Source organism: Citrus sinensis, chromosome 7 (assembly GCF_022201045.2).
Source record: "Citrus sinensis cultivar Valencia sweet orange chromosome 7, DVS_A1.0, whole genome shotgun sequence".
Taxonomy (NCBI): domain Eukaryota; kingdom Viridiplantae; phylum Streptophyta; class Magnoliopsida; order Sapindales; family Rutaceae; genus Citrus; species Citrus sinensis.
The window spans coordinates 2,358,393-2,496,219 of NC_068562.1; the positions used below are offsets into that span (position 1 = coordinate 2,358,393).

The following is a 137,827-nucleotide window of genomic DNA, read 5'->3' on the forward strand; positions in this document are numbered from 1 at the left end:
ACTCAATTTTTTTTTCCCCGACAACACAGAGACATACCTGTTTGATATTAAAGAATAAAGATTGTGTTTTGTGTAATATGAGAGTTTGATATCCATTAATGTATTGAAAGCACCAAATTAAGATTTGATTTGAGCATTAACTTCATTATATTGTCCTTATAATACTAAGGATTGAATCAATTTAAAAAAAAAAAAAAGCAAATCTCCACGTGATAATTGGGAGAAGGAGAATGTTTAAATTGTAAATTAAAATGAGTGGGAAAAATAATTTGAAATAAGTGTAGATTTGGGATTTACCCAAGTTTAGAATATAATCTAAAACTTTAAATTTTAATAGTGAGTTAATGGAGTAATTGAGTTTAGAGAATTGTACGGTGGGTTAAATAAACCCAACTCCATAATAAAACAATCAGAGGAAGCGAAATATTGCCAAACAAGCTCGTTAGTTTACTGGAGAAGAAAGAGAGAGAGAGGGAACCTTAATAAAGGTGGCAGGTTCGGATGGACGGAGATCTAGAACGATTGATTCCCATTGCAGGAGTAGTTGATGATGAAGCCTCTCCATCCTCCATTCCACCCGTCGCTTCTTCTTCTGGGAAAGAGATTTTCATCAATCCCATGTGCATTCTTGAGTCTTGATCCTGATTCCTACTATCACTATACGTATAAGTGCACATGCACTTTTGCCCTTTTTGCACTTCAATTATTTCAAAACGCTCCTCAATTGATGCACTTATCCGAGGGTCTTCTTGTTGAATGATAGATGATTGTGATATAGAGAATTGCGAATAATAAACCGAGCCTGGTTAATTTGTTAATGTACGTTTTAAGGGGTTTTACATTTATATGTTTGTTTGTCCAGGCATTGTCCAAAGTTATTCGTGGCTGGGCCTGGAAAAAGTTTATGACTGGCTGGTCAGTGTTTATTGCTTATTGCCTACATTTAGTTATATTCTATCCTCGGATTGTGTTTTTAACTTAAAAAAGAAAAAAAGTATATATGGTTTGCATTTCATCATATCCAAATGGGCAGCTGCCACGCCAAGACGAAGTAAGTCCTGCCCGAATCTAAAACCATGCTATATGTTCGTTTGCATACTAAATCAATTGCTCCAGGCCTTTGTCCAGGAATAAATTAATTTGGCGTAATTATGCTGCTTACAAATATCTGCTGTCATTCTTTTACTTGCAAAGACATTAATAGCAGCAGGTTTACCTTGAAGGTTGATTTCAGCATTCTTTTTGCTGTGAATTAATTTGACCCTTCAGAAATCCCAATGCATGGCTTAGAAAATGAGCAAGTACAGGTTTCTTGATTTAATTTGGATTTCGATAAGAGGAGGTTCAGTGTGAATGGAAATGCATCTCCCTTGGCAATTTCACTCAGTACTTTTGTTGTAGCCTTAAGGAAAAAGTAGCAGAAATTAACCTGAGCTAACTGGATGCATAACCAAAAATAACTTATTTTTGTTATTTGCCACCACCTTGTACTCATCCATTATTGATCCTAACACGATCTGCATGTGAAAAATATATCTGTCAATATTTTAATGTGATTGTATAGTGACAATCTTTTGACATTGTTTGGTGGTGTCATTTTGTAGTGTCATTTTATTGCCGATAGCCATCACATTCTATTTCACGTGGTGGTTTATTCATTTTGCGGATGGATTCTTCTCCCCAATATATGCTCATCTTGGAATCAATATCTTAGGTTGGTATCCCTAGCTTACCTGAACTTTATTTTTCCCCATAATTAGTCGTTGCAAGTTTTATAACTAATTTGCAGGGCTCGGATTCATGACCTCCATCACTTTCATCTTCCTTGTTGGTATGTTTATGTCCTCATGGTTGGGAGCTTCTATTCTCAGCTTGGGAAAATGGCTAATCAAGAAAATGCCGTTGATTAGCTATATTTACTCAGCTTCGAAACAAATAAGTGCAGCAATATCACCAGCTATCTATAAATGATAATCGGATAACTTGGTTAATTTCAGAATTTACAATCAAGAGTGTTGAGTCCATTATCTACACCAGATCAGAAGACAAAAGCTTTCAAAGAAGTTGCCATCATAAGGCATCCACGAATTGGGGAATCTGCAATTGGTTTCATCACATCTACTCTTATTCTCCATGGAAGTTCTGGTCAAGAGGAGCTTTGCTGTGTCTTTGTGCCCACTAACCACCTTTATATAGGAGATATTATTAAATTCTTTTTTTAAAAAAAAAATCGTTGTCCGAATTGTAAATTTTATCTAGCGATTGACGTTATTGAGTATTGTTCGAATGAGAACAGAGATTATTTGCGGGTTCTATAGTGCATGAAATAAAAAACTATGAGAAATTGATGTGGTTTCTCCTGTAACTCCACGCTGATGCACGGAAAACATAGCTCTCACGGCAGGCATTTGTGTAAAGTACGATATGATTTCATTTGGAGTTTGATGAGCCTATGTCATACCATCAATAAGAATCGGGAAATAAAGTTTTCAACGGACCACATGTAAACAGATACTATACTTAAAAAAATTTCAACAAACGTGGCATTAATACAAACGGCTATGTGAAAGCTGAAAAGCGAGTGCTTCTTATAATTTTATCATCGTGCAACTTGTTTGGATATTTACTTTTTCCTATTTTAGAAAAACAATTTGTACACTAAATCAAACTTTATAAATGCGGCTTTGGAATCTAGTTGGAAGTTTTGGTTTACTGTTAATAGAAAGTAAGGATGCCAATGGGCCTGAGCCGGCTCTAAAACGTAGACAAAGGGTTCAAGCTCTAAAAAAGCCCGACCAGTTGAATTTCGAATTAGGTCAGAGCACAGTTTGTCAGGCTTGACCAAAATTTTTAATTTTTTAATTTTTAAATAATTTAAATTTTAAAAAAAGAACACAACCTATGCAAATTCAATTACAGATTTTTTTGAATATTAAAGAATAATGATTTGACCATCAGAGTAGTTTTTAGAGTAGTAATACTTGAATAAAGCTAATTAAAAAGTGATATATTTAACTAATATAACAGTTAATTAATTTCTAAGAATATATCCATAATTTATATTGTAATTCTTTATTTTATTAATATATGGGAGATCCACTTGCTCATCAATTTTGATTAGGATTTTATTATTGTTCGTATACTATTGGGTAAATATCCAAATTTTTTATTTTTTTTGAAAATATAAATCAACTAAATGTAAAACAACTTATATGAATAATCTATAAATCTTGTACTTCAACTTTTTCATTGAGAACACACTTTATTATTTTGTGTTTTAATTATTTAAAGTCATTTTGCCACGATTTATCATTATTAATAAAAAATAATTTTTTTTTTTTTAAGTGCTAGGGTCAATTTGATGAAGCCTTAACATTAAAGTTCGAACCCGACCCTTGACTTTTAAATTTGGGTAAAGGCCCAAAAAGTTTGGACTGTTAAGATCACACCAACAGTCGGGTCGGATTTTTTTAACCATCCCCAATGAAAACAAAGTTTTGAATCTCTAATTAAAGTCCGTTGTCGTGCAGCGAGTAGGATGTCCGGCTTTCACCCAGGAGAACGGATAATATTTCTCGACAATACAAGCCCTTTACAACGTAAAAAAAGAGCATTTTCAATCATTTCTCCGCTCACAAAATTGCACGTAGCTCTTTGAACCTCAAGGACAAGACCCAAAGAATTTGAAATTCAAAAGGTGAAGAGGTTCCACTACGCCGAATCTGTGGACAATGCGAGCACCAAAATTTCATCCATAGCTGCCTAGTGTCCATGCATTTGGCAAATCTGGTTTTACGTTCAACAAATATAGTGCAGGTATGAAACTTCTAATAAACATGTACAAAAGTGGACTGGCTATCTCCGGAAAATGCAGCCCTTTATAGTGTCCGCAGGAAAAGAGCATTTCAATCATTTCTCTGCTCCCAAAAATTGCACATAGCTCTTCGATCGTTAGGGACAAGACCCAAACAGTTTGAAATTCAAAAGGTGAGAGACTCCACTGTGCCGAATCCACGGAAAGGATCCTTAACTATTGAGAGTGGAGAGCATGCCTCCAGTTGCTGTTGGTATCACCACTTCCCAACCAGGTCCTTTAAGAGGGTAAACAGCAGCATTAGGCTTTTCCTCATCATCCAAACAACCAGCAATGAGGTCGGCACGATCCAACACCCTCTCCAAATCTTCCTCGCCGATATCTGTCTGAATCATTTTGTCTTCAGCAGTTTCTTCATCCTGGAGAAGTGCGAGTAAATCCTCTTCCTGAAATTAGAAAAAAACAAAAACAAAAAAACACACAAATTATGAACGTGAGGAGTTAAAAAGATCATATCACAACAGCGATCTTACATTTAGGCATGCACAATATTTAAATTCCTTCTCTCAAATCTGGAAGCTATCTCAATGTCCAGGAAATAGAAAGAGGCAACAAGAGACATTATAACTCAGTATCATAGCATCCCACTACAAATATCCACGTGAATTATGAAGGAAATACTAAGTCAACTCACCAACTTTAGAGTCCTACACTTGATCTCCACAGGAATAAAATCATCATAGAGATTGTTTTTCATTTTTTTCATTTTTTTTTAAATGTGGTTATAGTAGTAACCACTAGTAAAATCTATTATAAAGCTAATGTTACAATTGAGTGATAAAGGGGAAAAAATCCTGAACAGTACCATATATCAATGTTTTATCTTCTGCATACTAAATGCCCATTGGAAAGCTGATGAGTTCAGTTAGGCTAAAACAGAGAGATAAGAAATGGCATCACTAAGAAGTCCTCCGTTGAAATTTCAGCATACCATGGAAGATAATGCCATGTCAACAAACAGTAAGCACCAAAAGCAGCTAAAAATAAAGTATCAAACCTCCAAGGCATCTATACAATTAGACTTGGTCCGTTCTTGATGAAACTGCCCTTTTCCAATCACAACATGCTCAAGCTTCAGCTTACTGAAAGCTCTTTTCAATATGCGACCCTGTTAACATACACGTAACATTTTACCATGCTAAATACAGCATTGACTTTCAGAAAGCCAAAAGACCAGGATCATCAGTTAAGTACCTCAACAGATTGAGCAGTTGCAAGCCTATAAACATGAACAGGCTTGGTTTGGCCAATTCTATGACATCTATCCATGGCCTGCAAATCCATTTGAGGATTCTGGATGCACATGAAACATAATGAATCAAACAATAGCTTCATGACTGTTAACTGAATCGTGAAGAATAACATAAACAAGTCAAAAAAAAAAAAACAAAAACCAAGAGTAGAGAGGGCAAGAAATGGCAGAAAGGAGTACCCAGTCACTGTCATACAGTATGCAGGTATCAGCTGCAGTGAGGTTAATGCCCAATCCACCAGCCCTAGTGCTGAGAAGAAATATCCTATAACTGCTGTTCACATCATTGAAATCCTGAATCTGTTTGCAAACAGACAGAATGAACCAGAACTATTGTTAATTCACTTACATCAACAATTTCCAAGCACAATTGCTGCTGCCACTAGGAAATAGGCAATCGGGGTTAACATGCAACACGCTGCAAATGATACTGTTCCATAGATGGTTTGAAAACTTTTTAACATGCCCAAATAAAAATCCAAAAAGAAAAACCACAAATTAATTGACGTCAACACTTCAAAAGTATGCAAATAGAAAAAAAAAATCAGAAACAAGCCAGGAAAAACATAGTTCCTTAACATTGTTTGGAAATTTTTTTGCAAAAGCTTAAATGGAACATATAAAAAAACTTGTTTATGAATTAACATATACAAAAACAAAATAAATTGGTAGTGAGGTAGCTCAAACCTGTATTTTCCTTTCATCTAATCTCACGCTGCCATCAATTCTACAGACTTCATATCCCTTTTCACTAAAATAGTATTCCATTATATCCAGAATCTTAGTCCATTGAGAGAAGACAAGAACCTGTTTCCAGAGACAAATGAATATGAGTAAACTACTTATAAGCTAAAAGAATATATAACTACCAATTTGTAACTCATACTTTGTGGTTGCGGGCAAATAGCCGAGCCAACAATCTGTCAAGCAAGCGGAATTTACCACACTGTTCAACAATCTGTTCAACAGGTGGGTAAAAACCTGTTATGAAGACAACAAATTGGTATGAGCAAGCATTAGACAACACAGTCAAAAAAGGTATACAATATAGATAGCAAAGACTATACATGAGTCACTGAAAGCTGACTCTAAAAGGTCAGGATGGTTGCAATTCTTCCGTAGTTGAACCATCAGATTGTTAAGCTTTCCTTTCATACCACGTCCTGCAGTTTTAGAAATTGTAAGTAAATCAGAGATAAAAAGCCATTATTTAGGGGGGAAAAAAAGGGACAGTTGAAAGAAGATTCAAGAAAGACATCAAAGATGGTAGCAATATATCAAGAAAATTCATATAACAAGATATAAATCTCCAATGATCTGATTAACCATAACTCACATTACAATTAAGAGAGAGACACACAAACAGAGAAAGAAAAATCAAAATGATCCTAAAAGAATCAATAATCTGGTAATTAACCGATTTGATCCCTTGGCAAATAGAAAACAGCCTCCTCAGGAGATTTTTACAACTACTGGGAGAGGAAAATTAAGGGATGGATAGTCTCTGTTTTCTTATAAATCAATATTAATAGATAAGTCAGGAGACCTCAGTCAATGTTTTTCACGGCGACAAATTTACCCAAATAATGACTGAAACATCATTAAAAACTACAAAATTTGCAAATTGTCTGAAAAGGTGCTACTTTTGCGGACTCTCTCACTTTAAATTGTCCAATATATTTGCTAATTGCTAGTTAGTACCACTACATTAACATGAGCAAGTACCCAGAAAAACAGTTCCAAACAGAAAGCACAGCCCTCAAAGTGTCTATTACAGAACAAGAAAAACAAAAAGATAACGATGAGCACCTTCATCTCCCCATAAAAATCATTACACGACAATTTAAAACCAAGGGTGCTCTACTACCTGCACTGAAAACCTTCTCCCGTAAATGGTTTTCCAATGTCTTATTAATTAAATGATCCTGGAAGTTCCTCTGATGCTCTGTCATGGTAGCATATAAAATGATCTCCTTTTTACGAGGGAGCATCTGTTCAACATCAGACTTCATTCGCCGAAGAAGAAATGGGCGTAAAATAGCATGGAGTTTAGCCACCATCTGCAGGTAATCAAATCCCCAAGCATTATATATGCAACCCAAAATTGTCTGATAAAGGGAAAAACACTGTTGAAAGGGAATGCATACTTGTCCCCTTCTCTTCTCTTCCAACTCTTCCTTCATGACTTCAGAATTGCACTTTCCAGACAGATCAAACCTGAATATAGTTTTCATTAACTAAATATGCCAGAATATGACAACAGGCATAATCACATTAGGGAGATAAAATTCTTATCAGCTGACATCAATCATAGCTGGGCATGGACTTAAACTTTGTAACATCAACCAAAGTCAAGCATTAATATTTGTTTTCTAACATAAACGTAGTAAACAATGCTTAAGATAACCTATTTTATTCATGATCTCTGTTTCTTTATCTTTTCCAATTTTCTTGGTTAAATGATTACAATTACTGACTGCTAAGCACAAAAAGTAAAGCAACAAAAATATTTTTACTCATAGAATCAGCTCACATAGGTACCCAGGATCTACATATCACAAAATCAATGTAGCAACAGTTTTGTATCTGAAAATTCTATTATATGAGTCTAAGATTATACCTATCGTGTCCAAATAACTAAAATGATACTCCTTCAACTGCCGACAGATGCACATTATCAACAAAAACTTAACAATTGGATTTAAAGTATCTCAAAAGGCTAATAGGTAGTATATACCAACCATGACTGAAATTCTTCAAGGGATGAGAAAATATCAGGCAGAATAAAATGTAACAATGACCAAAGCTCTGCCAAATTGTTCTGCAGAGGAGTCCCAGTTAATAGAAGCTTATTTCCTATCGGTATATATTTTAATTCCTTCAGCAGTTTGCATTTTGGATTTTTCAACCTGTGCCCCTTCAGAAAAGGAGAAAAAGAAAAGTGTTAAGATTGCATGAGCAAATCACTCATTTTAACGTTTCACAATTCAATATAAATAAATAGTGGGGCAGAACATATTTTATGAGTATATGAGAACAGTTACCTCATCCACAACAAGATATTTCCAATTGTAATGTCTCAAATATTTTCTTGCATCAGAGAGTGCAACCTCATAAGAAGTAACAACTATGGGGAATTTTGGGCCAATTGCTCGAGGCATGTGCTTCCTTCGTATCTCATCTCTCTCTTTCTTGCTTCCATGGTAGATAATTGCACTTACAGAGGGCACAAACCTATCAAATTATTTTCAAAAAATTATTTGAACATCCATGCTAGCTTGCTAGCATCCATGCTAGTATGCACAAAAATAAATACCCAAATTACCTTGAAATCTCATTTACCCAATTTGAGAGAGTAGACAGTGGAGCAATTACTAAATAAGGCCCATGCAATCCATTCCCCTTTAAATGAGCAAGGAAAGCAATTGTTTGAATTGTCTTTCCAAGACCCATTTGATCTGCAAGAATCCCATTTAACCCATTTTGCCATAATGAAATCAACCACTTCACACCTTTAAGTTGGTAAGATTTTAACTTTCCCCCAGTTAACAGAGGTACAAGTTCTCTCTGCTCTTTATCAACTCTTTCTTCCTCGTTCAGGTTCTCATTTTCAGTTTTCTCTCCTTCTTTAGATCTAGTAAGCATTGCTGCAACTGCCCTCTTGGCCTTCCTCTGATCAAACACCCCAGTTATATAATTGATTTAATACGTTAAAATAGCTTTGAATGTTTCATCAGTGTTCAAAAATAAAATACATAGCCCAACAACATTGTTTGGGAAACTTAAAAGATCATGTTTATAGGAATGTCATGCTTGTATAGGTTTCCCTTCCCAGTTTCCAAAATGAATATAATGCAATATGACAAGCACATACAAGCAGCCTAAGAACACAAGATTTTTACAAAAAGTTTTCTCACCTAAGGATAGTTAGCACTTTACTTTCCCATCCAATCATCCATGGTTTTAGTTTTGTCCATACTACTTATAATTGATGGATAAATTAATTATCTTTTTTCCCGCTGCACAGCCTCAACGCACACTTGTGACCTTTCTGAAATTCTATAATTTACTAGTAGTAACAATTTTTATACGAACATAAATTCTTCTTAATCTTCTTCCTTAACATTTTTTTGTTTTGTTATTTTTGGAATCATAGTTTCCTAAAATTAATAGTGCTCTGTTATTAGTCATGCTGCAAATTTCAAACCATCATACGCTCATTATAAAATATATTATCAATAGTACTAGTTTCAGATCATACTAAGATAAGCCAATTTGTACAATGTCATAAAAAGTTACAAGGAAGGAAAAGTAATGCACAAAACTTACAGTATTGCATTGAGGTGCTGCTTTTCTTTTTGAACCACGACCCTTCTTTTTCCCAACAGGTTCACTCTCCTGCTCGACTCCATTCTAGCAATGCAATTCACATGAAACTTGATCAACAACAAGAAAATCAATTTCCAACTGATAAAGTTCATCGAAAGGTACTTGAGGTATATACAACTGTAATGTCTTCCATTTTTTCCAGCAGGAACTCCGCATACATCTGGGTTTGCGTTAGAAGTTCATCCAACTTATTGAACTGCAGGTCATTCAGGTGGGCTTCGTTCTTTGACACATTCTCTTGTTCTACATTCTCTTCATCAGCTCGAGCTTCTAGTAACTTTTTCTCCTCCTCTTCCATGTCTTTAGATATGAGAAGTGTGCCATTACTCTCTGCATCTAAAGTAACCACTTCCTCCATCTTGGCTTCAATGTTTGCCTTGCATATATCCTATATATGATTAAAAATAAAAAGAAGGAGAAGGATCTAAAATAAAGCAATCAGAGGACTTAAAGAACCACAAAAAATAAAAAAGATAACCACCAATTCAAATTTAACCAAAATGTGAGCTCTATGGAAAAGCTAATTTCTTCCGTTCACATCAAATAAAAATGAAAACCCTCACCATTGCAGACTATTTCAAAAGCTAAAAAGGTTACAAACATAATCAAAATGAAGTAAACAAATGCAGAAATCACAAATGCTTACACAAAATTATTTTTCTAAATAACATTTGTACGTGCCATGTAGAGAATAGGTTGAGCAGACGTGTGTGTACAAAACAACTCTCCTTGGCAAATCAAAGCCAACATACTAGAAAGCAATGATAGCTTTGCTTTGTATTCACAAAAACAATAAAATATATAATCAAACCGCTTAAAATTCCTAAAAGATAACTAATTTTACACCCTCGTCCCTCCTTTTTTTTTTCTTAAGTTCTTCTCAACATTACCATTTATCAAACAGAGCCTCGAACAAATAACATCACCACATTATCCAGAGAACCAAACAAAAGCAAGAAAAAAAAAAAAAAGGCAAAATATGACCTCGTCTTCGAGAACGGAAGTCGGGGACTCTGCAGAGGCATCTTCGTCCTTCACTTCGTTATCGACAACCATTTGGAAACCCTAAATGCCTCACAGAAATCAACCAATACAACACTAAAATGAGCTTTTCTCGACACAGAACGCATCAAAACAAAGAAAGAAGAAAACAAAAAGAAACTATATTAACATAAACATTAAACCTAGGGTTTTGATCACCGAACAGTGCAAAACTGCAAATAACACGTTTATAAAATTGTAAAATTGTGACCTGTATGAGCGAGAACCATACCTACTAAGAACTTTTAGTGAGTGACGACCGAAGACAAACGGAGGCCACCACAAGAGAGCAGAAAGGAGAACACGGAACGTCAGTGTAAATTAACACTGCTGAACATTTAGAACTTTTTATTGTACAATTTTTCTTTTTTTCTTTTTTCTTTTTTTTTTGGTTTCCTGTAATCAAATTTGTCGTTTCCTATTAAAAGTTTGGGCGGGAAAACGGGTGTTGAATTCTTCTTGCCCGGAGACTTGAACTTAATCACTGCGTCGCCCTGTTGGTTGTTGACAGCTGGGCTGCTGGTGCTTTGAATTTTTTTTCTTACTTTTCCTTTCTTTAATTAAAAAATAATAAAAAAGGCTTGCAAAGTAGTAATATTAATTATGGGCTGTTAAGCGTGCGCGCATGTGTTCTCAGTTCTCGTGCTCTTTCAGTCGTTTTAGGTTGTGGTCTTCTGTTGGCAGATTACTTGAGGCTAAAATCCAGAAAAGGTAGACACTCGGCCGTGAACTCATGCCCTCACTCGGGTTAGGTACATCTTCTTCATGGCCATGGGGAGTAGATATTTGTTGTTAAAATTTAGATTGTGTCATAATAGATTAATTTAAGATAATCACAATAGATTACAGTATATATATCAACAACTTTTTTTATTGTAATATACATAGTAATGTTAATTGTAATGTACATATTAAAGCTAAAAAAAAATTAAAATATACGTACGATGGAGTAAATTTTTTATTTAAAATTGTGACACAGATAATTTATACATTGATCTTTTGTGATCTAACATTGCATTTAATATTGTTATTAATCATTTCTATCATCACCAAGAATGATGTATTTAAAAAGTTCATATTATAAATAACATGACGTATTATAAGTCATTCATTGATTAGTACTATGAAATATTTGTTACCCAAATTTTATTATACTTGCAAACACATAAATTTATTGCAGTATAAATTTGTGGTAACGAGTGTCGATCCCACGAGGAGGTAAATTTAATTATTTGTAGGGTTAATTTTATAAGTGCATTGATTAGAAGTGTTTTCTTTATCTTGGTATGTAAAATAAAAGGTTGGGAATGAATTAAATATGAAACTATGCAAATGAGGTGCTTGAATCTCTAGATTTACACTCAACACTTCACAATGAGTTTAATATTAGTTTTTAGTTCTAATTAATTTATGAGGAGGTATTTCCATTTCTCATAATTCTCACTCTAGTAAATATGGTATCAAGCGCTCATTTTACCAGAGGATAATGATCTTCTGCTAAATATGGTGTTAAGAATATGTTTTGCCTGACGATAAAAATTCTTATGTCGACAACATGGCAAAACGGTCCACTAAATAGCTTAGATGCACTCTCAATCGACACTATATCAAGACAACCCATCAAATACTATAAGAGAGTTTTCTCTCTAATAGATATGATGTTAAGTGCTCATCATGCTAAACAGTAACAATCGTTTACTAGAGAGTCGGTATATTGTGCAAAATTTAGTTAAGATACATTGTCTGTCAACGATAAGTTAAAACAAAGTGATAGAATAAAACAAAGAGATAAAATAAATTAACTTACCAAATTAAGCTCATGGATCATGTTGAGACTTTACCTTCAACCCAAGTTTGAAATTAAATTAGCCACTCATTTTTTAAATAAGGGCAAAATGAAAATTCTATTAAAATATATAGAAAATATAAGATGGAGAAAGAACTACATAAAATTTAGCCATTGGAAGAAAATAACTCGGACGCTTAGGATTGCGCCATGTGGTAAACTTGGATTGGTTGGAACACATCATCAGTCAATGTCACATCAACATTTCAGTCCAATAATATACTATCACATCATCAGTCAATACTACATCAGCATTTCGATCCAAAAAGATCCTGCCACATCATCGTTTAACATCACATAATTAGTCAATGTCACATCATTGGTCAAATAAGATGATGTCATTTCATCATACCGTATATGTAAATAATCCCATACATGTGAATAATATCGTATGTGTGAACAATACCTTATATTTGAATAGTACCATATACCCCTTTATGGGTTTATACTCCTCCTAAAGTTTTCAGTTGTTCCGAGCTCAAAAATATCATATATTTTGCTGTCCAACTTCTCATTAATTATAAAATAACCAAAATGCCCATGAAATACATAAAATATTTAAATTATAATACAACACACAATTAAAGTATAAGGGACTTAAATGCATAAAAGTATAGATGTTACGAGAGTTAAAATACAAAATGATGATTTTACCCTTTATAAATATATAAATAATTATTTTATCTTTTATAAATATACATTCTCCAGCACTCAACAGTATTATTATCACTCGTTAATGCTAAACTTTAGATTTAAAAATAAGAGTTCAGAAAGATTTTGTTTTCTCGGAGAACGAGTTATGAGAGAGCTTAGTGTCCTCAAAATTGCCATTATTGAGAGTAAAAAGGTTAGAATCCTACAAAATAATAACCCATCAAGGATCGCTGGAGGTGTTACCAGCTTAAACCCTCTGATGCTCAAGTCAAAGATCGAGAGTAGCACAATAAAAAATAAATAATAAAAGAGAGAAATGAGAGTAAGAGAAAAGGCATAGAGGATATTGTACCCTCTCCTCAAATACGCCTATTTCTCTTGCATACCTTTAATTGTGTTGTATAATAAGAAAAATGATTAAAAGTATAATTGAGTTAGGAAACGTATCTCTTATCTTGTAGGATTCAAGTTTAATGAGAATTAGGACTTTTATTATTTTATCCTATTTAGATTATGACATGTTATTTGACGTGGGTCCTTGAGCTAAAGTTTTGTAAAATATGGGTATAACATCATTAATGATATAAAAAATTAAATATCATTAAATACATGATCGTCATTGATTTGTGCAACATCATTTATGATACAAATTTTATATCTAGACTTTGTAATTATATCATTACTAATCGATTATTTTAATGCAATCAATTTTAAAATTTTTGTATCATGATTTTTGAACAAACTTAAGTCAAAGATCCATCCAAATAATACATATGAAATTTCTCTTTTGTTGCCTTCAAACTTTTTTTTTCAAGTACAAATTGTATGTTCTTTCTCAATATTAGGTAAAAGGTTTAAATAGTCCCACTAATTTTCTTTCAATACCAACTTTATTTTATTAAAATTATTATTAAATTATAACTTGTTATTTTGATTCATTAATTCTCAAAAATCATAAAATCACCCTTGATTAATTATTTTCTCTCTCTGTTTTAACCATGGTCAATATCTAAACTAGTTTCGCTCTTTTTAAGTTTTTCTTTTTTATTCTTTCTTACTATATCAACTTCTCTTTCACTATAACTTTATCGGTTTTTATCTATTATTATTACTACTTATAGTTTGTGTTTATGAGATATGACCAAAAAAATTCTAATAGATTCAAAATGATATAAAAAATTTACTTTTTATTTTTACATGATGGTATAAACCCTTTCATTTTATTTAGATTACAATTGGGTTAAATTTGTTAATTTTTGAATAATTTTGTTTTTTTAAAATACAATATTTATTTCATGTATATCATAAAATTTGATAAGAAAAAGAGATAAATAAAGAGAAAATAAAGTCAAATTATATTTTTATAATTAAAATTTAGTTGGTTTAAATAACCATATTCTTAAGTAGATTTAGACATAGAGGTACCAAAACTCCGTTGAAAGGAGTTTGTGGGACTTGTAACCAATAATCAATGCATGAGAGGGTGTTATTTAGTATGTGGGTCTTTTGCGTTGAAATCCAACTTAATTAGCAAGTTTGATCCACGGGTTAAGAATGATTGAAAATCTTCATTCACGTCTTAAATTATTATTCCGAATAGTTTTCTTACATCACCCTTTCCTGAATAAGGGTAGTTTGAATTGGCACAATTTCCCTTCAAGAATATAAATAAAAACATGCTGAAGCTCTGCTTAAGAAGTTTCAGCAGACACTATTACAATCAATAATATGAATGTCTGCCAACATATACATAACCCACAATTTTTCTTTACTTGAAAATAAATGAACAAACATCAGCTCTCTGCTCACCACTGCTGTACCAATGCACCTGAAACTTAGGAAATCTGACAAAGATTTTCGAACCCCATATACTCTTGATTTTTCAATTTCTTAACCATGTTTTCGATGCCAAATCCACCTGCAATTATAGAGTAGAGAAGCCATTTGTTGTTTATCAACTTTATTTTCCAAAGATTAATCATCTAGTTGCTCTCAACTCATGGCATTTCAAATAAATCACAGAAATCTTGAGAGTGTCATTACCTAAACTGATTGCGCTCACGAAGATTGTCAAAGCTAATATGAAAACGATTATTGAGGCCCTCCCTAGGACTGCAATTATCTTTCTCACTACGTGCTGGCCGGCGAAGGCAGCAAAGGTTGCAACTAAAGTAAAAAAAGCAGCTGCAGCCAAGAAAATAAGATTTTGTTAAGGCCAAGTGAGTCAGCAATGCCAATAGTGTTATGAAATTTAGTATTTTCACTTTTATCACCTACCATAAGGGACCGGGAAACGATCGAGAAGATAATATTGCACAACAGACATTGAGGATGAGAAAGTCATTGCAAATGTTGATGTTGCGCTTGCTACCTGCAAAAAAAGGGTTCAAATTTGCTGTTATGAGATGTTGCTGGTACATCCTCTGTGAAACTTCGAAGTTATTCCCTCCACCCTCCATTTGGCCCTGACTTAGCAGTTTAGTGCATACCTGAGGGGGAATTCCCAGTTCAAGAAAAAGAGGTCCCAAGATGAAGCCTCCCCCTAGCCCTAGTAATCCACCCACCATACCGGCTACAATCCCACAAAAACAGTAAAATACAATCTGATGAATCTTCCAATTTGTGATTTCTTTCCCCTTTGATGCTATCACCCTAGTTCCTTTGTACAAGCATATAGCTTCAAACAGTGCAACAGAGACTGCAATTGGTACCTATACCATGTCGAATTGTGATGAAAAATCGATTTAGTCATTGAGAAAATGTAATTTTTGAGCTGTTAAGCATTTTTTTTTCCTTGTTTTCATTAAATTCTTGCTCGGGCAAGTATCCAACTCTTCATAAATGCTTCGGGTGTTGAGACTTCCCATTATTTGGTTTTGTTGTTGCGGGTTAGTGCGTTTAAGTGTAAAGGGCGCTTGCGGTAGACAATCTGAATACCTATGTCACCAAGCTTTTATGTGTACGTACTAATTAGTAAATTTGTGAAAGGCGTGCTCAGATTCATGATATAGAACTTACCTGCAAGGCGTTTAGAATCCAGTATGTGATAGAGCATGGTACAACATATTCCTGCATGCAAATTCATAGATGTCGCAACAAAGAATGAGTCATATACATGGTGTTTTGCAGACAACTACTCGGAAATGTAGGATAAAACACCAACAATCTTTCTGTCTTTTTCATGCAATGACTGATAGTGCAACTAGATGAGGTCATACCAATGATCTGAATTCTCTTTCTAGCGTAATATTATTGATTATAACATGCAGTTTACCTTAGCAAGCTGAACGGCAAGAAAGCCTAACCACACGTACAAAAGCAGTGATAACTCTTTCCAGTAAATGTTTTTAATGACGGGAACCTGGATGAAACTCAGAATCATTAGAGCAGTAATAGCCTAATGGCAACAAGAAGTTTACAGTGTCATTGAGAACCTTTAAAAAGGAATATTTGTATAGTAAAACCTACAAAAAATTTTAACTCACCTCTTCATCATGTAGTGTAGAGGGACCGCTTGGTAATTGTTTGTAATCTTGGCCATCAACATCTGCAGTTCAGGACATCAGCACAAACTTTTTCTATGAAAGGTTGTATAGAAGGAGATTGACATTCGGCTACTTGAAAGTTGAATAAATGGTTTAGATCTTGGTCTCAAAAAATATTTTCCTAACAAAATAGTATCAAAGGCAAGGAGACCAAATTTGATTGAAGGCCCCGGTTATTGTTGTGGAATCGAGTTCCTTTGTACAATCAATTGCTTTATTACATTAGATCGTTTCTATAAATAAGATAAAACCTATGAATTTTAAGTAATACAGTTTGATTTTGAATCTGAATGTTAGTAGAATCTGAAATGGAAATTTTGCCTGTGACTAGTAACAATTTAGACTATGGGAAAAAGATAATTGTTACTTATAATGATTACTTTGAATTCCTATATTTGAATCCCTCTTATCCGGTAGCAGATGAAGTGACTTTTGATAAATTAATAGATCGGTTTATCACTCTTCTAACTCCTGTAAAAACAAAAAATGGTTTGTTCTTACTTATATGGTTCTGCTCTCTGGGGGGCACCTAAGCTACTGTGACCATAAAGCAGGCCCTTGTGAGAAGGCTTTTTTTTTGTAAGGTTATACCCTTGATGAAAAGCGAGTATACCCTTTTTACTAGTTTTAGAAGAAAGTTTTTTGCTTCAAGGGAGCCGTTGAGCACTCACCAGCGGCTTTGGACTCTGACTCTAGCACCTTGGCTGCTTCCTGAGAGTCAAAGAGAATCTCAAACTCATCATTTCTTAAAGGGAAAACAAGTCCATTGAAAGCTCAAGACTAGTAAGTTGAAAAACAAAACCTTCTTCATCATAGTCTCTTTCTTCCATGTATCGATGCCTTTGAACAACGCTTTGGTTGACGTACCTGCCAAAGACAGCATTAGTTTCTTTAATCAGAAGATTTTTTCTTTTTTTAAGATATATATTCCAGAAAATATTCCTGCTTTTGGTTGCCAAAGCGGATCGCGGTACTATAATTTCACTTAAATATGACCAAACGAAGAACCGTTGTTCGACCATTTCTGATAACTAGAAAAGCCCGGAACTAAGAGCGCTCTAAGCGGAAGCCCATACGGTTATACTCTTCGAGCTATTTTAAATTCCTCATCATTCAAAACTGCTATCACCGAAAGAGAATTCATGTACTGTGTTAGAACAAATAAAATTACCTATGAAAAGGATGATAAGCAGCACCGTAACCATCCAATCTGCGAACATGACATTGAAGGCAACTCCAATGCTGATTCCTAGCATAAGCATGGGCTGAAATAACAAAGCCAGGTCGTAATCTATGAGAGGCATGTCCAGTGTTGGGTGCCTCAGTCTCAAGTTATAGTAAACCGTTGATCCAGCAGCTCCCATAATCATACCTGCAAGCAAAAATGATACTAATGATTGCAATCAGATGCACTTGAAAGCGTCAGATTTAGTATTAGCTCTTCATGTACGTTTGCATGTACTCATTTGTTTGCGGGTAAAGTTAATAGAGTATGATGATCAAATTTAAATTAGACAAGGCGGGAGTAGATGGTCAGATTTAAATTTGACTACTGAGTACTGACACTTGGAAATGGCGGTGGCAGACTTGGGGTCGAAGCCAATGATCAAGGTGAGCATTGGAACAAAAATTCCACCACCTCCAACGCCACCAACACTACCCAATGCCGCACCAAAGAATCCAACAATTGATCCTACCACAACTTTCCAGCCAAACTGCATTTCCTGCTCAATCAATAAATTGTACATTTGAAATGAATGAACGATATACAAGGAGAAAGATAGCTGTTACATAAAAACTACAAAGTAGTGTAAGAAGAATGAGAAAACTCACTGGCCAAACAGGCTCATAAGAAGACTCCCCACTCTGCCATAAGAAATGAGCTACTCTGCATAAAAACCCTGGTCTCGTTTCTTTCTCGTCAGCAAAAACTTGGGGATCTTTATCTTTCAATAATCTCTCGGCGTTGCTCAATTTTTCCATCATGATTAAACCCAGAAACACCATCCACACAGTAACAGCTGCTGCTAAAGACCTGCGATTCATCCGGATTTGAGCCATTCAAGTAGCCTTTAAGTATGAAAGCAAGAAGTATAAGAGAGAATTTATGACTTGATGCTATTTCTCTCTATAATATTCTTTTTTCCCCACGAAGGATTATGTTTTTAGTTTGCTTATGAGTGAGGAGGGCAGTTCTTTAGTACCTGCCTAGATTCTACATTTATAAATTTTCTCTTTCTCTCTCTATGATATGGATCGCTAATTTTCAAATTAAAGGGGGCTCGAAATCTTTGTTTACTTTTTTCTTCTGTTTCTTTTTTATATTTATTTTTCTCTTTTTGGTTAACCTTGAGAAATAGGAAAAAAGAACTCTATAACCATGTAGGAAAATTCTACGATGCCTATATTAAAAATATGGTATTAATATTGTGACAAATATAAATTTTATAAATTATATATAAGTCTAGTAAATATAAGGTAAAATAAATAGATTAATACAAGAGTAGTAAATTGATATTTAAAATTGTAAAACAAAACATACACTTATAAAAATAATATAAATCTTGTATATCAATGTTAAACTTTAATTTAACAAAAAAAAACTATTCATTTAATTTAATAAAACAAAGAAAACTCATCAATTGAAAACAAAAAATCGTATTGAAGCAATTGGAATAACTTTATTAAATTGGTTTAACCATAAATTCTATGTTCATTATAGGATATTTATAACTTTTTTTTTTTCATTTTCTATCATAGTGTTTATTTACTACACATGTTAATTAAATAAATTATTTTTCTTGATGTGGATCAAGACCAAAAAAAGAAAAAGAAAAAGAAATTCTTATATTACTAGACATATACGATTTTATATTTATTTTTTGCTTTTTTACATACTTTATGTAATTTGAAACTTTACTTTTTACTTATACTTAAATATCATTTGAGATTGTTGTCGAAGAAGTTTAGAAGGATACAAAATCACCCGACAAACATCTGTTGAAAACATGAGAATAGTAGTTTTTCAAAATTTAATTTTGAGATTAATTTTTTTTAATAAAATTTGACATATATTACCACATGTATTATGTAAACCTAAAACTATTATTATTTAATTTAGAAAAAAATCAGGAAATTTATAAGGTAACCATTATTATAATGAGTTTTTATTTTACACTTGTAATTTTTTATTTTTTTTCAATAGCTCTTATATTAATTTACTTGTTTTACTTTTCATCTATAAGTCTTATGTTCCAATTTATGGTTTATGTTATACTTAGTGTTGATTTATAAGTTTTATGATACAATTGTAAGTTTTTGTTTTATTTACTAATAATACACAAATCTAGTATTCATACGTTAATTTACTTGTTTTACCTAATTTATTATTTATTTTACCCTTAATGTTGATTTATAAGTTTTATATTTTATTTGTAAATTTTTGTTTTGTTTACTATTGATACACCAATTTACCACTTCTATGCTAATTTACTTGTTTTATCTTATATTTAGAAGTCTTACGTTCAATTTACAAAATTATGTTTTATTTTTATACTTAATATTGATTTACATGTTTTACATTACATTTGTAAGTTTTTGTTATGTTTACCAATAATACATCAATTTACCACTCCTATGTAGATTTACTTGTTTTATCTTTTATTTATAAGTCTTATATTTCACTTACATAATTTATGTTTTTAGTTTACACTTAATGTTGATTTACAAGTTTTATATTATGTTTGTAAGTTTTTATTTTATTTACTAATAGTACACCAATTTACTACTCTTATATTAATATACTTATTTTATCTTACATTTATAAGTCTTATATTCTATTTTAATATTTTATGTTTTATTTTACACTCAATCTTGATTTACAACTTTTATATTAAACTTACATGCCTTATGCTTTGTTTACAAAAGTTATGTTTAATTACGGTATTAATATCATGATTAAAATCACGGCATCATAGAATGAGTTGCATGCTTTGTTGCATGCATAATTAAGGAGATAATTGTGTTTGTTCATTAGTGTACTTACTAACAAAGTATTCTATCAGAAAAATCTCCTCTCTTATTATTTAAGCTCATTCTTTTGCAATGATAGCTACCTATCTACTTCAAATATTCTTCATTTAATTGCCTATCTCTTGGCTTGAGATTTTTATTCCAACTTACAAAGTTGGTTGAAACTTTTGAAATCGTTACGAGCCCTAGAAATTTGCTTCCAATTTTAGCATCTGATAAGTTCAAGCGACAATACCAAAACTGAAGACACAGTACTATGTTCCCGTATAATTATCAGTTGTGTTGCTACTATTTTCACCCAAAAAAAAAAATGACTATTTGATATTACTTTAATTATTTTTTTATTTTTGTGGGGTCCGGTTTTACAGTTGTTTCAAATGACGAATCATTAATCAGTAAGTATACCCCCGATTTACGGAATTCTTTCTGCCACATGTATCGTTAGAAAGTGAGTGGGAATCCAAAGCTCACATTTAATGGAATAGAAGAGAGTTTTGTCAGGATTTTCATGGAAAGTACGAACACGATTCTGCTGAAAAATGAAAAATTGCATATAAATTTATAATCGCGCTCATTATTACATAATTCGGTGGTTAATGATTGAGAACAATGGTCGTAATAACTTAAACAAAAACAATAAAATAAGACAAGTGAGACGATCCGCATATGCCTTCAGAAGCGCATATGTTTACACTTGAGTGATCTGTTTCTTCTTATGCAATGAAACTCCAATCCAGCGTAATGGAAGCTTCATAGCTGCTTCCGAAATCTTGACGTTATTTGAGTTCCTTAACCTTTTATTGACGGAAGATCAATTAATCAATGATGGTTGTTTTTTAATTTAAAAGATTTCCACTCCACTGTATTTAATTAATACGTGGTAAAAAAGACATGCATTCTCTCGATCATGTTCCGAGTTATTATGTAATTTCTAGCCTATATGGAAACTATTTTCCAAGAGAAAGGCTGGCTGGCTGGCTGGCTGGCTGGCTAGCTAGCTAGAACTAACGTACAAGCCAATAACAATAGAAAGTTGAGGAGGAAATTTCTCAGAAGAGGCTTAAAATGTTTCGAAACAATACGAACAACGTAGCCAACTAGTTTCATCTGAGACCGAGAGGGGTGCACAGTGATGATCGTATACCAGTACTTGATTTTGCATGTCAAACCCCTCGAAGCTTCATGGCTGCTTCAGGTGTTGTTGACTTATCCGCCGCTGTCTTTATCACATGCAATTTCAGACTGAATTGTTGAACAAAACCACTTTCCACAGTGAATACTCTTTATCTATTTACTCATTTTATTTATTTGTTTACCCTTTATCTATGGGAGCGTCCATCAAATTCGATAGCTTATAAATTAAGGAAAACGTTTACTTCTTCTACACCATCCTTGAACCACCACGCATCACTGAATCTGTTCAATGAACACTCATTTTTCCATGAACTTCCAACTTTGCCCAAATAGTGTCAAACATAATTACGTTCGTCTCTAGCTATTCAAGCTCCGCAAAAATTGAAGAAATCGTCCTTTCGATTCAGTTAAGACAAACACAAAATGGACAAAAACCCAGCATTCGATCATTCGATTGGACCCAAAGTAGAAACCACAGATTGCCCATCAGCCTATAGAAGATGACGGGAGAAAAGTCCTAGGTTAATAAATTTTGGGTCACAGTCCGAATTCTGCGTTAAATGTTAACGGTATCCACGTTGGCGAGACGAAGTGACGCCAAATTATACCGAACAGTTGATAACCACCCTGAGCCCGCCCCCGTGTTATAATGCAATTGCCCCCCACCCAAAATCCCCAAGGCTTGATCATACCCCAAAACGTTGTCGCTCTGATTCCTCTTTTCACTTGGAATGAATTACCACTTTTTGCTACCGCTTGAAGAATTGAGATTTGGAACGCCAGGATGACTCTGTGCACCGTTGGCGTTGAAGATGCTGACTGCAGCCTGTTGGCGTGATGTTGTTCGACCCTCCCGATGCTGATTTTGATTTTGAAGCGAAATGTAGTGATAGAATTGCCCAATTATTGTTTCTTCGCAAAATTCTGTCGCCTCAAGGCTCAGGTTTTGCAAGTTTAGGATTTGGATTCTACAATGGAGGCCTTGGTTTGGTTCTATCGAGGTTTTGAGATTCCTCTTTACTTTTCAGTTTGTTCGTTAAGCGATTTAGGAATTGTCATCCATTTCGGGAATTTCTTTATCGGGTAATAAATTTGTCCAACGAATAATCACTCGACTTTGATTGTTGTTCCTGGTTATGTACAATTAAGCAAATCCGTGAGCTTCGGCCATCAATTTTCGTGAAAATAATCTCTGGTAAATCTGAAAAAACCAGAGTCATCGAAGAGCTACAGAGAAAATCACTTCAGTTTTTTTGTACAGTATCTTCCAAATGCCTAGGCCCCATAGAACAACAGTGTTGACTGTTGAATGAAACTCATGCACGTTAATGCAAGATGATGAGGTAGATACATTCAGAGAGGCATATTGAACGCATCAGCGTTGTCGACAGCTTAAACACAGTACTTTTCAAACGTCGTGAATGAAAACAAGCAGAGACATTAGACAAGAACACAAAATAAGATTAGGACTCCAGAACACAAAATAGAAGTTCTTGGATAACAACAATTCCACACGCAAACTCACTCCAGCAGATCCATCAAACACCACCTGATCATAAAATCTAAAGCAAATAGAAACAAAAAAGACCAACACTGCAACTAAAGACTTCCGTTATCATAAGACAACAAATATCAAGTTACAAGAGACATTAAAGACTCCACCATCAAGCTCAAAGGTCTCTGTATACCAGCTTTCTCAGTCATCATCATACAGAGAGAATGACCTACCCAAGCGTCAATATTCACGATCCAGATCTCGTGTTCTCTCCTTGTCACGTGACTCAGACGTTGCACGGTCGTAACGGTAATCATCTTCCTCCATCTGATCATAGCGGTCATTATCATCATCATGGTACTGATTATAACGGTCATGATCACCATAACCCCGATGATGCTCATAGTTCTCATGGTGGTCATACCATCCACGATCATCTTCCTGGTCAGTAGGATCATAGTCCCTTTCACCATGGCGGTCTCGCTCATGTTTTGAATCAATACGATCATAGTCAGAATCCCTATCACGGGAATACCCTCGGTCACGGTCAGGGTCACCAACTTCATAATCCCTGTCCCTCTCCCTTTCACGAGTGCGATCACGATCACGCTCCTTATCACGGTCTTTTTCTCTATCACGTTCATGATCACGACCACGATCCCGGCCGCGATCACGATCACGTGTTCGGTCACGGTCACGTTCACGCCCTCGGTCTCTCTCCCTCTCTCTGTCTCTAGTTCTGTCACGATCTCTATGGTGTCTATCATCTCTATGATCACGATCTCTTGGTCTGTCATGGGAGAGCTCAAGGGACTTCTCCCGTTCCCTCTCTCTATCCCTCCCCCTTTCACGGGATCTTTCCCTATCCCTAGCAGCCAAATGCTTAAGGTGTAAGTTTTTCCAAAAATAAAGGTCTGAGCTAAAACAATGTTTCCCAGCCCTTCAACCAAAAGGCACAAACTTTATGTGTTACCCCTCCCCTAAAAAGTTTTTGCCCAGCAATAAATATTCAATACCACCTAAAATTATGTAGAGGTATAGGAATCACAGAATGACAAAGAAAATGTACCGGTCACCATGTCGATCCTCTCGTATCCTAGGCTCTGCAGACCGAGATGGTCCTCTTGAAGGCTCTTGCTCCCTGGAAAGTTATAGATAATTGAATAAAAACATGATACATTTCTCAGAAAACAACAAGAGATATAGTGTTCATCACATAAAAGGGTGTGCTGCAGAATTGCAGTGGGGTAATTACCTTCCAGAATATCTCTGGTTAACTTCTTCCCCTCCAACCCTGGTTGTTCCAAGTCCACCGCCTAGCCTGCGAGGACGCCAATTAGGGACTGTTCGACCACGCTCAACATCAACAAGCACCCTTCTGCCATCAAGCTTCCTCCCATCAGCTTGTTTATATGCAGCTGTGAGATATAGAGAAGCAAAGCTTAGAAAACACAGAATTATATTAGATCAAACCTAACATACACATGATGTTCAGGCAAACCTTTCATATCCCGAGTGTGCATGTACTCAATGAAAGCATAACCTCTGGGTTTATTTGTCTCTTTATCAGTAACCAACCGAACCTGAAAAGCTCAATGCAAAATAAGAAATATGAAGCACAATTAACAAGAACTAAATCTGGTAGGAATAAAAATCCATGACCTAACACTCTGTACTTCCTCTAACTAAGTGACAAATGGTAGAAATAGTAAATCCTAACTGGCACGGCAGACAGGCACTATGCCTCATTAGCCGTGCTCACCTTTTCATCACAGGGCTTGCCATCGCGAGATGAATCACCACCATTGCAAGAGTTGCAGATTAACTGATCGTAGCAAATTTACCAATTGTGTAACAGACTACACCTCCCCTTACCAGGGATATTTCTTTTTAAATGACAATAGTTATAAATTAACATAGGTAACACAGAAAATACCAGAACATCTTCTCAACTGCTGATACGTTTTCGATAGCCTTTAAAGCCAGAAATAAAATTTAGTAGCAAATAGAGCATGTACTATATCTTCAAATGAAAGAGAAAGAGATGCTAATACTCCCGACATATATTACCCAGGGCAGGAAAAAGAACAGACGGTAGTCTCCTTTTGTAGCGCGAAGAAATAAAGACCAAAAGGCACAATGCATCACTGCTCTGCTCAACTTAAGTATTTCAGCTTGGCTGTGCAGGATGAAGCACCATCTTTGGTGTTGGTTTGTAAGAAGATGGGAATAAAAATTCCATTGGTAGAAGAGTAATCTCCCCCTTACCAGGGGTTGTCTTAATATGATGAATCTTAATACTAAAAGAAAATACCTAAAAGGCGGATGAGTACATTTTCTTTTTTCTTACATATTTTTCTTTGGCAAAAGGAATGAAAAAAAAAAGTGTTGAAACCCTTGTCCATGATGATTTCTAAATCCAGCTATATCAAAGTAAAATTGTCAAAGGATCAATGAAACAAAACCGCACAGTTTCACAGGCAAAGAGGCAGTCAAAGATACCTGTGCTGATATTACCAACTTACACACTCCACCATCCAGTGATATATATATGATAAAAAAGGGAGATGTTCAACATTCTCCCTCTCGTGATTGGCATAGAAGCTGAACAGGAAAGCCATGCAACTCTATCTACACTTACTATCCACAAAATTCTTGTAACTTCTATCCATTATTAAAATGAACTTAGCGATAGGATTGCAAAACTAATTCAAAAAGCAGATTTTTCTGTGTTTTAAGCCAGTCATAGGAATCCAACCAAACAAACATGAGCAGAACACAAACAAACTTAAACAGCTAAAACTTTATAGTTCTAAGAAAAATAAGTTTTTATTTTAAAACACAGAAAAATTAAAAATAAAGACATCTTATACATAGTTTGGAAAAACTTAATTTATAAGACTAAAATCTTTCTAGAAAGATATGCAAAGGATAAAGTGGCACACAACCTCTTACCAAACCCACTTGGGGTGCTCAAAATACCTACCCGTTTAATTGGCCCATAAGACTCAAACTCCCTTTTGATTTTACTCTCAGTTGTCTCATAACTCTGCAAGCAGAGAATTCATTAATCAGTAATCAATGCAAAAGATATTGAAAAACATGAATACAGATAAGAAGTAGAGCATTATTACTTACCAGCCTAGCAACAAACAGTGTCTTGTATGGATCTCCTGACACATTTGGGTCATTATGAGGATCATCTGCATGGAAAGGAACTTATTATTCAAAAGGAGCAAATATTTAAGAATCATTCAACTTTAAAAGGAGAAGAAAGGTAACTTTAAAAGGAGAAGAAAGGTAGCATTACATTTCTTAAGTTCTTCAGCAGCCTTTTCTGCACCCTTCTCAAGTCTTAACTTGTGGATTCTAGCCCTTCTTTCTACCTGAATCATCAAAACTCTATCAAGATAATAATACACTTTTTTTTGGGGGGGGTTTACAAAAGGCCTCCTAGATGATAACCGCATCTAACCAATATACCGGTAGCCGTACTTTCATGTGGCCAATACTACCCCGATAAATCACTAGAAAAGTAAACATTTGCTTCGAATGATCTACTCACCAATTATATATTTTCAAGCACTATAAGTAGGTTTATATACTTGCAACATTTTTAAACAAATTACTCGAAATTCTCATAACAAGTTGAAAAGATATTTGAATGGTATTGTTCTCAATGACACTATCAAACTAATGCTAGCATGGAAACATAGAACAACAAACATAAGTAGGAACAATAGTAGATGTCACATCAGACACAAAACAGCAATGCATTAAATTTGCATGAAAATGGAAAAAGAATCCCTTATTATTTAGCACTTAATCTAAGCAAAGATCTTACAGGAGTCTCAGCCTTCTCTACAGGTGGAGCATACAGAGGATCTCCAGGTTCAGCAAAGTGACTAACAAACTGCGCCATTCCTGGAAAGGACAAAATTTAAGCGACATGTAAACAAAATCATAATCTGCCATCAAAATAAAAAATACCCATCACCAAAGATTTCATTAGACCTGTCAGTGGTGGGCATTTTCTTTTCTCTGGAGGTGGTTTATACTCAAGCGGAGCTCGAGGCTCAAAGAGCTTCAAGAGATTGGCTGTTAAACCGGTAGGATGGCTTTGCCCAATCTGCATAATTAACAAAATTAGAAAAACATATTCAACCACATCTGCTAATGATGAAATGAGATACAAATCACAGAACACAATAGAAGCTCATGTTAGTGGTTGTACTCACAAAGATACATCAAATCACAAGTTCATAATTCTTTCCAAAGTAAAATCAAACACTAAGACAAACAGCTTCAAAGGGCTTTCTTACATTGCCAATCACTTTGAGAATGCTAACAAAGAGAAAAAAATATCTAACATTTTTTATATTACATAAGTGCAATCCAATCAAATCTAAATAACTGCTTAAAGAATTACTAATAACATCGGACACTAGGGAGTAAAAAAATAAATTAAAAAAAGAAGAGAAAACAACTAAAAAAAACACACAAAAGATACCAATTGCAAAAGTTGAATCCAAGAATCAAAACCTCTAAAACCATAATTATTACAGGATAAAACATCCAAACATAATACAAAGCTTTAGGAAAAAAAATCAAAATGATAAAACTAATAGATCCAAACAACCCTCGACCAGTGTAAAAAGTCCATGTAACAAAATCGTAAAGGAAAACGAACCAGCTTAAGCTGAAGGACGTTGGCGCGGTTCTGGGCCTTAGTACGGGCCTGAACGGCGGCGTTTTGGTTACGCATGAATGCATCGTTGTAGTCTCCCATGTTTACAGAGGAGATCGGGTGCCAACTAGGGTTCTGGTTACAAGCTAGGGTTTGGTGACCAGGGTTCTTAAGAAGATAATAGCATCGAGTTGGGAATTTGTTGAATTTGGATCGGGTTTTGGTAGTTCGGGTCGAGTGAATTTTTAGATGAAACAAGAGAAAAGGGACAGCTTTTGCGATAGCCTTTTATAGTCGGAGTGACTAGTGCGCGCTCCCCTCGACCTTTTCGTGCCGTATTACTGTGTTGTCCCTTCTTATGCCAAACAGTTTGATACGCTGTCGGTTCAGGGGCGCCTCTCCCTCCTGTAGTTCCACGCACACCCTAATTAAAAGATTATTATTAATAGTTACATAGTTGTTTTTTGTGTTACCAATTAAAAATTACCGTGTGTTAGGTAGTCTTCATTCTATTTTTGCACCGCTTATCAATAAATCATAAATCATACATCAAATCACTCCCAATGAACAAACTATATGCTCTAACTCAGTATTTATGTATTATTCTTATTTTTTTAAAAAATGATGCAATGGTAAACTTTTATATTGTTGTTGTCCAAATCTGATATAGTCGATTAGCGACTTAATATCAAATTTCTGCACCAACATTAAATTTATTTGGTGGAGAATTGATTGACCAATCATCAAGATGCCCTATGACCACTGACGATTAACCTACGAATACCTGAAATAACAAAAAACAGTCAAAGGTGCTGGAATTTTTCTGACATGAATACTCCGACGTTCAAATCAATTTATGGGCCTTTGGGAAAAACTTGTGCCGCCACTCATGTGGATTAATAAACATTGCCTTAAAACCAAAAGTTTTTTGAGTTATTTGCAGAAAAGTAAAGTTGAGTGTAAAAAAATGAATTTCTTAGTGGGAGGAAGAGAGAAAAGAGATGCCATGGACAAGAGAGACAAAACAATAAAAATCCAAATCCTCCGGGTAGCGCCCTACTCCCCTCTTTTTTTCTCCCCCCTTTTGTTTACTTCTTTTGCTCGCTATCCTTTATAATTTTTTATACTTGTCTCCCTTAAATGGCCTTTGAACACAAGTAAATGTCTAGGCTTTGGTGAGGATAGTTTGGTCATTGCAATTTGCAAGTAAGATGAGTGGTGGAGAAAAATGCAGAGTGCACATAACTTTTCAGCAAATCCCTTCAACAATTTCATTTTTTTGATTAATTAATCTCTTTTTTTTTTATCCCCAAACATATATAAAATTATTTTTGTGTAAATTAATATGGTATAATAATTAGTTGAATGAAAGCACCATATTTTTCATATGATTTATTTTTATTATTTTATATTTTCATTCAACTAACTATGTAATGCTATATCAGTTTATGCAAAAATAATTTATATAATAATTTGTAACTATAATATCGCTCAATTTTTCAATTTATTTAGACTAATTGAATTTCAGTAAATAAGATGAATTACGATTTGATAAATATGTAAATTTGATGAGGCCAAGAAAAACATAGGAGACCTAGATTTTAAATGGTTTATTTGGAACGGTGCATTGGCCTATTACCATTTTGGCTGAATTTTTTTTTTTTGAAGTTCTTAAGTTCATAAACGAGCAATTGCAATAATCAGAAGCATCTCACGTTTTATTATTATTATTATTATTATTATTATTATTTTTGAGAAAGCCATTCAATTTTCTTGATTTTGTTTCCACATTTTTACTGGTGGGCGGTGGCCTGTTGCTGGTCAAACTCAAGCACACTCGAGTAAAAGGGACTAAAGTCCAATGAATTGCGAGGAAGTCAATGTATATAGTAAATTGTAGAACCCATAAGATTAAAGAAAATTCAATCAATGAAAGACTGGCTCCAGGTACATTTTACATACACGCCTTTCAATTTTACCCAAGTCAATCCTGCACATAAAACTAAAATCCCAAATTAACAGAACCACACAGAAAGAATGAACCCCATTATTATGTGAAACAGTCGTTCTTCTTCCAACTTCCAAGCATATGATCACCAAATGGCTGCAGTTAGCAATTTCAAGCTTGTAATTCTTTTAGTTTGGCCACTCATATCCTTTGTTTGGGGGTGGGAATCTCCCGGGAATCACTCGATCCTCCATAATCGCTGCTGGCAAAATCTTGGCTTCCCAATGCTAATTGTCTGAACTTCTTCATGTCAGCATTATATGAAGTTGCACTATACTCCGTGCTTGTATTCGACGCACTAAAGGCAGAGCTCTGACCAGGCCTTACTCCATCATTTAAGTCGTCCAGCGAAGAATCTCCTTCTAGTGCGCGCACAATCTGTTTTCCATCACAAATTCATAATCAATCATTCTGAATTATTCAACGAATCAAGCAGTGTATGTTATGCCAATTTATACACAGATTAAGCCCTTTTTTCCCCCAATAGAATACACACGAGAGAAACATTTCATACCTGGCTCATTTTTGGGCGCTTTCTGGCAGAGTGACGAATGCTGGCAGCACCACACGCAACCAAGCGAGCCATTTCGTGAGGGACGTAGTTATGCTCCAAGCGCGGATCAACAAGCCCATCATAAATGCCATCCTCCAATGCAGCACCCAGAAGTGGTCTAGCCTGTATATTATGTGCCCAAGAAATGATTTTAATTTTATAACTGGAGAAATGAGAAGAAGTATGAAATTTACTAGGATGACATCATTTTATATTGCAAGGGTGGAGGAAGCACTAACCCATTCTACTAAGCTGTCTTCCATCATAGTCATATCAACAGGTCTCCTTCCGGTTATCAGTTCCAAGAGCATGACACCAAATGAAAAAACATCGGATTTCTCAGTTAGTTTGCCACTTGATGCATATTCCGGAGCCAAATACCTGCATTTGCATCACAAGGATTCCCAGATTAGTGGTTTCATATTAGCATTCCCTGATTACTTGTACTTTAAGTCACCAATCCAATATCTTGCAGCGTTCAATTCCTGCATTGAATGTGAAGTTACGAAGTTTTTCTGCAAATTGACTTTGCATATTTACCCATATTATGTAAGTAATGCTAAATTCATCTCTTCATGTAACTTAAAATATAACTACAGTATTGTTGGTTTGGTCGTCATTGCTAATCTTGTTTGCTTACCCAAATGTTCCCATTACACGTGTAGAGACGTGAGTGTGATTGTCATTAGACAGCTTGGCCAATCCAAAGTCAGCCACCTGTAAGAAAAGGTTAATGGCATGATCAATTAGCTTGAAGATCGCTTAACGAAACATTCCAACACAAACAAACAGCCAGCAGAGATTCTGCTTATTCTCGTACTAAGACTTTCATAAATATGCAAAAACGGATACCATGGCCTCAAAGTTGTCGTCAATAAGAATATTAGCCGCTTTGATGTCACGATGAATAATCCGAGGATGGCCTGAAGAGCAAATAATAGGCAAATGAGAATAGAATAGGGGGAGGGAGGCAGAAAGAGAGGCTAAGAAATTGTCTTACAATCTTCATGTAGATATGCAAGCCCTTTTGCAGATCCCAGTGCAATACGAACCCTAGTAGCAAAGTCCATGACCGGTCGATTTTCTCCTGTAGCCAAGAAAATTTATTATGATGATAATCAGACTTCAGCGTAATAAACTTCTCATAAACTTGTAACAATTTTGACTTTAATATATTTCACCAGTTATGAAATTTTTAAGTAGAGGTGTGGTTTACCATGGAGATGATACTCCAAGGTCTTATTGGAAACAAATTCATAGACCAGCATCCGCTGCCCGCCAGCAATGCAATATCCAACAAGTGACACAAGATGGCGATGATGGACACGGCTAATGATTTCAACTTCAGCTGAAAATTCTCTTTCTCCTTGCCCACTACCAGTCTTGAGGCTCTTAACTGCCACCTCCTTTCCATTAGGCAACACGCCTTTGTGCACATAACCAAACCCTCCCTGACCTAAAAGATTGGACTTAGCAAACCCGCCAGTAGCAGCCGCAAGCTCATCGTACGTAAATGTGCTTTTGTTGAATCCAAGAGCAATGTTTGGCGAGGGAGGCGGCAAGGGTGGACGGGCAGGGCCAGAGAATTGGGAACTCATTTCACCACTGCTGCTCATCATTGGCGGAGGCGGAGGAGGTCCCGGCCAATTTCCACCTGGTGGCGGGGGTATATTGCCTCCAGTGTGGTCTGGTCCCTGCGGATGACTGTGCCAATTTTGATGCTCTGGATGACCATGCCAGTTTGGAGCATGTCCGCCGCTGTAATATGGGTCCCCACCTACATGTATAACACATCAAATTATATATCAACAATGCTAAAGGCAGCAACATCATGGGTGGTAAAATTGTAAAACTAATGCATGAAGCAGAGAGGTGGTTGTTCGTGTGGAATTGCTGAATCTGCTTTCGGAAAGCATAACACACAAGGATTTATATGCGTTCAAATTGTAGGAAAAAAAAAAGCTTAGAAATCTAACAAAATGCAGCATACAATTAGCTAAAAATTAAACTAGCAGCGCAATTCCAACTGTCTTAATACTATTGGACAATCCAAATTGCGTTTTATTTTCACATAAAGTGATGCAATGGGGTGCAACTGAGAATTACTGCATAATTGTAATCAAATACAATTCAATTTGGTGAGATACTGTGAGATTCTACCAACTAAAATCAATCACCAGCCACAAATGATCCCATGCAATTCAAAAAATTATTCACAACTTGTATTAATCAATTTCAGTGCATTAATTCATTTATGTCTACTAGAGCATAAGACTGTTGCTAAATATCACCTTTTTTGAAATGGTTGGAATGATCTCCATAGTAATGCATTGGTTGATTATGTCTCTTCTTCTTCTTCTTATTGGCCCTCACAGCACAAATGATGATCATGGCAATGAGAAATATCCCCACACCAACTGCTCCTATAACTGAATATGTTACGTAATCATCCCCACTGCTACTGCCATTGCTACTTTTTGAGGACGATGAAGATGATTTTGGAGTTGAGGATGAGTACTTCAGCGGAGGAGGCGGCGGCGATGATTTCTTAGCAGGGGGAGGGGGTGAGAAAACTGGCGGGGAAGGGCTTTTGTTGTTTGAAGGAGAAGGCGGAGTCGGAGAACTTTGTGAGGAAGGCGGGGGCGGGGGTGGGGAGTTTTTGGGAGGGTCCGGCTTGTTGTTATCTGAGGTGGGTGGGGATGCAGGAGGCGGTGAGGAAGAAGTAGCTGGCGGGGGGGATGAGGGAGGCGATTTAGAGGGTGGTGGGGATGAAGGCGGGGGAGAGGAAGGCGGAGGGGAAGCAGGAGGTGGTGAAGAGGGTGGCGGAGAAGAGGATGGTGTGGATGAGGGTGGTGGTGTGGCATCTGAGGAATTTGATGATGGCGGTGCAGGAGGAGAACCTTCTTCATTTTCTGTTTCTGTAACATTGTTGCCTTTAGCCATTGTTCAAGCTAAAGAACTTCCACCCCAAGAAACTCCACCTCTTCCCTAGCTAATTAACTGCCAGTGTCAAAAGTCTTTTCGAGGACCCTGAAGATATTGATTAGATTCAAAGACTGTGAACCATTGAATGAATAATCAATCAATTCATGTAATGTAGAATGAAATTAACTAGCCTGTAGACATATAAAATTTTTTCCAGTATGACAAAGCTAGATAACATAAATTATTATTGTTTTTTGTTCTCCCTGCTGCAACACCATCATCAACAAATGCCAAACCGTTTTCCTCTTGCCTTAATAAATTATATCTGTTAAACTAATAATGATGTCCCAAATTAAAACACTGTCAAAAATTACAAGATTATTTTGTTACAGCATATGCATGGCTAAAGAATTCCGATGTCCGAGAAGAAAATTCAAAAAAAAGGGAAAAAAAGGGAAAAAAAATACCTTGAATGGAGAAGATTGAAGGGTTCTCAAAAGGGGAAGAGAGAGAAAGGGCTTTTCTTGGTGAAATTCCTAATCTAGATTAGCTAATGGAAACCTGTCATTGTCCTCTGGCTTTGCGAGAAAGCAGGGCTTCTTTCTCCCTCTTTCTCTCTCTCTCTCTCTGTGTCAAACTTCTGTCTTTGCCAACATTAGTTTAGTTTAAGTTGGTTATTCTTTTTACCATTTCCTATCTCATTGCGTCCAATCACCACCTTTAATTATTGTTACTATCAGTTTAGCTTTTTCAAAGAGGAGTGGGCAAACAATACCTTCAAAAATAGATGTTCTCTCCGCTGTGAACGCTGGGCTTTACGCTTGTAACAAAGACAACCTCAAACAAACCGATTAAAAGCTTATTCTATAGGATCTTACTGATCTATCTCCAACGTACAAAACCGAAAACTCGTGGAAAAAATACAACAGTCTTATAACCCAGCTCATTTTCGAAACTAAAATATATATAGCTCAACAGCAGAGCTTACTTTTAGCACCAATATGTTGTGGAAGTATATGTTCAGCAGAGCTGGGGCATGGCCGATGATCATAGATCCTTTTTATTTCACACACCAAATTTGCTGATGCGTTTTGGTTCTCTCATCGAAATAATATAATGGATCGGCAAGATATGCTTTGGGTATTACATTCGAAATGGTATAACAACAGAACTCCTACTGCAACACATCCAATAAGGATTTTATCTTTCAATATAACAGAAAACTTAAAGTTTGTCCAAAACCACCGCTAGAGAATCATACAGTAGCGTAATGAAAATTCAACTGCGGCCCCATGACTGCAATTGTATCATACCAATGAAGAAATCATTTACATGGTTACACTCTACAGTTCAGAAGGACCATCGAGACTAATTGAAGCTTCTAACTCCAGCCAGTTAAAATGTTGAACCACTAAACACTAAACTCAATTTACAGATTTTTCTGAGACTGAAGAGAAACCTTTTACAGGATCCCCAATAATAGCTCACAACCGCATGAATCTGAACAGAACATCAAGAATGAAAAATTCCAAACGGTTCAATCGACCATATCCCACTTTAACTGAATCCAAAGTTTTCTTCAGTACTGACATCGAAATTTGAAAGAACAAAATATCATCGAATCACTAGGCCTAAACAAGAACAAATTCAGAATTGAAAGCTTCCAGACGGTTGTTGACTGACTTGCAACAAAAGGAGACCATCTCTACTTCAAACACCACTCTTTTAGTTGCAACATAAAACTTCTGATCATCATCCATTCAGATTGGCAGTAGGATACCACAGGGACAAATCTTCCAAAACTGCTACTTCGCCACAGCTACCAGGGAGTTTATGTAAGGCAGGCAATTTTGAAATCCTTCAGTGCCCGCCTCGCTTACAACTTGCATTTTCTGTGCTTTCACATGATAAGCTATCACCTTATTGGGGAGCAGAATTATCAGGATGTCACTATTAACACATGTTAAAACCCGACAATCTGAAAATGTTTCCCCAAGAACTTCATGCTCAACTGGAATTACGCACTTCAAGCTCATATCCAGGTTCCCATACACACCAATTAAGCATTCTCCATCTTGTATTTGTGGGAGCATGTAACACAACTCTCCATGCATCTGCGTCAAAGCACCGTGCGGTCCACTGCCGGCAGGGAGTGGCAGAGTCCCATACTGCTCATCCTTCAAATCAAAAACAAGAATTGCACCTGATAACGATGTCCAATAGACAAACCCGTTCATGTAGAACCCGTTTATACTCAGTTTAAGAACATCTGGCTCCGAGCAGATCGTTTCAGTAGTCCTCCAAGACTTAGACCTTGAAGAGTAAATCTCAAAAAAGATAATTGAAACATCAGTTTGATCGACGGGAACAGCACAGACGACCTCATAATGTGCAGAAAAACCGAGTGCACTAGGTTCAAAGACAAGTGCTACAGCTGTTTCAGGCCCATGGAAAAAGTTTGGCTTAGGAAGCTCATGCCATTCCTTTGTCACAGGGTTGCAAATGTAGTAGAAAAAGTTCCCAACCTCAAAAACGCTTTGGCAGCAAACTAACCCATTGCATGTGGTTCTGATATTAACAAGTTGGGGGAAGAAATTAAAAGAAGGGCTGGGAATGCCATAAGCATCCTGATTGAAGGAGATGAATGAGGGGTCTGAGCCAGGAGATTGACAAATAAGACCAGATATGTCTTTGAAGTGTGTAGTTTGTAAGTGAGCCAGAAAAGGACTGCTTATCCATCGATTCCACTCTTTGGAGACAGCTTTGAACCTGCAGAGCGATTTCGCTGGAAGAAAAGGGAGAACGTGCTCCATTGTGACATCTGATAGGCCAATGTTCTTCTTCAGCTTTACGAGCCCAGGAAAATTAGCATATTTTGCAAACCATGGATGCTGAAATCAGAAATCGTATCAGAATAAAATGGAAATTACGTGCAAAGCAGCCAATTCTCTACTATTTCAAACCTTCTGAATTATGTTTTCGTGAATCCAAGTTTTAACAAAATAACTCTTAGTTCTTGCAAAAACCAGGCCTATCTAAAGAGGTATCACAAGACCATTAAAAAGACCATCAAAGTTTATGGTAGCACAGACATGCAATGTCATGCTGCTTACATAATGACTATAGGGAATAGATATAATGGATAGAGCATATTTCATGTAAAACATCCCCTGAAGGCTTATCATTCATTTATTGATCGCATGAAATTAAACAATATAAAACTAAAACGAAAAATCAACTGAGACATACCGCATCAGAAGTGCTGCCCAGGAACCTTGTGTTCACAGGTAGATTATCAAAATCGTCAAGAACGTAGTCAGCGTTCTCTTCTTCCGTCGTTTCTTCCATCACTTCTTCCTCGAGGTTGTCATTGCCTAAATTCGCCATTATACCTACAATTACAAAATATTTTAGGTGAGAAATTCAGTAGGGATTCAGGAATGTAAGATCCAATCCATCACCCAAGCCTACCATCATCTAGCACCTAATTTAAATAAATAAAAAAAATAAAACAGAAGAGTTAATGGCTACAAACACCCAACAAGCAAATACGGAGAACGGTTCAAGAAATCATCCCACTTGACTAGCCAACAAAATTGATAAAACCAAGAACTAAGAATCACATTGACTAACCCCGACCCATCAAAAAGTGAATAACTATGAAGCATGGATGACTAAAAATGCCGAGAAATTCTATCTTGATTACCAAACAGAGTAATTTTCTTTTGAGTTGAGAAGAGAAGATTAGCAAACCCGGGATTTTCACAGTTATCTTTGTTACTGTTATTTTTAATTGCCTGAAAAGCAACTTAATTTTTGAAGATTTCTTAGCATGCAAGAATCCAAGATAAGTGGCGAGAAACAAACAAACGAAACAGACAAATTAAGGAAAGCAAATTAAATTCTCGATATCTGGAATTTAATTTCGCTTAAAATATTGAAATGCACAGAAATCACAAAATTGAACCTCACTAATTCTTTTTCTTTACGTTTCAATTGTAGTTTCTCAGCAATATAACACATTCACACAAGATTCAAGAAAGAAAATCGCAGAACACACCCCCCCCCCAAAAAAAAGAAAAGAAAAAACAACAGAGAATCGCAACAAAATCACTCACAAGCCATGACCAAGATTCAAAGAAGAAACAGGCCAGAACACACAAAAAAAGAACTGAAGTTGAAGGTTTTTGAAAAACATACCAAGAAGAACGAGATGATACGCTTCAGTAGAACTAGAAAGTGAAAATGCGTGAAAGCAGCAGCTTTTCAAACCACAGAAACTGAAATTAACAAGCTTTGATTGCAAAAAGAAAGAACAAAGGAAGGCCAAAAGTGATAACAATCTCTGCTTTTATAAAAGAAGAGTGCGGTGCTGAGTCGGAAAACTAACGAACTGCAATAAGACTTGACTTTGCGTCACACGTGGCGCCTTTTCATTGCGTCGGCAGCATACAACAGACAAACCATGGTCAATATTCCAAGGGTTAGAATTTTCTTCGTGGGCACGTAAACCGTGTGTCACAAGTCTCAAGCAGACTCGTATTTAAGAAATTAAAAAGCTAAAAATTTTTACCAAAAATAAATATTTTAATTAATCAATAAAGTTCAGGTAAAATACGTGCCATTTTTATCATGTTGACACGCGCCTTTACTTTAATAACAATTTTTTTTTTTTTTTTACAAATCCTTAACCGTGCCGATTAATTCAACTGAACTACTCAAACTCACTTAATTAAACTCACTTAGTTTAATTAATTCTATTCGTAAATTTGTAAAGAGAATCCCGTTATCTAGTTTTAGAGGCTAGACAAAAATTATAATTAAATTAAACACGAGTCAATCTCAGACAAAGAGTAGTTGCTTTCAGCTTTAATATGCACCACCAAATAACCCCTGCTTGGGTTAGTTGGCATCTTTGATTGAGTCCTCTAATGTTTTGGGAGTGGGTTTTAGTTGTATTGTGTATATAATCTTTAAAAAGAAAAAGAAAAAGAAAAAGAGCAGATTGGCATTTTTTTTTCTTTTTGGGGCAAAACAGAAAACTTCAATCAAAAGTAGTATTTAACAAAAATTACGTTCCTATTAATAAAGTGGGAGATCCATCATTTTAATGAAGGTTAATTTTTAACCACACCCACGTTTATCAACAAATGTCATCCCCTGCTTCGATGGAATCATCAAACTGCACCCAAACTGTTACAAAAAAAAAATCATTTAACAATAATTTTAGCCCCAGATGCTACAGGGTCAAGTCGTCCCCTTCAACAATCTCACAAAACTCCAATTTATTCAGAAACAAAATTATTTAAACTGTAACACACGCTTTCGTTTGTATTATAGTTAGTCCCAAGTAAATATCATAAACTCATTCTTTCCTTTAATGGTGGAAGAGATTAATTCATCCGGTAAGTAATCGGTAGAGCTCAAGGAAAAATACGTAGTAGTAAATTATTGATTTTTTCAGGTTTCAAATCTTTAATAATGTTTTTATTGACCCACCCTAATTATGCTTGATTTGAAATAGCAACGTGTTTGGGCTTGTCCGTAGTTTAATTAAACACAACCACTTTAATGTGGAAATTGCATACAATATATAAGCCATTGGTATAGGAATTTCTGCATTGAGAAAATTCCGTGACAGTTCTCGGTTTTGAACAAGAAGTACAATTTCCAAGCTTCAGAACTCTTCTCAGTCTTGACATTGAACTTTCAGGAACCATTCATCTTTCAACATCATGGACCCTCAAAACAAATAGAATATAAAAATAAAAAAGTTACTAGAATCCAGATAGTCCTCATTTTTAAGAAGAATCCAAAATTCAAAATACCCTTTTGGGTTTCAATAATTAATCCAATTAGTGCAATTCGGAGACGACAGGGACAATCTGGTTCATGCAAGATAGCTTCTCCACAGGAACTAACCTATCTATGTAAGGCAGGGAATAGAGTGATAAGCTATCACCTTATTCGGAAGCACAATTATCAACATGTCACTATTAACTCATTTTAAAACATGACAATCTGAATCATTTATGCCCCCAACAACTTCAGGTTTAAGTGAAATCACAAATTGGAGGATCATATTCAGGTTCCCATACGCATCCATTTTGCATTCTCCATCTTCTTGTTGTTTGAGGAAGCATGAAACACAATTCTTCATGCCTCTGTGTCAAAGCACCATGAAATCCGCTGCCTGCAGGGCCAGGAAGTGGCAGAATCCCATGCTGCTCCTTCTTCACATTGAAAACAAGAACTGAATGACATAATGCTTCCAATAGACATTCCCCTTTATGTAAAGCCTGCTGCTGGCTGTTTCCAGAAATCCAGCTCCGTGCTCATTGTCTCAGAAGTCCTCCTAGAGTTTGTACTTGAAGAGTAAGTTTTGAAAAAGATGGCTCATATATCGTCTAAAGCAACAGCAACAGCAACAGCACAAACAAGCACATAACTTGCATCAAAACCAAGTGTAGTAGGTTCATGTGCAAGTGCTATCACTGTGTCAGGTCCATGGATCAACTTAGGCGTGGGAAGCAATTTAAATTCCTCAGTCAAAGGATTGCATACGTAGTAGCGGCACTCTCCTTACGTTGGCAGCAAAGCAAGTGGTTTTGATACTGATAATACGAGGCAAGAATTCGAGATTGCGACTTGGATATCCATAAGCTTTTCGGTTGAATGAGAGGAAGTGGGGGTCTAAGCCCGGCTGTTGACAAATAAGACCGGAGATGTCTTTAAAGTACATAGTTTTGAATGTGAGCCAAAAAGTCACTGCAAATCCATTTGTTCCACCCTTTACAAACAGAATTAAACCTGCAGAGCGTTTTTGCTGGAAGAAAAGGGAGAGCATGCTCTTTAATAATATCTTTTCAGGCATGCAAGCTTCTTCTGTTTCTGTAATCACCAATCATTTGAGCGGTTCAGCAAAGTAAAAGAAAGCGAGGCTAAAACGTTTAAAAGCATTTAGCATGTGTGACAGTCAATTCTTGTATTTCAAACCTTCTGAATTAAGTGTATAAAATTTGTCCTACTTGTAGAGTTGAATCTTAACTCTTGCCAAAACAAATCTAATCCTAATTCACACTAGCACCGCAGAAACATTAGAAAGAATGGAATCACTCAGTTTTCAAATCTCCATTCATCATCTTCACAAAAGATACTTTAAAAATTAAAACATAGATCATCAAGGGAATACAGGGGTGCCCAGAATCTGAACAATTTTCCTTCAGCAAGTAGCAATTCCTTATGAAGAGAAACAAAGTTGTCGATGATCTCTTCATCATCCACAATGTCATTCTCTGAATTCATGTTATTCTCTAAATCCAACATTATACCTACAGTAAAAGCTTAATGAATTAGTCCAAATAACACTGTGTTCAACTTATTTGATAAATACACAAGTAATCTCAGACTGTAACCGAAAAAGAAAACATTTGCCGATAAAAATTGCAGCAATCAGAAGCATTAATCACTGATAACATTAACTATGAGAATTTAATGACCAAAGAAAACCCTGCAAACTTTAATGACCGGAAGCGTGGTAGAAACTCAAATCAACACCACAACAACTTCAAGATTCTATTCCTGCTTGATTGAGGAACAAAGTTTAATCCAAAAGGCTTTCATTTAGAAGATAACAATAATGAATTAAAGAAAAGAACAAAAAGCAACCCCATACAAGATGTAGAATGATAACTCTATATCCTTGTTGTGGCACCTTTTGTCTTTAGATCAGACCAGCAGCTTAATTCAATTAGAGATTAGTTAGCACAAACTACAGCAAACAGAATTATAAGAAAAGGGGCCATTCAAAGATTACTTGGCGTACAAGGCACCAGATGAAGTGTGGAATGTCGCAAAAAAATCCTTTTTTAGTTGCCCTGTTATTCTTTTGTGATCCTCCATGTTTTCTCAGTAATCGGACATTAAAAAATTATTTTCGCAAATAAAAATAACTTCGTCCTTTTTTCTTTTTTCTCCTCTATTCGTTTAGTTAGAAAAAAAAAATACAAATAACATAAATGACCAAGCTACATAAAAAAATATGTAATTATTATTTAATACACGAAAATTATTAATTAGTGACATATAATTTAAAATATAAATTAAATTTCTTCGAGTCGTGACCCGAGAATTACGGTAACAGCAGACTTGACCAAAAATTGATAATCGCGAGGAGTGAAGACTTTATACCCTCCAGTCCTATGACTTTATTCGTATGCAGTATGCACCATCAATCAATCGTTCGTTAGACGGATAAATTTCAAATGAATCTGTTGGTGTATAATCTTCCCACGGAGAGCTGTCCCTTCGGTTTTTTAAAAGAACCAATCACACGCACGCTTTTAAGGGAAAAATCCTCTCCTGATATAAATTTTCATGAGTTTTTAATGATTTTGTATTATGTGTATTTAAATAATAATATAATATTATTTTTTATTTTTTTATTTATTAACTATCAATCACTCATGTATAATTTTACTCAATAAAATATCAGATTATGAGAAAATCTTAACTCCTCATTTTTATTTTTTTTAGTTAGTATTAGTCAATAAAAGATAATTTTTTAAATCAAAGTCAACAAAAGAAAAAAGTCTTGGCCCTCCAAAAAACTATAATTATTTTTAATTTTTTTAGTTTGAAAATAGTCTTATCTGTTTGACGTAAATTTTCTGTAATGCTTACGCGCTTTTAAATTACACGCACAACGCTTATGACATGCGAAGTCAAGTTCTTGCCAATTTTTTTTTTTTTTGAAGTCTGTTATACACAGATATTACTGACATTACATCAAACATTACAATTAATATTTACAATCATACTATATAACTGGGACCACCACCATACATTGACACACTGAAGTATATGCCCAGATATTTTAAACCCTCTCTAATATTCGAGGGGTGCCTGCTCCACTCACATTTCGTAAGGGAGAGACTGTCTCCACTCAATTAATTAATAATTGAGGAAGAACTGAAACTAACCTCCATAATGCTCTTATGGAGGCTCGAACCCTTGCACTCAACATTGTAAGTGCAAGGCTTCTCCCATTGGACCAAAGGCCCATTGGTAAGTTCTTGCCAATTTACTGACACCTTAGCACACAAATATCAATCTCCATATGTTTTAAATAGTTGGAAATTCTTGGAAATTTTTAGCATAACTAATAGTGATTCAATAATAAACGCTTATTGGCCTCAGCGCGGAAAAGGCAGAACTCCTTTGGGTCCCTTCGCAACAATCAAGGAGAATGGTGCTCCAATTCTGAAGAGGTAGATGTTTTAATAATTGATTACTTTAAAAACTTATTTACTTCTGATGGATGCCATACTGCCGAAGTAACTCAGTATGTGGATAAAAGAATTACTAGTGAGCATAACTCTATGCTTTTAGCCCCTTTTTCTGCCATTGAAGTTAAGGAGGTGGTTTTCAGTATGCATCCGGATAAGTCACCAGGGCCCGACGGGATGAATCTTGCGTTCTACCAAAAGTTCTGGCACATTGTTGGTGAGGATGTAGTTATGGCTTGTCTAAATTTTATTAAGGACGGTTCCTTTCCGAATGGGCTAATGATACTTCCATTGTTCTAATTCCCAAGAAGCAAAGACCTGAATGTTTATCGGATATGAGACCAATTGCTTTATGCAATGTGCTGTATAAAATTATTTCTAAAATGCTAGCTAACCGCATGAAATTAGTCCTTGATTTGATTATTTCAGATTCTCAAAGCGCCTTTATTCCAGGTCGAGCCATCACTGACAACGTCATCATTTCCGCTGAAATCATGCATTTCTTAAAGCGAAAGAGGCAAGGAAAAAATGGAGTGGCTGCTTTGAAAATTGATATGTCTAAGGCATATGATAGGATTGAGTGGGGTTGTCTTCAAGCTATGATGCTCAAGATGGGATTTGATGCGAGGTGGGTAGACTTAATCATGTTATGTGTGTCTACTGTCCAATATAATGTACTTCGTGAGGGTAAGGTGATTGGGCCGATTATTCCTTACCGAGGTCTTCGTCAAGGGGATCCTCTATCCCCGTATTTATTTATCATCTGTGCGGAAGGATTAAGCTCTTTAATTCGAAGAAAAGAAAGAGAAGGTTTGCTTCATGGAGTCACAGTTGCGAGAGGGGCCCCGGCAATCTCTCATCTGTTTTTTGCAGATGATAGCTTCCTTTTCTTTCGAGCAAATATCAACGAAGCATCCTTAATAAAGCAATTGTTGGCTGTGTATGGTCGAGCCTCTGGCCAAGTGGTTAACTTCAATAAGTCTTCAATTTCCTTTAGTGCCAATGTGTTGGATGGGGTAATACGGCAAGTCTGTGATGTTCTTATGGTTACGGATACCACTAATCATGGAACTTATCTTGGCTTGCCATCCTATATCAGCAGAAAAAAGAAGGAAGTCTTCAGCTATATTCGGGATAAGCTCTGGCAAAGGCTTCAAGGGTGGAGTTCGCGGATGCTTTCTCGGGCTGGCAAAGAGATTTTGTTAAAGACAGTGGCTCTTGCTATGCCTAATTATGCTATGAGTATATACTTGCTACCCAAAGAGTTGTGTAGAGAATTAGAAGTGATGATGAACTCCTTCTGGTGGCGGAGTAATCACAGTGGAAGAAAAGGGATTAATTGGGCTAAATGGGAATATATGTGTAAACCTAAAGGATGCGGTGGCCTTGGATTTAAACAGCTTCACCTATTCAACATTGCGATTCTAGGAAAACAGCTGTGGAGAATACTCACACGCCCTGATTCTCTTATGGCCAAAATCCTCAAAGCTCGATATTATCCACGAAAGTCTGTCTTTCAAACTTCTTTGGGCCACAACCCCAGCTATGTGTGGCGTTCTATTTTGGCTGCAAAAGATGTGGTGAGTCAAGGGAGTAGAGTGCAGGTTGGCAATGGAACAACGATCTCCATCAGCAAGACTCCTTGGCTGCCAGATCTCATGGATGGTTTTATTTCTTCTAATCTTCATGAGGAGCTTGCTGCAGAATCAGTTAGTAGTTTAATGCTGACAAACCAACGAGTATGGGATTATGATGCGATTTCGGACATTTTCAACTCAAGAGACAAAGATTTAATCCTGCAGATTCCTCTTAGTTCCTGCCAAGATGAAGATGTGTGGTATTGGTTGGCTGACTCTCGAGGTTGCTATTCGGTTCGTAGCTGTTATAAAATGTTAACTTCTACTTCCCCTGATCCCTTTGCGAGCGTATGGCGAAAGCTGTGGAAATTGAAAGTGCCAAACAAAGTTAAGAATTTCATCTGGCGAGCTGCGACCAATGTATTGCCTAATGCCACTAATTTGACATCCAAGAGGGTAGATATTCCCTCTACTTGTGCTGTATGTAATGCTCATGAGGAGACGGTTACACATGCTTTGATTGAGTGTAGTTTCGCTAAGTCTTGCTGGATCTCTTCCCCTGTGGGCTTTGTGGGCCACTGTTCTTCTTTCTTGGGGTGGTTGGATCACATCTTTACGCGTTGTGATAATGATGAGTGTAATGTTGCAGTAATGCTTTGCTGGAGAATTTGGATAAATCGCAATAACAGAGTATGGAATAACAAGTCTTGCTCAGTTCACCAGGTGCTTAATTCAGCTGGACATCTACTTTATCAGTGGCAGGCAGTAAAGAAGCAATTATATGATGTGAATGATGAGGGTCACGGGCTGGTTCATGGGGCATTGTGTTGGGAGAAGCCTAAGTTTGGATAGGTTAAGTGCAATGTGGATGCGGCTGTTTTTGCTTCTCAGGGAAGGATTGGGTTTGGTTGTGTGATCCGCAATTCGGAAGGTTGTTTTTTGGCAGCTCGGAGTGCTGGAATGACAGGAAGCTTTGGAGCACAAGAGGCAGAAGCACTTGGGATTCGAGAAGCTCTCAGCTGGATTAAAGAAATGCAGTTTCCTTGTGTTATTATAGAAATGGACTGTTTACAAGTGTTTCGAGCTTTGGCCGAGGAGGTTGCAGGTCTAAATGGGTTTGGTCTAATTATCGAAGATTGTCGGGCTCTTGTTAATTCTATAGGAGAAGTGCAATTCTCGTTTGTGCGTCGGTCTGCGAACTTTGCTGCTCACTCTGTGGCACGAGCAGCAAGTTCTTTGTCAGGTCCCCAGGAGTGGAACATCATTCCACCTCTATGGTTATTGAATAATCTGTAATCCTTTTGTTTAATGAAAATTATTCCATTTCAAAAAAAAAATAATAATAAACGCTTATTTATGAAACCACCCTTTTTTCTTGATTGAATTGAACAGAACCCAAATTTTAACAAATAACATCTGATTAATATCTATTTGATCCCATTTTTAATTAAAATTGAATTGAATTAAAAACAATTAACAATACATGCAATTCCATATCAAAATAAAACTGATCCAGGATGTAGCGCAATGGTTTTCAAACAACTTTATCTAACTAACCACCATAGTTCAAATTCTAGAAGAGGAAGAGGGTTAAAAATTGATTTAGGCTTTCCTCATCACAAAATTCTTCGCAAGTTCTCCGTGAAGGACCTATTTGAGCACAGGATATTCAATCAATAAATATGCATTACCTACTGCTAATCATAAATTGTATGACCCTCCATAGGCACAGCTTAAAAGCACAGTTCAAATCATAATCATAACCATATTGACATAAAAATAAGGACACCAATTATCCATGCACAAATATAAAACTCAAAACCATAGAATCTTTTACACTTTGTATTAGAATGAGTAAAACATATGCAATTAGTGAATCACGGAGGTATGTACCTGCATGCATAAAAGCTCTGCTAAGGACAAACCCAATGAATTCACATTCTACATGGGACCCAAAACACAAGGACCTGATTTCTCGCTCTTGACTTATCAGTCTATAAGCAGAGAGAAGGTACCTAAATATCAACAAGACTATTCACGTAAGGCACAACCCTCCTTTTACCATCGTCAGATTCATTTCCCAAGTGTTTAGTTTCTTTTGTCTTCAGGTTGTACGAATAAAGTGCTTTCCCTTTGCGTAGGATCACAGTATCATTCACAAGCAGTGATACCTCCTCAGGATAACCTTCAGCAAAAACAGATCTATCTAAAGTGAACAGATGTGATTCCCAAGCCTTGATGTTACTATACATCTGCATTGTATTAGCGTAGGCATTAGACAGCAATTGCACAGACAGATTTTGACGGAGTATACTGGCTGTACAAAACTTCCCATCCATCACACCCAAGGTCCCGTGGCCATTGTGGATCTGTGACCGCTCTGCTGACAGATCAAAAGCAAGAATTCTATTATTCCTTCCAGCCCAATAAACAATCCCATTCGTATAAACACCTGATCGTGGCAGGATTTTTAAATTGCCGAGGAAAATCTCCCCCGAAGTTTTCCAGGATTTGTCGCAGGAGGAATAAATCTCAAATTCGTATCCATCAAGTTCAGATGGAAAGGCACAAACCAGTTTGTATTCAGCTGCAAAGTTCAATATTGAGGGTTCAAAGATAAGCACGACAGCAGGATCAGAGCCATGATCATTATTGGGTTTAGGAAGCTTATGCCAATGTTTGGTAGCAGGATTGCAGATGTAGTAAGGATTGTATCCACTGTGACCCTGGCAGCAAAGTAGTCCATTGGAGGAGCTCCTAATGTCAACTGGTTCAGGCAAAAAACTCAAAGATGGATCTGGAACACCATAGGCTATTGGGTTGAGGGAAATAAATGATGGTTCGCTGGTGGATGACTGGGAAAAGAAGCCTGACAAATTACGGAAGGAATAAGACTGGTTGTGGACAAAGAATGGGGTCGCAATCAAGTACTTCCAGTCACGACAAACGCCTCTGCACCTGAGAAGTGACTTAGCAGGAAGGAATTGAAGGGCATGCTCCCTTATAATATCCTTGAGTTCCATGTAGATCTTGTTATTGCTGCTTTTCATAAACACAGTTGCATTCTTCCCCTTATCCATATTTATCTGCGACCAAACTCAAAGTTAATCAGCAAGCCTGCTACGGATATGAATAGATATTGAAAAGGGAAATATTTCCTGGTTCATCTGAACTCTTAAAAGATGGAAAATAATTCAGGATACATGTCATAGTTGTGGATTTTAGTTCTTTACTTCAATTCAAATGATTCACTATAAACTTTTAGTGAAATAACCAAACCAATGCTTCATTCTGGTATTTCCAAATTAGTGCAACTTTAACATTTTTCCCACATTTCACAAACAGTAATGTACTTGAAAGACCACAACTGCACTTGTATCAAGGTGATAACTATTTCATAGATCAATTTGAAATGAGATCTTTATCAGCATTTTTGGCCAAGTTGATAGGGTTGACAAATAGAACATTGCAATAGTGAACTTAAAGAAAGAACAGAATTACTCATAATTAACATTTACAGACAACAATACTCCAATTCAAATGAGTCGAACAACTTAAAACAAATTTTGGTTTAGAGTTGAAAAGGCGTCAACAAGTTCTCCAAACAGGCACTCCTAAGTGCCTGTCAATACTCAGTCTTCAATAATTCATAAACATATATTTCCATTTGCAAGAAACATTTTTGTACAGTATCCATCCACAATCCTTTCGTCTAATGAACATCGTGATATTTCAGTTTTATTCTTTTTTATAACTTCTGTTTTTTCTTTTCAGCTCTCTTGCCAAATCTTCTCCCTCTATCCGTTTCTTTTCAACAAAAAGAAACACAATTTTAACAATTAACTCAGTTCACATCGATCAAATAATAGCGGTAGGGCTCTGTTCCTTAGGTACAAAGCTAGCAAATTCAATCATTCATAAACAATGAGACTGTTTTTTACTCTTAGAGTCCATTGACCATTATCCATCCCAAACCCACACTGATTGAAATACTTTTACTCCACAACTGTTCTTCTTCTTTTTTTTTTTTTGTCTTCTCTTCTTTTCCTCTAGTTTCCCATTAACAAACAAAAAGCTACATAAATCTGTCACGATCAATTTAACAGAACAATAATTTTGTGTTGATAATCAAACTAACAAACCAGCTGGAGAGAGCCGAAAATGCAAATATTCAATTTAGCGCTTCTGTTTTTTAAACTTGTTTTCTTTACTTTTCCTCTATTTTTCTTAGCAACTAAACAATCCATGTAGATGAATGACCACAGATACAAAGATCAACTAAACGGGCAGTAGCAGACACTAATCACTGCGCTTAGATGAAAATAATCGCTATTAAGAAAAAGATTACCAAAGAATCAAGGATTAATCGCAATTAAAGACTGATGATTGAGTTAAAAAGTCATACCTTACTGGCCATGACAGCTATGGACTCGAGAGTTGAGCGATGGCAGAAGGCAATTTGATTCGTTTTAGGTCTTATATGCTAAAAGGGGTCTCTTACACCAAATCACCCCTATCGTTTGTCCAAAAACTCATAAAAATAAGAAGTTTCGTAATTTGATCACCTAAATCCCTATAGTTTTTAATTTTTCTCGAACAAGTCCTTTGACTTGATTGACCTTAAATTCAATATTGAGTTATTGTATCTTAATTGTATTGTGTCAAATTTAAGCAAATATAGATACAACTCATTTATTAATAATTTCAAAATATCAAAATACAGATACAATCTATTTATTAATTATGTTGATTCATTGAATATATTTAATACGAAAAAATAAAAATAAGTTTAAAGCATGAGAAATATGTCAATCAATTGTTAAAAACAATCATAAATAAGCTAACATGATATAAATACGAAATAAATAATTTTATAACATAATATAGTTTTAACATGACTACTTAATTTATCGTTCATATTAATTTTTTTTAATAATATTATCATATATTAATTGATATTCGTGTCATAAATGCGTAATCATATTAAAGTGATCGAACATTAATATGACACAATCATTTATAATATTTATTAATCGTATTAATATTTGTCAATATAATTTAAAGCGGTATTATATTCGTGTCATGAAATCATATCATGACTCATTTTGCCAGCATTAATTCAACTTCCCTTCTGTTTTTTTTTTTATTTTTTTAATCTTTTCTTTGGTGCATTTACAAACATAAATTATGCAAGCAGCAAATTTCTCTTCTTATAGTGTCTTTGGAGTGCAAAATTTATCTTTTGACACTTCTACAAACACCACCAAATAACTGGGTCGATGGTCAAACAGTCAAAGGAATTGTGTGAAAAAAATGAAATGTGAAATAATGAAATTGGGATTTTTCTGGTTTGAGTTTTATTTTAAATACAGTAAGTACTTGGGTGTATACTTTTTCGCTTGACTTGGACGCGAGCAACTAGTACGGGCCTAGACTTGGTCTAGAAAAATGTATAAATTAATTCAATTTAAAATATAATTTAATGAGTCTAGCAATGTCACCTTTAAAGTACTATATTTAGCAATTCATACAGCGTTAGATGATTGTAAGGTTAATAAAAATCAATAAAATTCTTATCATTTGATGGTGCGTAAGATATGAGGTATGATGCTTCATGGAAGAGTCAGAGTCTAATATAATATATGTCCAATATAATTCATTAATAAAGTCGATGTTTAATAATTTTAATCAACAAGCGTTGGATAAAATTATTGTAGCTTCAAAATAATAGCCGTTAAATGTTAATCAAAATACATTAGAATTATGGGTCACGACGCATCTTTAACAAAATGAAGCTACAACTAACATACCTTGAAAAACAATATGAAGTTGAATTAATTTAATAAGGAAACATCTACTCCTCCACAATATGAAAATGTGAGTAATTACCAATTACACAGGGCAAAATGCACGCATTAAATCCATTTGAAAATGGAATTGAACCATGGCCACAGAGTCACAGACAGAAGATAGGATTGTATTGTGTTGCGGCCCATGCCCCACAGCGTAGCAAATCTTAACCAAAACATTGATCACTTGGGAGAGGCCCTGGAAGTGATCCCTGCTGAAAAAACTGTAAACCGAAAACAACAAAAATGACAAGCAAAGTTAAGTAGGAAAAACCCTCAACAGCACCCAATAGACCATAAGGTCCACTAGGCAGACCAGAGCCAGTTTGAGATTTTGTATACAAAGACCAACCAACAATTCCCACAACGGCTAGGTAGCTGAGGCCCTCGAGTGCACCAATGGAGCCACCAGGCCCGGGGGGGAGACCGCAGCCAGTAGTCTTGAGTGTGTAAAGAGACCAGGCGATCACTGGGGTTGAGACCAAACCACCGGCTATTGCTGCTTTTTCTGCGAGGCCGTCACTGCTCTCTTTTGCCATGCTCAGAACCTTGAGCCTGATGAGTAGGGAGCGAGGTTTGGTTTTCCTGATCCTCCTGCATGTGGGGTTGGAGGTTTTCTGTTGTTGTGATGGTACTAGTGAAGTTACGGGACATGGTGGCGATGCTACCAAAAACATCTTCGAAGCTACCATGTCAATTTTATGGGTTATGGTGCTGGTGCGACTTCTTAGTGCGTTATCCTCCTTTTGTGACAAAATCGTAAGGCTGAATTCTTATATTCTTAAAAATTATTAATAAAGTACAACTCTCTCTCTCTCTCTCTCTACGACTGAGGACTTATTGGATGGGTGAACATATGTCATAATCTCATTGGTAGGATTACGAGGCCTTAAAAAAATCATGGCACATGTCCTGTTGCTTTATATGTAAAATAAAGAACTAAAGGCTAACAACATAAATTTTAAATTAATAAAAAAAAACCAGAAACTTATTTAATTTCTAACACATTCAAATTAGAAAGAGAAAATATTTTTATTACATAAAATTTGCATGTTGACTATTGTTACTTCTTAAATTTAGATATTAATTGATTAGATACATATGTTTTTATAGTTTTTCAATTTCATTTTCTTAACAAAAACTACAATACTCTTATTAACTTTAAAAAGTAAATTTTCATCCTCTGCTTGGAAAAACTTAAGAAGAAAAAATAATTATCTTAACTCTTAAGAGTTGGAGATGAATGGATGGCCAAAAGAAAAACAAATTATCAAATTTGAAGTAGCCCATAGAGTAGGCTAGAAAGTAATAATACTCATCCAAATGTTGGAATTTAGTCATTTACAATTGAACTTCTGAGTTCTGACCGTAGCTCACATGTCATGTGTGGACCTCTATTCATAAAATACGAAAGTGGGCTTTGGGCTCATACTCACAGGCCTGCAGCCCGTCAATCGAGTCCAACTATTACCTACTCACCTTAATGAGAATTACAACATCCCTGCTTCTACACTTGCTTCGTAACTCCCCAGCCCAACTTTCAAAAAGGCAAGTTTTTAACCCAAAAAGGCAACAAGGATAAATTCCGTGATCATGGCCGTTGATCCAATGGATTATATTTGCTTAGCTTGGTTCGATCATTGTCCCACTCCCTCCAATCAGGAGATCTAGCTTTTAAACAATTCGGGGACCAGCTAAAGCTGCAACCCGGTGCTTACTCTGTTTTCAGCCTCAAATCCGATTGCCATCTGTCCTACATTCTGCTCATGTTCATTCATAAATGGAGCAATCTGAAAGACCAATGAAAACTTGCCAATTATATAATCCATTAAAGAAAAAAAAGTGGAAAAAAAAAGAAAAAAAAGAAAGAGCGAGCCCGAACGAGTCAATTGAACAAAAGCAGCCAGTCTGCCCATTTGATTGAATATAATAGAGCCGGATGCGCTGATCGGCTGATGAAACTTTCTATCTACACATGTTTTTTTCCCTTTTTTTTTTAATAAATACAAAACCCTTCTAAAACCGCTTTCGAGGAACGAAATAAAAAACAAAGATTTTAAAAGAGTACACTTTCCCTCCATTTAGAGCCTCCCTCCCTTTTGGAACAAAACTTCTACCTTCATGGGCGGTTAATCCTACACAACTGCCATTTGAATTTAACATTGTAACGGCTATATAAAAGAGGCAAGCGGGAATTTAACACTAACAACCTTTTGAACTAACATGTGCCACCCCCAAGATACAATCTCTCTCCCCAAAGAAGCATGTATCCATAGTCACTACTACGAGACTACAAACAAATCTTTCAAAAACATGACAGTTTCTGGTGTTGTTCCCATGCTTGTTCAAGAAGACATTTTAACAAAAATATTTAACCCGTGAGATTAGATTGTAAGAGGCTAATGGTGCTTCTTTGAAGATGACTTGCTGAACTCAACAACATCATCATCTTCCTCATCATCCTCCCCATTCTCATCTTCATCAGCACTATCATCTCTCTTTCTCTTGGGGTGTAAAGAAGAAGAAGATGGTGGCAGATCCTGGACTTCATCATCATCTTCAACTTCTTCCTCATCTTCAGCATCATCTTCATTACCAGGCTCCATATCACTGCCATCATGTTCCTCAGCCTGCCCAACTGGCTGAACTAAATACCCTGTGCCGCAGTCTTCATCCTGCCAATTCCATCAAGCCTCTGAGGGTTAGTACAGAAAACAGGGTACCAGAAATTTTGATATGTAAAGAAAGCAAGGTCTGAATGCTAAAAGAATTATATAAATACTTCCAAAACACAAAATAAAAGAAAAACCCTACAAAAATAATGGTGAAAAAATGCTTAGAAATAGTATTAGACAGTCTAAAAATTAAAGCAAAATAGCCAATCAGACTATGTCCATGCACATCACTCCCAGAGAATCCTGCACACATTAGACAGTCTTAAAATTAAAGCAAAATAGCCAATCAGACTATGTCCATGCACATCACTCCCAAACAATCCTGCACCATGTAATCATCAACATGCATAGACTATTTACAATAGGCCAATCTTTTAGAGATCATCAACAAACAAATATTTCATAAAGATCCATAGATAAAACAGAAAATAAGCACCGTAGATGGCAGTGGAATCTTGCTTTACTGATGGCTTCACTACATTTTAACAACCAAAACACCAAAAAGCAAATTCACAAACATAATACAGCTGAATGAAAGGAAAATACAAAACAGCACTATAATGTCTCATGAACATAAATACTTAAGATTACCATTTAAAGGAGACATATAGGAAGACCAAAATTGAAACTGCAAATAATCTTATTCACAGAACCAAATGCCAGTCAGGGTTTTTCTTAAGCATTTTTGAGAAAACAACCAGTCTCAAGAACATGTCAATATCTAAATGATATTTCATTTAAGAGCATGGTGTAATTTGAACAATTTTCAAACTTCATTTCCTAAAATTAATTTCACAAACTAAAAAACCTTCATTTCTCATAATAAAAATATTATAAGAATAATTGAGATGATGAAAAAAAAACTCAACAATCTGAGGCAGCTCCTTTTAACACGAAGTAGATAGGACGAAAGGAGAGAACATCAATTACTCAGAAAGTATGCAAACCAGCAAAAAGATACTAACACAGAATATCCATGATGTAAAAGTGCATTTGAGATCGGTAGTACTGTTAAACCATAACAACTGCTCGAAACAACCCCCCCCCCCCAACAACAACAGAAAAAAACACCTAATATGTCTACCAGATCCAGATAATTAAAATCTCGACAAAAGTGTACAACCCAAAACAATGCACAAAAATCAGAAATAACAGCAGAAAAAGGAATTTAAGAGCAGTCAAGTCCTCTTCTTATCTGAAAACACAACAGCAAACAAACCATTAATCCAGCAACAAGAGGCACATACATAAAAGATAGGAAAATGCAAAATTCTATGATACCACAACATAAAAGATAAGAAACTGCGTTCTCATTTCTCACCTCCTCTTCAGCATCATCTTCATCCTCAACTTCAAACTCTCTATCATCCTCAACAACCTGCTCTTCCTCCCCAGTCTCACCATCATCATCCCCATCTTCCTCCCCTTGTTCATGACCATCAATCTCACCTTCTGTGCTGGTCAACCTCCCCGTACTCTCTGGCTCCCCAAACTCCCCATCTCTATCCTCATTATCAACCTCTTCTTCGTCCTCATCGTCATCATCATCGCCATCATCATCCTCGTCCTCAACCCCATCCTCCTCATCATCGCTGTCCCCACCAACCCCATGAACTTCCACCACATCCTCTTCCTCATAAACATCATCCTCATCATCATCCTCGTCATCATCTTCTACCGCATACCCATTGCTCTGATGGCCATTTATCCCCTCGGCAGCGGGTCCTGCTGCTCCAGCAGCTGTCTCCACCTCTTCTTCATCCGCATCACTCTCTTCCTCCTCGTCCACATCCACAACCCCTTCAACATTCTCACTGTGTCCATTATCCCTCCCAAAGGGTCGATCCTCACCGTCAATTTCTCCACTTCCTGGATCATCCTCATCGTCAGATTCATCATCGTCCGATTCATCATCCGACTCCGGCCTTTCATTCTCCTCTGCATCCATCTTGTCCAAGTACCTCAACGACTTTATCATTCCAAAAACCTTAGATCGATAATCTTTCACCCTTGTAACCGGACACTCGTACAGATCAAGAGACACAAGCCGAAGATGGGCCAGCGGAGCCAGATCTTCGATATACTGGATCCGATTATTAGACAAATCAAGGTCGCGAAGAGAGTCCAAGCCAGCCTGGACCAGAAACTCGAGGCCACCGGCTATACGGTTATCGGAGAGAATAAGTTTCTGAAGATTCTTAAGCTGTGGAAACTGCTCGAGCGAGGAAACTCCGATGTTGGCAATCGAAAGATGCTCAAGGTTCTCGAACCTTTCTAAAAGGTTCGGTGGAGGCAGCCGGCCTTGCACACACTTGACCGCGCCGTCTAATGTTAGGGTTCGAGCCGCGCCATGGTCCGTTTGACCGTCTAATGCTGTCTCGACGGCCCTTTCCCAGATCTCATCCATCAAATACGAAATCCGATATCTCATACACCAAATTTATTTAAATATTATCCTATTTTATCTCTTTTTTTTTTTTTGGTTCCAAAAACCGGTTCAAAGCTGAAGAACAACAGTATGAGGTGAAGAAAAAAAAAAGTTATTTCATCGTAGACATAAATAAACTTGTGAAACAACACAGTAGCCTGACACTAACCCTAACCCTAACCCTGTATTGATTGGATTGGTATTATCACTTGGAAATCGTAAAACCCTAGAAACTTCTTCAGGTGTGCACGGTGTCTGTGTAAATTTTGCTTGAAGAAAAAAAAGGCACAAATAACAAAACCGAAATTGTTTTTTCTCTTTCTATTTTTTATTGGCTAAGAGGGATAAGCCTGAGGGGCGCGGGGTGCGTGGCTAGGGTTAGGAGGAGGCGGGGCTAAGTCATGCGAGTGTGAATTATTGGAGAGATATGGATCGTTGGATTGATAACGACGCGGATTGATGACGTGGATTAAGTGGACGGTACAGATTGCAGGCGGGTGTGTTTGTTTTCGAGAAGGATCAAGGATGTAGGCGAGATGCGGGTGTGAGGAAATGGGGCCTGGGGGTCGCCAAGCTTAACACGTTACTTTTAGGTGCAAATATCGGGGCGGTTAAAGAAATGCCGCTTAGATTTGAGGAAATTACGGGAGTGCCATGTAACTATTTGAATTTGATTACCCAATCCGAAACGTCCCACTCATGAAGAATTAGGCCGGGTTTGATCTACTGTATTCTACTACATTAGTTATATTATATTAAGTTATATTTATTAAAGTTGTACTATAATATTTAGTGTATTATGGACTATATTTATATAGTAATTTTTAATATTTATATTAAATTAATAATTTAAGATTCATCTATATTATTATTTTTTTTATATGTTATTAATAATTTAAACTTTTATAATGAAAATAAATAACTTTCACTACAGTTACTGTATTTTAGTGTCATTTAAATTATATTTTAATATTATTAGAATTCTTACTGTGAGGGATATGCAATGATACAATTATTATCGGCAAAGAAATTTTTCATTTGCTGTAACTCTACTATCAAAGTTTCAGTTTCAAAATTTTTTGCTGTAAATTAACGGAAAACGGAAGCTTTTTTGTCAATAATAATTGTACCATTGCATAGCTCGAATAACAAGAATTCTAATCATACCAAATGTTAGTGCAAAATATGATGTTATGCGTTGTTGAACTAGCACCTATAGTTCATTAGTCCCAACTGGAGCATATTGGAGTTTTCAATCTTATTTAAAATTATATATTTTTATTTATTTTCTCTTAATTTAATTAAATAATTTAAAAAAAATTATGTGAACAGTACTACATTACACAGACTAGATTCCCCATATTTATTTTATGCGGCATTATTCATATTATATAAACAAAGTTGTTATGACTTAAATTACAAATCATCAAAATGAAAGACCAACAAAGTATCAAGCAAACTTCTAAATTTACAAGACCATCAAAATAATTCTTCAAGCCTCCAACACAAAGCTTGGAACCATCATTGTTGATGCTATAATAAACAGAGCATGCGTTAATGCTATAAGCTCTTCACATAACGGAGTTTTTATTTTTTCCAACTAACCTATTTTTTTCAAAAAAGAATCAACCCACAAAAATATTACGAGGGTTAAATTTCTTTTCCAATTATAAAAATAATTGTGTGAAAACAGTCTTTTCCTCCTCCAGATAATAGTAGAGTAGACATCTCTCAAATATCTGACAGGTATTATAAATATATTAGTTAATAGTCTCATATAATATTTAGTGATTTTATAAAATAAGTGAATTTGATTATTTGATTAATAATATTGCTATTGCAATGATGAAAAATCATAAATTAATAATTTTTTTAATTTTTAAAATTTATTTGGGATCGAATTTGGAGACCTTCAAAATCTCTATAATTGAACTCGATAGCTTTTTAGGGTTTAGAATCATTTTTCAAATAAATTTGATTTAATTTTCAAGGTTTTTCGGGAGTTCATACCCCGCCGGAATTAGTAGGAGGTCACAAGTATTGTTGTCATCCCTATCATTACGTAAATAATCGAATAATGAAACACAAAGAATTTAATGAAGTTAAGTAATCTTTTTTCGTTAGATGAGGGTCATCGCAAAAGATTATGAAACTTTCGCACATTTTGTCTTTTGATCATTCCTTTAGTTATCTGAACTTTTCTCATTGAGTTTTTTGAAATCTAGCGATATTATCAAATGTTTTCTAAAGTTAAAAGTTACTGAAGCCATTCGACTAAACACTTGGTAGGTTAATGGTCTCAATAATATTGAGGACTTGAGCTCAAACCTCCATTAAAACTCTTTTCCATTTCCACAAAAATATAAGAATAGAGGTAAAGATCTCCACATTATTGATTGTATGATTAGATTTTCAAACTAATCTTAATAAATTTATGGGATATACCATAAATGAACAATGATTTACAGATTGTCACAACGTACACAACAAAGATTTGCCCGAATTGCTGATTCGCATTTTATCAATCGGCAATTCAATAACAGTTCAACGGAGTGGACTTCGTGAACTCTCAGTTTTAACATGAAGCAATATGTCGTACAATGCATGCGCAACAACTGAAATACATGTACATGAACTTAAGAATCAAGATTCAAAACAAATTATACTTTTTGATGGTTGACAGCACATTACACCAGAAAGCAGGACCCATTTCTATGGATCCACTAGTTTTCTACATCACTTATCATTTTTACTTCCTGCCTGTACGCCGGAGCCTTTAAGCTCAATGTGACCAGGCTGTAACTTTGGTGGATCCACAACCTGAAAACTTGCAGTGGCCATTGAAGGCGGGGGCCGAAATGGCCAAGTGAGCGAAGTCACAGTTGAAACGGGGGTGCATGGAAACTGACTTGGTCTTAGAGTGGTAGTGGCTGGCTTTGTGTCCTCATCGAGCTTCTGGTCTAAATCTTGATGGCCTGGCTGCACCTCGTTGATGTCACCTTGAACAACAATCTGATTTTTCTCTCCAGTTGTCCTAATATTAGAAGCCGCAAAGTGAAGCCAGGGTTGGCTAAAGGGTGATGGCCGCTTCAACGTAGGAGCATGGGCACCATCAGCATCGGCATTTGGTCCATTACTTTCAGTTTCTATCACCTCATTTACCTTAATTGACTTGGTTTCTGGCTGCTTATCTTTATCCACAGATGTTACTTCACCTGAATCAACTTTGACCGTTGGTGCACGGCCTGAGGTAATGGTGGTGGTAGGAAATGCTTTCTCCGGAGGGACAGCTGGAGTATAATTAGATGGGAGCAGGTCATCCCAATTCTCCAATAGTTCCTTGTAGACTTTTCTAAGCGTGACCTCCGTCAAACCAGTCACCTTACAAATTTCTGCCTGGGTCTTGCGTTTGTCCTCTAACTGGCAGGCAAGATAGATGGCAGCTGCAGAGATGCTAATTGGATTCCTCCGAGTGCAGAAGCATTTGTTGATCACAACTTCTCCTATGTGAGTTGCCAGCACCTAGAGATTTACAAGTTAATTATGGAAAACATTAGAATACAAGGTATACTGAAGTCAGCAAGTGTAATCTTCTAAACAGATTAATAAACTTAAATCACATAAAATGTGAATGCCATCTATGCAGGTAAGCGCACGTGTTTACACATCACACATGGAGAGAGAAATGTATATTTACACTCTTTTTTTTTTAAATCCTGGGTAGAAGCCATAAACATGATTTCTGCATTTAGGAGATTAAAAAAAAAATTATATAACTCTATTTTTATAAAAGTTTCCACAAAACAACCTAGAAACATTTCACATATTTCCTTCAAGAGTTTTGAATTCACAGAGCATAGAAAAGCTCTAAACTTGTAAGAAATCAGATTTAAAATAAAGATTCTTTTGGTTGCCAATACAATGAGACAACACCCCAGGTGATAAAATTATGGCAAAAGCCTTTTGTTCGCTTCTTTCGGCTCACAATCCAGAAATTTCAAGTTATTTATTTATTTTTTATTTTTGATAACCCAGACTACTGCACCAACTCAGACCATGAGTCCTCCCCGGCCCTAAACTAGGGGATCAATTGGGCACCCCAACCCCATGAGATAACAAAGGATGGAATTTTTAAGCTCGTCAGAAGGATCAAACCTGAAACCTCGATGTAGCCAAGTACCAGATCCCAGGCCCTCAACCAACTGGGCTGGTTAAATTTTTCATGTGGAATCCCAAACAGACTGCTATTAAGCTATTCAAACACACGGCCATACCAAGGAGGACTTATTCAAGTATAACCCTACCAAATGAAGGCCTACGGGATGTTAAAATTTCCAACATATTCTGGATTATACAGCGATTTCTGAATAAGAAGGTACCTGAGCAGATTTGTTGAGTTGGAGGAGGGTGCAAAATCTCGGCATATGAACTGCTATGGAATTGCTATTAATGGGCTGACTTAGTTGTAGAGCTTCTCCCAGTATCTTGATGTACTTTCCAATCTCCTTCTGCGGTACGTTAGCCGCAATTGATATTTCCTGTTATTTTAAAGCAGATACTAAAGTTAAAAGACATTCTAAATTAGACTAAAGACAAGAAGAATACACAGCAGGTCAACATTTCCAAAGAAATGACTTCAATTAGAGTTATATTCAATGAACATCATCCCTCAGGATAAAAAAAGCAACAGCTAATAGAACAAAAGTTAATGGCTACAGAAATCAATATGCCTACTCCTCGCAGATGATATTAAATAAAATTTGTACCAATGTATCCTCAGAACTCAAGTTAAGGATAATAGAGATTCAATGACTGTTAATCCTCAACTGTCTAGCTATCAAGTAAAGTTTACTAGGTTTAACAATTGTGCATTCAAAAATTAAGCAAATTCAGCAAAAGCATAAAAACTAGAAACATGCCCCCAAAGCAACTACAGTTGTTAAACTAAAAAAAGATAAAGCAGAAGCAGGTTGGCATTCGGTTTGAATTAATTTTGGTTTCGGTTCGGTTTGGGTTCGACTTCGACCTGAGAAACCGTTCGGTTTCAAATCTCAAAACCGATCAAGTTATATTTTGATTTGGTTAAATCAAAAAAGAATAACCGACCCGATTGGGTTAAAATAAAAAATTTTAAAAAGATCCTCAATAGTCTAACCTAATTGCACAGTCACACACACAAAACACGTGCAACTGCAAAAAACTTCTCCCGCTTCTTCTGCTGCTATGGCTGCCAAATCCTTCCCTTCTTCTGTTTTTGCTGCCAAATTCTTCATCTTCTTCTGCCAAATCTTTGTCAACATTCATTCATTGATCGACTAATCTTGAATTCGTAGCTTCCAGATAAGAGACAGTAATAATTAAATGAATTCAATCTCAATCAAACCCAAACACATAATTTTCTTTGTCCTCTCACATATTCTCCTTACTATTTAATCCAATTTGGCATCCCCAAATCTAAGCCGTGGCAAGTCCCTCTACCATCAACCTTGAAGTCATCATCACTGTGAGCCGCAGTTTTAATTTTAGATAATATTTTTGTTATTGTTAATTTCTCATGTTAATTGTTAAATATTCTTAGTTGTTAATAAGTTAATCTTTGGGAAGAATAATTTTTTTTAATGGGATTTGAGAAAATAAATTTATAAGATTAGGGTTCATAAATTAAATTCATCCTGAATTTATAACCTGAATCCAACCGAATCGAAATAATTTCGGTCCGGATTACAAATTCTAACCCAATTGAACTGAATTCTCTGACCCGAACGAAAATCGAAACGCCCACCCAACTGTACAGCAAAAGGAGATGAAAGTACCTGGAGAGTTCTGGGCTCTTGAGCTTCTCTAATGGCCTGAACAAGTGCAGCAGTGGCAAGAGCTTCAACACTTCTATTCCTCAAACAAGTAGCAGAACAGCAATCTCTAAACAACTGAAAAGCATGATCACAAATGTCATAATCCAATCCCAGAATGGACGCCACGTCGATGATCTGCAAATACGCTCTCAAATTGTCCATCATGACACTGGAAGACGTGGACGTCGTAGACGAGGACAAAAGCTCGAAGGTGCGCTCGAGCTCGGCGAGCTGGCCGGAGAAAGAGTGTGAGGAGCGGAGGAAAAGAGGGCTGGGTACCAAAGACCACGCGGAAAAAGCCGTTATGAAGCCCGTGGGCTGAAACGGGTCTTCGTCGACGCCGTCGTTTTGCTGGGGTTGGGGGATGGATGGGAGATCGGAGGTGACGAGGCAGAGTGGGGTGTCTTGGGCACGGATGTGGAATAAGTGGTGATTTTGGCATTGCCGCTCAGCGATCACTCGCCCGCAGGAGCCGCACTCCGTGATTGACCGCCCTGTGCTTGTGGTGGCACAGCGCCCCTGCGCTGCTGAACAGTATGGGCACTTCATTTGACAGCCTGTGGTTGGATTGTTTGCGATGAAGAAAGTGAGGGCAAAATCATTTGTGATACACCGATACTCGTTTCTGAACTAATATTTTACGTTTTCTAATTTTTATGTCTCCTTGCTGCTAAAAAGATCGAACCAAACCAGTTAAGCAATGATAAAAATATTGACAATTTGCATTTATAAATAAATAAATAAATCATTAGAAAATTGTGGGAAAATAGAATATGGTTGGAGGATAAACATTATACACTTCCCTTTTTTCTTCACTCTTCTCCAGTTTCTTGTTCAAATGGACAGTTCATTACAGGAAGCCAGGAAAGCTTAATTTCATTATAAATGCTGAACTGGCTGGCAGCTATAAAGATAATATCCACTAAACAATTGAAAAATACAATCTCTATAAACTAGCATTACAGAGAAACCACCATGAGATATCTGCTTATGAAATAATCAACAGAAAAAACCTTGTATATATCTTACATGCTTCATGCTCGAGCATGATACCAAAATACAGCGTGGTAAAATTCTTCCTGAATTTTTAAACATGGAACCTCATATAAAGAAAGTACGGGAAAAAATCTCACTTTAGTTTACCTGTTCATAAGGTTGTTTTACTCTTCTACCCAACACAAATGACAGTAACAGCAAAAATTTGGAAGAATGCGAGCCTAATTTAAATACATAAGATGTCTCTGTTTAAAGAAACATGAAAAACTGAGTCTTGTGTATGGTTTTGTCCAAATCACAGCTGCTTTGTAGTTTTGAGCAGCATAGTAGCAGAATGAAGATTTCTAGCTTCAGATCGTCAGAATTCTTTTCATCAACCAGTCCCAGATGAGGTTAACAATGCCCTGCCTCTCTCAGCTAGCTTCAGGCTCTTACTAAATTGATGTGCACTCTGACAAAATAAATAAGAAGAACACGATCCAAATCTTGTGTTAGTTTCTGTATGCCTTGATCTAATAAATCAAGCACAAGAATACTGCAGTTCAAATGCTGGTTAGTGTTAGCTCCAACAGTTTTCACATTTCAGAATCATACTATTTACCAATGCAAAAATGATAAGCAGGAGGACATGTTTTTCTCAATTACTGAAGTACACATAACAAACTATTTTCAGCACAAAATACAATCTTCCATTTCAGAATGACTTGAAGTTTCATATAAAGGCTGGATTTTGTTATTTTAGCAAGAAGAGTGTCAAACCTATGTTCAGGATTGAAGAGATTGAATATCCCTATGATTCACCATTTGTTTACAAATGGCAGAAAAGTGAAGTGAAGCCAGCAGGCCCAGCACACACCCATTCGAAATTGAAAAATGCAAATCATTGTTCCTTACATCAATATGATAGAATGTTTGGAGCTTAAATCATTAAAAATCAAATGATTACAAACGGAGGATTATTCTAAAAGTATTTTAGAACCAAGAAAATTGCAAACATAGCTAGCAAGTATATAGCTACAAACAGGTATTCCACTTCAGGTTAATAATGATTGCAGGCAAGAAGTTTTAGGATAAATAGTAAGTTCATTGCAAAGAACCAAAAAAAATGGGGAGCCGAATCTCCAGTCTAGGAAAATATACATGGGAGCACTAAAAAATGAAAATAAGAGTTAATATCTAAACTATAACTTACCAATAAACTCTAAAGATCCCTGAAAATGTAGAGCAAGATAAACTGCATACCACTAAAACAGATCTACAAGATCCACACTTGATACTAGATGCATATCTAAACCCTCAAAAATCCACAATTCCTATCAAGCCATGCACCCAGAGGCACATTTGAACTATCATCCACACAAGAAAATCAAACCTCTTCCTTCAATTCTCATCCGATTTGAATGCAAGTCCATCCACGTTTGTATGACCCAACAAATATCCAAAACAGAAAGAAAAAGAAGAAGAAAAAGAAGCATAGACCTTCAACACAATTGGATTGAGAAGAGGACGAGAAATGACGTACAAAATCAATGGTTTCCCCATCCTGTTTCAAATATAACGCAGAGTAATCACAAATTGCTTACTCTTTACTAAAAGGAAACTCTAAAACAGTTCCAAGAAAAAATTGTAGTTCCACTCTTACTTAAAGATATGAATAAAGAATTGAACTCAAACTAGATTGCTCCTGAAGGTTTTCAACTAAAACTTTCCTCCGACTCAAAGTCATGCGAAAGGATATTCCCTTCCCCTCTGTGAAATCTCAGCTTAATGCTTTCAATTAGATCTTCATACTCCAAAGGGTAGCTGCTATACAGAATTAGATCAATTAAATATTTGCCAATATCTCACTACCCCCACATCCATATAGGCCCAACAGTGCACAGCACTGCAACATTTCACTCACTATGCTCATAAACCATCGACAAAACCTGAAAGTAACAGTAGGTTTTTTTATACAAAATGGTTGACCTAGACATCACTGTCATGATTTCTACCAGTGAACTGCCTAAGGCACCAGAAATTACCTTATTCAATAATGACACATATTCAAACAAACCAGTCACAAGGATAGGAGATGGAGGAAATATGAAACTTGACAATGTGCTGGATATAATGGCAAGAAATGAAGATGCTTCCACAAGATTTAGTAGATATCAGAAAGTGCAGGAATATTCATTGATGAGCAATAAAGTCCATGTCTTCATACAGCTATGTCTTCTAGCCTAGCAAGAACACATCAGAAGAACTACATAGGAAAAAATGATGCTAACACCTAGTTGAAAGTCAGCCAAGTACTGGATTCTGATACTAAAAACAAATGATTGAGTAAATTTATCGTACGTTTAACCATCTGGATCTATTTCAGCTTACAAAGTAGAAACACTAATTAATTAGACAATAATATGGATCAGATCTATAATCAACTTTATATATAATTACAGCCAAAGCGGATTCAGTAGCTTTCACATTCAGCATCTTACTGCATCTTTAACTGGCTGATCACTAACAAAAGAAAACAACTATGTACCACTGAACGTCAAAATCAATATCGAAAATTAATGCTGACCGTGGAATGGAAAGGAGGCGAATCAATATTAACAAGGGAGCGAACAGACATCTTAGCGATCTCAGTAATGGCAGCGTCTCTAACTTCGGCCACGTCACTGCTCAACTCCTCGTAAGCAGCCTCAAATGCCTCCTGCCAAAACCTCGGTAATCTGATCCGACGGCTGTTCGTGTAGACATCCCACATGTGCTTCACCACCTTCTCCCTCTCCTCCATTTCCTATTATCACCATAAAAATAAAATAAATCAAATCATTCAGCAAAATTAGAAATATTCAATGTATTTTTTAGTTGCTTGGAGTTAGTTAGAAACTGACGAGGACGTCTAGATCGTCGTGGATTGGGCTACCGAGATCGTCTGATAGACGGTTGAGATTGCCGGCTGACCAACGGAGAGTAACGGTGCCGGTAAACATTGACCAAAATGCAAGCAGTAATATTGCCGCTAGCGCCCAAAACTTGTACCGCCCTTTCCCGAAAATACTTGAATCCGAGCTTTCCTTCTTCGTCACATTCAACGTCGTCGTCGTTGGGACACTTTCGTCATCCTTCATTTCGAATAATTAATCAGATTTTGATACAAATAAAGGGGATTTTAACTTTTTTTTTCCTTTCCCCCCCTCCCTGGTCTTTCGATTCGAGTGGTTTAAGCGATATTTTTGATCATCGGCACTTGGTGTTTCCAGTGGGAAAGGCGACGGTGAGTTAATTAATATGAATTGTGGCCCACCATACTGAATTATTTCGTTTTCCTGTGGATGTTGACCTTTATCCGGTTCCACACTACTGTTGATGATGTGCAGTGGCGAATTTATCTCATCCGTTGATTTTATGATTTTACACGAGATTGTTGAAAAGACAACCGACAGCCAACGGCACCGTTTTTGTCATTGATGGCATTGGCTTGACATTGAAGCCGCGCTAATTTATTGAGACGTGCGAAGCAGTGCATTTGTTTTATATATATGGCTGGCGATAAGTTACGTTCAGTGTAACTTACGCCTCTCACAGCAACAGTAATTGATTTTATTAGTGATATTATTATTGTAAGAGGTTCGTAAGTTACAATCAATATAATTTAGGACCTTCATATATATATATATATATATATATATATATAGAGGCACATATATATGTATGTATGTATATAGGCACGTATGCATTGAGAAAATTTTAGCCAATTAAAAATTAAAGTGTTTTTTTTTCTCCCTACTTAAAAATCCGCTTGAAGTGGCATTTGATTCGGTATAGTATTTTTTTTTTATCTTTGTGGTTGGCCTCTCCCCACGTCTCTATACAAGTATGTTAGTGCACGTTCATTTTTTAACATTAAGTTGGCGAATGCTCATTTATATGAAATTAAGTGTTTAATTGCGTGGTCTTGACCGTTTGGACAATTGGCTTATGCGTGCTTATGTTTGTGTCATGTCGTATTCTCTATGTATTTCGTACTTATCGTTTCGTGCTTAATTTTTTTCTTAAGTCCAATCTTGCACACGTGCCATGTCCACTTGTGTAATACCCACACATGTTGTGTTGTGGGCCATGTCATGTCGTGCCTAAAATGAAAAAAGCACGATATACTTTTTCTTTTAATTTTTTAAGAAAGAATCCTAAGTTGGTGGCATACTTTTTCAAGCCAATATATTTTTTCGAGTTTATGTACCTTTAGTTAAATTCAATAGAAATAAAAATTCAAGACTCAAGTATATATTCAACAATAATAAACTAATAACAGTAAGAGAATGTAATATTAATTACTATATTAAACCCCATGGTATTAGAATTCTTTTTTAATACTTAGCAATAACAACAACAAAACAATAATAATATTTTTTTCTTAAGAGTTAACTTAATTGTTAACTTGAACTCATATAAAGTCATATATCATAGTCCATAATAGGATTAATACGTATTTATAAAATTATGATATTTATAATTTTATTTATAAAAATCATGATATCAATTATTCATTCAATAACTTATTAATAGAAAACAATTAAAGTTTTTTTAAATCTAAGAATTAAATGAATTTAAAAAACTTACGCTAATAAAATATATTGAAACATTTAATTTCAAGTTATTTCTAAAGTCATAAAATTTTAAATTTATTTTCATTAAAAAGTGAAACATGCTTATTGTAGGCCTTCTTACATGTTGTGATTTAGCGCAGCCCATGTGCATGTTGTGCCGTGCCATGTGCCCTACCCAAACATGCTCATGCCGTGCCACGCTGTATAGACACATGCCGTGCCATGTGCCGACCAACCCGTTGGCCATCTCTAGCTAGTACTCATACCTCAACATATGTTTAATCTTTAACAAAATGAATTCAAATTCTCAAGTGTGCATTCTCTTTAAGGGTTCCTCTATGATGCTGTAATTTTTTTACAGCATCAATAATGTTTTTAATTGTGTACCATTGGATTTAATCAATGGTACACAATATTTGTAGTAAAAAAAAAATGGTAAACGGTTAACAAACGTGTAAGGGGTAGAGAATTTTGTAAAATAACTATAACCATCCTTAGAGTTTGAAACAATTTCACTTAAATATCATATTTTATTTAAAATTATTTTTCAATCCTCATTTAAATTTGAAATGTGATAATTTTTTTTAAATAAATCTTCCAAAATATATTACCATTAAATATAAAATATAATGGTAGGTTATTTAACACAAATCAAATAAATAAGTTGCAATTGCAAAATTCATATATGATATAATAGTAATAAATAACACAACTAAGTACATATAATTAAGTAAATGTCATAGTTACATCAATAAACTCATTGTTGAGATTGCTTGTAACATAAAAGTTACTTGATCACACATGTTTTAATAAAATTTAATATCGTATATTAAAATACTCACTATTTTATATAATATTAAGGGTCATTGTATAATTGATCATGAAGTATGTATTATTTTTAACACCCAGTTAACATACTTATTCTCTGAACTTTATATTTATCTTACAATTAATATCCTTACATGATAGGAATTTTAAGTTTTATATGCCTATATATTTTCATTTTATTTTCAAATATCACTTTGTTAATTTCATAAAAGTTAAATCTAATATATATTCCTAATGAGTTTTAATTTATGAATCGTGAAATATTATTTTATTGATATCCTTTTATTGTAATTATAAAATTTTATGTTATTAAGAGTCATTACTTTGGTTATGATAATTAATAGTGACAATAAATAAAATATTGCCTCCAATAATATTTAAGTGGGAAAAAAAAGTGAGAAAATCATTTATATTTTTAGATTTTTATTGACATGGTAGGAAATTATCTCAGCCTTATAAAATTTAACTTTCACAAGCTTGTTTTCATTTTATTTTCAAATGTCACTTTGTTAATTTCATAAAAGTTAAATCTAACACAGGAATTAACTTTAGTTTATGAATCATGAAAGATTATTTTATTGTTATTCTTTGATAGTAATTATAAATTTTTTATGCTACGAAGAGTCATTACTTTTATTATGATAATTAATAGTGACAATAAATAAAATATTACATCAAATAATATTTAATGGACAAAATGAGGAAAAAAAATCATTGTATGTTTTTATATTTCCATTATAAAGATATTGTTTGGGATACTTTAACTTATAATTTTGGCACAATATTTGAGCCACTAATATCTCATAGTCTAATGGTTGATATTGAAAGTCAAAGCAACATTTCATAATGTTATATCCTCCATCATTGAATTGTATGAAATAAATAGTTTAATTTTTTTATCAAAATTTAAATCAAAATATTTCTCACTCTATAGTTATATAGACATATATATTTTTCAATAATAATTGGTGAATAAAATATTTCTCATTTGTTGTGACTCATATAGTATTATTAATAAAACACATATAAAATAGTTTATTGTAATGCTTTCTATTATCATTATTGTTTAGGTATTAATGGTTTGTAATTAAATTCATACAATACAAATTATTACAAGACTTTGTGTTAAATAACCTACTTGATATTATATTTTATACTTAATGGTAACTGATTTTGGAAGATTTATTTAAAAGAGATTATCATATTAAAAATTTAAAGGAGGGCTAAAAAGTAATTTTAAATAAAATATACTATTTAAGTGAAATTGTTTCAAACTCTAAGGGTGGTCACAATTAATTTACAAAAATTATCCACCCACTTGAACGGTTACCATTATTTTTAAATTATTTTTTTAGTACAAATATTGTATACCATTGATTAGATCTAATGGTTCACAATTAATACATTATTGATGCTGTAAAAAAAATTACAGCATCATAGAGGAACCCTCTCTTTAAATGAAAGTGTATCTATCCTCACATATATAGTAAGGGTAAAAGTTGGAGTTTAATACACATTAAAGCTCTTAATTATACTATAAATATCTTTATCTATTGTTAATTAAATTGGGAAGTATCCAAAGTATTCTATGTCTCATTTCTCAATCTTTGAATTGAATGTGCTTACAAATGGTGATAACTATTTATCGCCAATAAAACATATTAATAGATCATGCATTTAGCAATACACATTTTGAATTTTAAAGTGTTGTGTGTATAATACATTGTGAATTGACTAGTGTGATGCACAACTCATAATATGTTTCAAGATGAATAATACACATGCATCACAAATTATGTAGCTAGTTTTTGCAATTTGCTTCCTAAAGTCATTGATATGAAACACATATTACTTTTTATCAAGGGATGAATTAGACTTATCTCATGACGCTCCTCTTTAGATATGATAATATGCTTGACTTTGTTTAGGAAAAACCCTTGAAGAGAAAAACCTCCAAGTAAAATAAATACAATTTAACGAATTATAAAGTGGGGCTGGATACGCTTTAAAACTGCCTAGTCAAGAACTTTTGCCAGTAATCAAAACCTGGTAAAGGGAAAAAGAGCATATTGCATATGCGTCTAGATTATTTTGCAGAAGCCATTCTTTGAAAGTTGTCTAACCATGACTAGTGCTTCCCCTGATCAATATATTTGACAAGTGGTTGGTGCTCCCATAATGGTAACATGTATCAAATTAATAGTTTGTTCAACCAAGATGTCAATACCATATATTATCACCTCACTTGCTGAAGTAAGGAAGTTTTTATTAATAGCCATGCAAAATTATAAGCAAAGTATATCCCATCCACATATGGGTTTTATAAGGTTTATAAAAATAAGCCGCTTACACATCATCAATAAGATCTAAAAATTTTGTTAGTTCACAAGAAAAAATAATCACAATTACAAACTATATTTCAATAGTTATTTGTGAACACACAAATTATCAATGGCTGTGTTCTTTACTATTTCATACTTTCATGTGTTAAGTAAAGATATTTTGTCACTTTTAACCTATACCTCTTTAAGAGGTCTTAAGGATTTCGGTCTCATCAAAAATCAAATGTCTTTTTAAAATATAACCCAGAGTCAATAGAAACCTCAATGTTTCTAGATTCTTGTGCCTTATTAAGACTTTATATCATATAAGAGATGTTATTTCACCAGAATCTTATGTTTTTTCAAGTCTTTATGCTCGTAAGAAATATTATTCTATTAGAGTCTCTAGTCTTTTTTCAAAGTCCATCCACTCTTTAGAGTCTCATTTGCAGCCTAACAAACAATCTTCATCTTTTCAGGAACCTTTGAGTTAAATGGTCTTTAACGTTTCAGGCATGTCGTAGACAATCCTTCAGTGCTCACAAATTATTTAAAAGACAATAAGTTGACCAATTATATTAGCGAGTGACTTGGTTTACTAATTGTTGTATATGAATTACCCTCCACAGTCCACACTTTGCATTCAAAGAGGTGTGAGAATATAGATGAGACATACTTGGCACTTTCTTAGAAAAGGTTATGCCTTACTCCAAGAGGGATTTTTCTATTTTTTAATGGAGGAAAACTTGTAACATCAAAGTGATAGTCTGTAAAACATGCGATAATCATATCATCTATTAAGGTTTAAAATATATTATAATATTGGTCAGAAAGAACCAACAATAATCATCATAGTTTCTTTTAAATACTAATCTAATTTATACTTAAAGTCCGTATATCTACAACAAAATAAACGTATGCTAAATTTCAAAACAGAAAGCATATAAGTGAAATAAATAAAATTAAATAGAATCCCTTTAATTAATAATGATATTTCCATCAGCAATTGATTGATACTCTAATCCTTCATCTTCAATCTTTTGTCTTCAGACTTTGTTGGCAATGTTAGTGGAAAGTAAATACAGAAATGTTATAGGCATCTGTATTCTCTGATGTAGAAGTTCCAATTCAATGGCATCCACATAGCATAATTGTTAATGCTGGTTTTATTAAATAAATAGATAAAATAAAAAGTATAAAGGAATATAATACTTCTTGTACTATAGTATAGTCATGCTGATAATGTGTTGTAAATCAAATTGGATGTGTCCATAGTGTTCTCTATCTTATTTCTCAATCTCTTAATTGAATTTGATTACAAACTGTGATGGCTACTTAAAACTAATGAAGCATGTCAATTGGTCATGCATCCAGCAACACAATTTTTGAATTTTAAAGTGTGTGTGCACAACACCCTATGAATTGATTACTATGATGTATGGGTCATGATATGTTTAAAGAGGTATAATATACATACGCCCCACAAATCATATAACTATTTTTATAATATACTTTGTTTTTTTATCAATGAGTGAATAGACATATCTCACAACAATATTATAGTATATTTCAGATCATATATACAATCGTGTGGGCTTGCGTCGCTTTCTGTACAAGTCGGAATGCGTGTTGTTTGGGCTTGGTCAAGGCCTGCAACCCTAAGGACCGGTTCCCCATTTCACAAACGTGGCTAAAAATTTGGTTTCTTTTTGTATTTATATTGGTTTTTTTTTTGTATTTATATTGGTTTTTTTTTTGTATTTAGTTTCTTTTTAAAGATTTTTATTTAGATTTTAACATTGCAAATGATAGATAATTTAATTGGTGTAAATTCAATTGTGAGGAGCAAAACTGACTGCGATATGATTCTTACTCTTCAACTCCTCAATATTTTCATCTCTAATCCGCCTAAATTTTTTATATGTTTTTTAGTTCCAACGGTCTAAATATTTGTAAAACAATTGATTAATATATGACAAAGAAATATTGAGTGAGAGCCTAGCATTAAGTGCATGGGCTCCTCGGTCCAATCCACAAGTTTGTATGAAAAACAAATCATTTCGCTCGCTCTGGTAATATTATTATTTTTTTATTATCATTGTTATCGTAATAGTCGTCGTCATTCTTCTTCTTCTTATTATTATTTATAACGTATCACAGTACACTCTCTCCATATTTATAATATTGGACCAACTAATTTTATTATTATAAAGAGCTCATAACTTAACAGAGGTGTAGTTATAAAATTATTGTTTTGACTACAAGTAATATACACACACACATACATGTCATCTTAAAAGTTTAAATGTTTACATTTTCTCTAATGTTTTTCTCTCAATGTAAACACTATAAAATGATTTGGTAACAACTGTAAAAAATAAAACATTGTCCTAAATAACTTTAATTTAGAAAAATACTTTCTCCATCTTAAACCTTTAACACTATGTAGAGACAAACTTTTCCAAGACGACATCTAAAAAAATTATAACTTGTTACTGAGGGGTTTATTTTTATTAATAATTTGCCCAAATTAAATTAGAATTTTTTATGACTACATAAAAGTTATTCTTATATAGAGTATCACTATAGAGAGGTTTTACTGTATTTTTATTATTTGATCTGATGAAAAATCTATTCCATTTTAGCAAAGAGATTTTACTATTTCAAATAAATGTTGCATAAGGTTGTTCACACATGACAACTCTGATTGTAGATGGGCAGAGTTGAAAAAAAAAAATTACCATCTCAAATAGATGCTGTAATAAAGCTTGCTCACAACAATACATCTAATTGTTAATGATCAGAATTGATACGGTAAATGTGCGTTAACTAATTTTTTATGACCTTTTGTTTTATTTTATTTTTAATGGATTTCATGATTTCTTCACTATCAGTATTCCTTTTTTTTATTATTATCCTTACATATATTCCCAAACAATCAGCACTAGACAATAAAATACCACCATTCTTCTAATTTTATAGATTTTGTATTATCTTTAAAGGTAACCCAAGATCTATATCAAAAATCATATGATTTCGTTCTTTTAAAGGTTTTGTAATTTTAATACCAAAATCTTCTTTTACTTACCAAAAATGTTCCCTCACTTTCTCGCGATATCAAAAAGCACGAATGTCTGCCAAGAAGATTACTAGTATTTACATGCGATGTCAATCTCTCAACAATTTTCTGTTTGCTTCCTCACACCAGCTGGTGGCATAAAATGATCCTTGGTCAATCCCCAAATATTCAAATCAACATCTTCAATCTTCCATTTCTCTTCCATGTCCCTCTTGTGATTGGCCGATTGCTCCCCATATCTAAAGACGGTGACTCGAGTCCTGCCACCATGTGCAATATTGATGCCATCAACGTATCTATAATCATGCATCACTGACTCGGTACTTGTTTCCCAGAAAACATCATTGCCATCCTTTGTTTTCATTGTCAGCAGCCTCGAGTCCTCAAATTGAATCAACAGTCCCGACCTCTGGCTAAAATAACCCCAAATTGTATGATGAATGATCTCGTAGTTAGGCCCGCTTTGTGCTTCTCGAATCGCTGGACTAGTTTCAAGCTTCAGTATAAAACAGTCCTCATTGTTTATAACTTTCTCTCCAATGCATGAAGCGTCTAAGAATAAATTAGCCGTGGACCTCGGATCCAACCCCTGCCAAAGTTAATGTGAGCGTTCGATTAAAAGTTAAAAAAACATTAAATTCTATGAAGGTAGGTACCTGTAAGAAGCGGCGCAAGGGTCGGGGAGGGCCTTTTGAAATGGGTCCTTGGTGGTTGGAGGAGTGGCGCCATGTAAGCTTGCCATTGCTTCCGCAAATGACTTTGCAGCCTGAAACCACGAGTTCCAAGAACCATAAGTCTGGATCTTTTTGCCAAAGCACAAACCCACCTGTTTCCTCGTTGCTCTTCACATTCACGCTTTTTTCAATATCCCCTTGGTGAAATTCTGACGCTGTGATTTTCATCTGACCTGTTACGCACATGCTGTGCACTGCGTTTAATGCGGCCTGCCCTCCTGTGGCCGCTATGTACTGTTGCACTATGTATTTCGCGGTTGAGGCTTGCTGATCATGGCAAATTATTAAATTTAATTTGATTTTATAAATATATTATTATTATTACTAAATGCGCTAGCTACGATTATTTTTATTTTTATAAGAATTGGAGAAATCGGAACTGGAAAAAAAAATTGGACTTTACTTACAATGGAACAATCTTTAACTGGCTTGTGAACAGAGTGGCCCAACTGAACCTGAAGAGGAATAAGAGGAGATCCAACAAGGTAAAGGAGGAATCGAAGCTCGTTAATGCGACCTGCAATGACTGGCTGTGACCATTTATCAGAAGTTTGAGCCTTCATCCATGTGGACAAATTTTGCCAACGTAATTGGACATTGCTACCCATGCTGGTGAACATTTCTTCTGGTATCGGTACCTCGAGGACCGTCTCAAGGCCATCTTCTTTCTCAATATTTGGACAAAGTTTCCTCATGCACGTAAATTCTAAAAGATTTGCAGAAGAAGAGAAAGATTCAAGAAGTTAAAGATCGACGATGAAGAGTTAAAAACAAAAATGCAAATTTGTTAGAGAATGATTGATGGTTGCCTAAGGGCTCTCCTTCTTTTTAGGTGTCTTGTGGGCATGATTTATATACACCTAAGATTTGATTTGATTTTTTTTTTATAAGTTTCTATTTTAAGGTACCAGTTAATATTTCTTAGTATGATTTTTCATAGGATGAATAATATAATACACTTTCCTTGATATGAATAGATTATATCTCAAATTTCTAACATTTTATATACTATTTGAAAAATTTTAAAATACATAAGAGATATGATATTAGCTATATAACAAACAAATGATATTATGACATGTGCTATTACAAGAAAACTGATAATAAATGACATATACTTTATGACAAATTCACTTATATCATAAAAATATGATGGACTCGTGATAAAATTATGGTCTATCAAAAAATTAACAATAGAATTATGATAGAATTATTGTCTATAAAATATGTATAATATTGTGGTGATAGAAAATTTCTTTATCATAAACTTTGTGATAGAAATTAATTTTTAACTATGCTTGACCGAATTTTAAAATTTTAACAGATAAAAAAAATGAAAAAAAAAAAAAGCACATCGTTTTGGGTTAGTTTCTCTAAAATACTTAAAATTTTACAAAGTGTTTACTCTCAGCACATAACACACTAGTCATCGTTACTCATGGCCTCATGCACTCTCAATCGACAAAACCCTAAAATGTGAAAGCTCAAAGCCTCACTCAAGCAAAACGCTATCATCTTTGTTCAAATCTACGAGCATTAATGATTTCGAAAGGAATTTATTTATGAAAATTTTCACCGAATTGAGATTCCAGTAGAAAATTGATTATTATTCGAATAGATTATGGGAAGAATGATTTCGTAAGAATGTTGTTTATGAACTTGTTTTCCAAACTGAAGTTGCAGGAGAAAGTGATAATTTGCAAACATTTTCTCTAAACTAAAGTTCCAAGAGAATTTTTTTTTTGTGAACTTTTTTCCAAATTGATTCCGGTTTAAAATTATTTTGTCAATTTTTCTCTGAATTGATGTTTCGGTAGACAGTTCATTGTTCTTTGAATTGATTCCGAAATGATTTAGTAGATTTTTTTTCGTCACTTTTCGAAAATTTTGCAAATAGCCATTTCGGGGAGAAAGCAAGAATAAAAATTATTTTTTATCATTAGAGAGTATCATTAAAACGAGAATAAAAAAATATATAAATGAATCTTACTAATACAGAACTTTTAAAAATTACTAAAATAATATAATTACTATTATAAAAAAGGAAAAAAATAATTAAAAGGATTAAACAAATCAATAAAATTTTATTATGAAACAAAAGTTATCTATATTTCACTTGTATAATAAAAAATTACATTTATTATATTTTAAAACAAAATATCTATATTTCACTTGTATAATAATATGTTCATTACCAATATTTATTTTATAATTTACATTTACTATTTATTACTAACTTTTATTTCATAGTAATAATTTTTTTTTTCCACAACAACTGTAGCTTAAAAGTTACAGTACATCAATCCCAAACGCACCCTAAGTACTTAGCAGTGAGAGTAATATACCTTTTTTTTCCGATGGTTATTAGTTTTCTTCTCCTCTTATGCTCTTGATGTTCTTATTTTTTCTAGAAATGATGGTTCCAAGTTTTCTTGACACTCTAGATATTTATGATATTCTTGGTATTTCAAATATGATAGTTGTAGGTATGATAATTCTGGCTGTTTCGAGTATTCGAATGTTTCGGATATTTTAAGCATTTTCAATGTTCCAGGTCTTATTTATTCCTAAACATCACTTAATAGAAATTAATTCCAGAGGTTAAGTGTCCGAATTAATTTTCTTTTATTATTTAGGACACATGTCAATATCTAGTTCCCTTGAGAATTTGATACCTATAATTATTAGATATGTTAATTATTGAAACATTTGAGATAATTGACAAATTTTGAATGGTCCCAATTTGGTCCTAATTTTTTTTATCCTCAAGACAGAATAAAGATGAATTTTGTCCATATTTATGTCTCATGAGCAATAACGACGGAAACGAGATTTTGAGTGCCGGTCCATCCCGCCCCGTTTGTCTTATCATGTAGCCTCTTTACTCGGATAGAACAAATAAACAACTCGCTGACAGGTGAAAACAAAGTACATATTAAAAAAAATTATAAAATGGAAAATACCATACATAAAATTCTACTTATTTGCGTTCGAAGCATTGCTTCCGGGTTGAATTTCTATCCCACCATTGCTGTTTCGAGAGCGTCTGCTGAAGAGCAACTCCATTTCTTCCAGACTCTTGCCTTTAGTTTCCGGACAGAGGAAATAGAAAAAGAACCAAGCAATCACAGCAATGCCAGCAAAAAGGAAGAAGGCTCCTCCTATTGTGATAGCTTTATACAACGAAATGAAAGTCATAGAAATTGTAGCATTCATAAGCCTGTTGACGGCAACTCCGATGGCTACACCCTGTGCTCTTAATTTTAAGGGAAAAATCTCAGCACTATAAACCCATGTGACTGGAGCAAGTCCAATTGAAAAAAATGCTAGAAATGTGTATGTAGCAACAATGCTGAGAACAAGGGCCCACTTTGATTCGTGCTTTGAGGCTTCGGCCAAAGTCAAGCCAAAACCAACTGTTGAAAGCATTACAACCATTCCGGCTGTGCTTACAAGCAAAAGCTTTCTCCTCCCGACTTTGTCGAGTAAAAAAGTGGAGAAGGTTATGAACAAAGTCTTGGTAAGTCCGACGCCAATTGTGGCAAGCAATAACTTCTCCTTACTTTTGATACCGGCTTTCTTGAAAATTCTTGGACCGTACAACACAATGGCTTCAATTCCTGTTGCATGCTCAAAGAAATGTATCCCGATTGCAGCGACCAAAATCCTACGCACAGCGGGTGTAGGCCGTAAGAAAAGCTCTTTCCACACGCCTTTACCGCGACTGTGCTTGGAAGGCTTGAGATAGTCCTCGTTGCAATTGGGATCAAACCCAGCTGCAATCTTTATATCATGTAAACGCCTGTCAGCTTCTTCCGTAGAATTGCACACTAGCAAAAGCACTTTCTTGGCATCTCCCAAACGACCTTGCATCGCTAGCCACCTTGGAGACTCGGGCATTTTAATTATTCCAAAGGCTAATACAAGAGAAGGAATGGCTGCAACACCAAGCATCAGCCTCCAGCCGAGTTTTAAGGTCAATTTTGCGAAGAAATAGTTTGATATATAGCCGAGCAAGATGCCAATACTGATGCAAAGTTCCGGGAGAGACGTTAAGAAACCGCGAGATTTGGCGGACGAAATTTCGGCAGAGTAAACTGGAGCTATCATCAGGGCGAAGCCCACGCCAATTCCAGATATGCATCTTCCACCAAGCAACACCGCGTAATCTGGGCCATATCCCATTAAAACTGCACCAACCATGAAAATTACGGAGGCTAAAACAATTGTGTAACGTCGCCCGATGTAATCAGACGTTCTTCCGGCGAATAGGGAGCCCACGAGGGCACATATGTTGAGAATTCCCGCGAGAACTTCGACTTCGACGTCGTCGATTTTCAGTTCTTCCTTTATGAATATCATGGCCCCACTCATGACGCCGGTGTCTGAAAATGGAACGTTTCAATTTATGATTTTGTCTTTTTACACATTTTGTCAAAGTATCATTACTCACACATACATATCCGAAACCGAAGAATTTTTTTTTCAACATAAAGGAGAATATAAGACCCGAGTTATTAGTTTAAATATAGGAGGATTCAAAACTTTGTTGACAGAGAAGAAGAAAAAGGGCAGAAAATTATTATTATTATTATTATTATTTCGTTGAATTAATCATGAAAAATTGAACCCTCTAATTAAGTAAGTAAATAGAAGAGAGAAAAAGAGAAAATAGTACCATATCCGAAGATGATGGAGATCATAGAGGCAACAATAGAACAGGCACAAGCATATTTATTGAATTTCTGGCTCTCGCCATTAGCGTCCAAGTTATCTACCGCATGCACGACCATGGCTCTTTGTATTTTAGTTTCTCTATAATTCTAATGGTAAACTGCTGAGGCTAGCAGATTTATGTAGGACAGAAAGTGAACTTGAACTGCCTCGTTGGTGCCCACTCGTTAGGCCCCAAAACTGCAGGTCAAGTCTGGCTATACGGATTATGGTGGGACGTATATTGAGAGGGACTTCGTTTCGGCCGGTTGAAATGTTTTTTGGAATGCATTGTCTTATCTTATTCTTATTGGCTTGGCCTTTTCTGCGAAAATCGTGTGCATAGTATTTAATTCTAGATAAGGATGATTTCGAAATCTGACCTGTGATTTTCCATTCTCACGTGCGTTGACTCGCATCTTTAGAGTGGGGATCATATAGCCAATCCGTAATATTTAGGGAAGTAGTGACTAAAATTAAGCTTCACCGCATGTATCCATTAAATAGGTTTTATAAGGCCATGAAGAGCCAAATCCATCTTGGTATCGACCCAAATCCCCTATGAACCGGCATATTTAAGGTAAAAATAACTATTATTATAACCTTTTTAGCAGGAATCCAACTGTGTGACAGTGAAACAAACAAAGATACAATTAATTAATTACTGCAGGTTGGAGATTAAAAGAGGACCCATTCGATGCCCGTTTGCCAAATAATCTGATCAAAGTTTTTGAATTAAGATGCGAAGTAATCATTGAGATATTATCGCAATCACGATGAAAATTGAGAACTAAAAACAATAGAATAAGATAGATCAATTATGGTAAATGATTCGAATTCATCCAACATTGGTTGTGCTATTCAATTTGCTCACACACAAGATATCGAAGCAGGTGTTTATTGAGGAGGAAAAATCTAATAGAAAGTATTAATTCTGAGTTAGTGACATGACCAAATTGAATTTAGTTCTGTCTCTTACTTTATTATCATAAAGTCACAAATACATCGAACCCTACCATGTCAGAAGTAGGAAAGTGGTGGAGTAGACGAGTTGTGGATTATAAGCTAAGCCAAAAGTGATCGCAGTTCATAAATTCCATACACTGAGGCTCAATACAGACAAGATTCAAGCCAAAGTCAATCAATCATCGTTCAAATGCGTCATCGTCTCGCCACATGAAGTGAGAATGATCATAAAAATATCTTTGTGAATCCAATAGGTATGATTTATTGTGCAAGTCTAAAATGGCGTTCAGTTTTTGATACACGAATCTAAAATGCGTTCACCATACAACTAACTCGGCGACGTGGCTATGAAAAATTGGAACAAAGCATATTACCTTTTTTAGAACAATTATTACATTTTTTTAGTGCACATTATCGGGTAGTTTAAATTTTGTTTTCTACAATTGAGATGACTAATCTATTTCGATCTTGTCACGATGAATTTGATTATTTTACTAAATTTTCGTGATTTCATAAAAAATTGTAATGCATATTTTCTTTCTCTTTTATACTCCCTGATACCTTAATTTTCACATTCAATTCCAAAAAATTATAAAATATATCAAAGAAACTACGTCAACTGTACAAAAAAATAAATGATATTATGACATATGTGCACTTATTTTAAAAAACCATCACGCAAATGATAATTATATTAAATTTAATTATACATGTAACGCATGCATCAATTAATTGTAATATATGAGAGCTATTGTAGAATTTATCCGCGACTTGTTAGCCCACAAAGCATTCACATAAATAAACTCTCAAGAGACGAAAATGAAATGTTTTAAATAGGAAAAGAAGTATAGAACTCACGCCTATCAATTAGCATGGGCTAAAAAAAGGTTTGTGGTACTCATGACTCATGAGTGCAACGGTTACCTAAACTTTGACCGCAATACGTGTACTTAATATCCTCTAGTTATAGGTACATTATTTTAATTCTAATTCTTAACTTAAAATATTGACATAAATTTTGACTGATTAATCTCCTGCAATTTAATGGTGAATAAATTGACAAAATATTATTTTAACTTTCAATATTCATTAGATTGTGTAAGATAAATGACTTGAAATTTTGTGTCAAATTTTTAAATAAAAAACTTAAGTTAGAGTAGTTCTGCTCATTAGATTTATATAGGTAGAATTATACGTGGTAGTGCTTTAACATATTTTGAAACACATACAACATTGAGTTGCTAGGTCTTTTTAAAATTACTATAAATAATCATATGTACCTATTAATTTGTTTTTAATGTTCTCTAACTCTTTTAAGAGAAAATGGTGATTACTCCCCTGATGTTTGGAGAAATCAAGTAAAATCTCTCTCATGCATGCTTTAAAATAAGTCCAAACCCTCTTGCAATTTTAATGGTGTTAATTTTATATATCATTTTATTATTCTACCCCTAATCTTGAAATTAATTATAAAATTTAAATGTTTTGAGTATATAAGTCAAGCAAAATAACTTATATACTCTTAATATTAAATTAATTTAATAATGAATTATAAACTATGGAAAAATACAGATAATTGACATCCCACCCCCCTAAATCAATTTCTTCCCACCAAAATTAATAAAAACATCCATGTCGTAATTTAGATACGATTCCTACTGTTATAAACTAACAATTTATATTTTCTTTCATAAATTAAGGACATGTTAGGCTGTACTGTAAAAAGGTTAAGATAGTGCTCTTTTATCTTTTGGTTGAAAAAGAGGTTATGATAATATCTTAAATCGTTGTGATAAATTAACCTAAATTTGTCTCTTGCAGGTTGATTTGATTTTCAAAATTTGTAGGCCAGATTCGATTGGGGAGTCAACTTGTTCTGTCTTGGTACAGATAGAGCTTTTGGTCGCAAAGTCCTATATCAGTATGAATCTCGTCTGCCAAACATGATTTGCTTTATTATAATTAATCATGCGTTTACTTTTTAGATTAGAATGAGAATTTTGGGATTAGAAGTATAGAGTGGGAGTGAGAGTAAGGTGTTTACTTAGACTAAATAAAAGTATGGATTGTCAATCAAAATTCTAATTATTTGTTTACTTTTTTTTGGATTTGGAGTAAATTGTTTTAAATTATAATTTTATCCTTATGTAAAGAATTATAATTTGTAATTAAAAAATTAATAAAAAATATATTTGAAAAATAAAATAAATATTTTATTTTATTTATAAATTAGTAATAATTAATAATATTCTTAATTATGTAAATCATAATTTTTTATTAATTTTAATTTAAATTGTGTGAATAAAAATTATTAATAATAGCAATACAAATGAAACATTACTATTGATAATATAGTACAAAATTAATATTTTCTTAAAATAAAATATTTATTACTATTAATTAAAAAAATAATTAATATTTATTAAAATTAATGTTTAATATTATTAATTTAAATATAATATTTATTTATTTTTATTTTTTTAAAATTTAATAAAATAAATATGTTATAATTATTATTTTTAATAAATATGATATTATTTATTTTATTAAATATTATTTATTTATTTTAATTATGAGGGTAAAAAGGGAAGAGGGGGAGTGGATTCCCACTCCCACCTCCCCCCATGGGAGTGGGAATTCCACTCCCCACTCCAAAATTAAATGGGACCTATGGAGTGGGAATCCCACTCTCCCCTTAAAAATGGTAAGTAAACAATGGAGTGTGAGGAATCCACACTCCACACTCCCACTCTAGAAAGTAAACACTACCTAATAGTATGAGCGGCTCTCTCCCGTAGGCAGCTGCCCAATACTCTTCTCAAAATTTTATTTTTAAATTATAGTTATCAAATTATTATTTTATACTTTTTATGAATTTATAATTATCTTTTCCATTAACAAACAATTAAATCTCTACAGAATCTCCTTGTTAACATTAGAATTAACAATTCTAATCATATTTATTATCACAAGATCTCTATTTAGCAATATAATTAAAATAATATATATTTCATTTAAAACTATATAAAAACCAAATGTGTGCTAAATTATTATCCATTAGTATTTTGTTCCAATAAAAAAAAAATGGTACGTTTAACACTTTGGTGCTTAAGGGGGAAAAAACTGCTTTCCCTAATCTACTGTTGGCTTAAATGAAAAAAAAAAAAAAGAATCAAATGTTTTACTTTCCATTAATTATTGTTGCTCAAAGCTTCAATTTATGAAAGTTACAATTTTCAAATTTGCAGGTTTTATTTTCATATTCTCTTCTTAGTTGATAGTGTCATTTAATTGTTTTTATTTCTTTAAAAATATTATCATGTTCATATGTTGTTGTTTTATATTAATTATCTAATATAATTGTTGCTTTTTTTACTCTTGTTTCACTAGAAAAAAAAAATCTACCAGAAAATATGCATACAAAAAGATTCAAAAAGAAAAGAAAATAATAGAAAAGTTAGTTCAATCTAAAAAAAGAGCTCTCGATAAATTTATTAAAAATATATAGTAAAAAAGATGTGAATTTGAGTGAAGAATCATAATATTATTAATAATACTAAAGACAATTGCCGATACAAAAAGAAGTTCTTCAAAATTAAAATTGAAAAAAAAAACTTATTCAAGAGCAATCATATCATAGGAAAGATCAAATAACTTATATTGTCCACTGAGAAAGATAAATTAGCAAAATCATAATATAAAAAATTTGATTAATAATTTTACATCTCAGAAAGTTAGAAAGATTGATTTTAAATAAATAATTTTTTAATAAAATCAATACATATATTTTACCTTAATTTTTTTGGAAGGTCTAATTAAAACAATTTACCTAAAACCAAAATATATTATTGAGCTGCCTTTGATTAATAGTGATAATAAAATTTTGTTAATTATTGCTTACATTATTTCGATAACAATATTTTGACATATAAAAGCTGCTGTTTAGACACTTGTGATTAGCTGGTTGCTCTGGAAATTTATTAATTTGTTGAATTAATTAACTAAGACAACAACATTGGACAAATTACGAAACTCTCAAATTTCACCGTTCTTTTGTAAGTTAACGATTCTTCGGGTTTTTTTTTTTTTAGGTTTAAAATTGCAGTGTTTGATAAATATTAGTAAAAATTATATTTGTCAAAGTCACGTCTACTATAATAGATTTTGAAAAGTATGGGAGTAGTAACTTTTCAAAATCTAATTTTGATAATCAGTTTTTTATTTAATACAATTTCATATACATCCTCACATATGTTATAAAAATTCAAAATTATTCTTGTTCAATCAGAGAAATAAAAAATCTTTAAGTTTAAAGAGATTATTATTACTTTCAATTATATTGATAACAAAATAAAAATAAAATTAATAAAATAAAATATTTTTTAATCATCAATTATTTTATGCACACAATTAAAAATAATAATATATACATGTATATAAATTATATCCAATATTATATTCTTATAATAGTTTAACAAAAAGAATTACCAAATATATATGACTACTTTTAAAATTCACAGTATTTTTAAAAATAAATTTTCTACATGTATATATATATATATATTTACAATTAATTATTTTTATAAAACGGTTAACAATAATTATTTTAAAACCCTAATTTAGTTATGATACATGGAGATGTATTAATGATGGTTTTTACTATTTCTTTTCTAAACTGAAAACTCTAGAGAATTAAACACAGAGAAATAGTTTACAGACAAAAGGTAAATAAATAATCATCACTCTTTTTTATGTATAATTATACGGATATATGCATCGTAATCCCGATGCAGGCTGGGGCCTACTGATATCAGGCTGGGGCCTACTGTTTAGGGAGGGCTTTGAATTTCAAAAGCACCTAGGCCCATAAGCTCACCCATTGATTGTACAAGAGTTTTCCAGCCTAAAAGATGAGAAATACTTTGACAACTGCAATAATGGTTTGTTGTTAGACAAAACTACATAAAAGTATATAAATTTATTTTGTATAAATTTATTTTATATTAATTCATTAGTTGAATAAAAATATAAAATAATAAAAATAAATCATGCGGATTAAGAGATATTTAATCCAACTAATTTAATCATGCTACATTAATTTTTACGAAAAAAATTTATACAAGAATATGTAACTATATTATTACTTTACACTTGTAAATCATAAACTCTATTATCTTTAAAATTATATCTATAATATAATTAACTTTGGTTAAGTGGGTTGCCGTCTCCTCCCTTTAATTTTAAAGTAGTAAAACTCCCCAATATTTATAGAGAGTTTATTTTCCTTACTTTTTAGTTTATATTGCGTATTTCAATATATTTATGTTAAACTTTAATTATGTACTTCAACGCCAACTCAACATCTAGCACCAGTAGATCTCTATGTCGACTCTATCATTCAAAATTTCGAAAATTTTGAACCGAAAATTTTGAGAACTTGGGGTAGGAGCGAGGACCAATATCAATATCTGACTGACTGGGATTCGCAGAAGCACTATTTTAGGCGACAATAATGACGTGTAAATTGAGCGTAGAAGAAAGCTTCTTGGGTCGGGCAAATCACATGTCCCCAAAAAAAGGGGATGGGAAAGGAGAAACGCTTGCATGCAAATTGCAAAAGATAATATTGCATGATCATTTTGTTTCCTTGGATCCCCACCCAGTTTTTGAGAAGCGCTTCTTTGTTGATGACTTTTCCTTAGCTATCTATCTGCCCAGTGATTTATCATTTATTCATTACACAAAGCTATGCTCCTTTTCTTGCATGTGCTTTACCTACAATTGAATTGATACAATCTCATGCTAAGACTTGATAAAGGAGAGAAGTCTAGAAGACAAAAATAGCCGCTTTCCTTTCTTTCTTTTTGACTAAACAAACAACCCTTTGGACAATACATTGCCCCTAGCTTCTTCATTACTTGAGTCAGTAGGTCAGGTGCCAGCCATAATTTGTTATAGGGGTAAAACATTTTGTACCAATCAGGTCAGTGATTCAGCTTCCTGCCAAAAAAATTACTCCAGGCTTGCTATTTATGTCAAGGCAATAAATTCTTACCGCTGGCTTTTCTCTGCCTCAGATTTATCAGCTTCTCATATCATTTTTCTAGGTTTAGTCTGAATCAACAGATTGATCAAGCACTAGCCAGAGCTCAAACACATAGAAAAATGGTCTTGTATAAATTTAAAAAGTAGAGTTAATTTTTATGGATTTGATAGAGCAGTAATAGGATTAGTCGATTAGACCCATCATTTTTTTTTCCTGAAAATGGATTAGACCCATCATATGATAGGTAAGAATTTCTGTTTTCCTTTTTCTTATGGCAAATGCTATGTTACAATTAATGTAACATACACACTCAACAACAACCACATAAATTATGTGTACTTATTATTTGTGTGGTTATTGTTGAGTGTGTATGTTACATTAATTATAACATAGGGGCTCCCTTTTCTTATATATTTTTCTTATATTGTTCATTCTTCCTCCCAAAATAGTATTAAGATTCTCTCTTTATTTATTTATTTTTTATCATTTCTTATGCAGCACGTAAATGATACTAGATTTCGTTCCAATATACATTCTTAAAAACTCAATTAGAAAAATGGCTCTCACAAAAAAAAATATATATATATCTCAGTTGAGAAACACTAATGTTATTAATGAGAAGTTTGTATGTGTTACCATAAAATATGAATAACATGCCTATACATATACTAGTAGCCAACTTAATCATAATCTTTCTCAAATAAAAGAAATAATCTCAAATCGTAATTAGATTAGAATTACAAATATGACTCAAATAATCTTTAATAAAACAAGATAAATTCTAATAAAATACTAAATTTTAAATTGACCCAAATATTATAATTCTTAATAAATTCTAATTTATTTTATCTAATATGCTTCCTACATCAATTTCATCTATAATATAGTGAAAAAATTGGCTTAATTGTAAATAAGATGAAAAAAAATATAAAATTCAAATATCTTAACCACTCATTAAACAAAGAGATAATTATTGTCACTCTATATCTCTTGAAAAGCAGGCAACAACAATTTAGCATGGTCTGCATGGCATTTTTGCATGCAAAATTTATCACGACCCCGAGACATCGTGTTCGTTATATGTTCAAGCAAAATATATAGACCAGCTAATGTGAAAACACAGTACTGCAATTAGATTTCCAATTTGTAATCTAATGATTATACTCTTAAAATTTTTAATTCTTGAAAAGTCTGTTGTTTCTTTTTACTTGGGGGACACGCACCGTCTGATCAAAATTGTTCAGATACGAACTTTGTCGGGACTTGTTTAACTGGGACTCCAAAAGAATGTACTTTTAGTATTACATAAGTTAAATTTTTATTTTTATTTTTTTTAAAAAAATGTTTATAAAATAGTTGATATACACATAATTTATAGGTATAATTATTAAAAAAAGTAGAAAATTAAAAATGTATCAAAAGACAAAGAGCACCACGTGTAGTTTCTTCAGCTGCACAGAGTTGGCAATATCTGTAATGAAGAATCGGTCAGTGCACGGTTGGATTCGCACTGGATCATCAGTCACAAAAGATTTCGAAACTCTCTTGCAGTTGCAGGCCTCCGTGTATTTAGCTTTCCCCTCAAGAAAGAAATCTGAGTAGGGCACTAGTGAATAAAAAGGATATGTGGATCCCGACATATGTTTCAATACAAGGATTTGGGTGCTTTCTGTACGCATTCCAATACTATTATTTACTTGATGGCAAAGGGATAAATTATTATCTGATAATTACCATGTACTTAAATTTTGAACAAATTGTTTTTTAAACTAAAAAACAAAAATTCTTTGTTTTCTGTTTGTGTCTTGATACTATATATGTTGAAGTATAAATAACTTGAATGATTTTCTTGTGTAGAAAATTCTTTAAAACATACACAAACTAGTTTTTTTTACAATGTGTTCATTTTATTCAATTCACCTTTTATTGTAAGGCTTGAGAATAATCTAATTTGTTATTAGCTGTCCGCTGTGATCTACTACTCTAAAATAAAGATACTAATGATTAGCAGACGCGATGGGAGGATGATTGTCAATTTAAAACTAAACATTTTTGTTTGACTTAGTCAATGCAGCTACGCTCACTAATTATTGCTCTTTATTCTCATATAAAATATGCTCAACATACTAGGACATAAATGATGGATTTTGTTTTATTTTCTTGTATCCCATAATTGAAGCATTGAAAATGAAGGAGAAAAAAAAAAAATGAAAGCAGCACTAGACCAGTAGACCCCAACAACATCATGAATACATATATAATATTTTAAAATGAAAGTATTCGTTAAAGTGAGGATATTCTTATTAGAAAAATAATTATATTTGTTGGATACATATGTCTTGTAGAAAACTATTATTAATGAATTGCATGATCCGTTGTTTGGCCAGTGGCAAGCCTCCAATGTGCTCATTTCTCTTCAAAAAGTTTGGGTATAAAATTAAAAAAAAAAATTCTAATATCTGTGGAAATAGATCTGGCTGACAGTAAGTGGATATTTCAGATTATTGATGTAAATCTACTGATCCTCGTCAAATTAAGTACAAATGCGAAGTATTTATTCATTTACTTATTTTATAAAGCAAACAAGGATTTTACTGTAAATTTCACCATTATCCATATGACATAATAAATACGGAAGCAATGTGAAAATGAAGAAAAGGCCGATAAAGTTGAAAATAGAAAGGGCAGAACGAATCATATGTGAAAATATTTTCACTGTAAAGAGATTCATTATTGAAAACACAGACACTTTTTCAAACGACTTAAAAAAAAAAAAAAAAAAGACTTTCAATCCAGAAACTGTGGCGAACAATAAAGGATGTTGTGACTTCATTTAATTGCTTTCGCTTGGTGTTTGGTGGTGTAAAAAAAAAAAAAAAAAACATCCATTTATTTCCTCGCACAGTCACCCTCGATGGCTACATATATAAACGCTACCTTTTTTTTTTTTAAGCCACAGTTCATTACTTGACGCTGCATTTTTAGTTTCCCTTGAAGACAAAAGTCACGAAACAAAAGCAATGGGAAAACGCTTCAAGTTCCAAATAACTCGGGTAATCCCATCCTTCAACATTTGCCGTTCAAAAGTGCCTTCAGCTCTCCCGTCAAATCCGGTTCCTTTATTCCTCCGATTCTCTCCGGTCAAACCTCATCCGATCACCCTCCGTTACCCACTACAACGCCCTGTTCCTAGTCCTAAACCTAAACCACCTCGTCCACACTCCTCCATCAAAGGCCACGTGTCCTCCGCGATCACGTCCTTCGCATGCGGCTGCAGATCAAGATCCAGCACCGAATGCCTCTCACTCTCAGAAACCGACCACACCGAATCCCCACCCACACCGGAGTTCCACTGGGAGAAGGAAGATAAGTTTCACGTTGTGGCCAAAATCTTTGACGAGTACGAAAGCCCTCGCCTGAAGATCTACAACTCTTCGGCCTCTGGCGGCCACACGTCATGCGACGACGAAGTTTTGCTGCCTTCTCCGCCACCACGGATGACGGAGAAGAAAAAGCGACGAGATAGAAAGAAGAAAAGGACAGCACCAGCAAAGACTCGCATGAGCACGTCTTCAGGCGTTGGCAGTGAGTTATCTAGCAGTGAAGGTTACGACGTTGACAATGAAGAAGAAACGGAAACGCTGGTTTCATCTTCTAGAAGTCTATCAGCAGATGATTCTTCATCAGAGTTCAATCCTCAGCTAGAAACCATAAGGGAAGCAACAGTACAAACACCCTTTAGAAGAGCTGTAGATAAGCGTAAGAAGAAAATGAAGAAGAGGCCAAAACGGAGCGTTTTGAAGACAAGCAGAGAGAATATTAATGCTAACAATGAGCGTGGGACGTCATCGTTAACTTTATCAAATTCTGATCCGGAGATTGACACTCCAGCGAGACTGTCCCTGTTTCTGAAGAGGCTGATGCCGTGTGCTCTTGAAGGGAAAGTGAGAGACAGCTTTGCAGTTGTGAAGAAATCTGAGGATCCATATGAGGATTTTAAAGGATCCATGCTGGAGATGATTCTTGAGAAGGAAATGTTTGAAGATAAAGATTTGGAGCAACTCCTGCAATGTTTCTTGTCCTTGAACTCTAGGCAGCACCATGGAGCTATTGTCAAGGCTTTCTCTGAGATTTGGGATGCTTTGTTTATTCGTAGGTCCACAAGTTTCAGAGTTTCTACTTCTCAGTGATTAGTAATAAGAGAAATATGTAAATCTAATTAATTAATGATAATGAAGAAAAACCAATGGGTTTCCGTATGGACAACCTCTCTGGTTGTTAACTTATTATTAATGTAACTTTATCAATTTGTAGGGTTTACGACCACTATGCCTATGTTTCTTTGATTAACTTTGATTAGTCTCATCATGTAATATAAATTTTTCGTTTTTCTTCACCTCTATCCCAGTTTCTTTTCTTATGATCACTGCCGGTATATTGAGAGTTCTACTGTTCGATCAAACCCTAGTCTTGAATTTGGATCTCACGCCACAGCCTGTCTATGGACACTCTACAAACTCTACTACCATCGGAATTTGGAAAACTATAAACTTTAGCTCAGTCCAGTTCATGTGCATCCCATCCTAGTAAAATTTTAAGCTCTGTTTTTCTTAATAACTAGACCCGATAAAAAAATTAAAATCTAGCAAAGAACAAGATCGCCGATAAAGACCTTGTTTCTGACGTTGGTTTCCTCATTCTTATGAGCTGATTTGATGAATTCTTTCTTTGTAGGTTTTAATCAAAATAAAATTTGAAGCATGTATTCCTACCTATATATCTTAATTAATCATTTGTCATTGTAATGTTTTTCCAGCATGCAAATTTTCCACGATTGTGCTATGTCCCAATATTGCTATGGCCTTGCGCTGTCATTTCCATCATCCTTTGTATACTTCCATTCCATCGTTATCATTTGTAAATTTCAGATTTGCAGGCTTCAAAGTGCATAATAATTATTTTATTATCATGAAACAATATGAAATTAACATATACAATTAATGCTATCATGCTTATTAGGCTGGGTGTGGAACATAATGGACCCATTTAATTTTCCCTTGGGATGACGTTGCATGGGCCAAATTAGCTATAAACGAGCGCTTGACATGTATTATCTATTTTATGAGAAATTATAGGATACATTAGATGCAACATGGGATCAGTTATATAAAAAAATTAAATAATATTATAATATGTGCGTATTTATTTTAAAAAATTATTATATAAATGATAGTTATATTAAATTTAATTACATATATTTTATATATTTTAAAATGCGAGATCATTCAAGAAAACATATAAACTGTACGGTTTAAACGATTTAAGTTTTAAACTTTTAAAATCCTATAATTTTAAAATTTTTTCAAACTTTTTTCTCACTTCAACATCCCAAACCTAAAAAATACTCTATATATATATATATATAAATTGGTTGTATTATTTTTATATTCTTAAAAAAAAGGAAAAAAAAAAAAACAAATTTACACACGGAGCGTGTCGAATGAGTGCCGGGGACCCAGCAGCATCATTTACCATTACCTTAAGTTGACCAACCAAAGACGTTTCCCAGCTTTATCATTCCTGTGAACGTGGAATTTATCCCATCTTTGGACCACATGCTCGCTAGTTGTTGGCAACATAAAGTCAATTCGCCGGAGTAATTTTTTAATATGGATACCTTAATTTATTAAAATGTATTAAAAACTACCTATTTGAATGCATTGTTTTTTTTAAATCTTTTAGTTTATTAGAATTTGTGTATTTTTATCATTTCACTTGTCTCCTATCATATTAAAGTAAGAAAACTCTTAATAGATAATTAATACCTCATATATGAATAAGGAGTTTATAACGTTATAAATTGTCTTTTGAACAGTGTTCTAATGTTATAGTCTTGTTCTGAATTTTTAATCTCAGAATTAAAAACCTTTCATATATATAAATTACCAAATTTTCACACACACACACATATACAAACACACACATACAAAAAAAAAAAAAATTCAATCCAAGATTAAAATTCAGGATTAAAGTCCAAAACGAGTTTACAATATTGAAAATAGACTTTTATAATTTTGTACACTCATTTACAATATTGTAAAACAATGAAAAAAATAATTTACAACGTTGTAAGCTTTTCCTAAATTTTAATTTTGAACCTAAAGCTCTCTCTCTCTCTCCCTCTCTACACACACACACACACACACAAACACACACAATATGAGTAGCATGAACTTGACTTTGGGATTATGACTGTATTTTTTTATTCAAAGACGGTTCATGCTATTTGAAAGTGTTAGACTTTTTTACCTTCACACATATTTGTAGTTTGTGAAGAACTTGTGACGATCATTGGCCTCGAATCCGGAAGGGTGAGTACCTAAAAAAGGTACTCTGACACCCAAATTAGTGTTTGATCAAGATTAAAGAAAGAAGAAAGACAAAGAAAATGTGTTTCTCTCTCTAAGTATGAACAATACTTTAAGAGGTCGATGACTTATTTTCTCTTAGAGATGAGTTTCTATTTATAGATGATGAGTGATGTGGATTTAGAATTTTGTTTTGAACCATTAATCTAACGACATGTGTCACCCATCATTTCTGTATACATGGATGTGAATTTGATCTAAAAAATTATTTTATCCCTGTGTGTTTACTTATTCATATGATCTTTGGGCATGATTTCTCTAGACTAATGGATTGCGAAACTAATTCTCCCATTTTGTCATTTTTATAAGTTTTGGGAAAATTTTTTCCTTGGGTGCATTCCCCCAAAATAACATAGGTGTTATTTTTTCAAAATAATTTCTGTTATATGATAGAATGTACACGTAAGATGATTACGTGACTTTTGAAATACGGCACCTACAATATTAATTCAGCCTTGTAGCTGCAGGGCCCGTTCCTTAAAGCAACCAAAACAGTTTCAAAATTGGAGTTAGAAGACAGCAACAGCGACTTCTTTGCCTTTTCTTTTGAATCAGCCCCTACCTACAGTCGGGTAATTACGTCCGCATGGTTAATTATCACATCATTCATGTATATCTACAAACTATGGCTCTAAGCCTAAGCCCTAAGGCCTGCTCCAATTTTCGCGCTTCTTGTCCATTGTACATATGTTTATCTAGGGACAATAATATCTCTGTCTCTTAGTTAACTCGTCAGCTTATAGCCTTATACAAACAAAAATAGTAAACTCATCATCGATCCACGTGAGTAAAGTTGTCCGTGACCGCGAAGCCCCAATCCATTTTTACTGGAATTTAATATTTTAAATGCTAATAATACTAAGTAGAAAGATTCAGAGCCAGAAGCTCACACCATACACGGTATCAGAGATTCTTTATCTTCATTATGAAAAGTGACTAAAACGCGCACTTGTTCCCATTAAAAGAGGGGGGGCCAAAAAAAAAAAAAAACGACAGCTTTATCTCCGGGGACTTTAAGGGAGTGGTGAGGTTAGATCTTCCGAATCCTACAGAACATATCTGGATCCCTTCGGCATGCTTATTTTGGAATTTGGGTATAGGGCTTAGCTAACAATGTGTAACTCGTCAATCCTCATTGTGATTTTATTTAGATGTAGAAGCTAGCCAGCTCATTGCTGCCTGCAATTGCAACATATCTATTTAATGGAAAAAGATCGTTTCTTGATCTGAGCTTTTAATATCTATGAGAGAATTTTACATGTATATATATATATTTAAAGTAGATCAGATCATAAAAAAATCTTAATTTTTATTTAATAGTTATAATCTATTTTTTATTCAAACTTTTGCTTCTGCAGGCCTCGGGATTGGGTTGGTCTCTTGGGCTGCGACCCAAAAAACTTAAGAAATTATCTGGTGGGTGGGGTACGTTATACACTTACACTCAGATTGCTTTTTCTGTAGCCATTAAATACTGATCTTTGATTCCCGAGAGAAGAAAACACGCTGGATAAATAGCTACAGTCTCATCTCTAAGAAATTTTTGTTGACTAACTTCGATATTCGCATACGAACATGGAATAATAATAGTCTTTTCTAGTTTCTTGTTGTTAAGTAAAGTAGTAGTAACAATGGGTATATGAAACTATCGACTAATAGTTAAGAGTGTTGATGCTGAAATCTGCTCGTCCTTGGACCGATCAGATTCTGTCACCAACGTTTGTGTTATCAACTGTCACTCGAACCACTGGGGTTGGAATCACCCTTCCCTCTCTCACTAGACCTGCGTTCAGCAAAAACGGATCAGAGACGCCGGTGGTTTTGCCGGCGTAAACCCTCCGATGCCTAAGTTAGCACAAGGTGTTTACGGGAAAACAGTGTAATATGGATTTAAGAAATTTGTAAGGAAATGGCCTGGTTGCAATTTGGCAGCGTTTCCCCTCCCTCAGTTTTTCTGTCCTGTCTTCTTCGATGTCTTTCTCTTTTATAGCCGCCCTTTGTCCCACGTTTTTTGTTTGCCCCTTATCCCTCCTTTTTCGGGTGGTGGTAGCCCCTCATGGGACTCTAACTGTTAGATTGTGGGCAAACGTGGATCTCGCGTGTCCTTCAACCGTTCTGGGAGAAGCGCAACTACCGCGATTTTGTGAGATCGTGTTCCCGCTTTCCTGGGGATGAGTATCGGCTCGGCGTATACTTCTGGTCGGTATGTTTTCCTGGTCGCATTCATCTCGGGTCGGCTCCTGTTTAACCCCGTGTTCTGCTCGTACCATATAGCTGAAACGATCCGTGCCGGGGCGGAACCAGTAGCATGGCCGACCTGGTGCCTTTATGTACTCAACAAAGAGACATGTGATCTTGTTTGTTACAAAATTTATAAATCAAATCAAATGTAATTCCTCGCTTTTCCATTGCATTAGTTCTTGGCTTCGGAGTTTGTACAATAAAAATAGATTTAGAAGTCCAGTTTGATGTTCGGAGATAACATGTTCGTCGTGTATACTTGTTTTTATTCTATATTATTGACTGTTTATATTCTTGTAAAGTTCTTATATATCCAATCACTTGAATGTAAGCATGTTGATAGCATCATGTAATCAATGCAAAATTGATGACATTCCAGCCACGGTAATTTGCAGAAATCGTGGAACCATTACATGTGAATTATGTGGAGAATTGTGGTGGCTAAGTATGACGCAATTGGTGTACTGAAAATAGGTTCATTAATTTCATTAAGCAAAATCAAATTGTGGTAACTTTTCAAAGACAAGGTAAACATGACTTTTCGTAGAGGGGTTGAGTCCAAAATAAACTTCACAACACAAATTGAAAATAACTTTCTTAGATAATAATAATAATAATAATAACAACTCTTTTTTTTTTTTTTTTAAGAGAAGTTGAGCCCAAGGTAAACTATACGTGACAGATTAAACAAAACAATAAGATGAAATTTTTGGGTCAACATCACTTATCTAAGTTTGCATTAGACAGAAAACCTTTGCCATCGCTCTTGATTGATAAAGTTATAACATTCTTAACAGACTGCAATTGAGCGAGATAATGGGCAGTGATGGCACAACTGGGCTCAACGCGTTACAAGCGAAAGAGATGAAGGTTGATAGAGAAAATTAGGATGTGAGCTGCTTGCAAGGATGAGTACAGTAAGATGACAATCTTCTTTTTCATTCATATTACAAATATTAGTGGCTGGTTCCACATCACGTTATGACATAAAATCTCTGATATAGAACTTCTCCACTTTTCCAAAAATTTCTTGCAATTTTTTTTTTTTTTTTGGGGATTAACTTCGATATTCACATAAGAACGTAAAAATAATAATGATAAAGACTTTTTTTTATAATAAAAAAAAAATTGGGTAGTCTCCCCGTAGTAATTAAGTTTTAATAAATAATTTCACTTTACCTCTCAAAGAATTTCTCCAATAGTGAAATATTTGTTTCGCATCAATATTTCTATGCTCATCTGATTTTTTTTTTGTACTGGTCCGGAAAGTATGCACGGGCCAAACCCATTTTTGGTATATAGACAATGACAGAGTCATCGCTGTCACTGTCACCACTCTACCATAGCAACTGGCGTATGGGATATATGTACAAAATACGACATCATAAAATTCTTGTGATTAATGATAAATATGAATCAGCTTGTTAAAGAAAACAATATTTTTCTTGGTTTCGGAGACTTAAGGACCACTAAATAATATAGAATCAAACCAAAAATCAGCTGTGCTTCTCTTTCTCACCGAGACAAATCTATTAGGGCCACCTCCTCTATGGCCCATTATAAAGCCCACCTCCTATATGCCCCATTATGAAGAGCGTCTAAAATTTCATTTGTTTTCTAAAAGCACCCACTTCATTTTCACTTAGTTGCCTCACTCTTTTGTTTCTCTACAACCCCCATCTCACTCTCTCTCTCATATATAAGGTCCCAACTCCCCCCCCCCCACTTCGTCTCCAAGGATCAGGATCCTCTCCTAATCTTATATTTATCTGAGTAAATTATGTTAATATGATTGGTGGTTAATAAATTAAAAAGAAAAAATAACTAAATCCTAATCATCTACTAACACTAAAACACATGTGGCACAAGATCTGTAAAAGATTAGAAGTACTCAAATTAGGAGAGGATCATGCTCCCATCTTCTAAAACATTTTAAAATTTGATATTAAATGCTTGTGCTGTCAAAGTGTCAATAAATCTTTCTTTAATTTTGGACCATCTCCCTTCTCCCACGATAGAATTTTATTTGTGCATTTACCAAATTACACATAAAAAAATATTATTTCAATAGCCATTTTCTTTTGTATTTCACATGCTTTTTTTTTTTAAAAAAAAAAAACTTACCTATACAAGTTCTGAGTAAACGAGAGTAAAATATACGTTTTTTTTTAATTGGAATATTAATATTTATAGTTTCCTTGATAAACCAGTAATTTTTTTTCTCTCTCTTTTACAAGAAAACCAATATGCAATGTCCATCTAAATATCTAATTAGATCATATTCTTTTCTAATAAGAAGGAAACAATAATAAGGGACTTTATAAGAGTTTGGAGGGATGCCAATAGTCTAACTCTAAAACCACATCAAAAATCAAAATTATGTTTCTCACAACAAAATTATTTAGGCTGATATCAATAGATCAAAATCAACTTACACAATAGATATAAAAGAATTTGAATTAGTATTTAAATCAACTTCTATAATAAGACATAAGAGAACTTAAAACCTTAATCTCAAATCCGAATGAAGTGAAAATATGCTCATCGCTTGACTATTGAGTGCTTTAAAAATAAAAATTCAATTTCTTAAAGTTATAATTTAAGAATAAACCTTAATTAATAAACGTGTACAATATAGATATAGTAATATGTGTCTGGCCAATTTTTTAAAAATTTTACATCACGAAAAGGCCTAATAATTGTTTCTAACATAATGCGGCCTAATATTTGTTTCTAACATAATGCATCTCCAACTAAAGTTTTTTACCTTGAATTTACGCTCTGCCATTTTCTTGCAAAACAAACAGAGCCATTACCCCAAAAAAAGGAACAAAAAACTTAGTTAATATTACTAGACTACTAGAATTACAAGATTCTAAAACTACTGGATGTTTTGGAAAACGAATCAAATCGAACTTTCGGTTTAATTGATATTTGCTAGTTCTAATAATCATGAACTAATCAGTTCCAAATAGCAGTTCCGTACACTTGAAAATCAAACCGAACCCGAAAATGTCCACTCATAATGATGAGCATCTATCAGTATATTTATAAATTCGAATTGCACTAATATGATATTTAAAATTGAGAATCGAAATGATTCTAGTTTATTGCTCCTCAAAACATATTCTTTCGACCTGTGCCTTGTTGAAGCAGGAGATTCTCCAAGTGGTCTCCATGTAATAAGGATGTGTTAGCAATCTGTATTGTGTTATGATGTATTATATATCTTACTTAATACATGATACGTTGTATTAAATTATATTGCATTAACATTGTATTATATGAATGTTATAAAATATCTGGTGTTACGCTCTATTCTATTATTATAATAATAATTTTTATATATATATATATATATATCAAATTAAAATTATTATTTATTAATGTTATAAGGCTATATAAAATTAATATTATTATTTATTAATGTTTTAAAGCCTTATACTGTTAATTGCATTTAAATTATTAACTAAATTTATTAAAAAATAATTCACTAGTGGTTGCCACAACAACCGCCGACCATCATGAACTATTGCCGGCATAAGTGTAAGGCTTTATTTTTCATTATTTTTTGTATCTTTAGAATTCTCATCGATTAGAGCATCAGACGGTACATGTTTCACCAGTAATGAAGCTTCCGTTTACTGTATCTTTACAGTCAAACTTTTGAATTTCAAATCAAAGATCATAGATCTACAGAAATTAGATGGTTTGTTTTTTATGGAATATGTGTCATTGCAACAATCTGTCGATAAGAATTCCAATCATACCAAAATTAACTCTAGCGGACACATTAATCCGGCGGCCAATGGTGGCAGTAAGCCGGTAACGGTGGTTGGTGGCGACAATGGTGATTTGGAGCAACTGCTGTCGATAGAGCTGGCAAAATTTGACACGACTCGATTACTCGACACGAACACGACACTAATAAATGGGTATGAGTCGTCGAATTTAACACGATTATTAAATGGGTCGGGTCCGGGTCAACACGGCTTTTTTCCGTGTCGGGTTAGGTTAAAATTCTTGACCCATTTACCCGATTAATGACCCGATTATATTTTCTATTTTAAAATAATTTATAGATTCTTGTCATCAAAACTCAAATATTAGGATGATGTTTTTATTCTTTAAAAGGATGAATATAGACACAATATTTTATTTATAAAATTTTAAATACATTTAGAACTTTAATAGTGTAAATGTATAAAATATTGGTAGACATGTATATTTTATATTATTGATATATAATATTATTTACATATATATAATTAAAACCTCAATAGTGTATGTAATATTTTAGTAGATATGTATATTTTATAATATTGATAAATTATATATGTATGTATGGATGTATGTATGTATGTATGTATGTGCATACATATGTATGACAAAGTGTAAATATTTGATGTAACTTTTGTTTAATATATAGATATTAAACGGGTTATTAGGTAACCCGATTATTTTTCCGTGTCGGGTTTGGGTCTCAATATTTTGACACGATTATTAAATGGGTCGGGTTTGGGTCGACATAAATTTGACACGACACGAAGCTGACACGACACGAACACGACCCGATGACCCATTTTGCCAGCTCTAGCTGTCGACCATTAATTTTCAAGATGATAATTTGTATAAACAAATAACAAAACTAATTTAATAAAACTTAATGTAATAATATACTAGAAGTTAATGCAATACTGTTGAAACCTCGGGGAGATGTGATTATATAGTGCGGTAAAAGTTTCATAAATTTGAATTCTAATGCAGTGAAATCTCTTTTACTTTTTTAGCCTAACGTGTGATAGTATTACTCTAATGAAAACAATGTTTTAATGCTATCTAATGTTCCAACCTAAGGTCTCGTTTGTGATTGAAGTATTGTATCTCTTAAGCTACAGTTGTTGTGGAAAAAAAATTGTAATTATCAAATAAAAATTAATAATATATAATAAATATAAAATTTACATAATAATTTTGATAAAATTAAAGATATAATAAATTTTTTATTATACAAATAAAAAATCATATCAAAATAACTTACAAAATACAATAATTAGTATTTACTAAACACTTTAGTACTGTAGCTTTTAAGCTATAAATGTCCAATCTCATTCTCAAAAGTGTTACATGCCTTTGAAAGTTTATTTTTCTTGACTTTTTTTTTTCAGTTAAAGTATGTTTTCCGGCAACATTGTCTGTTTTGAGCGCCCATAGATGTCGAACCTCTTGAACAGCTTCCAATTAAAGTTTTTCATGACTTGAGAGTACAAGAAATCAGTCACTTTGCTTGTCTCTTTAACACTTCGGGCACTTGCGGACTGCGGTCTTCCACGTTAACTTGTATTTTCTTGACAATGCGAAAGAGAAAATTGATTCCGGGCGGCCATCATTCGTTGGGTTCTGAAACAAAAATTGAATTTGATTGAAAAACCGCAACTGAAGCTTTTTGAATAAAATCAGCGAAAACTGATTCGAATTGGAGTGATAGGACAGCCACAGAAAGTTATTGGAGTGTTAAAAGCATTGACTATTTCAGAATGCCCAGTTTATAATAAAACCAAATTGTTTTGTTTTGATTAAAGGTTTTTGTAATGTTATATAATCATGTAAGATACATCATTATATAACAGTCGTTGAATTTTATTTAACGATTAAAAAAATAATATAATTTTATTGTCTTATATTTTCATAATCATTGAATTAGATTTCATCTAACGGCTGCCACATAATCATATAACATAACAATCTCTTTGATTAAAACTTGTCAATTGCCCGATTAAAAAATCGACAAGGCATAGATTAATGATTAAGTGCCGTCTTTGACTCGGCATTTTTGCACTCTTTGGAATCTGGTCCCAATTTTCGGAAGTTTTGTGTGTCGTTGTCACATTATTGCAGTAAGGGCTTAATTATGCACAATGCTAGTGTAAATTCTTGACACATGGATGCGACGCCTCGTGTCTCATAGACACACACATACCTTGTGTTAATCAAACGGGAAGGTTCTACTATTTACCATTCGAAGTATTGCCACATACCTTCAACCCAAATAGCAGAAGATCCTTGTGTTAATCAAACGGGAAGGTGTTTTTGTTAGTATTTCATTTATTTATCAGAAAGCTCAAGTAAAACATTTCAAACATTGACCTCCCAAATTTCATTTTTGACTCAAAATATCATTATTTTACAGCATCGTAGCGTTAGTAATGATAAATGTGTTTTCATTTACTTTGTAGCGGAAAAATAAAAATTGAGATTTTCACCAGAAGAAAAATAAAGAGATACCGAATCGTGAACTAAATGATGCTTTAAATAGAAAATTAATACACCAGAGTGGGATTATCGTGTTAATTGAAAAATAATTGATTGTCACGGTAACCTGACTTTGTTTAACGTTAATTCTATCCGACTTCGGTTTTTTTAGCATTTTTCATGATAAATATACCATCATTCAATTAATGGAACATTTCAAGAGTTTCAAATTACTTGAAAACTGGGTAAAAGGAAAAAAGTTAACGGATATTTTTGTAGGATGTACAGCTAGGCAAGCTATACGCGAACAACTTACTGTGTAAACTTTTATTTTTTGAATTTTTGTATAAACTACTGAAAATATGTGTAAAAGAGTATTGTTATTTAAGCGCCAGCAAAATAACAAGAAGAAAAAGATATGAGTTCTGTACATACAACAATACACTATAACATATAAAATGACGGTTCTTTTCATATAACTGTACTGTCACTTCCATCTTTCTGCTGTCTTGCTGCTGTTCACATATTCGTATATGAATAACGAAGATCCCAATTTCATTGGCATGTTTGGAACTCATACCCTTTTCCTACATCAAAGACTTGCCTGTGCGGCACGCAACTTTTGGACTTTGGAGCACTGGGTTTGGACTCGGCCACATGCCCCACAGAAGACGAGGAGACTTCTAGGCTTTTGCTTTTGTAGCAGAAAAGGCCGTATAGCTGTAATATATTTACAATTTGGAAAACAACAAGCAATATATTATGGGATACGTTGTTTACTTTCCCATCAGCAGCTATATTCTATTCCAGAAAAAAACATTAGGGAAAGATATAGTACCTGTGAGACTTACTATTCTTCTTTTTCTTTTTTCTTTCTTTCTTTCTTTCTTTTAAGCTAGTACTTTTGGAGACTTGATTACAAAAAATAATGTTAGTGTTTTCCCTACCAACTTAAGTTTTATAACAACTGATTTCATTAATAGGATATCGTATTTAGAGGTGTTATTAAGTTGCCTTGCAATTTAACGTGTATCGCACTATTGTAGTATCCAATAACCCAGAAGCAGAACCAAACAAATTGTTAAGTTACCTTATAATTTAACTTACATCACACCATTGTAATATTCAATGACTCAAAAGTAGAACAAAAAAAATTGTACTAGAGTTTTTTATCACAACTTTGGAGCTAATTCTTAAATCTTTGAAAAATGCAGTGGACTAACGATTTTCAGGAACCAATATTCATAAATGAGTTTCATATTTGGTCAATGCACATTCTCAAGAGATTAAAATTCCTAGTAAATATAATAATTACTTCCCAAAGTTTTGGTAAAATTAAAATCTTCTCAGTTGTTCCATTGAATACCAGTTTTCAAGAATCAACACCAACGACAAAATGGCACAGGGCATAGACCGTAGATTCTGACCTCAGTAGAAAAGGACAAATAAGAACCCCATTGAAGCCTGGAGTGTGGGCCTTGGAGCAGAACTAGATGGACTGGAGTACTGGACCACAGAGCTTCGGATATGTAATGCCAATCTTTTTCGAAGAGGGGACCAGCGTGGTTTGGTATCTAGTGGAGTTCTGATTCATGATTCTATTGATTTGTTTGGTATTGCAAGCCAGAGATTTTTGTTTGGATCAGTGCCTGCACACTTGGAGCAATTTATTAATTACAGTGATGATGGTGACTTTACTTTTATGTGGGCGGATTTTATGATCGCAGAGGATATTTTTCTTTCACTAATTTCTGCTCTGAAAAATTGAATTGAAATATGCATGCTTTTGAATGGGATGGATATTGCAATTGACATGATACAAACACCTCATTTTCAAGTAAAAAGGGATCAATTACGCACAAAATTTCAGCCGCACAATTCAGCTCTACAAGCTTTAATTTTGTTTCTCTTCTATTATCTGTAAATTTCTATAAGCATTCCCTGATTACATAAATCATGAAGGTGGTGGGCCTGACGGATACTAAACTGATACCTGCCCTGTGTTGGAGCTTTTGGCTGTAAAAACCCACTCTCGTAGAAACGAATTAATTAAGCAATCTCTGAGATACATATTACAGAATCTAAGCACACATTGTAGTTTGGATATTACTTAGGAATCAAGCCACAAATGCCTTGTCTCGGAGTTCCATTGGCTTGCTATATCATCTGCTACTTTGTGTGCATCCATTGAAATTCCCAACACACCTTGCCTGGCAAAACCTACACTGTAGACTCCATTCTTGCCTTTCCAATTTTTAGGATATGAGTCTTGAGGATTATTATTATTCTTTTGGTTGAATAAGCTTGCCTCCTGTATTGAAATTACAAAGTGAATGATCCCCGAACAAAATAAGAAAGAGGGTATGCATATATATCTATGGAGACATTATCGTACCTTGAGCCATGATGATACGTTGCTTCTATAACCAGTTGCTAGAATTATTGAATCGAATTCCTTTACTGTTCTGTTCACAAATTCTGCACCTTTGGCTGTGAATTTTTGAATACCTGGTACCACCTATGTGATCCAAGTTGAATTCGGCATGACAAATTCAGTCAATAGAGTAAAAGCATGCACAGAATTGATAGCATATTGATTCAGGCAAGGTTTCCAAATTAAGAAAACTTTTAAACTAACGTCTCATAATTGAGTGGTGGCTTTTATTTACTTAAAAGAGCTTATATTGGTCCCTTTCATTGAATTCTTATGTTATTTGATCGTAGCTTGTATAAGGACTGTGATTTTTAGTGATTTAGCGCATCAAAACAGCCTAATAAAAAAGTAGGTATTGAAAGTGTTGACCTTGATTTCTCCAGACTTGATTTTTGCAAAAGCTCCATCATCTAGGACTGGGGTTTTTCCAACAGAATTCTTCCATTGTAACGGTCCCATTTTAGGCCTTTGGATCCCAATTTGCTTAGTATCTCCTAGAACAAGTCTTGAGCAGAAGAGAAGGAACCTGTCAACAACATCTACTGGAAACCATTTCAACAGCCACACTGAAATAGCAAAGCTTGATCTTCCCAGGATTTTTTTAGGCAATATATGCACCTGCAAAAAGTTATTCACATCAAAAGATTAAAGAAGAAATAAAATCAAGTTGCAAGTTTATTAGATGTTACATATAATGTAACACTTCCGAAACAGTAACATCTATATGCTAACATATGTTTTAATATATATGTGAGTGTGTGTTCTACAGTAGGAAGTCACAAATAGAAGGGGTGAAAAAAATTAAAAAGAGACAGAAGTAGATAATATCTATGCGTGTGTGCGTAACTCAGAAATTGAACAGAACAAAGAAAAAGAGCATGAATTTAAGGATCTTTACCTTATCTCTCACAACCAAAGAAACTTGCGCACCATTCTTACATAAGTCAAAACTAATCTCCATGCCTGAGTTGCCACAACCCACTACCAAAACCTTACTTGCTCTAAATTCAACTCCATTCTTGTAAGTGCTGGTGTGAAGTAACCTTCCTCTGAATTCTGATATTCCAGCAATTTTAGGCAGCACAGGTACTTCATTCTCACCAGTTGCTACAATGAGCCATCGGCACATGAACTCATATTCATGAGTTTTAACCCGCCAGCGCCCCATGGCTGCATCATACTTAGCCCATTGAACCTCTTGTCCTAAGAGGGGTTCGATTTCAAAGTGATTAGCATAAGCCTCCATGTAAGTTATGAATTGTTGTCCGGAGGGGTATGCCGGATATTCACGAGGGAATGGCACATAAGGAAGTTGGCAGAATTTTTTAGGTAGGTGAAGCTGAAGATGATCATATATCTTTAGTTTCCAGAGAGAAGCCAGGCAGCTCTCTTTTTCAATAATCAAGGAAGGAACTCCTCTCTCTTTAAGGCATGCTGCTGCTGCTAAACCAGATGGTCCGGCACCAACAATTACAGGGCCAGGGGTCCAAAAACGCTTTGCTTTTGAGCTCATTGTTGTTTCACATACACTACGAAGAAGCAAATTACTTTGAAAGAAGTCTATAGAAATCAATGCTTTTGTATGAAGCAGTATTTATATTGTAGGGTGTAGAAGCATAAAGCGCGAGAAGGAAAAATGATAGAGATAATATAAGAAATTTAATGGCAGAAAATGGGGCTGTGACTTTCCTATTCTTGCCGATCTTTATAAAGCAAATAAAGTTTTTGATGTTTTTGCCTTCATAGTTCCCCGGAATTAACTTTGCACATGCATTTACAAGTTGAAAGTAACTTTTTATATTTGTTTGCTGTCTAGAGTGCAAGGAAGAAGACGAAACGTTGTGGCCGAGTCACAAAACTTAGTGATGCCAGCGTATGGAGCTTTCAGAGAAATTTTAAAGATAAAAAGGAAATAAAAGTTGAAGAAATTTAGTTGGATTCGACAAAGGAATATTCTCTGTTAAATTATAGATAGCATGTTTTAAATGTTATATATATATACAGTCCTTTATTTTCAATTTCATGTTGATAATTTCTACCGTATCTATATTATTGTTTCCTGCAAGTGCCGTCAAGTTACAAGTTAAGAGCTTTTCAAGGGAAAAAAAAAAAGGTACAAATTAAGAGTTTCTGATAATTGTTCTTGCACATGACCAACATTCTCATTTTGAGTAAGCTCAGTTTATGACTTTATGGAGATAAATTGCTTTTACATAACATGCATTTCATACCATATTAGTTAAGCAATTGAAAACTTTGAACTAATTAATGCTAAAGCAATTGAAAACTTTGGTTTCCATTATGTTACAATCCTTTCTTTAATGCTGCTGATGCATATTGTTCTTCTGATATATGATTGGTGCGTACATTTTAGGTTTATAAATACATCCATGATCAAGTATAGTATGCACATACAAATTAGGACGTTCCTCAGACCTTTCGTTTTTGCACATTTTTTAAGCATTTCTGACGATTGGTGGGGATGAAAAGTTAGGGCTTGGCAAACCCAATTATCAGCTTTTATTTGGTACAGAGGACAAAGGTAATGGCAGGAAACCGCTTAGCCAGTTAGCTTTAGAGATTTCCATTAGAACAGACACATATAACCAACATTAAAGTATGATAAGCCTTGATTTCAACAACACCCTGTATGATAATGACTATTTCAAGCTGGGAAAGAGCTGTGATACATAACTAATGATAAGAGATCACAGAAATTATATGCTGCAAATTAAAGCAATCACTGATAAAAGTCAACTAAACATCTCCAATGCAGGAAATATAAACTCGGGCAAGTACCGTACAAAGCTGCATTTGAAACCTCAATTTTGTGTACCGGATTGTGATTATTATAAGTCTTTAGCACATATAAAGGTTCGATTAACGTGATTGATTAGATATTCTTCTTCCTTCCTCAAAACTCCTGGCTCTTCTTTTAAGTCATTCTTTGATCTCTGGTATTAATTCAATCTTATTCACGAAAGCATTTGTAATTGTAAGTTAGGTGTATACTAAGTAAAGATATGAAAATTAACTGTGACACTTGCTATTTCATGGATATGTAGTAAACATAATTGAATGAAGCTTAGACTTTATTTGGTATTGAGGTGCCGTATTTTTCAGTTAAAAAAATTTGAAATTATGAAATAAAAGCTAATAATGTGTAGTAAGTATGACTTTTAAATAATAATTTTGATAAAAGTAGTATATATGTAATAGATTTTTCATCATGCGAGTATGGAATCAAATCATCTTAGCTTCTAAGTTACAATAACTAATGTTTACTAAAATAATTTAGTGCTATACCTTAAAAAATTATAGTTACTCAATTTCAATATCAAATAGAGGAGAAATTCTATAATACATTTGATGTTCTATGTCATCTGATGATGTGGAACCACTAATCAATAATTTTTTTACATGTCTTAATTAATTTTTAAACTTTACCTTATTAAAAGTCAAACAATTCCTTCATTTTCTCTATCTTCTCTAGTTTCAAAAATTATTCTTCTCTCCTCCAAATTCCAAGAAACATTAATTTATTTAAAAATTATAAAAATAATAAATTGAACAAAGTGCCTGCAGAGGCCTAATTTCATCCTCCTCCTCGTTTCCATTCACAACTTCATTGCCCTGCAAGGTAATCTTGCTTTGATGCTCTTCTGCAAATGTTTGAAATATGACAACCCCCAACCTTAATTCACTTTGCAAATCTAAAAATAATCTTGTTTTGATGCTTCTTTTGCTTCCCATTCACAAATCCATTCCCGTAGAAAATCTGCCACTAGCTTAATTAGAAAATTTGTTGCTTTTTTTTTAGCTGGGGAACGAAGTTGTAAATGGAAAGGAGTATGAAATCAGGCTCTTTGTTGCCATTTTATTCAATTTATTATTTTTATATCTTTTAATAAATTAATGTTTCTTGGAATTTGGAAGAGAGAAGAAGAATTTTTGAAACTAGAGCAAAGAAAGAGAAAGGGAGGGGATTGTTTGAATTTTAATTATTAAAAATTGATTGACACATGTAAAAAAATTATTGATTAGTGGTTCCACATTATCAAATGACATGGAACATCAAATGTATTGTAGAATTTCTCCAAATAGAGCATTATTTGGCTCACTGATGTTGCTTGCAGTATTTATAAAAATTTATAGCATTTTTTAAATGGGCACTGAAAGCTGTAACTTGTGGATAAGAACTTAAAAAGGGCTAGTTCATAAAAATTATGATACTTTTAGAGCATCACAAAAGATTCTTCTAATTTTATTCCTTAAATGTCTATTTACTTATCTATGCATTAAAAAAAAAAGAAAAAAAGAGTGAAAAACCTCTCCCAAAAGAGACTTAAAAAAATTAAATTATTTTAATAAAAAAATTTCCTCCATAAAAATAATAGTAATTATAACATTTCTCTTTCTTTAACAATGATGAGTTAAAAAAATAATATTAGTACTATTTATTTGAAGAGAGCGAATCACTCTTTAATATTGAAGAGAAAGAATGAGAATCTCATTTAAAGAGGAATGACAAACTCTAATATACATGTATTGTAACTTAGAGTTTGTCATTTAAAGAATATTAATTGAAGAGTTTTTTGAAATCTTTATTGATAAGATGACTTTTTAAATGATAAGTTAAATATTATCTAAAGAGCATTTGGAAGATGCTTTTAATTTTTTTAATACTCAAGTATTGGTTGAATATTTATTAATTATCGATTTGCAAATAATTATTGTTGTCTATTCCTTCAAATTTTGTACAAATTTATTTATCATTTCAAGAATTTTTTTGATTTATTCTTAAAAATAATAAAGTTTTTTTTTTTAATTATCTATTTTGAAGACAACTCAATATCCTCTTAACTCGTATCAGCGAGGTTCGAATTTTGAACCTCTTATTTTCAACACATATATGGCACCCGCAATGAACAACAAAGACTGGGTTCCGATACCAAGTGCAAAATAAAATCCTTAACCAAACAAACGAAGGATGAATTCAGTACTCATACCGTATCCACACTTGGCAAAACAATAAAAAGATATCCAATCCATTCTAAGCAGACACAAGCCAATAAAATTTGAAATCCCTACTTGTGGAGGGAGAGTATCAAGAAGGTATAGGGACTTTCTCTTGGATAGAACCGAGCCAACCGTGCCCGACATTTGTGACCAGAGAACATAAGCGAACGTATGAATGCGAATCGAATCTCACTAAAAAGCAACATTAATTTGGCAGTGGATGGTGGCAGTGCTAATGCGTGTTTCCAGCCCCAGCCCATTCGAGTATCGAAACGAGGCGATCCAATTGAACGCCCAAGCAGATACGCGATTCCAGCCCTTATTGTCCTGTCGTCCGATTCCAAAATTGCTCAAGGTTGACAATTTAGAGAAAAAGTTGTTGTATACGTTTCTACTTTCTATAGACATACTGACATAGATAGATTTTCCAGGCCGACTGGCCCAAAGACTTAGTCTGGCCCTTGGAAACTGCTGGTGGCCTTATTCAAATCTATCGAACCCGACATCGGACCACGAACCCATGCGTGTATGGTCGGGCACACAGAGCAAACAAATATTTTGGCTGTTACTAGCACAGATTCCCGTCTCTAATCAGTTATCATCATCACTAGTTATTTGAAATGCGCAATGCCAACGTATCTACTACGCATACAATCACTTGTATTCATCTAACGAAGAAACAGGAAGTTCTACAATGAGCAATCAACAAATTTTAGTCAAAAAATCACCAAGTTACAAAAAGCTTTTAGGTCTTCAACCTGATGGGGGTGGCGGAGGGGCCTGGGGCGGCGGAGGTGGCGGCATTGACATATGTGGCATTGGGGGTCTTCCAAGCAATTGCTGTGGAGGTGGTGGCGGCTGCCGCCAAACCGGGGGTTGTGCACCCATTCCCATTGGTTGTGGAGGGGGTCTTTGCATAGCTGAAGCTAGTTGAGGCGGCGGCGGCGGCGGCATATTTGGTGGTGGCCTGAACTGCATAGGTGGGGGCATGACTGGTTGTGGAACACCTTGACCTATATGCTGTGGCTGACCTTGCCAAGCGGCTTGTCCAGCCACTTGCATGGGTGGGAATGCTGCAGCTTGTGGCGGTGGTGGTGGTGGTCGAACAGGTGGAATTGGGCCTGAAGCAGCACCATTTGCATATGGGCGTGGAGGCACTGGTCCACCAACAGTACCATTGGCCTGAGGAGCATTCTGTAGTGATGGAGGTCCACTCGCAAATAAAGTGTGGGGCCTACTCTTCTGGGAACTCGGATTGTTTGCTGCCAAAATTCTCTCTGGATCAACAGATAGCAAAAATTCATTTTGTTAGAAATGAGATGAATCAAATCAAATTCCTTCTATATGTATAAGCACTTATGCAACACAGCCCCTGCAGACCATCACAGTGCTAGTAAATAAAGGTACCAGGTCATATTTAGTGGTAAGAACTCAAAACAGGATCAACAAAGTAGCAGCAAAATAAGAATGAAGCCTTACCTGCTGGAGTACCGTGGCGCTCTCCTTTAGTGTCTTTCTTATATGCATATGAGACAGTAATTTGACGGTTGCAAAGGTATTGGCCATTCATTGCCTGCAACAATAGATGAAATTAATTATACTCATCTTCAAAATTGAACAAGATAGATGAATCCAAGTCATGGTGCTTGTTCGGTGTCTTAACAATTGATATTATTACATGAATCATACTGATTGTAATATTAATTTCCCAAAGGCCTGGGCTACAAATAAAATGAACCATGTAAAATAGATGCAGTACTACATAACCAACATTTAATGCTACTGAAATATGCTCAGCACTTGCCACCCAGCTTCCTCAGACCTTAACTTGGATTTTAGTATACTCAAGTCTAAAACACAACCACCATTCCATCTATAGATCCTTAACAATTGAATGTCAGATATTTCTCAAGAAACACTGGTTGTTACAAAAGAGCATGTCAAAGGGGCATACCTCAATAGCTGCATCGGATGCCTCAAAGGAATCATAGCTAATGAAACCAAAACCACGAGAATTTCCAGTGTCAGGATCTCGCATAATCTGAAGAGGTGAAATGCCAAACATTAGACTCTAACAGCAAACCAGAAAGTCACCTTTCCAATCACTTGACTTTCTTTTAGAAGGAAAAATATAACAATTAATTAGCCTCAACAGTGCAAAAGAAGACAAAATAAGAAACTTTTTCTTTCCTCCTTGATTAAGCCACTACCTATGCCACTCCATGACGAACGGTTGAGTTCAAAACCCACATCTAAATGATATATTCATCCAATAGATCAAATCATCACATAACCCTAAGCAGTTCAAAATTAAAACCTGCAGAAGATGATCATTAAATAGCTCAAAAAGATTTTCAATGTCAAACTATCATAAACATTTGCAACAGATTCAAACCATATAAAAGAGACCCAAATACCCATCATACTGTTAACGAGACAAAACCCACTCAAAAGGCAATGTCAGAACACATCAACCCCAAAACCACACATTTTCTAAACAGTAAAAACTATAATATTTACAAACCTTCAATTATGAGCCATGAAAAGATATCACAATCAAGCACTCAACCTAACATAACAACCAGCTCTGGTTGCGTGGTTGGTGGTGTATACGGTGCTTAATCATTTACCATATCACTAGTCCACATTCGAGCTGGTACCAAAACATACTGACGCATTGATGCCAAGCACATATTTCTTGTAGTGTGAATAGATCTCTTACGTCAGATAACTTGTGGAATTATTTATGCAAGCAGAGCTAGTAACTTAGATTGGAACCTAACATAACAAGAGCCTACACTCCAACAGTTGAGATTGGCTACACAAATCCTGCACATTCTCTTTCCATTCATTCTATGCAAGTCTGTATGAAATGTTTTATCATGGGAATGACATGCACAGAAATATTAGATTTGGTTGATTAGACAATGAAGAAAGGATGACATCAAAGATTAGAGTTATTAGCCATGCTATTTTTGTTTCCCATTCTGTTCCCTTCAGAGGGACAAAAATAAGGCATCTATGCTGTTAATGTGTACAAACACGGCTCAAAACCAATGATGGCATATAATGACAACACTGCATTTGCTTTATTTTTAGTCTGGCTAACCACTGAAACAAGAACTTTCATTGGGTGGTGAAAATTAATGCTCAGTTGGCATTATCGAATCCAAAAACTTTCAAGTATATACCAAAAGAAAATCCTCTGCATTTTTATCATAACCAGATCAGAACTTTAACCTATATAACATTGTAAAACCCCCACATTGACATACAGAATAGCATGCTGCAAATGTATACTAATTTAGAGGGAAAACTGGATGAAAATTTATGAGTAAACAATCAGCCAACTATTTTATAAGTCCACAAAAGTAACTTGTAAACTGACATATCAATATATAGGACATATAACTTTCGTTGCATAATGAACTAAAACAGAAGGGTTGATGGCATTACCTTGGGATTCGTAACAATGACTCCAAACGCACTGAATGTATCATATAGTAGTTTCTCATCCACATCCTGAAAAGTGCATCAAGGAAATTCACAAAGTTAAAATGAGTTAATTTTTTGAAAATATTTATGCTTTTGAAAAAACGTAAGCAACTTACTGGGTCAAGGTTTCCAATAAAAAGGTTTGCCCCCACATCTAAGCTCTTTTTGTCTTGGGATGCCTAAACGAATGAACATCAAAATTAAGCACCATTGGTAGTCCACTAACATCACAAACAGCACTACTTAAAAAGAAGACTGTAGCACAGACTTAAATTAAACAAACATCGTGATTATCTTCGCAACACCCAGCAAAAGAAATAGAGCAAGTCATCGCCTGCAAAAAGAGAGCTTTATACCTTATTCACACGTATCGGCTTCCCATAAAGCTTTATCATATTCAGCACCTTTATTGCCTGAACATTTGATACATAAAAGAAAACATCTTTCATCAAAAGCTGAAAAAATAAAACCGAACCTCAATGCCAAAGTCTGTGATCCAACAAGCAATGAGACAACTATAGTGACTTAGACCACAGCCCATGAGCAACGCTTACATAATCAGCATCTTCCTCACTTCGGAACTCTACAAATCCGTATCCTTGATGAAGGTTTGTCACTCTATCTTTTGGAACATACACATTAACTGAAACAGGAAAAAGAGAGAGAGAGATAAATACAACAATATAAATCTCCAAGGAAAGCTCACACCGAAGACTTATTTTGCAAAAAGAATTTATGCCAAAACAATACCAACTTTCAAATCATGTTCTCCTCTGAAGTGCACTTCTGCGTTTTAATTTCAAATTCATCATCTTGTTTTCGTTATTTAATCATGTTCAGGGTTCACACTGAACACCACAGCTGAACTTTCAAAATCAGTTTGATTGATGGTCAGTGTAATTTCCTATGGTGACAGCTAAACTCATACTGTCAAGCAGCAAACCAACTTCAATTAGAGTGCTAATGTGTCTCTCAGAAATGAAAGAAAAATCAAAACATATAACAATTTGAAAGGGGAAAGGGAAAAGCTACACATAAAAAGAGGAAGCCATATAATAGCATTGAGCAATTAATTAAAAAAAAAAAAAAGGAATTTTAGGATAAAGGGAGACCGAACATACCAACAGGACCTGCTTGAACAAACAACTCCCAAAGTAGCTCCTCAGTAACCTGAAAGAATATAAAGAAACAAAAACACAAGAGTTTATTAAATGTTTAAGAACATATGCTCTTTCAAATCTAAGTTAATAGTACGGGAACAAAATAGTGAAAAAAAGAAATTACAAATGAAAGAGATAGAGATAGTGAATAGACAACAAAAGTGAAAAAAAAAAAAAAAACGGTATTTAGTAACACGAAAAAAAAAATCATTAAAAAAAACAGAAGAAGAAAATAGAAAGAACAGAAGCAAAAAATAAAGAAAGAAAAGGGTACCTGGGGATCGAGATTGCCGACATAAGCTGTGGCATCTTGATTTCTCTCGGCGGAGTGTTGGCCCAGCAAATTGGCCCCAACTCCAGGAGCGATTCGAGTGGTCATGCCTTTTACTCGTTATTACTTCTTCTTCTTCTACTTGCCGCGCTCTCCCTGTGGTTTCCTTGTATTTATTTATTCATTTACCAATTACCACCGCCCTCCCTTGGATGGATCATGGAAGTGGAGCAACAAAGGAAGATTGACATTCGGGGGTGGGTTTTTCCTTCTTTTTGGTCACGATGCCTTCATTGGGCTTTCAATGTTAGAAACCTAGCTTTATCTATCAGCACCCCTATTCATTTCTCCTAACACCCATTTCTTTTCTTTTTTCCCCCCTACCCGCTTTTCGCCCAAAATCTCTGGTTCCCGTCTCTCTTTGACTTCGGTTGACTTTTAGCCGCCCATAATTTATTTTGGAATAAAATCATAATTGCTTGCGTCACAAAGTATCTAATAAGCCTGAAAAACCAATTAACCAATATAATCCTGAATTATTATCCAGTTATTTAATCGGTTTACGTAACGACTGATCAATGTGATCTATTTTCAACTTGAAATAAGGGTAGAAAATAATAGTAAAAGTAATGAAGACAGAGAGATTGAATTGAACCGAAGTACCGAACCCATCATCCACAAACAAATATGTGCATGGCACTAGGTAGGTGTTTATGCATCACAGTTCTAGGTTGAAGTTTGAACCATGCACATATAAAATAATTTCTTATGAGATAAACATGTTTAAACAATTGAGTGTCCAATGGCTTTTAGAAAATTCAGCTATAAAATAAATGAGTAGCTCCTCCTGTCGTGAAAAGCAAAAATTGAGAGTTGGTCCCCACTCCCAAGTCATGCTTCTACAAAAGTTTAAACTAAGTGACTATTTTTGCCAAGTGAACTGTAAACATTTCAGTTATGGCGAACTTGATAACCGATGTTAAATTGTCAATATTTAACGAGCAAAGACAGCCATGGAAACCAATAAAATGCCAGAAAAATACCACCAGCACTTGGACATAATAATTATCTAGCTCATTTCTACGGTTATATTTATATATATTAAGCTCCCACCGAATTTCAAAACAAAGCTGAAGCTGCGAAACGAAAAAAGAACAAAGTAGAAAAGAGAAACATTAGAAATTATGCAGAGGAATTGAAACTTTTATACTTAATATATAGTGGTTCAACTTACAGATTTCATTTAAGTTATAGGACGCTTATATATAATTAACCTCAATCAAGCTCGACATTAGCCTCCGCGGCTGAATTTGCAAACCTAACATCGCGTTTAAAATAATTCAATCAAATTTAATTGCTTCGCATCCAACATTCAAATGATTAATTAACAATCAAAATTCAGATAACCTAATCTCCCAGTAACAGAAGTTCCATCAATGCTTAAACCCTGGCTTTTTGACCATCACCAACAGCAGGAGCAGGAACCAACCCCAGCTCCTCCTCAACTTTCTTCCAAGCTCTTAAAACATTAGGAGGGAACTTCTTTTTAATAGTCCGAATCACTCCTTTGGCCTCCTTAATCTTCTTTTTCTTCACCAACCCTTCCACCAAAAGCTTCACCGTATTAAAATCAGGAATCTTATGCACCATCACACTTTCCTTAAACACCTTATACGCCTTATCAAAATTCCCACTTCCACACAGATGATATATCCAAGTCCTAAAAGTCGTAGCATTTGGACTACACCCATTTTCCTCCAATCCCTCGTACACCTTCTTAGCTTCATCCATCATCTCATTTTTACAATAACAAGTCATGAGAAAGTTATAACTGATGGTGTCCGGTTTCAACCCCGCATCACGCATCTCATCAATCAACTCCTTCAATCTCTCAGGATCACCACCATAAGTATTGGTGATCCTCACATTATAAGCCGCAACATCCAAGTCAACACCCTTTTTCTCCATCTCACTCCACAATCTCTCAGCCTCTTCAGCATTCCCTTGCTTATATAAACAATTCAACACTGTTGTGTAAGTAACAGTGGTCACTTCAACACCTTTATTCTCCATCTCATTCAATAACTCCAAAGCCTTATCAGACGACCCAGAATCACAATGGGATTTTAACAAAAGGCCATACGATATCTTATCCGGCGAAAGATTATATTTTTTTGGAATTTCATCAAACAAAATAGGAACTTTATCGTAAAGCCTGGACCGAGTACAAGCAAATAACAAGGCATTAAAAGAAATTACCGATCTAGGTGTGCCCAATTCATCCATTTGGTCAAAGGTTCTCATGGCGTGGTCAAACATGCCAGCTTGACCGTAGGATCGAATGAGATTGCACAAGTAAGGTTCTTGGGTGATCTTGGGGTCATTTTTGTGGGATTCAATTAGGGTTTCGATGTCGGAGAAACGCTTAGATTTGGCGAGACGACGAACAGTTAAGTCTTGGGCGTAGCGAGAGGAGACTGGAGACGCGTAGTGTTTGGAAACGGACGAGTAGATTTCTAGGGCTTTGTCAGGGTCGAATTCTGAACGAAGCTTCGATTTGGCTTTGGATACTGATATTGAGGATGCCGTTGTACTGCTGCCGGCGGCGGTGGTGGCGGTGCAAAGGCGGCGAATATGGCGGAGAGAGGTCATTTCCTTTCAGGGTTTTAGACGGAAGATGAGAAACTACATAGCCTGTGTCGAGGTTTTATAGTGGTTTAGTTGGAATGGATTAAAATCAGAATAAAGAGCAAGAATTAAAATAAGTGTATACTTAAGTTATAAAAATCAGATTTAAAACAAATTATATTTTTATTAATGTGTTAATTTTATTTTAAAATAAAATAAATTATTTTAAGATACTAAAATATTTTTTGTTCATTGTTCTATTTATTATTATTTTTATATAATAATAATAATAATTAATTCATAAATTTGAATAGTAATAATAAAATTTAATAATATCAATAACAATAATAATGACATTAATGGAATTCTCATTTCCAACCTTTGAGAATCAAACTCTCATTTCCTAATCTTATTTTACTGTAAACCCATCCAAATAATTCCTATTTCCACCCTTATTTTATGAAGCAAACACTATTAATTATTTTAATTTTAAATTTTGATTTCTTAATCCAAAAAATAAACGCACAATTAGTGTTTATTTCTAAGAGGAGACCGGGTATATGGACATGTAATCCACCCATTGTTATCTATTATAAATTATTAATCATTATAAAACCATCAAATTATAATATGAACGCTCCATTATTGTTTTAATTTTAAGAGGAGAGGAGGTATTTGTATATGCAATCCACCCATTGTTATGTATTATCAATTATTAATTAATATAAAAACATGAAGTCACATGGTGACGTGACAGAATCGCTACTAAATATCTAATCATCATTTGAAGATATTACGGGTAAAATCTAATATTTACGAATAATATTCATGTAAATGGTTTACTTATAATTCAAGTTTCCACTTGAACTCAGGGTCCGAACTCTAAGGTAGCGTTTATTTTTTGGATTGGATTGAGAATCCTGAGGAGTGGGAATCCTGAGGAGTGGGAATCCTAGGATTGGGAGTGTGGAGTGGGAGTGGGAGTGGGAGTAGGTTGTTTACTTACACTGGAATAGAAGCATGGAATGGAGATCAGAATCCAATTTATGTGTTTACTTTGTCTTGGATTGGGAGTAAATAGTTTCAAATTACAATTTTATCCTTATTTAAAGAATTATAGTTTTTAATTACAAAACTAATAAAAAATATATTTAATGAATAATATTTATTTTATTATATTTGTAAATTTATTATAATTATTAATATTCTTAATTATGAACAATAAATTATTAATTTTAATTTTAATATAAAATGAAATGTTATTTTATTTTATTTAATATAATTATATTAAATTTATTATTATATAAAATAATTATATAATATTATTTAGTACAAAATTAATATTTTATTAGAATAAAGTATTTATTATTATTATTATTAAATAAATATAGTACTATTATTTTTAAAATAAATATAATAATATTATATTTATTAATTCTCTATTAATATAATAATATTATTTTAAAATAATTTTAACTTAGAATCAATGTAAATTATTATTTAGTTAAATATAATATTATTATTTAAATAAATATAATATTATTATTCAAATAAATATAATATTATTATTCAAATAAATATAATATTATTATTCAAATAAATATAATATAATATTATTTATTTTATTAATTATAAAACATAAAATAAAAAAAAAGGTAGAAATGGGAGAGGTGGGAGTGGATTCCCACTCCCACCTCCCCCAATGGGAGTCCCACTCCCACTCCCCACTCCAAAAATGGGTGGGGCCCACGGAGTGGGACTTCCCATCCCTCCCCATTTTAAGTAAGTAAACGCTGGAGTGGGAGGAATCCACACTCCTCACTCCCACTCCAGCAAGTAAACACAACATAAAAACTGTCGTTCCTTACCAATGAGCCGCACCTTGGCTTTAACATGAAACAAAATGATATAAATAAGAAAACAATTAGGGATGATAATTTTTTCTGATGAGATGACAGGATCTCATCCCATTTAAGACGGAATTCAGACATATTTTTGTCTCACAAAAAAATTTAGGGACGAGAGTAAAACTTTTTTTATCCCACTTGTATATACAGAACAGAAGTGAGATTGACAAATTTCGTCTCATCCCGCTTCATTACTGACTAAAAATGATAATTTTTCTTATTGAGATGAGATCCCCAAAGATCCCATCTCTTTTGGGACGTTATCGAGACATTTTTATCCCAAGAAAAAATATAAGAACAAGAGTAGAACATTTTTTCATCCCACTTACATATACGAGACAGGAGTAGAATTAAGAAATCTCATCCCATCACGTCCCATTACCAACCCTATAAACAACACAGTACATGAACTTTATAATATTTCCACTGTGTTTTTAACAGACGTCAAATGAAACCACCTTTAATCCAATAAAATCATATTTCATGCGCTCATGATGTCATTTAAACCAAAGTTTATTTTTGCCAACATAAGAAATGCATATGTTAAAACCAATTAATACAGTTCTCGACGTACATTTACCATTTATGCCAGTTTGCCACAGAAACATTCCAGGTGAAGAAAGTTTTTAGAAAGCTAAGAAAGTATCACTAAACACTAGAGATGCTGATTTTAAATTACAACTAATGCAGAAATCTTCCAACAAAATTGTATTTGCACACCAATAGATTATAGAACAGGGTCATCCATTATAGTTCGGAAACAGAATTATATTCATTATGACCTCTGAGAAAAAAGAATTAATTAAGAACTAAAAACCCAACACTGCAAGCTCTCCTCGAGAACATCACTGTACCCTAAAGCTAGATCTATTTGATAGAACATCAGGGGAGAGAATTCCACAAGTAATGCTAGAAAAACAACTATTAGCCTTCATAATCCCCCTGGGCAAATTTGTTCTCTGGATAAAATACAGCAACAACTTGATTTCCACCAAATTTTCTTCCGTTCATCCCTGTTCGAGCTTTTGTAGCACCATCAATATCTGCATATTCTAAGAACACCTGCATATAACAAGAGAATTTGGATCAATCATGGGTGCAACAATGGTATGGCAACGCAAAGGGAGAGGGTGTGGAAGGGAAGTGGAAGAAATACCAAATACCTGCAGAAGAAGCAACATTATGTTTTGAGCCAAAATAGGTGCATCATTATGTTTCACATTTAACATTTTTTGTTCAGGTATGTATATGACAGAATGACTCCATCGACATTTAGCACTTTGCATGATATTTATTACAGTGAAGTATGATAAATGTGGAGTGCGCAAAAGGCAGTACATTAATTAAACTGACCTTCCCAACTCCTGGTGATGGCTCGCCATTGGGATTTGGGCGCGGGATGATAACATTCACCAATGTACCTGCATACCACGTGTGAAAATTTTGGAATAGACAAAAACTTCAACAATTGTTAGAAAAAACGAATCACAAGTGAATATAGAAATAAACAAATTGAGGGTTATGGAGTCTTCTGTCTGTGTATATTAGGCCCGATTCTTTATAGCAGAATGTGGGACTACAAAAGGCTGTAAAACAGACATATACACAAAACAAAGAAAATAAAGGAAATTAATAGATAACCAAGAAGCATCACTGGTAAAAGAAGAGAAGGAACATAGAAGTTCAAGTTAGATACCGAATTTTCCGCCTTCTTGTCTCATATCTTCCAAAATTTCTTCATACTCTTCATCATCTTTAAGCTCATCTGCAGAAACTACTTGAGTTAAGCACACAACCTTCGAAGGAACTGAACCAGGTTGTAACATAAGCCTCTGCAGAAGAACAAAAATTGCAACAAATCAGCCAAAGGATCACACCTGATACTACACACTAAAAACTGTAATAATCAGAATAACTTTAAATATACTTGATGAGATAGGGGGATAATTTGATATTGACAATATGTCCACAAAAGAGTTCTTCACCTGCAATGCAATCTGCTGCTGGGCATGCAATAATACACTCTCTTGCTCTGGTTTAGGTTGGTTGGCACCCTGGTTCGCCCGTCTAACTGTGAGAGTCTTATCTCCCATTTTAATCCCATTCAAGGCAGCACATGCTATATCTGTAACTGAAAGATCTTGGTAAACACAAAACGCATAGCCCTTTGAGTTTCCAGTTTCTCTATCTTTAACTAGATCAAAACCACGCAGGGGCCCAAAAGACTCCAACAATTCCCTGATCTGTGCTTCTGTGAAGTAATAGGGGAGCCCACCGACAAAAATGCGGTCTGGACCCTCAAGCCCACCAGCGGAACCAGGTGTTAGACCAACAGCAGCCAGGTTAAGATTGGGATTGGGCTGGCTGGGACCAAGTGTTGCAGCAAGAGATGGGTTATAGTCACTGGGTCTCCTCACCTTCACAGGGGCTCCCTGCAAATTCAACAGATTGTTAGCGGAAAACATATAATCTAGAATGCTGCAAAGCACTACAAGGCAATAACCTGAGTCCCATTCTTTATTAAGATGCAAAAGATATGAAAATACCTCAAAAATAATTCCATCTAAAGCCATAGCATTACTGGCTTCCTCCACAGATCTCATCTCCACAAAGGCAAACTTCTTTTCGTGGTTTATGTACACATTGACAACAGCATCCCCTGAGCACAACAAAGTGAACTTAGCAACTATGCAAACAAGTCAAGTAGTCTAGCTATGCACTTATAAAAATACATCGTCATACCTGGACCAGCTGTGTTTCCTCCAATTGCTGCCATAACCTGGCTAAAGAAAGTTGCTACAGACTAAAGAAGATCATAAATAGTCAGTGTGAAGAATATGGTAAAACAAAATGGCAATGAAATTTTGGTTATGTCTAAACCTGTTCATTTGCTGTAGGGGGGAGTCCTCCAACATAGACACGGCGGGCATGCCTAGTAGCCTGAACGCAGATTTAAAACCAGAGAGAGATGTTAATAGATCTAAAAATACTTTTATAAAAATAACTACAATGCATGTCTGATTCTGCCAACCTGCTGAGTCATTGCCTGAACTGGCATAACAGGAAGAGCACCAAACTGCTGCATGATAACAAAATAGCAGATAATTAATCAACTCAAATACAAGCATTCTAATAATAAAATAAAAAAAAACCTTTGCATCAGACTAGGTGAAGTACCTGACCAGTCACCAAAGGAAACATGTTCGGAAACATTCCAGGGATTGCCGGATTAGCCCCAGGAATTTGACCTGCAAAGATCAAGCAGATACATATTAGAACACAATTATGAATGATCTCTCAATTTACTGCATTTAAGATACTAAAAAAGACTGCCACAGCCACGTTTTCCCAGCAAACCCATCAAATTAAACATGACCTAACCCCTCAATATTTTTACCAATAACGATCAAAGGAATACATCATATACAAGTTTTGGAGGAAATATTTGCAAGACTACCAAAAATGGCAATAGTTTCCGGTTGAAGACGAAGAACACCCATCAAACCAGTGCAATGATTCCTCCTTGTACATAAAAGCTACAGAAGTCGGCTCACGCCCATTGTCAGCACAGTGGGGCAAGTAGCCCAACATTGCCTTCTTACAACAATGACAAGACATAGAAACAAACAAACAAACACCAAACACAACACAAAACCAAAAACTCTCTCAGTTCCAGAATTATTTCACCAAGTAAACAACAAAAATAACAGTTGAGCCCATCCAAAGACCACAACTTCAATAGGCTGTATGATATAGAAGTAAGAGAATAAAATTTAAGCTTACCAAAATCACACCATGTAATTTGATACGAACTTTCCACACTACTAGATCAACCAAAACCAAAGAGTGACAGTTAATGGAATAACAACGTTAAGTGTGTAGGAGGGAGCATATACCTGCAGCTGCAGCACCAGCACCAGCAGCTAGCATTGCAGAAGCAGGGGGTGCCATGTCAAATCCACTTATCCTCTTGCTGAAAGTATAAACAGTTAATATAGTAGATTAAAAAAAAATTTAAAAAAAAATCAACTGGAAAGTGGCAGATTCCACTAACTACAAACAAGGACAAAAGGCATAAAAATTATGTACCATCACAGATCACAACAAACATTGTGTAAACTGAAACACATCACATATTCACACCCCAATGACCAATAGAACATTTAAAAAGAAATACCAAAAGTGAAAATAGATACGACCGGACTCAAAAGATCTCATAAACATACCAGGACTGAAACTTCAATAAATAAATCCTTCCAAAAAAAGGGGGTAACAAATTCCTACTTCCATCACAATATACCAACATAATCCCCGCAACTCTTTATAACTTCTAAAGCATATACAAAATGAAAACAATAATAATAATAATTTACATCACAAAATTACCCCCCCCCCCACAAAAATCATAAGAGATTTAGGGAAGCAAATGCACTATCATAGTTTCTACATAGAGACTTGAGATGTTTTCCATAACCTACCTCTTCGACCGTGAACGAGAACGTGACCTAGATCTGTGCTCAGATCTACCTATTGAACGAGATCGAGAACGCCGCTTGTGCCTGTCCTCTCTGTCTCTATCATAATCTTTCCTTCTGAACATAGCAAATCACGATTAACAATTTAAGAAACAGATCTACTTGTACAACAAAACAAAAGATAGAATAAGAAGAGTGGAACTGAATTAAAACCCAGTTGCACAAGAACTGCTTTGCCTTTAATTACCTATCATAGTCTCGGCTTCGGTAGTGATCATCGTCATCCCTATCTCTCCTCCTCTCACTGCGTTCCCGACTACGTTCCCTATGGCGATCTCTATGATGGCGATCTTTTTCTCTGTCCTTTTCCCTATCCCTGTCCCTGTCCCTGCTTTTCTCCCTGTCCATGTCCCTGCTTTTCTCCCTGTCCGTGTCCCTGCTTTTCTCCCTATCCCTATCCTTTTCACGAGTACGATCCCGATCCCGGTCCCGGTCCCGGTCCTTATCACGCCCTTTTTCTTTTTCTTTTTCTCTACTCCTTGAGGACCCTCTTTCATAGTCACGAGACCCATGCTGCATGCAAATCAGTGAGATTAACAAGCAGAAAAAGAAATTAATAGACAATTATTAGGTGCTTGCATTTAAATAAGGTGGTCAAAAGATGAATACTTGCACATCTCACTAACACGACCTCTGAGGATATTAAATATTGTAAATAAATTTAAGCATGATAACATAATCACCAGTGTAAGAAGCTAGTAGAAGCCTACACAGCATAATCTTACACAAAGCAAACACATCTAAATTCCTTATGCCATATGCTAATTTGAACTTGCATGTTACTAGCAAGCATAATCCATAATTTCATTCAGTGCTTTCTAAAACCCTAACTTTAAAGGAGTAATGGACTTCTAATTAGAGCATTAGTTCCTTAAGTATCTCAAATCAAAGGAAAAGAAAAAAATAAATAATAATCACTAGCCAATGGAACAAAATCAGAATCTAGCCCTAACTAAAGAAACCCTCATCAAATCGCACGCTTGACCGAAGAATTTTACTAACAAATTTTGAAAGTAAACTTACAAGGTTTTAATAGATTATCAAATTAAGGAATTCGAATACTTGTACGGGAGTCGACGAGTAGAAGTACCTGAGGTTTAGAGTCGCTGTGATCATCAGCTGAACGAGGCTGTGGAGAGGAACCATATTCGTAATTATTGTTGTTGTTGTTGTTGTTATCGACATCCTCGCCGTTGACTTCATAATCAGCCATGTTTTGCTTTGATTGATTTGTTTCGTATTCGGTTTCAATCTATCTCGGGCAAGATTTGTCCTGTCTGCGAACTTGAGGCTGAGGCTGATGCTCTCACTCAGGAGGGCTGAAAATTCTAGGGCTTCCAATAAAACCTCTCCCTCTTTATAAAAAACCAAAAAGCGCGTCGGTCAATGCCTTTGCTTTGGTACGATGGGCAGCGTGGTAAAAAAAAAGAAATTCGTAGTAAGTCGCGGTTTCCCTCTTGCGATTCCCAATTCAATAATGCTTTATGCAAACGACAAAGTTTTAATGCAATTTTTTTTTTTTTTTTTTACTCACAATCGATTTATCGCTTACGTTAGCTGTTGTTAATCCATTAGTGTCAAATAAGTAGGCAACTTTTCTAATCTAGCTATCTTCATAAATTAATTGTCAATACTAATCATAAAACTAAATTTTTTACCATAATAGCCACATATGTCAATTTAAAACACTTTACTTTTAAAACAAACTAACCAAATCTAAAATAATTAATGCGAATGATCGCAGCATCGCACACTATCAATGCGGGTGGGCAAGGACAGCCATTGTCCGCAACTGATGAGGGCGATGACCATAACGCCCGCAAACCACCCGAAACTAGTGCTAAGATATATATAAAAAAAAAATATTACGAAATAAGTGTAAAATTCATCTTAGGAAGTTCTCTTGGTACTAAAGAGTGTCTAATTAGGAGAAAAGCTCAACAAATTAATTAAGATAATTGAAAAAAAAAATTTAATAACATTTTAACAAAAACCTAATGTGTCATATTTTACAAACATTAATCTTAAGAAAATTTTGAATTGTTTATGCCCATATATATCCTAATGTTGTTCATCCATCAATAATAATCCACCAATCAATTGGAACTTATTGTAATAGTGTGAGAGAGCATTACTTTGAGTTGAAGCTAGTCCTCATCCCATTGTTGATGCAGGTTTTGACGATGGGACTTGTGATGTTAAGATTGCAATGATGGGGGGTTGTGATGTTGTAATTATGATGATGGGGATATGACGGGCAATGTAGGAGACGCAGGAGGTGAAGAGATTTGGGCGGGTTGTGGCAATGGTTGCCCTCGTGTGCATTGGTTGTTTTGAATGTGTAGCACTAATGTTTGTTTTAAGAATAATTTAATCCAAATTGAGTGTATGTGGCTATTATGTTAAGAAAATCTGTTATATGGATGGTTTTGATAATGAATTTGTGAAAATAGTTAGATATATAAATTTTTCTAAATAAAATTAACTTCATCGTCCTATCACTAAATAATATATTATTAGATAACTCATATCGCATCATTTTCTTTAAAGAGCCAATTTGTAACACAACTTTACAAGTACAGAATTACTCTTTAAAGTTACCGTCAAAAATACTATTTTTTTACTCAAAAGGAGTCACATTAATTAGCAATAATCCTATTTTGAAATTTTAATCAGTAGAATCTTTGAAAAACCTTCTAGGATTAACCAAAAAAAGTTTAGAATTCTCTATGATGCTATATGCATTTTTTTAGTCATAGTCTTATTAAAAGAGGCGAAGGCGGCCAAATTATTGCAAATTGTAACGAAGACAAAGCTTTCACGAAGAAAGAGACCAGCGTATTGCATTATTGCAAAATATGAATGATTGTAAATAAATCGAGCTAAGAAACATCAAACTATTAATCTAACCCTGCATCTGGGCCACTAGCATGACCAGGCCTTCAATCAGCACACACTTTCAAGCAATCTATCAGACGTGTGTGACATTAAAAAATTGAATGACTAGCAATATAATTCCAAAATTTCAAACTATCCCAGCATATTTTTACATTGAAAAAAGAAAAAAAAAAGATCTGTAATTGTCAGTACTGAGTCACTTAAACCCCATGTTTAGGCTATTTCACATACGAAATACAATTTTTTGTAGTTGGTAATGAACCGTATCACCCTACATATCCTGTTGCAAGGAGCAACTGCCTGGCAACAGAATGACTTGCATCTTTTTGGGGTTTCGAAAAAGAATGTTGAAATTTGGGACCGCTATGTTGTGACTTCTGACTTGTTCAGTATAGTAACTGTACTAACTTGCCTATGGGATAACATATCGGTCTTTCTTTGTACCCAGCTAAGTTACAGAATCTGTAACTTACAGATCCTCCAGCTTCAGCCAACTCCCATACACACCCATTTGCATGGTTTTTCTCTCTCCTCAGGACATGTGTGCTCTTCCCATTGGGTGTGTATGTTACAGATTCTGTAACATAGCAACCTCTCCTTTTGGGAACATTTTTGTGAATCATTTTGGCTTTTTCAAGATCCAGGCAGAACCTTTGGATTCACAAATATCACTCATGACCTGCATGCACAACAGCATAGCTTCAGTTAAGACTAGTATATAGGACCTTGAAAACGAAAAATAACAACTACCTAAGTTGTTGCTTTGGTCTAACTACTACTCCAGACATTATTCCTATGACATTAAACCCTTTAGATCCTTCTCAGAAAAAAAAATAATAATAAATAAATACAAAAATACAAAAACGAAAAAACAAAAAATATAGGTGCATGAAATACACAAATCCTAGTTTTCCAATCTGACAGAGTTGTCCTACATCACTTACCTTGCTGTATTCTGCATTACTAATTTCTCTCTTAAGAACATGCCTGGCAGCTTCAACAACGTCAGCCTTCTTCAGCTTGGCGTCAGGCCCTCCAGCGAGTAGAAGATCAGTCACAACTTTCCTGAAAGATGGAACAATTCTGTGAAAAAGAGAGAATGGCTTTAAAGCATTAGCAATTTAGCATTCCAGACACCAATTAGTATTTCATCCATAGATTCCTAAAGCAAAAACGAAGGAACAACACCACCATTAGACTTAGTCAACCAATGAGTAAATTTAACCTCAATGGACCATGTTGTGGATCCTCTGATGATTTTGAAACATAGAAACCATGAATGTTAGTTGCAACTTGACTTATGACTTCAGCAAATTCTTGAGTGTCAACAAAACTAGAGTCAACAATCTCTGCTGCAAGTACAGTCATTCTAGCATCTGCCTTTGGAAGAGTAGATTGGGAGATGGCCAAATCTCGCAAACCTTGCTTAATCAACGGCAAGCTGCCAAAAAAAAAGACACAACATATTAAGATGAACTGACAAAAGGAGCATTCTCTGTCTAACTCTACAAAAACGAAGACATTTGCCCAAGTATTGATTGATTAACACTGGATATTCAGCAAATTAAATTAATGCTAATGGCTTCTCAACCAAAATATATGTATTTACTGGAAAAACTGAATTACAAAATTCAAATCAACTCAATTAAATCCCAATCCAAGCTAGTTGGGTTATTTCATCCTATCTAAAGCAATATTTTCTCTAACTATTGAGAAACTAGAACTCTTGTACAAATTCTACCCTAAACTCAACATTTATTTTTTAAAATCACTACTTTCATTATAACCAGAACCAAACTACCAATATGTACCACCACTAACACCCAGCAAAGAACCAATTACAACCGTAATATCTGTCCATGACCTACACTGCCACCCTCCCCCTCCCCACAAACTGCCAGAAATGTACGTCACAACGACTGGGAAAACTTGAAAAAAAACAAAAAGGATATTGTTAAAAAGCAGTTCAAACACATTGTACACCAGAGAAACATCTTTGCTGGAAAATGTTTTGATAGAACATGTCAATTAGTCAAAATGAGCCGCAATTTAGAAATTACAAGAAAGTATTTATTAGCTTTTATAAGGTATCAAATAATTTTAAAAATAAAAAACTTCTAAAAGTAAATAGTATACTGGAAATTTCCCAGAACATACGTTAGTAATCACCAAAGAGAACCAAGGTTCTAAGAAATTCTAATTAATAACAAAAGCTTCAAAAATCATACCTGCAAACCTTGTGAATCTGAAAAAGTTTCTGCAAGGCCTTTGGTAAAGCTTCTCGACTTTCATTTGATAAGTTCTTGTTGCCAGTAAGTGCTCCACTTGGGCCATTACTAGAATTTATTGCTTTTAAATGCTTATTAACCATGGCAGATTTTCCAGCATCATTCCTCAAAGTAGATCCACTTTTTCCCAATTTATTTATAACATCAGTTATTTGTTTCTCTGCAGCTGCCCAAACTTGTTCCTGCTTAATAACAATATTAGGGTGCTCTTTTATAAATGACAAATCAGTCTGCTGCCTAAACTTCCAATCCTTGAAGTCAGGCCTTTCAACAGCAAATATATTGAGAAAGCATTTTATATGATCTCTGAGCTTTGGACTGACAGATAAATGTTGAAACTTGACCACCGAATTCTTGCTAAATGAAAGAAGCACATAATCTCTTGCTAAACATTTCATTTTGTCATTGTTGAAAAGCAAAGGACTTCTCGGAGCCCAGAGGCCTTGCACTAAAAGTCCATTTTTGTGAAGGACTCCTATAACATCTTCAACAGTGTCATTGGGAGCAAAATGCATAAGAGTGCTAAAACGTTGAACTGGTTCTCCCTATTAAATTATGAAAATGCCAAGTTAGTCAACATGGGAAAAAAAAAATCATACAGTTAATTTAAGAAGAATTAACTACTAAAATTATGTTCTACCAAACCTCTAAGGGTTTTTCTTTTTAAAAATAAATATACAAATAAATAATGAATAAAACAATTTTCAACTAAAAAAGAAGAAAAAAAAATTATATCGAGAAAACAGACAATCAACTCTCATATTCCAACATAACAACTACTATGCTATTTGATTCTTCAGCACAAGGAAAAGTTTTAAGGGTACATTATTCATATGCCCTGATGTTTGATTAATATCCGGCAGGTTTAAAGGCCTATGCATGACCTAGCTTCAAGTGGCAATTTACAGTGTTTTTGCAAATATTGTATAAAGCTTGAAAATATTAAGAAATTCATTTATCCCAAGGGAGAAATAAAGACAACATTGCTAATAATCTTCTTTGTTTCTTTTTAAGTGGCGCCCACTGCCTGCACTCTTCCCATGTACCGCATGCAAAGAACTGGGGTCGATGCTTACACAATGAATTTATAATTGGATGTCCAAAATTGATCAGATCTCAATCTGCTGTCTAACCTTGCAATGACCTCACAAAAGAGAGTTTTAAAAAGTATAGGAAAAATTTTGTCAACAATCCAAACTATACTAACCTTAAAATTTTCTAATCAACTGCATAGTCCAAAAAAATACAAATTTTCACCCACTTGTCTGGTATCAATGTTTTCCCCATAGGACAAGAACAATGGATAAAGGTTTGAGAGAATTAGTAAAGTTGAACTCAAAACACAAGTGATATACACATAGATGCTTTCCAGATATCCACAACATATACACAAACACATGTAAAAGTAGAAACAGAATAAAAATTCATTCAATATGTTAGGCCAGCAGCAACTTCCAGCACAAATTCATATTTTCACCCCAAGTTTTGACTAACCTCACAAAGCAATTTCTTAAAGCGTTCTTCCAGTGGCATAGAAAGCAAGAACCTAAAAACAACATCAAATAATACATAATTAATAAAACACCTAAATGAGGAGTGGGGAATCGAGTCGGAAAATACGTAAATCATTGGTTTACACAACTACATAGGATGGAAACAGCCAAGATCAATTGAAAATAAAATTCAAGTCATCATTCACAAGGCTATTTAGCGATCAATGTATATAATATAAGCCAGTGGAAGGAATTTCTCAGAAATTCAGAAATATCTTGGCATGTGCACCAAATTCCACATTTGGAGGCTATTGGCCAACCTCACAAGCTCTGATCAAACGACCCATTGGATATGAAGTCCCAGCTAGATAACACGAGGCCTTGGGGGTACAAGACATCGATGTTTTTACATAACGACAAATATACATACACATGGCGCACAACAGCTATACCACTAACACAAACTACAATATACATGATGTGGTGCACTATAGCTAAATTAGCATAACGCCAGAGCACACAGATATTAAAAAGTTAGAAGACTAGTGACTCATACCTTCTTGAAGGGCCCTTGGATTTAGTGTTATTGCTGCCAGCTCCAGGACACAAGGAGCTAACATAATCATACCTTCAAATAAGCATGAATGTAAAAATATTGTAAAATTAGCTCATTTCACGACTCAAATCATAGAGATTGCAAAACACAAGCAAAGATTTTGGCTGAAGTGGCAATAAAAATTACATACGGGTTCATTGTGAAATGTATAGGAGAATTTTCTTCCACCAACATTCTCTGCAGATATCTAGCAGAGAAATCACTCTTTGAACCGTGGTACTTTAGTGGTACCCAACACTGTAATAAAAAAGTTAAAGAATATTAGAAAATAGAAGAAGAAGAAGAAGAGATCTTAATTGAAAAAAATAAAATATATACTGACAAAATACTCCAGAAAATCACGAGTCAGCAACACTGTATAACTAATTCTCATACCTCTTCTTCATTTGATCTTTGCTCAATAGATCCCATCCGCTTGTTCTGCACAGCCGAAATTAATAAGACTTGGATCTCAAGAATTGTAATGTTAATCTATTAGTAAATTTTGATAAGATGTAATGAGAATATGGATAGAGAAATATTAATAGCCAGTCAGGAATTGGAGCCAACAGAAGGGATCTATCACTTGACAATGCTTTAGGACTAGCAAAATGGAGTTAGCTAGATGAATCATTCCACAGCACTTGCTCTATTACAAACAATATTAATGATCTTAAGTTTTTTTTTTGGGGGGGGGGGGGCTAGCAGAGAAACGACTATGCAGACATGCTTTAAATTAAAGCATTTCCAGGTTTTCCATGAAGTCTTTGTCGGTGGAACTAGCATTAGGCAATGGCCTCCAAAGGAAGGCATGATAAGGAATAGGATGAGATACTTGATACTAATTCTTTTACACAAGCCAGAGCCAGTGCTACATACAAAGTACTCTACCATAAAGGAAAACTGAACATGCTGACTCTTAATTTCTAGGTTAGGCCTGTTTGAGCTGCTCCCAAAATGATCAACACCAACTCCCTGAGCTTGTATGATCCATCTCAAATGCAGCAGATCTGGAGCATGATACAACAGAGAGGAAAAATACCTGCTTCTTTGATGAACCAACAGATTTATCTTGATTAGAGTCTTCTAATTTAACAGGAATTTCGCTTGCAACATTATTCTTCCGTTTTGAGCCACCAGATTTCAAAAACCCCATTGATGTTCGGAGCTGCACAACTGCATGAATAGGATTCAAGTGTAGCTGCAAAATCAAATTAAAAGAAGTCTCTGTCAACACTTCACAATTTTTTTTAAATTTGTGTAATAAACAGTACCAAGCAGCAGAAATCTGATGCTTCAAGACAATATCATAAACTTAATTCACACACAGGTCATTAAGCAAATAATATGTCGGAAACCAAAATTTAATTGGAAATAATCAACAAAGATGAATTTAATTGCCTCAACCCATGCACCAAAGTCCAAAGAGCTTCGAATCTATTCTCAGACTGGGTTAATTCTAAATTGCCTTGGAATCTTGTTCATGAATATACATAATTTTGATAGAAATATCACTCCAAAGATTCATAAGCAATGATGAGAAAAATTGCCAATGCTGCTAAAATAAGACTTGCAGCCTAAATGCAAAAATGAACTGTCTTCTAAAACATGGTGACATATTGAACACAAAAATGGCACAATGGAACAAACATACCTTGTTACCTATGAGAACACCAATGGCATATCCAGTTGCCTGAGGAGGCATCCATGTAGTCGACAAAGTCTAAAGGGAAACCACAGGAAATTTCACGTCTTGTCACAATTGAACAGGCCTTAGTTTCCTACACTATGCATAAACTGAACCTTGTTTCAAGATTCACATAGGCAACAATTATTATTACCTGCTTCGGCATGCTGAGGCGGCTTGCTTTTTCACTGTCCCAATTGTTCGAATCAACATCTATAGACAAGTCCATTTCTACTTCTGAAGTTGAAGGTTTCACTCTAACCTACAAAACAACATACATAACAAACACAAAAGCCATTATGAAAAAAGATCAAAATTTAAATTATATATATATAAAAGAAATTGTAGTTCAAGAAGCATAACACAAACCTCTTCACATCTTTCATCTAATTCATACGGACGCCAAAGGGGTCTGAGAGGATATTGCATTACATATAACTGAAAATAACTCATTACTTCACTATAATTCTCAACATGAAAAAAAAGAACAATAATAATTCCATATTCAAAGACGAAAGATAACCAACAGAAAACCTTGGAGTCAGCATCAATTGAAGGAGTAAAGAACACGTCAATTTCGCGAACAATCATATCTTCGTCGTCTTGCAAGTGCAATTCGTCCATGTTTAAATCCACCGGCTCTTCTTTTCTCGGTTCCGTTTCCGGTTCAGGTACCGGTTTACTCTCCAACTTCACATCGCCGTTGGAAACTGAAGGTTCGGTCTTTGGCGTGAGATTGACAGACGTCGTTTGCTGAAAATTATCTTCAGTTTTCGGTTTTTTCGGTTGTTGCGGCTCGGCTTTTTCAGGAGGTGGTTCAGGCTTTGGCACCAGTTTACTAGATTTCGGCAAGAATCTGGAGACTCGCGAGGGAACCTGACTCGGTGTAGCTTTGTCGAGGTCATCAAAGTCGTCAAGGTCCATGGTCGATATACCGGGGCTAACGATTTTGTTCTCTCTCGATTCGGTTGATTCGCACGAGGTTTTCACTTTTTATAAACAGAGGGTTTTTGCGATGCGGGTGGATGGTGATAAACCCTGCGCAGTGTTTTAGGCTTTTAGCTGTTCTCTTTCTTTTACGCTTCTGAGTTCTGCGTTCACCGTTGAGAGTATGACGGGCCGGGTCACGCGGGTTACGGGTTCCTTCGGGAACGACCGAGCGAGGCCTTTTTTGTTTTGACACCCTTGCAGAATTCCTAAAGAAACCCATTGTTTACGTGAAATTATTAAAATGACCAAAACAAATTAATTCATTCTTTATTTTAAACGAGAGTTCAATTGAACAATTCAATAAATTATTCTTTTAATAAGCTTTTTACAATCATACTATTTCATAATTTATATTTATACTTTAAACTTTAATTAAAAAATATTATTTTTTAAAAAAATATAAGAATTTAGAGTTATGAAGAAAATAATTAAGATTTTAGAATTTGTATAAATTTTACAAATAAAGAAATATTTTTTAAGATGAAATTTTATGAAAAGATGATTAATTTCAACATATAATATGTATTTTATAAATTAGACTAATGATATTTTAGGAAATAAGATTTTAAGTGTAGTTATAAGAATTGTAACTTTGTAAGAGGGTGTGAAAAGTTCCGACCTTACCTTTCTCTGGTTTACAGCTTCACATCATGTCTTCTGTTGCATCTATTTTAAGGAGAGTTAAGCTTTTCACACCCCTTTAAAGTCCCTGTAAAATCCTAATTTTGTAAACATAATTCTATTACCTTTTTTTTCTTGAAGGAGCAGTTCTATTACTAGTTAAAATTACACCAAATGACAAATTGAATTTAATTAAATCAAAATGTTTTTACACCAAATTACGAAGCCTGTTATCTTTAATTTTTAATATCTTATATAATTAATTTTTCATAAACTCAAAATTATTTTGAAAAAATGAAGAATTAAATAATGCAATGATTGATTTTTAATATCTGATATAATTAATTTTTCATAAACTCAAAATTATTTTGAAAAAATGAAGAATTAAATAATGCAATGATTGATTTTTAATATCTGATATAATTAATTTTTCATAAACTCAAAATTATTTTGAAAAAATGAAGAATTAAATAATGTAATGATTGATTTTTATAATGAAAAGATATATTAAAAATGTAATTAATTATTTTTATATGATATTTGAATTTAATTAAAACTCGATTAAATATTTCGTCCTTTTCTATAATTTTGATTAAAGGAATTGCTTGGCATGTTTGGTTTGAAAAGAGGAAAGGAGAGGAGAGGAAAGAAGGAAAGGGAAAATAAATAAGGGGTGACAGATGAATTATGTGTCTAACCAAACAATGAAAATAAGTTTGACTCTTTTTTTCACTAATTATCTCTCCCACTATTTTTTTTCCATTCCTCTCCTCTCGTACTATTTCTTCCAATGAAACATGGGATAAATGTAACACGTGGATTTCACAAGAGTGTTCATTGGCTGTTAGGAGCTCTGCTCTTTTAAAAACGGTCCATATAAATTCAAGTTAACAATAGTCTGATTAGAATATTTATGGAATGATTATAGAAACACTCGTGAATAAAATGAAGTCGTATAGATGTACAGCTTGCTAAGCCTATAAATAGTAAGGTTCAAGAATTTTAGCCGAGCTTTTAACACCCCTCGAAATCCTTACAGCACTCCTTTTGAATTTTATTTTCTAAAATACTCCAATTTAATTTATACAATACAAATCTATACGTTAAAATTAGCTATCCTTCCCATAAAATTTCACTATAAACAAGTATTTCTTTTAAAATTTTATTCACAAAACACATAAAAATCCTAAAATCTTGATAATAAGAAATTAATTAATTTGCCTCTGGTCACTTGGGCAATTTCAATTAAAAAGGGTAATTTTGAAGAGCGTCAAAAGGCCTATTCTTTTTTTTTGCTTTTTTATTCCCCCCCCCCCCCCCCCCCCCCCCCTCCTTAATGTTTACAAAAGCCCAACAGCGTAACCCACGGCCAGAGAATAATTCACATTTGACAACAACCATACACTTTTTTCAATCAATTTCGAAGGTTCTAGCACCCATTCATCTTCCAAATTGATTGCAAAATCAAAATGAAGTCAAAGTGACACAAGTCTCCAATTTCTCATGGGAAGCCGGGCAGGGCCCGACATCATGAAGAAGCAAATGAGGCTTCATAATTGATTGAATTTGTGCATGCCTTTTTAGTTTTTCCTAAAGGAAAGAGGAAAGAAATTTTTTAAAAAACCAAAAAGGTTGGAATTAACAGTGATTGATACGCCTGGACCCAAGAGGAACTATTCCAAATAATCGATGATCTAGCTTTTAGCAGATGGGACTTGGAGTATAACGATCTGAAATGCCTGACCAATTTTGGAGTTCACCCGGGACAACTTGGGTTGGAGCTGCACATTTCAGCGCAGAGTCAGAGTGAATTATGAAAAATTCTTGCCACATGAAGTAATCAGTCTGCCTTTGTGGTTGAACCCCGGAATCAGGTTCCTTATGAAAACATGTACTGTGTCTAGAAGCACAAAAATGGCAATTATTCGTCATTGCGGCCAAAGTTGTTTAGCAACATTTCTATTTTCTATTATTTAATGGAATTAAAGAAAACTGAGATTGTCCAAAAAAAAAAAAATAATGAAAACTGAGTTTTTTTTTTTTTCTTTTTCGATTCATGAGATTGAAAAGTAAATCCTGAAATTGATATCGAGTTTTGCTTACCTGCCACTGTTTGTAAAATTTATAAATAATTTTAGGTTTCGTTTAATGTACCTTTACAAATAGAGCGTATTTAAGTAAAATTTTTATTAATTGAATTTTTATGAAAGAATTTTGTCAATGAGAATTTTAATACGTAAGTTTTTAAAATGATGTTACGAAAGAAATAAAATAAGATTGTTGATGAATTAAAAAATATTTTTAATATTTAAAAATAATAATCTCTACTCTTAAAAATTTTTAATTTAAATTTTTATAGTAAAAATAAAATAATTTATTTAATCTTTAAAATTATACTAAAAAAATCAAACAACACTAAAAAAATTTAAAAAAAATATATAAAATTAAATAAACATTTATCATCATTAAATAATTCTTACCGACAGATGTTAGTTGGGGGTAAGCCTGCTAGACTGGTTGTTGCAGCAACATCATTAGAATGGGGACGTTATTGAAAACGCTACAACTTTTGCCCCCGTCAATGTCGAGAAATAAAAGAGGGAATCGCCTTTTCCAGCTGAGGATGGTGTTAAAGTTGAGAGCTTATTTAAAAGACTCAGAAATATTCACTGCTTCAATTTCTTCGCAATCCACCTTTGAAGTGGGCAACAAAAACTGTGCGAATGAGAAACAACAATGCCTTGTAGTTTTCACTTTTCAGTTTGGCAGCATGAAAATTACAGGAGAGGTGAATAAATTTGCCGGGACAAAAGACATGAGAAAAATTATTGCCATGAGAAAAAAGTTCTGAACTTTCTGAGAAAAAAATGTGGCTGAAAACCCATAAAAGTTATAAGCAGTTGTTTGACCTTTTTTTTTTTTTTTCCAATTTTTCAATTATTACTATCTATCTATCTATGTAGCATATAATATATAGATATAGCTCTAAAATCTATCTCAGCAATAATTAGGAGTATGTTGTGTTCTTAAATTTGATGTGTGGCAAATGTATGAATAATTCCAAGAATTAGGAATTTATGTTGTGATTTATTCTATGATGCCATAATTTATTAATATTGTAATGAGACAAAAGACTTCTAAAATTAATATAAAATTTATAAGTAGTAAGTGTAAAATAATTTGAGGGAAGGGCACAGGTCGGGTTTGGCTGGTTTCAACTCAAGCCGAACCCGAACTCAATCAATCGGGTTGAGATTTTCTCAATACGTAGCTGGTCTAAGCATGAACAGAAACTGAGTCGAACCGCACCAGAAATTTCGTCTCGGTTTGGCTTGGGTTCGTTGGTTTGGACAGAAAAAAGCATCTCTATATCTATCAAACAACAACCAACCCAACCAAAGATTAAAAACAAGAAATCTAAGTAATTGAAAGGAAAATAATCATAACTAAAGAGAAGAAGAAGGAGAAAACTGAAGTGAAAAAGAACAAAAGTTGGTGACGGAAGGAAGACGATGGACAATGGTGAAACTTGACATACGATAGAGGAAAGAGGCATGGCTTATGGCGGCAACATCTTTAACTTTTATAGGGTTTTTTTAATTTTAATTAGGTTTAGATAGGTAACCATAGGGTGTAGATGATTCTATTGTAACTTTAGCAAGCAATTAATAAAAGCTCGACACGTGGCTTAAAATGCAGGAAAATATGAAAAAACTTTAAAACCATGAGTTTTGATAGTATTATGAAATTAAATTTGAAAACCGCACGATTTTAAAATTTTCTCGAATTTTTCCGTACTTTAAAATTCTGAATTGAAAAAATCTTTTATATTTGTTGTGTGTGTGTAGTTAGTTTGGTCATGTTTAGTCGGTTTGCAATTTTTTAAATAGATTCCAAATCGAAGACATTCGGGTTCAACTTTTATAAACCGTGGTCCAATCCGAATAAAATAGATACCAACCCAATCAATTGGAATTGATCGGATCGAAATAGATCGATCGGGTTTGGTTAAAATCCTCAACCCTAAAAATAAAACATAAATTATATAAATGGAACATAAGACTTGTAAATAGAATATAAACTAAGTAAATTAATATAGGAGTAGTAATTATTGTATTATTATTGGTAAAAAACAAGAACTTACAATTGTAACATAAAGCTTGTAAATCAACATAACGTGTAAAATAAACATAAATTATGTAAATGGAACATAAGCCTTATACAAAAAAAAGATAAGTGGTAAATTTGTGTATTAATAGTAAACAAAAAAAGGCTGCAAATGTAGCGTAAAAATTATAAATTAAATTAAATGCAAGATAACACATAAATTAAGTAAATAGAATATAAAACTTATAAATTGAAGGTAAAATTAATTAATTAATAAATGGGTGATGAATTGGCCTTAAGATTTGTGAAAAACTTTAAAAAAATAATATAAAACTTGTAAATCACATTAGGTATAAAATGAAACATAAATTTTGGAAATCACACATAAGAATAGCATGTGCAAGGTAAAACAATTAAGTTAATATAGAAGTAGCGAATTGGTCCTTAAAATATATATTTAGACAATAAAGACTTGGAAAAATGAAAGAAAAATATTAGATTAATAATGGTGAAATAAAATATAAACTATGTAAATGGAATATATGACTTGTAAATAGAAGATAAAACAAGTAAATTAATAGAAAAGTAGTAACTTAGTGTATTACTAGTAAATGAAACAAAAATTTATAAATATAATATAAAATTTATAGATCAATATTAATTGTAAAATAAACATATATTTTATAGATCACACCTAAAAATTGTCAATACATGGTAAAATAAATTAATATATTAAAAAAATAAAAACTCATTCTAATATTGACTACCTTATATAATTATTAATTTTGTTTCTAAATTGAATAATAATAGTTTTGGGTTTATGTCATGCATATGATAACATACGTGAAACTTTATTAAGAATAAAGTTTATTTTTAAAATTGAATTTTGAAAAACTATTCTTTAATATTTATCAAAGGTGCAATAAGATGAGGTGATTTTGTATCATTCTAAGTTTCTAACCTCCTTATTAGCAAAACCCAAATGGTCTCTAAGTACAAGTAAGGAGAAAAGTTTCATACTACATAAAATATTATCCACATCAAGATAAATAGTTTTCCTTAAATAACCTGTGTAGTAAACAAATACGATGATAGAAAATGAAAAAAAATTATAAATGTCCTAAAATGAATATAAAATTTATACTTAAACTAATTCAATAAAATTTATTCTAATTGTTTTCATAAAATCTTATTTTTTGTTTTTACTTGATGAGTATTTTTTTTTCTTTGTTTATGCAATGTAAACGAATAAAATATTTTCTCACTAAAATTATGTAGAAGTCATGTTAAGGTATATTTTTAATTTTTTTTAATAATTAACAACTAGATCATTTTATGATGCCATGCCTAATGTTAATTTATAAATTTATGTTATTCTTATAAGTGTTTGTTTG

General features: G+C 34.3%; 18 protein-coding genes and 1 long non-coding RNA gene across 31 annotated transcripts; 2 read left to right on the forward strand and 17 right to left on the reverse strand.

The window, feature by feature from the left end:
- The first annotated feature begins 1,608 nt into the window (after nucleotides 1-1,608).
- On the forward strand, nucleotides 1,609-2,351 carry LOC127898732 (uncharacterized). Its single transcript, XR_008050580.1, has 2 exons — nucleotides 1,609-1,714; nucleotides 1,998-2,351. It is a non-coding gene; the product is annotated as an uncharacterized LOC127898732 (long non-coding RNA).
- A 1,133-nt stretch (nucleotides 2,352-3,484) lies between these two features.
- LOC102623001 (ATP-dependent DNA helicase DDM1-like) lies at nucleotides 3,485-11,115 on the reverse strand. 3 transcript variants are annotated; one of them, XM_015534262.3, is made up of 16 exons: nucleotides 10,793-11,115; nucleotides 10,500-10,580; nucleotides 9,631-9,903; nucleotides 9,456-9,539; nucleotides 8,452-8,798; nucleotides 8,171-8,360; nucleotides 7,868-8,043; nucleotides 7,274-7,343; nucleotides 6,994-7,186; nucleotides 6,194-6,289; nucleotides 6,013-6,107; nucleotides 5,814-5,933; nucleotides 5,307-5,426; nucleotides 5,069-5,167; nucleotides 4,872-4,982; nucleotides 3,485-4,260 (listed from the first exon to the last, which is right to left on the reverse strand). In XM_015534262.3, exons 2-16 carry the CDS (start codon nucleotides 10,569-10,571, stop codon nucleotides 4,027-4,029), a joined length of 2,280 nt encoding a protein of 759 aa, XP_015389748.1. In that variant the 5' UTR covers nucleotides 10,572-10,580; nucleotides 10,793-11,115; the 3' UTR covers nucleotides 3,485-4,026. The 3 variants fall into 3 exon arrangements, with proteins under 3 accessions (XP_015389748.1, XP_006466781.1, NP_001275776.1); XM_006466718.4 differs by having other exon boundaries at nucleotides 10,789-11,115; NM_001288847.1 differs by lacking the exon at nucleotides 10,793-11,115 and having other exon boundaries at nucleotides 4,027-4,260; nucleotides 10,500-10,571.
- A 3,489-nt stretch (nucleotides 11,116-14,604) lies between these two features.
- On the reverse strand, nucleotides 14,605-18,840 carry LOC102622706 (sulfite exporter TauE/SafE family protein 3-like). Its single transcript, XM_006466717.4, has 12 exons — nucleotides 18,435-18,840; nucleotides 18,166-18,325; nucleotides 17,773-17,973; nucleotides 17,404-17,468; nucleotides 17,273-17,312; nucleotides 16,542-16,603; nucleotides 16,331-16,417; nucleotides 16,075-16,125; nucleotides 15,546-15,767; nucleotides 15,334-15,427; nucleotides 15,100-15,240; nucleotides 14,605-14,974 (listed from the first exon to the last, which is right to left on the reverse strand). Exons 1-12 carry the CDS (start codon nucleotides 18,660-18,662, stop codon nucleotides 14,892-14,894), a joined length of 1,434 nt encoding a protein of 477 aa, XP_006466780.1. The 5' UTR covers nucleotides 18,663-18,840; the 3' UTR covers nucleotides 14,605-14,891.
- A 4,367-nt stretch (nucleotides 18,841-23,207) lies between these two features.
- On the reverse strand, nucleotides 23,208-28,270 carry LOC102622406 (U1 small nuclear ribonucleoprotein 70 kDa). Its single transcript, XM_006466716.4, has 10 exons — nucleotides 27,953-28,270; nucleotides 27,277-27,391; nucleotides 27,107-27,186; nucleotides 26,573-26,648; nucleotides 26,401-26,465; nucleotides 26,249-26,311; nucleotides 24,764-24,845; nucleotides 24,518-24,680; nucleotides 24,332-24,403; nucleotides 23,208-24,130 (listed from the first exon to the last, which is right to left on the reverse strand). The coding sequence occupies exons 1-10, from the start codon at nucleotides 28,049-28,051 to the stop codon at nucleotides 23,503-23,505; spliced, it is 1,443 nt and encodes a 480-aa protein (XP_006466779.1). The 5' UTR covers nucleotides 28,052-28,270; the 3' UTR covers nucleotides 23,208-23,502.
- A 1,528-nt stretch (nucleotides 28,271-29,798) lies between these two features.
- Nucleotides 29,799-37,801, reverse strand: LOC102623005 (proline-rich receptor-like protein kinase PERK4). 2 transcript variants are annotated; one of them, XM_052431640.1, is made up of 11 exons: nucleotides 37,636-37,801; nucleotides 36,685-36,827; nucleotides 34,211-36,326; nucleotides 32,802-33,540; nucleotides 31,727-32,287; nucleotides 31,511-31,597; nucleotides 31,363-31,433; nucleotides 31,151-31,227; nucleotides 30,750-30,891; nucleotides 30,472-30,633; nucleotides 29,799-30,335 (listed from the first exon to the last, which is right to left on the reverse strand). In XM_052431640.1, the coding sequence occupies exons 4-11, from the start codon at nucleotides 33,451-33,453 to the stop codon at nucleotides 30,099-30,101; spliced, it is 1,989 nt and encodes a 662-aa protein (XP_052287600.1). In that variant the 5' UTR covers nucleotides 33,454-33,540; nucleotides 34,211-36,326; nucleotides 36,685-36,827; nucleotides 37,636-37,801; the 3' UTR covers nucleotides 29,799-30,098. The 2 variants fall into 2 exon arrangements, with proteins under 2 accessions (XP_052287600.1, XP_006467145.1); XM_006467082.4 differs by having other exon boundaries at nucleotides 33,903-36,326.
- Nucleotides 35,241-36,822, reverse strand: LOC102622106 (F-box protein At5g49610-like). The gene is made up of 3 exons (XM_052444410.1): nucleotides 36,685-36,822; nucleotides 36,399-36,470; nucleotides 35,241-36,326 (listed from the first exon to the last, which is right to left on the reverse strand). Exons 1-3 carry the CDS (start codon nucleotides 36,820-36,822, stop codon nucleotides 35,241-35,243), a joined length of 1,296 nt encoding a protein of 431 aa, XP_052300370.1.
- Nucleotides 37,802-46,044: 8,243 nt separating the features above from the next.
- LOC102621822 (F-box protein At5g03970-like) lies at nucleotides 46,045-48,839 on the reverse strand. The gene is made up of 2 exons (XM_006466714.4): nucleotides 48,705-48,839; nucleotides 46,045-47,385 (listed from the first exon to the last, which is right to left on the reverse strand). The coding sequence occupies exons 1-2, from the start codon at nucleotides 48,714-48,716 to the stop codon at nucleotides 46,315-46,317; spliced, it is 1,083 nt and encodes a 360-aa protein (XP_006466777.1). The 5' UTR covers nucleotides 48,717-48,839; the 3' UTR covers nucleotides 46,045-46,314.
- A 1,267-nt stretch (nucleotides 48,840-50,106) lies between these two features.
- LOC102621521 (uncharacterized) lies at nucleotides 50,107-50,944 on the reverse strand. The gene is made up of 2 exons (XM_006466713.4): nucleotides 50,501-50,944; nucleotides 50,107-50,372 (listed from the first exon to the last, which is right to left on the reverse strand). Exons 1-2 carry the CDS (start codon nucleotides 50,838-50,840, stop codon nucleotides 50,332-50,334), a joined length of 381 nt encoding a protein of 126 aa, XP_006466776.1. The 5' UTR covers nucleotides 50,841-50,944; the 3' UTR covers nucleotides 50,107-50,331.
- Nucleotides 50,945-52,037: 1,093 nt separating this feature from the next.
- On the reverse strand, nucleotides 52,038-55,627 carry LOC102621237 (acidic leucine-rich nuclear phosphoprotein 32-related protein). The gene is made up of 2 exons (XM_006466712.4): nucleotides 54,145-55,627; nucleotides 52,038-52,823 (listed from the first exon to the last, which is right to left on the reverse strand). The coding sequence occupies exons 1-2, from the start codon at nucleotides 55,252-55,254 to the stop codon at nucleotides 52,548-52,550; spliced, it is 1,386 nt and encodes a 461-aa protein (XP_006466775.1). The 5' UTR covers nucleotides 55,255-55,627; the 3' UTR covers nucleotides 52,038-52,547.
- Nucleotides 55,628-57,744: 2,117 nt separating this feature from the next.
- LOC102620952 (hypothetical protein) lies at nucleotides 57,745-61,951 on the reverse strand. Its single transcript, XM_006466711.4, has 3 exons — nucleotides 61,065-61,951; nucleotides 59,631-59,789; nucleotides 57,745-58,773 (listed from the first exon to the last, which is right to left on the reverse strand). Exons 1-3 carry the CDS (start codon nucleotides 61,650-61,652, stop codon nucleotides 57,988-57,990), a joined length of 1,533 nt encoding a protein of 510 aa, XP_006466774.1. The 5' UTR covers nucleotides 61,653-61,951; the 3' UTR covers nucleotides 57,745-57,987.
- Nucleotides 61,952-62,099: 148 nt separating this feature from the next.
- LOC102620496 (uncharacterized) lies at nucleotides 62,100-65,396 on the reverse strand. 2 transcript variants are annotated; one of them, XM_006466709.4, is made up of 3 exons: nucleotides 64,982-65,382; nucleotides 64,666-64,884; nucleotides 62,100-62,550 (listed from the first exon to the last, which is right to left on the reverse strand). In XM_006466709.4, exons 1-3 carry the CDS (start codon nucleotides 65,216-65,218, stop codon nucleotides 62,473-62,475), a joined length of 534 nt encoding a protein of 177 aa, XP_006466772.1. In that variant the 5' UTR covers nucleotides 65,219-65,382; the 3' UTR covers nucleotides 62,100-62,472. The 2 variants fall into 2 exon arrangements, with proteins under 2 accessions (XP_006466772.1, XP_052300176.1); XM_052444216.1 differs by lacking the exon at nucleotides 62,100-62,550 and adding an exon at nucleotides 62,571-63,642 and having other exon boundaries at nucleotides 64,982-65,396.
- A 7,626-nt stretch (nucleotides 65,397-73,022) lies between these two features.
- Nucleotides 73,023-74,354, reverse strand: LOC102622711 (hypothetical protein). Its single transcript, XM_006467081.1, has 3 exons — nucleotides 74,067-74,354; nucleotides 73,582-73,926; nucleotides 73,023-73,514 (listed from the first exon to the last, which is right to left on the reverse strand). Exons 1-3 carry the CDS (start codon nucleotides 74,352-74,354, stop codon nucleotides 73,023-73,025), a joined length of 1,125 nt encoding a protein of 374 aa, XP_006467144.1.
- A 2,082-nt stretch (nucleotides 74,355-76,436) lies between these two features.
- Nucleotides 76,437-78,628, reverse strand: LOC102622409 (probable polyol transporter 6). The gene is made up of 2 exons (XM_006467080.3): nucleotides 78,338-78,628; nucleotides 76,437-78,044 (listed from the first exon to the last, which is right to left on the reverse strand). Exons 1-2 carry the CDS (start codon nucleotides 78,450-78,452, stop codon nucleotides 76,636-76,638), a joined length of 1,524 nt encoding a protein of 507 aa, XP_006467143.1. The 5' UTR covers nucleotides 78,453-78,628; the 3' UTR covers nucleotides 76,437-76,635.
- Nucleotides 78,629-88,343: 9,715 nt separating this feature from the next.
- Nucleotides 88,344-89,780, forward strand: LOC102622107 (transcription repressor OFP7). The gene has a single exon (XM_006467079.4). It carries the CDS (start codon nucleotides 88,405-88,407, stop codon nucleotides 89,572-89,574), a length of 1,170 nt encoding a protein of 389 aa, XP_006467142.1. The 5' UTR covers nucleotides 88,344-88,404; the 3' UTR covers nucleotides 89,575-89,780.
- A 12,409-nt stretch (nucleotides 89,781-102,189) lies between these two features.
- LOC102620207 (indole-3-pyruvate monooxygenase YUCCA2-like) lies at nucleotides 102,190-104,768 on the reverse strand. Its single transcript, XM_006466708.4, has 4 exons — nucleotides 103,638-104,768; nucleotides 103,109-103,357; nucleotides 102,701-102,823; nucleotides 102,190-102,616 (listed from the first exon to the last, which is right to left on the reverse strand). Exons 1-4 carry the CDS (start codon nucleotides 104,250-104,252, stop codon nucleotides 102,416-102,418), a joined length of 1,188 nt encoding a protein of 395 aa, XP_006466771.1. The 5' UTR covers nucleotides 104,253-104,768; the 3' UTR covers nucleotides 102,190-102,415.
- A 3,630-nt stretch (nucleotides 104,769-108,398) lies between these two features.
- LOC102619931 (uncharacterized) lies at nucleotides 108,399-112,970 on the reverse strand. The gene is made up of 9 exons (XM_006466707.4): nucleotides 112,688-112,970; nucleotides 112,375-112,423; nucleotides 111,808-111,896; nucleotides 111,610-111,666; nucleotides 111,370-111,432; nucleotides 111,215-111,280; nucleotides 109,713-109,799; nucleotides 109,238-109,331; nucleotides 108,399-109,035 (listed from the first exon to the last, which is right to left on the reverse strand). The coding sequence occupies exons 1-9, from the start codon at nucleotides 112,790-112,792 to the stop codon at nucleotides 108,512-108,514; spliced, it is 1,134 nt and encodes a 377-aa protein (XP_006466770.1). The 5' UTR covers nucleotides 112,793-112,970; the 3' UTR covers nucleotides 108,399-108,511.
- Nucleotides 112,971-113,866: 896 nt separating this feature from the next.
- Nucleotides 113,867-115,398, reverse strand: LOC102619638 (pentatricopeptide repeat-containing protein At4g36680, mitochondrial). The gene has a single exon (XM_006466706.4). The coding sequence runs from the start codon at nucleotides 115,334-115,336 to the stop codon at nucleotides 114,125-114,127; it is 1,212 nt and encodes a 403-aa protein (XP_006466769.1). The 5' UTR covers nucleotides 115,337-115,398; the 3' UTR covers nucleotides 113,867-114,124.
- A 2,514-nt stretch (nucleotides 115,399-117,912) lies between these two features.
- LOC102618278 (splicing factor U2af large subunit B) lies at nucleotides 117,913-123,123 on the reverse strand. 9 transcript variants are annotated; one of them, XM_052444387.1, is made up of 14 exons: nucleotides 122,845-123,123; nucleotides 122,104-122,267; nucleotides 121,942-122,067; nucleotides 121,698-121,811; nucleotides 121,116-121,192; nucleotides 120,397-120,467; nucleotides 120,251-120,298; nucleotides 120,100-120,159; nucleotides 119,962-120,022; nucleotides 119,766-119,878; nucleotides 119,205-119,651; nucleotides 118,916-119,051; nucleotides 118,573-118,640; nucleotides 117,913-118,281 (listed from the first exon to the last, which is right to left on the reverse strand). In XM_052444387.1, exons 1-14 carry the CDS (start codon nucleotides 122,965-122,967, stop codon nucleotides 118,144-118,146), a joined length of 1,746 nt encoding a protein of 581 aa, XP_052300347.1. In that variant the 5' UTR covers nucleotides 122,968-123,123; the 3' UTR covers nucleotides 117,913-118,143. The 9 variants fall into 9 exon arrangements, 8 of the variants coding, with proteins under 8 accessions (XP_052300347.1, XP_015381105.1, XP_006466763.1 ...); XM_015525619.3 differs by having other exon boundaries at nucleotides 120,251-120,295; nucleotides 121,942-122,267; XM_006466700.4 differs by having other exon boundaries at nucleotides 121,942-122,267.
- Nucleotides 123,124-124,736: 1,613 nt separating this feature from the next.
- On the reverse strand, nucleotides 124,737-131,866 carry LOC102618000 (uncharacterized). The gene is made up of 13 exons (XM_006466699.3): nucleotides 131,250-131,866; nucleotides 131,085-131,153; nucleotides 130,870-130,977; nucleotides 130,683-130,751; nucleotides 130,071-130,229; nucleotides 129,425-129,469; nucleotides 129,180-129,286; nucleotides 128,990-129,061; nucleotides 128,435-128,486; nucleotides 126,881-127,485; nucleotides 125,878-126,093; nucleotides 125,597-125,717; nucleotides 124,737-125,331 (listed from the first exon to the last, which is right to left on the reverse strand). The coding sequence occupies exons 1-13, from the start codon at nucleotides 131,637-131,639 to the stop codon at nucleotides 125,272-125,274; spliced, it is 2,073 nt and encodes a 690-aa protein (XP_006466762.1). The 5' UTR covers nucleotides 131,640-131,866; the 3' UTR covers nucleotides 124,737-125,271.
- Between the last annotated feature and the right edge of the window lie 5,961 nt (nucleotides 131,867-137,827).

Coding starts and splice junctions, on each gene's coding strand:
- LOC102623001 (XM_015534262.3), bottom strand. CDS start 10,571: ATGGTTGTCGATAACGAAGTGAAGGACGAAGATGCCTCTGCAGAGTCC. Junction 5,168..5,306: donor TACTGTATGACAGTGACTGG/GTACTCCTTTCT, acceptor ATGTGCATCCAG/AATCCTCAAATGGATTTGCA. Junction 4,983..5,068: donor CAACTGCTCAATCTGTTGAG/GTACTTAACTGA, acceptor GTATGTTAACAG/GGTCGCATATTGAAAAGAGC.
- LOC102622706 (XM_006466717.4), bottom strand. CDS start 18,662: ATGGCTCAAATCCGGATGAATCGCAGGTCTTTAGCAGCAGCTGTTACT. Junction 17,974..18,165: donor TGCCACCGCCATTTCCAAGT/GTCAGTACTCAG, acceptor TTTTGCTTGCAG/GTATGATTATGGGAGCTGCT. Junction 14,975..15,099: donor CGTGAGCGCAATCAGTTTAG/GTAATGACACTC, acceptor CTATAATTGCAG/GTGGATTTGGCATCGAAAAC.
- LOC102622406 (XM_006466716.4), bottom strand. CDS start 28,051: ATGGGAGACTACAACGATGCATTCATGCGTAACCAAAACGCCGCCGTT. Junction 27,187..27,276: donor AAAATGCCCACCACTGACAG/GTCTAATGAAAT, acceptor TGTCCTTTCCAG/GAATGGCGCAGTTTGTTAGT. Junction 26,466..26,572: donor TGCTGAAGAACTTAAGAAAT/GTAATGCTACCT, acceptor CTTTCCATGCAG/ATGATCCTCATAATGACCCA.
- LOC102623005 (XM_052431640.1), bottom strand. CDS start 33,453: ATGGCTAAAGGCAACAATGTTACAGAAACAGAAAATGAAGAAGGTTCT. Junction 31,434..31,510: donor TGCATATCTACATGAAGATT/GTAAGACAATTT, acceptor TTTGCTCTTCAG/GCCATCCTCGGATTATTCAT. Junction 30,892..31,150: donor CGTGTAATGGGAACATTTGG/GTAAGCAAACAA, acceptor ATGCAAATGCAG/GTATTTGGCTCCGGAATATG.
- LOC102622106 (XM_052444410.1), bottom strand. CDS start 36,822: ATGGCGAATTTAGGCAATGACAACCTCGAGGAAGAAGTGATGGAAGAA. Junction 36,471..36,684: donor TGGGCAGCACTTCTGATGCG/GTATGTCTCAGT, acceptor ATACCTCTTTAG/ATAGGCCTGGTTTTTGCAAG. Junction 36,327..36,398: donor ACGAAAACATAATTCAGAAG/GTTTGAAATAGT, acceptor TTCTGATTTCAG/CATCCATGGTTTGCAAAATA.
- LOC102621521 (XM_006466713.4), bottom strand. CDS start 50,840: ATGGTAGCTTCGAAGATGTTTTTGGTAGCATCGCCACCATGTCCCGTA. Junction 50,373..50,500: donor AGCCGTTGTGGGAATTGTTG/GTTGGTCTTTGT, acceptor TTCGGTTTACAG/TTTTTTCAGCAGGGATCACT.
- LOC102621237 (XM_006466712.4), bottom strand. CDS start 55,254: ATGAGATATCGGATTTCGTATTTGATGGATGAGATCTGGGAAAGGGCC. Junction 52,824..54,144: donor AAGATGATGCTGAAGAGGAG/GTGAGAAATGAG, acceptor TGGAATTGGCAG/GATGAAGACTGCGGCACAGG.
- LOC102620952 (XM_006466711.4), bottom strand. CDS start 61,652: ATGAAGTGCCCATACTGTTCAGCAGCGCAGGGGCGCTGTGCCACCACA. Junction 59,790..61,064: donor AAGAGCCCAGAACTCTCCAG/GTACTTTCATCT, acceptor TTAAAATAACAG/GAAATATCAATTGCGGCTAA. Junction 58,774..59,630: donor AACTCAACAAATCTGCTCAG/GTACCTTCTTAT, acceptor GTAAATCTCTAG/GTGCTGGCAACTCACATAGG.
- LOC102620496 (XM_052444216.1), bottom strand. CDS start 65,218: ATGAAGGATGACGAAAGTGTCCCAACGACGACGACGTTGAATGTGACG. Junction 64,885..64,981: donor ACGACGATCTAGACGTCCTC/GTCAGTTTCTAA, acceptor TGGTGATAATAG/GAAATGGAGGAGAGGGAGAA. Junction 63,643..64,665: donor CGCCTCCTTTCCATTCCACG/GTCAGCATTAAT, acceptor TATTTGAAACAG/GATGGGGAAACCATTGATTT.
- LOC102622711 (XM_006467081.1), bottom strand. CDS start 74,354: ATGAGGAAACTTTGTCCAAATATTGAGAAAGAAGATGGCCTTGAGACG. Junction 73,927..74,066: donor CAGTTAAAGATTGTTCCATT/GTAAGTAAAGTC, acceptor TGCCATGATCAG/CAAGCCTCAACCGCGAAATA. Junction 73,515..73,581: donor CCTTGCGCCGCTTCTTACAG/GTACCTACCTTC, acceptor TAACTTTGGCAG/GGGTTGGATCCGAGGTCCAC.
- LOC102622409 (XM_006467080.3), bottom strand. CDS start 78,452: ATGGTCGTGCATGCGGTAGATAACTTGGACGCTAATGGCGAGAGCCAG. Junction 78,045..78,337: donor CTCCATCATCTTCGGATATG/GTACTATTTTCT, acceptor TTCCATTTTCAG/ACACCGGCGTCATGAGTGGG.
- LOC102622107 (XM_006467079.4), top strand. CDS start 88,405: ATGGGAAAACGCTTCAAGTTCCAAATAACTCGGGTAATCCCATCCTTC.
- LOC102620207 (XM_006466708.4), bottom strand. CDS start 104,252: ATGAGCTCAAAAGCAAAGCGTTTTTGGACCCCTGGCCCTGTAATTGTT. Junction 103,358..103,637: donor CTTTGGTTGTGAGAGATAAG/GTAAAGATCCTT, acceptor AACTTTTTGCAG/GTGCATATATTGCCTAAAAA. Junction 102,824..103,108: donor TCAAGTCTGGAGAAATCAAG/GTCAACACTTTC, acceptor TGGATCACATAG/GTGGTACCAGGTATTCAAAA.
- LOC102619931 (XM_006466707.4), bottom strand. CDS start 112,792: ATGACCACTCGAATCGCTCCTGGAGTTGGGGCCAATTTGCTGGGCCAA. Junction 111,667..111,807: donor GTGAGGAAGATGCTGATTAT/GTAAGCGTTGCT, acceptor TCAAATGTTCAG/GCAATAAAGGTGCTGAATAT. Junction 111,433..111,609: donor AGCCGATACGTGTGAATAAG/GTATAAAGCTCT, acceptor TCATTCGTTTAG/GCATCCCAAGACAAAAAGAG.
- LOC102619638 (XM_006466706.4), bottom strand. CDS start 115,336: ATGACCTCTCTCCGCCATATTCGCCGCCTTTGCACCGCCACCACCGCC.
- LOC102618278 (XM_006466700.4), bottom strand. CDS start 122,967: ATGGCTGATTATGAAGTCAACGGCGAGGATGTCGATAACAACAACAAC. Junction 120,023..120,099: donor CCCCTACAGCAAATGAACAG/GTTTAGACATAA, acceptor GATCTTCTTTAG/TCTGTAGCAACTTTCTTTAG. Junction 119,052..119,204: donor AGCAGCAGATTGCATTGCAG/GTGAAGAACTCT, acceptor GTTCTTCTGCAG/AGGCTTATGTTACAACCTGG.
- LOC102618000 (XM_006466699.3), bottom strand. CDS start 131,639: ATGGACCTTGACGACTTTGATGACCTCGACAAAGCTACACCGAGTCAG. Junction 130,230..130,682: donor GTGTTCTCATAGGTAACAAG/GTATGTTTGTTC, acceptor TTGATTTTGCAG/CTACACTTGAATCCTATTCA. Junction 129,287..129,424: donor AAAGATCAAATGAAGAAGAG/GTATGAGAATTA, acceptor TTTTTATTACAG/TGTTGGGTACCACTAAAGTA.